Source organism: Durio zibethinus, chromosome 2 (genome assembly GCF_047325235.1).
Source record: "Durio zibethinus cultivar Kanyao isolate XHJ-2024 chromosome 2, ASM4732523v1, whole genome shotgun sequence".
NCBI classification, from domain to species: domain Eukaryota; kingdom Viridiplantae; phylum Streptophyta; class Magnoliopsida; order Malvales; family Malvaceae; genus Durio; species Durio zibethinus.
Window position 1 is genome coordinate 29,505,766 of NC_143163.1, and position 117,533 is coordinate 29,623,298.

Sequence of the window (117,533 nt, forward strand, 5' to 3'; positions counted from 1 at the left end):
AAGCGGTAGACTAGCTCTACTAGCTCTTACTACCCTTTGCCTCAACTAGGAAATCCCAAAGAAGTGGGCTATGAGTAAGGATGACCCTTTACTTTAAGGCTTCTTCTTTTCATTCATCATTTTGGCCAGTTTGACTGTCGTTTACAGCACTACTTACTATCTTGGCATGGATTGATGAATGATTCTTGTAAATAATTGGCTTTATTTTGGCATCAAAACCTAAATATCCGACTTTCATCAATCTTTGTACCCTATGTTTCAAAGCTATGCAGTCTTTCAAAAAATGGTCTACGATGCTAAAATGGTATTCATATCGGGCATTAGCATTATACCATTTGGAAAAAGGTGGTTTGAGGGGTTTAATAGGGACAAGGGCAATAAGGTAATTTTTTTGGAACAATGGGTATAGCTTTGTGTAAGACATGGGTATTAGGTCAATAGGATTTCTTTTTTAGTGTTGCATGAGTTTTTCTGTTCTATGGTTGGTTTGCTTTGTTGGAAAAAAATGATGGTATAGTTGGTCTTGAAGTGAATTAAGAAACTTTGGGTTGAAAATTGGATTCAAAAGGTGGTAACGGGATAGCATGCTAAACAAGTGGTTGTGAAATGTGAGGTGGTAGAAATGAATTCAAGCGTGAAATTCTTAGAGGTTGTATAAAGTTTGAGGGCATAATCCTAGGTGCTTTGAAAGAAGATAAAAAATAGTTAATAGAAGAATTTAGGTGCAAGTTTGAAATTGGGATGGTAGGTAGGGGTTGTTTGAAACAAGATAATTTCATCTTGGAAATCATACTTTTGAGTTCAATCAATTGTGTGGCCAATTTATTCATTCCTTTCTTGAGGTCGCCTAAACTTTGGTCATTGTTTGAATCACCCAATGCCTTAGTATGCTTAGGAAAAGTGCTAGAACCAACATGAGCCAGTTGATTTTGATATGATGGAATCAGAAGTGACCACGATCCTTGAGGAGCAACAAACTTAACCATACCACTAGCTTTAACCATTTCCATCAATTAAGCCATATGGTGTTTCATCTCTCGAAGCTCGAGCCAAAATTCCTTTTGATTCAGTTCTAATGCACTATTTTTAACTTCTAATTGAGCTCTAATTGTCACCATTTTAATTTCCACTAAGACAATCATTTTATTTCAGGACTTAAGCCAAAAAATTTATATTATTACCCTTATTAAATGAATGCCACAGAAACAATTTTTAACTTATGTGACACACAGAGCATGTTTATGAATACATGAAGATAAAAAAATGTCATGAAATGCAAATATGCCTAAGACAATAGATTTTTATATGTACAGGCCCCAAATGGTAAAAGTTTCCTTATCCATGAATGTGTATGCAAGGAATGCAATGTTATGTTGCAGTGATGATGGGATATGCAATGCATGTTTTGTAAAATCCTACCATTAATGAATCCATATGCATGACATGCTATAACATGTTATATGAGTCACAAGATATATACTTATGACTATTGAAACATACTTATACGGAATGCATAGACCTATCATGTGCATGAGATATGTCTACTTGAAATACAATGCATGTGTTATGTTGTTTTAATGAGGTTGACACTGCTTTAAAATATGTGATGAGATAGAGTGCATGCACCACCTATTAAAATGAGCATGAGAGCCATGTGCATTTATCAACATGTGTATGAAATAGGATGCATGTACTATCCACTAATGTGAATGGGATACAATGCATGTATTATCTTATTATGATATTTATTAGATGGGATGCATGAGATGGGCTGTATATACTACCCTATTATTTCTTCTTTCTTTTTTATCAAACATGATGAAAATGTATGTAAATATCAAATGAAAATGTAAATGATGAAACAACATTCAAATTAATTTTTTTTTTGTTTTGGAATAGGAAAAAAATTTCAAGAATACACATTTTTTTATCACACAGAATAACTAGATTTAAAGATTTTTTCTTTTTTTTTTCATTAATTTTTATTTGGCCAATAAACGAAGAATTTAAGAAAAGCTTCTTTTTTTTTGAAAAATTAGTTTGTTGTTTTTTTGTTTCTTGGATAATGTTAAAAATTTTCTTCATTTTATTTTAAAACATTTTTGAAAATGCAAAGTTTGGATAACTACATAATGAATGAACTACTTGTCAAGAGAAAATTTATTTTTTTAAAGAAAATGTTTTTTTTTTATTGTCTATTACTTTTTTAAAATTTTTATGTATATTTGGATTATTTCCATAAAAAGGTCGGTAGGGCTCTACCATAGACAAGCTTTTTATGGCTCAGGATGTGTTGGGTTAGGATTTATATGTCTAAAGGTTCTTAAACTATTCCTCATATCATCATCTGTTATAAACTAGTAAGGCTCTCAAATCTTCACCCATTATAGGATACTAACAAAAATGGTTTAATCTAAGTAGAAGTATTTCGCTAGCAAATGTGAATGTTATCACCTCACGAAAGCATAACTGCTTTACTTCCTTCTAAAAAGAATAGAGCCTGGGTTTAGAGCTCATGCATGTAAGTGCATATGGAAAAGTATGCAAAATGATATATTAATCAAAATATCATAAATAAATCATAAGAACAAAAATAAAAACAAAATAATAACGAACATACAATTTATTTTATTTATTAATTTGTATATATATTTTTTGAAAATTTTAAATAAGAGAAATTAAATTAAATATCAAATAACACCAATTAAATCCAACAATTATTAATAACGCATAATTAAAAATTCTAGCCTGACTTTCAAAAGTCCCCAATGGAGTCACCAAGCTATCGTAACGTATCGGTACAAAACTAGATCACTAATTTAAAAAATCATGAAACACATGGGGAGTCGCCACTAATCTTTTTTAGGTGTGTGATTGGCCACCCTAAAATTTATTTTTTAATAAATTGGGTTTAGAGCTTTATTAAAAAGATGGTTTTTGGTCTTCAAAAACAAGATTGAGTTTAGAAGTCAGTTACGTGTGGGAAAGAATTAGCACCCTGACAACACTTACAAAATTTGTACCAATTAATTATGTGCTATTTGTAATTTTGGATAAAATTGGTTTTGTATATGAAATTTAATTATAATTCACTTGTAAAAAATAAAATTAGTTTAAAAAAATTCTTTATTTAGGAATATTAAGAAAATCTTCAAATTAAAAAAATACCTTCAAAGTTTCTGACATAAAAATAAAATTTGAAGATAGTCTTTTCATTTAAGATTTATCAATATTCCATCTAAAAATAATAAAAAACATTCTTTGCAAAATAATAATTATTGATGACTTTCTAACTCTAGGCAGAGTACTAATCAATTATATTTCATGGAATATTATTTTAATATTATTTATTCGAAATTAAAAATTTTAAGAAAACTTTTCATGTAGTAAAAAAAAAAGGATTATAATATAATTAATATTAAACATCCATAACTAGAGCAAACATATATATATATATATGCATTATAAACAAGGACATTAATCTAAAAATGAAACATATGCAAATGATGATCAAATATGAATTTAAGAATTGAATTTTCAAATATAAAGAGACCACCTGAACTCTCCAACATCTAGGTAGAGTTTGGGCGTGACTGCTTTATATTTAAAATCTCATCCTATTATTACTATTATTTATTATTTTTATAATCGTGGTTTTAACAAAACAAATTTATCTTGAGTTAAGGAAATGTATAAAAATCCTTAATGAAATAAAAGTTCTTGAATACCCCAATATCTAGGTAGCATTTAGGAACAAATTACTTCATAAAAGGTTTTCATGCAAATCTTTAGAACTTTAAAACAAGTTTGGAGTTTTGGGTAAGTTTAAAAACTTATGAACTTCTCTAAAAATTTTTAACATCTAGGTAGACTTTTAGAGCAAGCTAGTTTTTATAATTGTTTTAAAAAATAAAAATTTTGTATTCTTACAATATAAGCTTGTTTTTCACAACCTTCAAAAATTAATTTTCCTTTATCTTCTTTTTCCATTTAAAGTTTTATTATTATTATTTGTTATTATTATTGATCTTATTATTTAATAATTCCCTAATAGCTAGGTGAAATTATTTTTTAAAACATAAAAAAATTTTTATTTCCTCCAACATCTAGGCAAAAAATTTAAAATTATTACTATTATTATTATTATTATTATTATTATTATTATTATTATTATTATTATGTTTTTGTAGATTAAAAATGCATGGAAAAATGAATGACATCAAGAATAAATCGAAGCATGAAAATTAAATTACCTTGTAAGTGTAGAGATTTAAATAATAGTACACAAAATTTTAGTTTGAGCAACAATGAAAGAAATACGTATAAAAAGAAAGACAAATATATCAAGTTGTCCACCAATAAGATGTACCTAACCCAAGATGGAAAACATAGGTATTTAAACTTTTAAAAGAAAAGCTAGGCAATATCTACAAGTAGATACATATAACCCTAGGTAGAAACATGCTCACATGGCTTTAAAAATATGGCTAGGTTTTACACATTCTTATCCCTATGAGACCCCACATGTAAGCAAAAAGGTTGGAAGTAATATACCTACTGCCATACAATAACAATTAGGAAATGATGCTTTGGAGTTTTTTTTTTTCTCTTCATCGTAAACTACCTTTACATGGAAAAGACATAATCAAAACCTATGAGACAAAATGAGGCCATAAATTTCTAAACAACAAGCATGGAACATGATGGCTTTTGCAAGCAAATCAAACCAAAACAGCTAACATGAAATAGGAAATAAAAACTTCAAACTCCTTTAACAGTAGCTAGACATGTTGGGACAGAAAGGTAAAATCGAGTGAAGCTTCTAGGTTTCTAAAATAGTTAATGCCTACAAACACAAGCATGAGGCTTTAGGCTTCAAGACAATTCATGTATGGTAGAAGAATATGAAAGAGGAAAATAAACAAAGCAATAGATGACTTTAAAGCACTCATATAAATCATGTGTAAGACCTAAAATTTTTTTTTATACTTCTATAACAAAGACAATAGCAATTCGAAGGATATAACTTGAGATTATAAGGACACTCGCATTTTTACTTTGGCAACTTAGGTCTTTTTATTTATTTTTAGCTTTGGCTAATGGAAAGCTAGTCATGAAAAATAGAAAAGCAAAGACTTTAAAGCAAAGAAGTAATGGTGGAAGGCTTTGTGGAGTGCACCCAATTGTTGCTACCATTAGAGAAAGCAAAAACTGCTCGATAGTTCTAGTAAATATAAAAAGATTTGTGGCTTTTTCCATTGACAACCGTTTTGTAAAATATAGAACACATAAAGCTCCTAACTTTCATCAATGTATACACCAAAGTCAAAGCATGTAAGGAACAACCATGAACACTTTACAGAAAATATAATGGTAGATGCGAAATGGTGTAACAACCAATAATAGAGAATGGCAAACATATACCTTTATGTGACCATGCTCATAGATTATCATGCCTCATCTTTTTGAACTTTTTCAAAGTTGGTTTCTCTTTTTTTATTTTTGTGAAAAGCTCTCACATTTCCAAAAATTTTTCTCTTAAAAATCTTTTCTTTTTTCTTAGCTTTTCTGACTTCTTTTTCTTTTTAGTGTTTTACCCTCTTTTTTTTTTCTACCAATAGCCTTTTTTTTTTGCCAACTTTTTTCCTTTTTCTTCAGCAAACCCCTCTTTTTTTTTTTACGTGTTTGGCTCTCTTTTTCTTCAGCCTTCTCGTCATCTTGATGAATATAGACCTTTGGATCAAATAACATCCAAGGGCCATAGTTTCTTCCTTTCCTTTCTTCTAAAGAACCACCTTTAGCCATTGGATCAAAATCTAAGAGATCTAATGGTCCACATTATTCACTATAAAAGATAGATTTTTATGCCCGTCAAATACATGAAAAGACCATTTTATCCCTAGTGCAAAATTTTTAGTATTTATGCCATTTTCTTAGAAACTAATGTTCCCATGGTCATTTTTTGGACTCTACAATATCAAAAATCATGAAATATTATAAAATTAGATTTGAAAAATTTTCTGAAAATTTGAACTAGGAAGGTCAAATTACGAAAATATCACATAGGGGTATTTTAGTAATTTCATATTTTTGAGGTACTATTATGATTTCAAATGCACCAAAAATCTTAAAATATTATGAAATTAAAAACTGAAAAGTTTCATGAAAATTTGAGCTTGAAAAGGCTAAATTATGAAAATACCCTTATAGGGGTCTTTTGGTTATTTCATGCTTTCCCTAATATAACAAAAATTTTTAGTGTTTTAAAATTCACCAAACTTAATTTTAAACCACATTGATTCCAATTAGGTTATGAACTTTGAAGATTAACCCTAGTTCTATTTATTTTGACCAAAGTTTGTATAATTTTGATCAGAGTTAACTTTGGGATTTACTCGCTTTATTTTTCATGCATCCACATAAAAAGGTATCATCTATATAAATCCTATACAAAAAAAGTTTAATAGTAATCATATGGATCTCCTTTTTATTAGGCTTAAATATTGATGCATTTTATAGGCTCTTAAAGGGTTGTAAATAAGCTAGAGTTAACTATGCTAAAATGTTTCGGACAAATTCGATGTTTGCAAAAGGGTTGGTTAATTTCAGTAACAGTGGAAAAGCAACACCCATTGTAAGTAGTAATCCACTACCTAATCATGTAGTCAATGTTTTGAATAAAGACAAGAGACACATAAAGAAAAAAATAAATGGATCAATATGCCATTCAGTTAGCTATATGATACTTTATATAAAGCTGAAATAGTGCAACTAGTAGACCTACACATTTATCATGGGAGATACATCCTAAATCAAAAGTGCAAGTGTTGTAGTGGGGCTTCGAGTTATTCCATTGAAACTTGCAAATAGTTTTATGATGAAGTACAGAAACTAATAGATTCATACCAAATTGAGCTATACGAAGAAGGGGAAGCTTTAAAAAATGCTAAAGTATTTATGACTGATGAGTCAAAATGGGTGCCAAAATTGATAACCATATATTTTAGTTATAGACAAACTTATTTTGAAGCCAGTAACTTTTAAGGTCCTAAGCCCATTCCCTTATAAGGATGAGAAGGTTGTGCCATGGAGGTATGGATATGAAGTGATAGTCCAAAGGCAAAAGAAGATCGTGCCTAAGCTAGATGTCGTCAACATAATTGGGTAAAAGGCATAACTAGAAGTGAAAGGTATTACACTCCAAAGATGTTAGAAAATGTGAGAAAAGAGAAAATGATAGTGACAAAAAAATAGGTTGAACCAGAGCTAACCTTTAAAAAAGACAGTCTAAAGCCAGTGCATGATAAAGAAGTTTGTGAGTTCTTAAAGCTAGTAAAACATAGCAAGTATTTGGTGGTTGAGCAGTTAAAAAAATGCCAACTAGGATTTCTTTGTTGTCATTGCTATTAAACTTAGAACCACACCACAAGGTCATGTTAAAGATGCTAAATTAGGCTTATGTGGCATATAATGTGTTTACGAAATATGTGAATCATTTGGCAGGAAATCTGGTGGTATCACACTATGTAACCTTTAGTGATGAAGAGATCTCACTTGAAGGAAAAAGAAGCATAAAGGCTTTATACATTACTATCAAATGTAAAAGTTATATTATAGCTAAGGTGCTCATCGACAATGGTTCTGCTATAAATGTCATGTCTATGTCCACATTAGCAAGACTGTCCATTGATGTGTCCCTTATAAAAGGTTGCCATATGGTTGTCTGAGCATTTGATGGGACTAGCTATGAGGTATTAAAAGATATTGATATGCCATTACAAATCAAGCCTCGTACATTTAATGTGAAGTTTCAAGTTATAGACATCTCCTCATCCTATAGTTGTTTACTAGGTAGGCTATTGATTCATATGATGGGTGCTATTCCTTCTTTCCTACACCAAAAAGTCAAGTTCAATATGAAGGGTCAACTTGTGATTATAGCTAGAAAGGAAGACTTATTAGTGACTTAGCCTATGAATGCTCTTTATGTAGAAGCTACAAAAAAATCAATAAAATGTTCATATCGATCCTTTGAACTTGTCAATACTATGGGTGAAAGAACTAAGCTATACTAATCAAAGTTTAGTAGAATTATGATCAGCCAGATTTTTCACAAAGGTTGGTATTAGGAGTTGGCCTGGGTAAAAATTTACAAGGAATTAAAAAGCCTCTAACAATAATAGACAATAGTGAGAGATTTGGCCTAGGGTATAAATTTGAAGAATAAGAAATGAAGAGGATAGGGGATAACAAGAGAGGAAGAAGAATAATAAGAAATATACCAATGGTTGTATTGTATCTATATAAGACTTTTAGGCTAAAAGGATATATGTATCTAGGGTTAAGAGAGATGTTGGAAATGAGCTAAGCATGAAAGAAGCTTTCATTGATATATCCATTCAGATGATAAAAAAAAAAGCCCAGGAGGAAAAGTGTTTATTCATCCATGTCTACCAAGCTTTGAACTTAAAAACTAGAGTGTTATCAAAATGCCTGTTATCCTTGGTACCCTTCCAATGTAATTACAATTCCTGATTGCTTATGCTCAAAAGCATTAGGATAGTCTTTTATATGGTTATCTTATTAAATATTTTCTTAAAAAAGCATAGAGTATGTATTTTCATTCATCTCTTCTATTCAATTTCCATTTTTCCATTTTTTTAGTTAAAATATTTTGCCAATATCTCTTATTTAGTCTAATTTTAGGTCCCTAAATAATAATCAAATATTTAATTTTGAAAACTTAATTAATGCTGATGAACTTGACACTGAAGATAACTTTGAAGAATACACTTTGCCTCTAGATTTAATGAGATTGATTGAACAAAAAAATAAATCTATTGAGCCTCATCAAGAAATTATTGAGACGATCAATTTAGGGGATAATGAGAATAAAAAAGATGTTAAGGTTAGCACATCACTTTTATTGGCTAATAGACAAAGGTTAGAGGACCTATTTTAAGAATTTATAGATGTGTTTGCCTAGTCTTATCAGGATATGTTAGGGTTTAGCACTGAGATAGTAAAACATAAGCTACCTTTGAAACCTAAATGTAGGCTTGTTTAGCAAAAGTTGAGAAGAATAAAGCCTGAAATGCTGTTGAAAATCAAAGAAGAGGTAAAAAAGCAATTTAATGCAGGTTTTCTACAAATGGCCAAATACTCGAAGTGGGTGGCTAATATAGTACTTGTTCTCAAAAAAGATAAAAATGTATGAATGTGTGTGGATTATTGAGATTTGAATAAAGCTAGCTCGAAAGATAATTTTCCTCTACCTTATTTTGATACTTGGTAAATAATATATCTAACATTCTGTATTCTCTATTATGGATTGACTTTTGGGTTATAATCAGATAAAGATGGCCCAAGATGACATAGAAAAAATCACCTTTACAACTATGTAGGGTACCTTTTGTTACAAGGTATGCCCTTTGGATTGAAAAATGTTAGGATAACATATCAAAAGACTATGGTGACACTCTTCTGTGACATGGTGCACAAAGAGATCGAGATATATGTGGATGACATGATCAAAAAATCCCATGAAAGAGAATACTATGTAGCTAACCTCATAAAATTGTTTAAGAGGTTAAGGAAATTTTAGCTTAAGCTAAATCCATCCAAGTGCACATTGAAGCCAAGTCAAGGAAATTGCTAGGTTTCACGGTTAGTGAAAGAGGAATTGAAATTGACCTAGACAAGATACAGGTCATCCAAAATTTATCTCCTCTAAGCATGCCAAAGGAAGTTTAAGGTTTTCTAGGCAAATTGACTACATTTCTTGATTTATCTCCTAACTTACCTCCAAATGCAATCTTGCTTTTAAGCTCATTCCAAAGAGCAATCCTAATGAATGGAATAGAAAATGTTAAGATGCTTTTGACAAGGTTAAGTAGTGCCTGTCAAATTCTTCATTGCTAGTACCACCTATTTCGGGGAAACCATTAATTTTGTACTTAATTGTACATGAAAAGTCGATGGGATATGTGTTAGGGCAGTAAGATGAATCTGACAGAAAGAAAAAAGCTATTTATTACTTGAGCAAAAAGTTTATGTAGTATAAGTCAAAGTATTCATCATTAGAGAAAATGTGTTATACTTTGGCTTAGATAGCTAAGAGACTCAGGCAGTACATGCTTTACTATACCACTTGGCTCATAACTAAACTAGATCTAATCAAACACATCTTTAAGAAACCATTATTGTTAGAAAAAATTGTAAGATGACAAGCAATGCTCTTGAAGTATAATATTGTGTATGTAAGCCAAAAAGCAATCATGAAAAGTGTCGTAGTGGAATTTCTTGTAGAACTTGCTATCGAAAGTTATGATCCAATGAAACTTAATTTTTGGATGAAAAATTAATGGCCATTTCAGAATTAGTGGAGTAAGATGATAATGAAAAGTCATAGAGGATGTGCTTCAATAGGGCTATTAATGCCTTAGGGCAAGAAATTAAAGTAATCTTGATATCTCTTGAAGGACATTATTATCTCGTTAAGCAAGGTTGAACTTCAATTGCACTAATAATGTGGCAGAATGTAAAGCTTGTGTCATGGGTTTACAAGCTGCTTTGGATAAAAAAATTAAGGTATTAAAGGTGTTCAGAGATTCGACTTTGGTTATTTATCAATTAAAAGAAGAATGGGAGACATAAGATTTGAAACTTATCCTATACCATAAGTATATCTCAGAATTATGCAAGTAGTTTAAAGAAGTCCAATTTGAACATTTACTTTCTGAAGAAAATTAGATTATAGATGCCTTGGCTATTTTGGCTGCAATGATTCATATTGATAACAATATTGAGATTTAGCCCATTATGTTCGATGTTAGGGACATGTTGGTACATTGCCCAATATGGAGAAGGAGAAACATGAAAAGTCTTAGTATTATGATATCCTATAATACTTAAAAAATTAGCAATACTTAGATCAGGTAACAAAAAATAATAAGAGGTTCTAAAGAGATTGGCCATGGGATTCTTCTTAGATGGAAAGGTTCTTTATAAAAGAAGTAGAGATCAAGTATTATTGCATTATGTAAATGCATCTAAGCCAAAAAAATTATTAAGATGCGTATGACAGAGTATGTGGAACACATGCACATAGACACATGATGAAGAGACAAATTATAAGAGTTAGATATTACTGGTTAATAATGAAAAGTGATTGCGTCGATTTTCTTGAAAGTGTCAAAAATGTCAAATTTATGCTAATAAGATACATGTTCTGCCCACTATTTTACATGTTTTGGCACCACATTGGCAATTTTTTATGTGAGGCATGAATGTCATTAGGCCCATTACTCCAAAAGCATTAAATGGGAATAGATTTATTTTTGTAATGATTGATTCCTTCATAAAATGGGTTAAGGTAGCTTTTTATGCAAATGTGATGATTAATTGTCTGCAAGTTTATTAAGAGATAAATAATCTATATATATAAACTTTCAGAGAGGATTATCTTAGGCAACGCCAAGAACTTAAACAATAAGATAATAATAAAGATATGTGCTCAGTTTAAGATTAAGCATCATAGTTTGACACTATACCACCTAAAGATGAATGGGGTGATAGTAGCTACGAATAAGAATATGAAGAGGATTATAGAGAAAATGATCGAGATGTATAAGGATTGACATAAAAAATTAAATTTTGCTTTGAATGCCTATGTGACATCAATGTGCATCTCTATTGGGAGAACTCTATTTTCCTTGATTTATGGGATGGAAGCGATATCGCCAGTCGAGGTAAAAATCCCCATCTTTGAGAGTTTTAAAAGAAGTGGGATTAGAAGAAGCTGAATAGATTTGATAGCACTATGAGCAACTTAACTTCATTGAAAAAAAAAGATTGGTAGCCTTATGTCATGGTCAACTATACCAGAAAAGAATGATGATAGCTCATGACAAGAAGTTCTGACCTCATCAATTTCAAGAATGAGAGTTGATGTTGAAAAATAATTCTTCCGAGTTAGCATGATAATAGGAGAAAGTGGACGCCAAATTGGGAATGGCCGCATGTAGTAAAAAAGGCTTTTTCAGACAAAGCATTAATCTTAACAAAAATAGATAGAGATGATCGTCCTAATCCTATAAATTTGGATACTATGAAAAAGTACTTTACTTTAAAAAAAAAAGAAAAAGAGAGCTCAACTCAAAAGCCTAGAAGGGTAGTTTGGACTAAATAAAGGTTTATCTAAGTTAAAAACCTAAAAATGCAACTTGAATAAAAGTGAGCACAACATCATTTGAGAATTGTAAAATTTAACATGAAAGCTGGTATATTTCAAAGAATTCTGAAATGCTGAGGGGATGGCATGGTTGAGTCTTTAGAAAGAATCCAAGATTTTTTATCGTGATTATCTGAATGTTTATCTTAGGGCATTGTTGTCCCAAATAGCTATCCTTGTTTACCTTTACCATTTCTAGTTGATAGAATTGTCTCAAATAGTCATCATTTGTAACATAGTTTCTTTTTCAAATAAAAATGTTCATTATCTTATCTCATTTTCAATTTGTGAATTTTTTTCTTTCTAAATGCTTTGTAAAGAATAAAAGAAATGTATGATTTGCATCTTATATGTCATGAAATTAGGATAATGATTGGTAATTGAATAATATCATGATAGATTGTATATTACTTTGGAAGAGGTGAAAGGTACACAGGCAAGAGATAAAACCTTCAAAGCCTAGTACGAAGTTTGATTCCAGAAAGTGAGTGCTAATTTTAAGAATGAAGTTGATTTTGTTCCTATTATTGGAAACTTGAAGGATTTGGAATTTAAAAGAGAGAGTCTTGAGAATCTGTGTATCGTAATTGATAATTCATTTGCATTACGTGCATTGTATACATGGATATTCATTCCATTTATTCAAAATATAAAAATCACAAAATCCAACATAGAGAAAGCAAATGTAAAGATTGTGATCTCGATAAAGAAGGAATTTTCTAGGTAAGATTCTTGAATAAAAGCTTCTTTTTACATTCTCGAACCTTTGATTAGAGGAACCCACTTTCTATTTTAAATTATTGAAACTCTGGTTAGATGATTTTTCTCAAGTTGTTTAGCATATGTTTAGAGGACTCAATTTCTTATTTTAAAATTGTTTAACCTCTGTTTAAAGGAGCTCAGTTCTTATTATAAAGTTGTTTAGCCTTTGTTTAGAGAAGCTCATTTTTTTAAAGTTATTTAGCCTCTGTTTAGAAAATCTTATTTTTTAAAGTTGTTTAGCCTCTATTTAGTAGAGACAAAATTTTATTTTAAAGTTGTTTGGCCTTAAGAGCCCATTTTTTATTTTCTAAAGTTGTTTAGCCTCTAAATAGAGGAGCCCATTTTTTCATTTAATTTGTTTACCTTTGTATAAAAGAGTTTAGTTTGTTAAATCTTTGCTTATAGGGGTTAGTTGGAATTTTTAAGCTTTATGCCTATGTTAAGAGAGTTCTTTTAAAACTATTTGGAGTTGAACCAGACTCAATGGTTGTCTATGTCTTTGCAGTATTCTTATTTCATAGAATATGCAAAGAGGGACAACTGTAAACATCCCATTTCATTTGAACTTACGAGAGGCCTATTAGGTTTTTTAGGTTTTGGATAGGCCTACCCTAATGGATAACTTGGATTTTGAGCCCAACAAAGGGTTTATTTTGTTTGGGCTTTAAACCTAATTTTTTATTTACTCTAGTGTGGACTATGGCTCGGTAATTATTTTTATTTTTTTTATTATTTATTTTATAAATTTTTTTTAAATAATTAAAAAATGAAAAATGAAAAGAAAAATGAAACTAGATTTTTTTGGTCAATCTTGAAATCATGATAGTAGGAAGCTGGAAGTTGGAAACAAAATCATTGCAATCAAAGCTCTAGATCAAATCATGATTCTAAAGAAAAGAGAATCAATAGATTTGACACGGTGAATGGGATTAAATTTGATAGGCTTGATTTCATCTTGATTAATAAAACCCTAATCGAATTTGGCAGATTTGATTTAGTGAATAAAATTCCTAAAATTTCTAGTGAAAGAGGGTTTATAAATGGTACCTAAAATTAAACTATAAGGAGGAGAAAATTTTAGCTTGGGAAGTTTTCTATTTTTTCTTGCTAGGCTTTTTTTTTGCAAATTTAGGTTTTATTTTTATGGAAATTGTTTTCGAGATTGTGTTTTAAGAAGGTTTAATCCTTCGTGATTACTGGTTGTATTTGCAAATGTTTGGATTTTTAGAGAAAAAAACCTAGAAAATCTAGGTTTAAGTTTGAATATTTGAGTTTTTTGTTTAAATCTCCATGCCAAAAATTGAAAATTTCAACAATATTTGGTGATTCAGCAGTTGAAAACTGAGTTTTCTACCATTTTCTGGAATTTTATCATCGTCTGTTAAAGCTATTGAAAGATACAAGAGAGAAAATCAAGTAGAGAGAAAAAAAGAAAAAGGCTTTCTGAGGAAAAAACATAATTTCAAATATTTATACCCTAGCTATATGGCGTTGTTTTAAGGAAATAAAAAGTCCCAAGGTTCATGCGTTTTACCACTTTTGCACTCGACCCATAATGCCATCCGACCCTGACTCACGTCTCTATTGGCTTGAGCCAAGCTACATCTTTAGCTAATCCTTTTTAGCTACGTCGCAACCATTCTTCCCTCTTCTTTGTAGAGCTGAGCCGCTTACCCCTGCCATTTTCCAAGCTAACTTTAGGTATTTTTTATTTTGTTTATTTAATTGTTTTATTTATTTATTCGTCTATTATTTTCTTTTAAAAATGTATATATGTATTCTTTTTAAATTTAAATAAGAGCTTACCAACAAATTAGAAGGCAATCTTTTCACAAAATCTTATAATTTTTATTTCAAAAAATATATATAAAAATAAAAAAAAGCCTTGCCAAAAAATTAAAGAGCCAATGTTTTTAAAATAAGGCTTTACCAACATATTGAAGAACCTTATGATTTTCAAAAAAATCATGTTTTTATTTTAAATAAATAAAATAATAAAATAATATTTATTATTTTATTTTGCATAAAATCCTACCAATAAATTGGAGGATAATTTTTAACAAAAAATCTTACCAACATATTGGAAGATTTTTTTTACTATAAATCTAGTTTATAGATATTTATTTATAGAAGCAAAATTAAATGAATCCGATGATGGAGCCTTTTCAAAGTGTGGCAAATAGTCTCTTTAAATACTCCTATGGTGAGGACATATTCTTAAATTATAACAAACATATTTGAGTAATTTAAGAAAATTTTTCAATATTAAATTAATCAATAAATTTTAGATATGTTTTAAGAATTGGATAACTTGAAATTAGACTAATACCAGCTTTTAGATGGGTGTTGTAAAGGTGTTATAACTTTTCTCATGCATGACTGTACTCCCAGACCTAAACTTTGGTTTCATTGAATTTAAAGATACCTAAGTTAATCTTGAGACTTCTCTTTAAATGGGATAAATTCTATCAAGTGGCCAATCACACTTTAATAAAAAATATTGGTGGTGACTCCTTTAGTCTATGTCCAGTTGTAGGTTCACGGATAAGGGTTGACCTAAGTTCTATCTAGTTTGACTGATTTTAATCAAATTTGACTATATTTGACTTGGTTTGACAAGGTTTGATCAAGTTTGACTAGGGCATTTCGGTTAAATTGGTTCTATATTCAATTTTAAAAACTTGTTAAAGTTAATGAAATATTGGATTCGAATTGGATTGGATTTTAAAAGTCTCACAACTAGCTAGATTTTGCATAAACAAAATTATCTACAGTCATATATTATATTTGAAACCTGAAAAAACATTAGCTAATAGGCTAATGCTAGTAAATAATGCTAAAAGTACTCTTGATATGATTAGATATATGGTAAATCATGGTGTAATTGATGTTTATATAGTTCATGTCATAGATGAAGCTATTTTAGCTCTTGAGCTCTTAAAGGACCTAAAATGGAAGATGTAGCTAAGGTAGTAAAGAATGAAAGGGGTAGAAAATCAAGATGTAGCTAAGGTAGTAGGGAATAAAAGGATTGGAAACGAAGATGTAATTAAGACAGCAAAGGTAGGAAATAAAGATATAGTTAGGATAGAAGTTAAAGATGTAAATGATATAAATAGCAGCAAAGGAGAAAATCATACTTACTCTGTATAAATTCAGTATTTGAATGGTAATGATAATGAAGAAATAGTTGCTATTAGATCTAAATTGAAAGCTATGTTAGAAAAGGGTAAATGTAGAAAAAATGGAGTGGATGAAAGAGTACAAATTTTTTCTGAATATGGTTAGGGATGGAGTTGTTAATAATAAACAAATGGAATCAGATTCAACCTCACTAGTTTAAGGCAATATTGGTAATGTTGATTATGGATATCAGAGTAAGTATTATGACTAATGAGTATGGAGAGCTTGTTAATGATAAGAAGGAAATGGTTGATGATGCGATTAGAATGAGAATTTAGTTGTCTATATATGTTCTTAATGTAATGACCCCTTACATTAAGTTAAGCATGTCATTTGAGAATTTAAAACAATTTAAACATGTTATGTCATTGCTTTTTATTAGGATAAATAAGGGTACCATATGAGTTAGATGTGCTACAAAATAATGTCCTTAAGTAATTTATGCAGTTTATGACAAAAAGTTGCAATCATTTCAAATGAAAACTTACAATAACGCTTATTAATGCAACAAGATTTTTAAAAAACCTAAGGATGAGTCAAACTATTTTGGTTGAGTTGTACTCAAACAGATTTATGAACCATCCTTTTATTAAGAATAAGTTTAGACTTTTATGGGATTATGCCAATGTGATCAAGGAAACTAATAAAGATAGCACAATAAAGATGTAAGTTCATAGGTCATTGCCAACCTCTCCACTTATACTTCAAAAGTACTATATATGTTTTAAGGAATTTAAAAATGGTTTGAAAAATGGTTATAGGCCTTTTTTAGAACTATATGACTATTGGTTGAAAAGCATGACAAAGGGTGAATTGCTATTGCTATTGATAGAGATGGAAACAATCAACTATTTCTAATGGCTTAAGCATTGGTGGAAATGGAATACATAGCTTCGTAAAAATGGTTTCTTTAATTGTTAAAATTAAGCATCATATTTTTGGAAAATGGAATAAACTAGACAATCATGATAGATCAAGCAAAGGTAAATATTTAACTATTGATTTAGATTAAATTATGTACTCAATAGTTATATGAATTACTAATTAGCTTCATACACTTGTAAGGCTTTGACAATGCAATTGTAAAATTACTTCCAGATGCTGAGCATAGATTTTATGCTAGGCATGTATATATGATTTGGGCTAAGACGGGATATAGGGGTGAAGAGATGAAACAAGCTTTTTGGTCAATTGTTAAGTCTTCAACAGTTAGAGAATTTGAAGACAATATGAGAAAATAGCAAAAAAAGGATGATACTACAACTGCTGACATAATAAAAGCTGCATCTCAACAATTGTATAGAGCATTCTTCAACATAGACTCTATATGTGAATTGGTTGACAACAACTTATGTAAAGCATTTAATGAGACATTACTAGATGCAAAGAAGAAATCAGTGATTTCTTTATTTGAAAACATAATAAGGAATCTGATGGTAAGAATTGGGAAAAAGAGAAAAGAATATTCTAGGTGAAATTGTGTGATTGGTCTTAAAATCGTAAAAGTTATAGAAAAATACATCTATAGCATCATAATGTGTAGTTGCATTTAATGGAAATGGTGGATATGAAATAGATTTAGGTCATTTTCTAGCTTGCTAAAAAGAAATGTAGTTGTAGAATGTACCAACTTTATGGTATCTTATGTGCACATACCATTTGTGCAATTAAAGATCTAGGTGGAAATATTAAAGATTTTGTGTCTAGTTGGTATCATAAGGAAGTGTATATGTAAACTTATAGTAATGCTTTACAACTTATGCCTAGGTTAAAAGATTGGGCCAAACTAAAGATGGAAGAAAATGTTCTGCCCTTAAAGTTTAAAAAGATGCTAGCAAGCCCAAAACCAATAAAAGAAAGGATCGTGATAAGCCCAAGAAAAACAAGTCCAAATATATATCTATTGAGGAATAGCATGATAATGGCATGCCAACTATATCATCAATTGAGGTGCAACAAAAAAGGTTGTCTTATGAGAGACAACAAGGTAATTTCATACTATTTTTTTATTATTAAAAATATTGTACTATTTTTAGATTTGACTTTTAAATGCATAAACCCTAAACGATAAGTCAACTTTTAGTTTTCTTTCTATAATAGCAAGATTCTTATGTGCTTAGATCTAAATACTTAAACATAGACCAAAGTGCATCAAGTACAAGAAATATAATTGTAGATCCTATTAAAATTGCAAGTGGTCCAAGCAACTATGCTACTACTTCTGCTACTGTTTATAGTACTTTTGCTTCTGTATCCAAATTTAGTTTGGCATTTGCATATACTTTACCTAATATCTTTAATTTTGTATTTGCATCTACAATTGCAACTGCACTTGCACATGTTTCAAATCTAGTTTCAAATCTAGTAAATGCTATTTGTTGTTGCCATCGAAAATGCAAAAGTCGAGTCCAAAAGGCCAACAACATCTAGAGGAAGATATTTTATAGATGAAGATAGAAGACTTTATGAGATGACTAGTGAAAAAACAAGTCTTTTATCAAAGTCTAAGTCTTCTACAATAACCACCGGGAAGAAAGCAATTTCAACAAATAGTATTAGAAGTCATAATGACAATAACACAACAGGAGCTTTAACCAAAAGCAAGACAAAAAAACATGCAAGGTTATGGGTTATATAAAAACTTAGAAATAGGGAGACAAATCTTAAATGTTAGTGATGTTAGATCAAATATTACCTATTCTAACTTGATAAATGTAATTCAACAACTTGGATTACCAAGTCAGAAAATGATAGCAGTTGAGACAAGCAGAAGCAAGAAGAGGTTGTTGAGGATGTAATTACTACTCAAGAAAGTCAAGTTGTAGCTGCTAAAGGAAACAAGGGAAAACAAATAATCTAACCAACACTTTTGTTAACTGTTCCTACTAGAATAATTTGAATTTTATGTTGTGTTAACTATTTTTATGTTATTGTTTTAAGAACAATTTCTATTTAGACTTATATTGACTGAATGTTATGTGTAAAAACATGTTATATGTAGTTTAATGATGACATTACCATGTTGAACGTGCATTTTTATTTCTATTTCTAATGTAGCCATTTTTGTTATTAGATTACTTTACTCATAACATATTGCAAATTGAACAAATTGCAATTTTACTCATTTTTATTATTAGATTGCTTCTATAAATACAATCATTTTCTATTACTTCTATCATTTAAAGAAAAAAAATCAAAAAGTTTGAATTCACAATTAATAATATTGATTCAAATGGCATTGACATATAGGAGTTTTATCCAACATTTACATTTCAAATATCATTCATATCCCTAACTCATTATCAAGCATAAAAGTTAAGTTTCCTTTTTTTTTTTTGGAATTGAAAATAATTACACAAAATAAAAGTACAAAACAGAGGGAGATAGGCCAAATTATTTTCTAGTTGCCACCTTTACCATGCCCACCACCAATAATTTTGCTACTTTGTTTTAATTTCAACCTTAAAATACTAACTTCTCTCTTTTGCTACATATTCTCTATAATAACTTCAGTTTCAACAACATTTTCCTTCAACTTTGAAATTTCATATTTCAAAGTTTGAACATGACCATATAAAAATTTTTCTCTCTTTTTCAACTCCAAAATAATCTATTTTGCTCTATCAAAAGTTTTAGGACTATACCATAAATGAAATCCACAAACAGTGCCATGTAATCACACTAAAGTAATATCAACAAATTTAGCCAAAAAATATAAATTTTATTACAAATTATTTTGTTCATAAATTTACCAGATAATATGGGTATCCACAAAATCTTTTACCAAGATTGCAATTTGTCCATGAAATCCACCTAGCTATCTTCATATTACAGTTCTTCTTCAAAGTCTCATTCTATAAGGTAATTAGTTGAAATTAATTTATACGTGTTTATATTATAAAACCTTCCTCTAAAAATTGTGCAATTTTAATATTTTGAAGAATAAATTTAAAAAATTCTTGACCCAAATCAAAGCATAAGAACCTGAAATTTTTACTAACTTTGAATTTATGTTACTAGATAAACTCATATTTAAAGCAGACATTATATTTGGATTCTACTTTGAAAATAAAATTTTCGACGTTTTACTTTAAAAAATGAGAAAGAGAGTGGTTACAAACTTGCAATTCGTAAACCCTAAGTTTGCTTAATTTCAAATAGAAAGGATAAAGAAGAAATGAAATGAAATAGACTTAGAAGAAAAAAAAAAGGCAAGAGCTTTTTCATTTGTCATTCCATATGAGAAACTTAATTCCACATTATTTTCATCTGTAATAGTTTTTAAACTTAATGATACGTAATTTTTATAAGCAAATTTCTGTTAAAAATATCCTAAATTATTATAAATTGATAACATTTAATAAATTAAAATATTTAATCTTAAATTCAATAACCATCTAAATATTTAATCCCAATTTAAGCATTTAACCTTCAACCACCACCCAAGTAATGGTAAGGAAATTACATAACTGGTCAAGAGGGATACTGATAACTCAATCTTGATCTAAAACAGTATTAGATCTAGTTTAGTTTTTGAACAATGGCTATATTCTGGTGTTGTTAAGGTCATTTGGAGCTCATGGTTTCTGTAGAATATTGTGACATACGAGCTAGGCTAGCTGATACCTACTTTTCTTCATAAATAAGTTTAGATTCCTACTGCGTCTTACAGTAAAAGCATTTATAATTACAGTAATATTTTAAAAAAATGTGATTATAAAGATCCGAAGTACATTTTTTACTTTTTTCTGTATTTGTTTTTCCCCTCTTTTTGCTTTTGTTGTAGATGACATATAGAACGCCTGATTGTCTAAGGAAACTTGACGTCTTTAGTTCTAGTTTTGACATACGCCTGTAATGTATAAGGGGGTGGGGAAAAGGTTCGCTCCTATTATATCCCAGAAGTGAATAAAAGAACCAAAATATGAAAGAAAAAATCCTTTTACGCAAAGGGATGGATGGAAAAAGATTACCTCCGCTAACGCTTATATCAGACAAAGAAAACTTTTAAGTCGGTAAAATGGTTAATGAAATGACTATATATATTATTCCAGCTCAAGGCCCTTTACCACCTAACTGAAGTTAACAAGTGATGTTCAGTCCAAACCAACTGAAGTCAAGCCAAGGTTTAAGGGAAGTCAATAAGTGATTTTTTAAAAAAGTTTTTTTACCTGTTCTTATTTCTTCAATTTGCACCCAAAAGTAATGGTTTCATGAATTAGAATAATCAATTATACTTTGGCCTTCATAAAACTAAAATAACGGAGTTGGCCAAAAGTAAACTAACGAGGAAAATAGGCAAAGGGGAGAAATTTTGCACTGATAAATTATTGATAAAACTTATTGTTCTATATCAGATTTTGGTTTCCATTTGTGATTTCATTTCCTGGCAGTTTAACCTCTAATAATTTGGAGATCATGTCCTTCCTCAATTAGCCAAATTATAGCTCTGAATGAAATATTATTATAAGCTTCGTGAACAAAATAAATGTAAAGTAAAAGATGAGATGTGCTCTAATGGAGAGGAGTTAGGGCTACAGCTGAGGAGATTAGTAAAAGTAGAAAAGGAGGACCAGAAAGAGAAGTATTCATGACTCTATAGTGTATACCACTCATTTAATTAGCTAATATCGCAAGGTAAGAAGAAAAACAAATTCATTGCTCATATCAGACTTTTCTTGACAGAGCTGATTGTTTCTCGTCAGGAAACTCTCAGCAAAAAAGTGTTCAATAGAGTTTCAGCCACTTCTCTCTAGGTCATTGCCCATATTGTGCAAGCATGGTGTAAACATAAATGTCCCCAAAATCAAGAATATCCCAATTATGGTTCTGGAGAGAGAGAGAGAGAAAGAGGACCACCTTCCCTACACCAGCTCCAGTCAAAATTGGATGAGGGCTGCAAGAAAAGCACACTAAAGTCTAAAACATAACAGAGCAAAAAAAAAAAAAAAAAAACATTTCATTGCCATGCAAAAAAAATCCAAATACAAAAAGGGGGTTAGAAACTTTCAGTTCATATCTAACTTCTTGTCTCACCTCCCAGCTGTAGTCCCCATTTCTCACAGTTGCTTTGGTACACAACAACTCAAACCCCTCCAATCCCCGCAGCTCCAAGCCAAACTAGCTGAGAGTGTCCATGAGCTCAAAAAGCTGCCCAATCCCTGTACATAAACCAAAAACTTCTCTTTCTCTCCTTCCTTGCATGACCCCATTTGTCAGTTTGTTAAGTCTCTCTCTCTCTCTCTCTCTCTCTCTCTCTCTGGGTGGCGTGTCAAACCAGATTAATACTTCATTAACATAATAACAAGAATTTTTAAAGGAGAAGAAAAAAATAAAACTATTTTTAGAACCCGTCCTGAAATCGATTGATCGTTGAAGGATGATCCAAACGCTGCTGTGTCACTCCTGCATAGCTCCTACCCCAATTCAATCTCTGTTCCTGATTGCTTAGTGACACGTCTCTACCACCAGCAACGCCTTCTCCTGATCCACCCAAGTCCGCTCCCCTACCCGAACCAGGCCCGAAACCTTGTCCGACTGGTGCCCCAATGCAAGTGTAGTTAGAGTCTGGTGCACCAAGGTAGTTTAGGTTTTGGTGAGGGTATTGTGATGAACTGCTGTTTCCGAGGACATGTCCTACATAGTAGTCGTTGATAGAGTGAGTTGGGTATTGAGAAGTGTAGGAGCTGAGGCGTGACGGTGATGGGTGTAAATATGATTGCGGTGGCTGTAATGGTGGTGGCATTAGCGTTGATGAAGAACCAGAGAACAATATTTGTGGGTAAACTGATCTGAATGGTAGTATTGGATCACCAACGTTACCTCCTGGATGGTAGCTTGGATGACAGCTGCAATGATTGGAATATTTCATGTTTTTCCTAATTAGCTCAATATAATAAGTAGAAAGTTTAGAAATAATATGATCATGATGAGGCGGCATCAGTGTTAACTTATAAGTAGCTTAAATTAACTCCATCAAATGGCTCTCTTCTTACAAGATCTTGAAATCAAGTGTACGTGGGTGGGTACTAATATTTCTACTCCGTCCTTTGATTTCTCAATGAGTTCAGTTAAAGCAACCCCAAAATGAAGAAGATGGAAAGGATGAGAAGAAAATATCGATGTCAATCTTGAAGAAACATACCCTAGATGCCCTTGGGTGGCCAAGTTATCGCTATTGAAGACCAGCTGGCGAGCCCGGTTCAGTGTCTCTGTCTCCCTTTCTGACCACCCAACAACAACGCAAATCAAATCAAAAGTACTCATCAACATGAAAAACCAGACCAAGAAATTCAGCAACAAAACCAACTTAGTTTTCATCAAGATTGACATGACTACGCTTCAAGGGCAAAGCCATTATAGTTATAATTATAACAACCTCTGACGATTCCCTAAGTGTGTGTGTGTGTAGTAAAATAAAGATAGTGACTTGGCTAATCCACTTCAAAACATATGTGGTATAAAGAACTGAATGACTTGCCTTGTCGGTGGCGGTTCATGTGTCCCCCAAGAGCTTGTGATTTGCAAAACTTGAGGGAACAAAACCTACATTCATAGACCTTCCCGCACTCATCTTTCCCATCCTTAGCGCCGCTTTTCTTTTTCCTATAGCCTGCTTCAGAGAACACCAATTAAAGCAACTTCGAAGAGACCATTCTTGACCCAAAACCCGAACCCTAATTTACCCAAATCGTGTATAAATACTTTTAAAAAAAATGATTAAAACCCTCAATCTCTTGCTCGCCTTTCCACTGCTTTCTTTTTTATATGGTATGTTGATCATTTTAAAAGCTTCAAAAGAGCCTTGTGCTCTTTTTAAGCTTATAAACACAACTAGTCTATTCTATAGAGAGCGTTGAAGAGCGTGAAGAAAAGGAATAAACATTTTTTTTCTGTTCAAAACTTGGAGAACCATGGGAGTGTTTAATTTTCTTTTCTTTTTTTTTCTCTTTGTTGTGTTTATTTCAAGGTTTTTCATGTTTATTACTATCGTTGTGGTAGTTGTATTAAGTTTTGTAAAAAAGGAAAAAAAAAGCTTAGATTATCTTGTGAAAGTTGATTATAGGAGCAGAATTAGGAGAATATTATACCGGAGTAGGAGCCTTCTTCAAAGGCCTGTTTACCATCCCTAGTGTAGTCGTCGGGCAAGTTATTGAGGTCTAAGGGGTTCTTCTCAGGTCTCCTGCAAAAATAAAAAAAGATGAACAGAGTCACACGAAAATTAATTAGGAGAAGAGGGAGAGGCAAAAAGGGGAGGTTAAAGAGAAAGAAAATGAGATAGAGCAGAAGAAAAGGAGCAGCTGTGTGGAAGGAGGGGTTGAAAGTGTTGATGTAGGGAAACCTACATGGTACCGCCAGAGAAGACAGAAAAATATGAGGTAAACAATCTTTCATATGGGAAGATAACTAAAGCTTTAGAAAATTATAAGACTTCAGTTTGAGACTGCAATATAGAGGCTAGTTGAGTGAAGGTGGAGAAAAGGAGCTTTGAAAGTTCTCTATCAGTTTCTCTGCCACCCTCTCTGGACTCTTCTCTCTCTCTCTCAAATTGAAAGAACAATAAGGGACAGTGGGTCTCGTGACTTTAAAAAGGGAAAGGTGAGTGTTCGTGTTTATGGAGAGTGTTTAGGCAGGTGTTGGTAGTGATTTGGTTGGTTTGACAGAAGGACGTTTGCTTTAGTGATAGAGGGCATATAGAGGTCTATTGCCCTACAAACTAGTTCCATGAAATAATGTAAATAGTTACAGAGATTGCTAACATGATTTACCATTAAAAGATTGCAGTCAAACACCCCATGTCCTTAAGTCCTTTGCACGATATGTAAGGCGTTTAATCAAGAGTTTCAGCAATCCAAGATGACGGAAATTTTCAGGACATGGTTACAAGCCTACCTAGCCCTAAAGTTAAGCTGCATCTACTCATTATTTGAGGTGGGCATTGCTGAAAGTTTAATGGTTGGTCCCCGTGTAGCTTTATGGCTTCCTGGGCATCATTGTACCCTGAGCTTAGCCATGGAACATGGAACTGTTACTATCAAGATCTCATTATCAGGTTTTTGTGATCTAAGTTGGGATATAGACTGAACCCCACAAAAGTGTTGTTTTATTCTTTGGAACTTCCTTGGCTGCTTGATCAAGGTCCTTTTCATCAGTCAATATAAAAACAAAAAGTTTTTGTGCTTTGTTTTCTTTTATCTTTATTTATTTTTATTTTCATTTTTATTGATCGTAAAAATTAATGGATATCTTATTTTAGATTGCAACTAGTAAGATATTCATTTAGTCAATTCGATTAATTTTAAATCTAATTAACTTAATTATTTTATTTTATTTTCGGTAATCAAAATGAATTTATGAATTTAAAAAATTAACCGATCGAATTTAATTTCATCTGTTCAATTAATATTTTCAGTTAACTGAATAATAAATACATTTAAGTTAAATTTTATTTTAAACTCTTAATTTCTCATATTTTAAGTAAATTAAATAAAATTATCCAATAAAAATATTTAAATACCAAAGTATTATATTAAAAACTCTAACAACTTATGAAATTAAATGATTCTTTTCATATATTTTTTATTTTATATTTGGATTATATTATACTTCAATTAAAATTTTGATTAATTTGATTAATTCAACTTTCGACTTGAATTAAACGAAAACCAAAATTCTTCTAAAATTAATTTCATTAACTAATCAAAATTAATTTAATGACGACTGATTAATCGAATTAAATCAATTCAATCGATTAATTCAATTAAAATCGAATTATGAACACCCCAAATAACTAGTCTCTTTATGCCCCTATCTCAATATATATTAATTTTTCTATCTTTTCCCATTACAATGATCAACTCCTCCAAGACCTCGAATATAAGCTATTGAAATTAAGATCACCAAATGAAAAGAGTGAAAAAAAACCATAGGTCTACTTCAAAATTTGATGATTTTTAACCTTTTCATGTTGGAATTAAAACCAAGTTTTGTTAGTTTGCTTATGTGTCTTATTTTTATTGGGTCTTAAACTTGCTTGTTGTGTGAGTGGCTATAAGTGATAATAGCCTTTATGTTACCTATGTATAAAAGGTTAGCTTGTGCTGCCAATTGTAAAGACAAGGGTTTTGTTATTGCAACTTGGTGAGCCGAAAGCTGCAACTATGTTTTGTCTATGAAGTAAAATTTAAGTTGCTTGGTTAATTGAGTTTGTTTGTTGCCCACAAGTGATATCAAAGCCACAATGTCTTGATACTTTTTGGAATATACAATGTAGTGCCTAGTAAGAAATAAAAAAGACAAGAAGTTATTATTGAAAAGCTCTTGAATTTTCATTGACTTTTGTGATCTATTTATATACAAGTGGTTAAAAGATAAATGATTGAATTTAAATTTTGAAAACGAAACAAGAACATTTGACTCTTTTTTCATAGGATGTAACCAGATATATCTAGTGTAATGATCTACAAATACAACATATTATTTAAAACCATAAAAAAAGAATTAATAGATGAAATGTTGGTAGGACCTAAAACATCTATATAAATACGATTTGATGGAGCTCTACTAACTAAATTAGAAATGTAAACACTATAAGAAAACACACTTTTATCGATGGAAAATTTTTAAATGAATTTTTCATCACTAATTGTGATTTTTAGTGATGGCATTTTTGTACAATAGCAACAGAATTAGGCCTAAATCAAAACAACTTTTAGTAATAGATTTTCATCGCTAGTGTCATATTATTACCTACAGATGAATTTTTCATCACTAATTTCTTCGCTAATTTTTAACTGGTAACTGTTAACTATTCGCACCAAAATTAGCGACAAAAAATTCATTAATAATTGTCTTTCAATAAATATAATTCACATATTGATAAACAAGACTTTTAGAGATGAATTAAGGGTTTTAGTGATGAAATTTTTGTCGTTAAAAGACCAATGTACACAAAAATTTTAAAACGAATATGGAAAATTAGTAAAAAAAAAAAAAACTGACGGAATTAATGGTTTTAGTGATAGAAATTTTGTCTCTAAAAGTCCATAAATAAAAGTTTTAAGGGTTTAAATGTTTTTTCCTTTTTTCTTTTTTTCGTTCCCTTTTTTCTTCTCTCTTATCCATTCTTTTTTTCTCCTCTCCCCTGACCCCCTTTGCACCCCCATTAAGCCATCTGCCGTTCCTGTTTCTCATTGGCCATTAGAGTCTTCTCACAATCGGTTTAATCCAAATTTGGCCCAAATTACCCCCTTCACCCTTCTCTATTCTCGTTCTCCTCCTCCTATTTTTCCTCTTCTATCACCTTATTTCTCTATTCCTATTCTCCTCACTTTCTCATTCCTTTTCCTTCACTACTCCACCCTAAACAAACCCATTAATCATATATTGATTAGTATTTTTTTTTGTTATTTTGGTATAAAGTTTTTTGTATTAATATTTATATTATTATTTTTATTAATTTTGTCAATTAATTTGTTTTATTATAATTTTGTAGGTTTTATCAATATACAATATCTTTGATACAAGCCAATAACAATTTGGTAAATTTGTGTACAACTTAATTTTAATTTTTCATAATTAGATCACAATTAGGGTTGCTTTTACCAATTGTGAATGTGTAATTGTTGTTGAGTTTATGGAATTGACATGTTATTATTGCAGAAAATATGCAATTTGCATGGATTTTGTGGATTTTAAGTTGTGAAATTGTTGAAATTTATGGATTTGAAGTTATGAATTTGGTGGAAGTTATTAATTTGAAAGTTGTGAATTTGTAATTGTTGTTGAATTTATAAAATTGGTATTGAATTATTGTGGGAATTTGTGAAATTTACATGAAATTTGTGGATTATAAGTTGTGAAACTGTGGCTTTACCTCTTTTTTTTTCGTTTTTAATGTTTACTTTTTCTCTTAATCTTTGCAAGTTGGTGATGATTAACTAGTTCACTAGACATGTTTATTTTGTAAGTTAGCTAGCTAGTGAAATTAGTTTGTAAAGTTTTCTTAAGGTATAGAAAGGTTAGAATTAGTTTATTGGAACATTTTATTCTTACATTTTAGGATCTCTTTTCATTAAATTGCCTTATAAGTAATCTTACCCTTACATTAGATATATGTGGTTTTGCCTTTAAACTCTTTTGTATAAGTAGCTCGAATTACTAACCTCTAAGTTATATATTTTATTTTATTTTATTTATTATATTTAGTATTTGCTATATTTTTATCCGTGATTGAATATTGAATTATAATATTATATATTTGTATAATTTTATATGAATGATTTTATTGAGTTTGTGATTGAAAATTTGACTAAATAGTTAAAAAAAAAAGGACCAATCCTTTTGAGGGAAGGATTGATCCTCTAAGAATAAGGATCAGTCTTCAAATTATGGCAAAATTACTAAGCATTAGCGATAAAAAAATATATTTTAATGATGGAAATTCCGTTGCTAATATGTGTTAGTAATGGATTTGTGAATTTTAATTTTGTAAAATATTTCAAAAATATAACATTTAGTGACAGATTTTTCATTTCTAAAAGTATTAATGATGAAATATTATTTTGAATTTCTTCGATTAAGTTAAAATGGAAAATTTTTTAATGACAAAATTATAGTATTAGTAACAAAATTTTCCATCGTTAATGTTTTAATGATTACCAGTAAAAATTTTTTAGCGATAGAATACTTTTATTGACTTGTCATTTTCTGGCAGAGTTTTAGCAAACGAAATTTTCGTCGCTAAATTCCCATCACTAAAACTCATTTTCATCAATAAAAAGACTTTTAGCAATGGAAAGTTCCATTGCTATTTTTTTTTTCTTGCAGTGAAATAGGAGTCTATGACTCTTATTGCAGCAACATGAATCACATAATTAAGAGAATATGAAAGTGAAGCAAGGCAAATGATAAGTACTTGATAAAGAACATAAGAAGATGGATTACTAATTCCATGAATTGATGCCAAACATATGAAGTAGTTTTGACTCCAATTGATGCTAATGTTAGTGTTGTAAAATAGGTTATGACGTTGGAAACTCATACACATTATCATTATTCAGGCCTTGAACAAGTGCTTTCCCTATGTACAGGTCTTTTACCAAGAAACATGTAGGAAAAATTCAACAAAACTTTATTAAAAGTACAAAATTGTGAAATTGAAATGAGATTTTTATTTGCTTTAGGAACACACAAGATATTATCTAATTTAAAAGAATGAGATAAAGAGTTTAAGATAGCAGAACTAGTATGAGTGATTGGAAGACCATAACCATCACCAATATAAAGAGCTTCATGACCTTTATATTTTAAAGAAAGGTTTAGATTTCGTAGATTGAAAGTAACATGATAAGAGGCACCAGAATCCACTAGCCAATTTGCTTGAGCAGTAGACCTTGCACCACGATAATCACTAGTACTAATGACTTAGGCTTGATTTTATCATAGTATTAAAAAATCACTTTGGTAGAAGGCTAAGTTTTAGGATATTTTCTTATTTGATTTTAAGTTGCAAAAATGAACTTATATATAGTTCCATAACATAAGGTCTTTTATTTAAACTTGTCAGCATTAAAGTAAATAAGTTTTGTAGCAAAATGAGTAGTAGGGACAACAATTTCAGACTTAGAGTCTTGTTGTTTTAGTGCTTTTCCATAGTTTGTTAATCATCATCATTAATAGGAGAGTTAATAAGTGTTAATTCATCAAAAATGCTTTTTAGCAATTGAATATAAATTGAAAATAACTTCATACCTCTAGGCTTGGTAAGATTTTCTTTCAAATTCATCATTATGGATATGGATTTGTTAGCATACATACTATTGATTTTGTCCCATGCTTGTTTAGAAAATTGAGATGAGGAAACGAAAGATGCTACTATTTTTGAGATAGAATGTATAATGCCATTAAGCAACAACTAATCCTATTTAAGCTAGTGCTCTTATGCTGGATTACAAATCATTTATAAAGGATCAAAATCCCTTTTTAGAATAGTCTCAGGTGGATAAAAAAATGAACCATTTACATGATGAGATAGCTTGTAGCTAATAAAAAGAGAGTTAAATTATCAACACTATGATGGAAAACTTAGAAAAGTGAGTTTAATAGGAGTTGTGCTGGTGCATTAATAGTGATAAGCTTATAGGATTAACTTGTTAGGAATAGTGACTCAAATCTCATAAGAGATTTATTTGAGATTTGTTAAATATTACTTGATAAATAAGAAGACTTGTAGAAGAAGAATTCTAAAAAGAAAAAGATTCTTAATAGGCAAGTTTATATGGTTATAAATAGGTAAAGTCTTTATAAAGTTAGGTATGAGAAAAATATGTAAGAGAGTTCTAGAGTTTTGTGGGATAGACACCTCATAGGAGTATTGGAGATTTATATATTATGGGTGTATATATTTGAATGTTTAGAAGTGAACAAGTGGAGATTGAGAGGGTCCACATAGGTATGATAAATGGGTACATATAGGTATGTGTTTGGATGTGTTGAAAGGATGCACATGGGGATGTGTTGAAATGATGCACATAAGTATGTGTTTGTTTAAATTGAGAATACTCTATAGGACTAAAAGAGATTAAGAAGGTCTATGGGTATTGATTATTGAGTGGTTGATATGTTTTGATGTATATTTATAATTCTCTACAACTAATAGATTTTGTTTCTCATCCGTGAACATAGGTCAATTGGATCGAACCACATTAAATTGTTGTCTTTTGTGTGATTATTTAGTTGTTTGATTGATTGTTTGATTTCCTTTCCATTGATATGATTGGATTAAGGCTTTTTGGCCTAACAAGTGGTATGAAAGCATGGTTTGAGATATGGGAAGAGATAAGCTTAGAAGAGCTCGATGAAAGGAAGAAGTTCAAGTTCATATTTTAAAGATCAGTTTGCGAAAAGCATGAAGACACACAAGAGAAGATGATTATGAGACTTTCATTACAGGTGGAGCCAAGTATGTCTAGCATGAAGACAGGTGATTTGATAAAATTTAAGTCAAGGTGGAGATTGCTAGGAATAATGACTCAAATCCCATAAGAGATTTGTTTGGGATTTGTTAGTTATTATTTGATAGATAAAAAGACATGTAGACGAAGAATTCTAAAAGGAAAGAGATTCTTAATAGGCAAGTTCATATGGTTATAAATAAGTGAAGTCTCTACAGGGTTAGATATGAGAAAAAGATGTAGGAGAATTGTAGGGTGTTAGCTTTATTGGTTAGATGGTGATCCAAGAAAGGGGTGAATTGGATCTCTTTAAATTTTTCCCAAATAATGATTTCAATATAGTTGAATGGAAATTAAGACAATAAGCCTTTTTGATGAAAATATAATGAAAACAACAATAATTATTGAACTTAAAATCAAATATGAACAATAATAAATTATAAGGAGATAGAGATAAAGAAATCAAACATAATGATTTATAGAGGTTCCATCCTTCTCCACAAGGCACCTATGTCCTCTCTCTTGGTTGTCCACACCAAAGCTCCAATCCATTATGTGTTGAAGATTACAAACCAGCTTCTTAAAGCTTTATAAACTCAACACTACACACTTTTAAGGGTTATCCTCCCCCTTAAGCTTACATGCACACAATATAAATTTTTTGAAGTGTTTTGCAAACTCTAAGAACCTCTCAAGGGTTGGGTGTTTGCTAATTTAAAGTATACAATGGTATAGACAAGAAAATGATGAATGAACAATAAAAATAATTTGGATATAATAAATGTAAAGATATAGACTTTAAAGCTCTAAAAACTCTTGATTATTTAAGAGAATGAAAATATTGTTTGTTGGCTCTTTCTTTCTTGATTCATCAATCTTCTTGGTGTGTTGGAGTGCCCAATTTATAGAAAAATTAAAGAGGTAGCCGTTGAAAATGTTTGGGAGAAGAAAATAGCCATTGGAAGCACTAAAAAGTAACTGTTATAGTGTTTTTGCCCAGAATCGATCGATCCCTTGCTTGAGGGAATTGATTGGTTCATGTTTTGAACCATTTTTCACTTGAAAATCACCATCTGATAGATCCCTTCCATGAGGGGATCGATCCTATCAGTGGCTGGGTGATTATCTCCTGTTTTACACTCTACTCACTAATTTGATCATATATTGAGTTATATAAATCCAAATCATAAACCGTTTGAAGATTTAGAAACTAGACTTAAATGGATTTCTATCCATATAAAATTTATCATCTAATTCACTGTGTACAAATTATAGTGAATTTTTAAAATTATGCCTTGTGCAGTTTTTTTGACAACTACAGAGTGTAGTAAAAATTCAAAATTTTTTCTTAGAAAATTTGAATTTGAATTTTGTTTAATCCATTAGAAAGTATACTCAAAGAGCTTTCCAACCATATAAAATTCAAATTTTAAGACTTTGTGAATTAATACAGAAAAATAAAATAAGTTCAGTGTTAGAAAATTTTATTCTTGTAAAACAGCTTTCTTAAGTTAATCTATTTCTCAAAACCAATATTATCAAAATTGTATTAAGTCTAAAATGAATAAGTTCACTTTGAAAACAACAATTGAACTTTCATTTAAGCTCAAATAAATCATCTTTAAAGATAGATTTGGTTTGAGAAATATGAAACCAAGAAAGGTTTGTTTAAACTTTGAAAATTATATTATTTATTTAGTACTAAAATATAAAACTTAAGAACATGTACTAAATAAATCTTTTTCAAAATCTTGATGAAGTTTATTTATCTTTAATGTTTTGTCATTTCAAAATAAGGATCAATTTAAGGCTAACATAGGGTTTTATGGGATAAACACCCCATAGGAGTATTAGGGATTTATGTCTTATAGGTATGTATATTTGAATATTTGAGAGTAGACTAGAGGAGATTGAGAGGATCTACATAAGTATGATGCATGGCTACATATGGGTATGTTGGTTGTGTTAAAAGGGTGCATATGGGTATGTGTTTGTTTGGGTTGAGAATACTCCATAAGACTAGAGGAGATTGAGAGGGTCTATAAGTATTAGTTGTTGAGTGGTTGATATGTTTTTATGTATGTTTGTAATTCTCTACAACTAATGGATCTTGTTTCTCATCCGTGGATGTAAATCAATTAGATCGAATCACATTAAATTATTGTCTCTTGTGTGATTGATTAATTATTTGATTTTGCTTCCACTGACTTGATTAGATTGGGGCTTTTTGGTCGAACATGACTAATGATGATAATGCTAGAGGATAGAAAAGTAAAGGGTTTATTAATAAGGCTACAAGTATTAACAGTGGAAAAGATTTTAGAGGTAGCCATAAAAAAATGAAGATAAAGGGAAATGAAATTTGTTGGATCGAATTGTTAACTAGTTAGAGTAACAGAATCTCTGATACCATAAGAAATAATGAAAAACAAAGGAAAAACAAAAGAAGTTATTGCTAAAAAGCTATTAAATTTTCATTGTGTGACCTATTTATACACAAATGGTCAAAGGATAAATAATGAATGTAAGTGATAATATAAATAATGAGTGTAATCTAATCAAACTAAGGTGTCATAACGTGTAAGTCTTAGAACAATCCCATTAGACATAACACATAGAGTCACTACCAATCTTTTTTATATAAATGTGATTGGTAACTTAAGTAAGCCTATTCCTTCTAAAGTTATTTTAAGCTTGACTAAAGATCCTTAAAAATAATAAGTTCAGGTCTTTTAAATAGAATTGGGTTTTAGAGTTCGATTACATATAGTATGGTTAAAACAACCTTACAATGCCCATAAATTGGTACCAATTAATATTAGATTATCCTTTCGGCCTTAATTAACAAGGTTTTAACTAATTCTTATTGTTTATTATTTTTTGTTAATTTTAATATTTTGATATTGGAAATATGTTTAGGTTTTTTTCTAACAACTTGGTCAACTCTTTAAAAATATTTCTCACCTTAAGAGTATTCAAGTAATACGCCCATTTCAAATTTATTAAATATTTTATGAAACAAGATTAATTATTGATCCATAATAATAAAAATAAAATACCTAATCAAATATAAGGTTAAATACAAAACTTAATACATATAATCACACTTTATAAGGAAATTAAATCACCACAATTTATTCCTAATTTTAATTTTTTTAAAATTAGAAATAAATAAAAATAATTAAATTAAGATCAATTTTTAAATTCTCCAATGCCTTGAGATTGAATTTAGAAAAAAATTCTTTCATCTAAAAATTTTTAAGAAAATTATATTCTTGTAACTTCCTTAGAATTTATCATTGGATGATTTTTTATTTATTTCTAAATTATTATTATTACAAAAAAATCAACCAATTTTTATCTTATTAATATAGATAAATAAAATAATTAAATTGAACCCTAAAAAAATAAAAAGGTTAGTAAATCGAAAGAAACAAAAAAAAAGTTTAAAAAAAATTAGAAACATACGGGTCAGGTCATAAAACGGGTAAAAGCACGGGTTACAATGGATCAGGAGCAGGTCTTAATAAAAATTTCCTCTCTCCCAAAATGACACCGTATTTTAACTATTTAAATTATTAAAATCAGGTTTAGTTCCTCACTTATCCCTTTTTTTCTCTCTCTAACCTTAGATGTTATGCTCTCTTTAGAACATGATAAAGACTAAGAACATCAACCAAGGTTTCTAGATTTCAATTAAATCCCATGGTGCCCTAAATCCTTGAAACCTCTTCCCTCTTGATGTCGGCTTGGATTTTACTAAGGTTGAAACTTTTTTATCTTCTAGTTTTTCACAAAACTAAGCAAACTTATCATTTACTCATCTGTAAAAAAAAAAGTAAAAGGGGAATGAGCAAACCATAGCTCAGTAAGTATAGGCACACACACCTTACCAGATCAAGCATTGTTTTCATACATATCATATAAATCATTCAAAACATTTGTCAAATCATAATGTCAAAACATTTCAAAGATCATCTTTCTATCAAACATTTCGTAAATTCATAAATCAATATAAAAACATGTCAATTCATAAAATCATTGCAAAATATACTACCATTCAAATATTATAATCAAACTAAATCATGGATCAATCATTAAAAATCATTGTAAATCATCTTTATATGCAAATCATGGATCAATCTTTAAAATCATCATAAATCATCATCATCATAAATCATCGTTATCATTTGTTTATCTTTAGCTACGGTCACTGCTATAACCCGTGACATTAGCCATATCGACAATTTCATCCTCATGATCATTGCTAACTATTATAACCTGCTAGCCAGGGCCTTACGCTAACTTATAACCCATTAGCAGGGCCATATGATCATGTCTTAGCTAACTACTATAACCTGTTAACCAAGGCCGTAGAACTAGTTCTGGTGTCAATGATCCCACTTCTCAATGATGTAAAAACGTAGTTATCATAAAATCATTCTTTAAACATAAATCATCTTCTCATTTCATTTATAAGCATGATCCATCATTTACATAGAAAAAACACAAAATAATCATATGTTTGATCCTATTTTCATATATTGAAAATAAAGAAATAAAATATTTGTTCATTTAGAAACATACATATATACATGGATTCAAAAACAAGCAAAGTGTGTGAGATTCTATTTATCTCCTTTCGATTCTACTTATCTCCTTTCGATTCCATCATTTAGTTTTTCCTCCAAAATAATTAATGGCCTATTCAAGATAATTTCAACATAATATAAATTAATCAACCCATTTGAGACCACCTATACCAAAACAACTAAGTTACACAAAGGTTAACTCAACTAATTAATACTAGCAACCTGATCTCTTTTCATTAAAACAATCATATGTCAATATATGCAAATCAAAATTAAGATCTCTTTAATCTTTAGAAACTAGACTTGATAAGCTTTCTAACCATATATGGCCCACCTCATAATTCCTTGTAGATTAATTATAACAATTTTTGCAATCCACATCAGATGCTGCTGCCAAACAGCCTATATACCTTCTAATAAAAATTATGTATTTATTCATAAGAAACTCCAAATTCAATTCCTCTTATTTCGTTGAAAAGTAAACTCAATGACCTTTCCAAACATGTATAGCTCAATACATAATTCCTTGTATAAAAATTAAGAAGAATTTCGAAATTCCTCATTGCTACTGTTACTAGGCAGCCTGCACATCTTTAAGTAAATATTAAACTACTCTTCATAGAAAACTCAAAATAGACACCCATTTATTTCTTTGGAATGTAAATTCAGCAAGCTTTCCAATGATATATAATAATCACAGCAATAATCTATCCATTAATACAAAATTTTATTTTAATTTATTATTACAAATCACAACATCTCATCCAAAAATAGAATTTTCCTTCAATCTTTAAAAAAACTCAAATCCCTACTTTCAGCCTTTAAATTCCATTCATTAATCATCAATAAATCTTAAAGGCATGAAATAAACAAAGCTTAGTAATTTACCCAAATAGATCATGAAGATTAATGAAAGATTTCATAATTTTTCTTGGTTTTGCTCTCAAAACTTCAACTCCAAATAATAGCAATTAACTTGATATTTCTTCTTAAATAAAAAGAGGGTATATACTCACCTTTAAGGGATTAACTTGATTATAGCCTCTGATTTTGAATATCCAACTTGATTTTTCATATTCTCTAACCCTAAGGAAGATGAGAAAGAAGAACTCTCATTTCCTTTCTGGTTCTCGATAGCCAAGTTTTCTTTCATTTAATAACTCTACCCTTTTTCTTTTACTAATTAGTCTCTTAATAAATTGTTGGGCTTTGGTATTAGTCTAGCCCAATTATCATTTGGGCTGGGGTATTACATTCTCCCCTCCTTATAAGAATTTTTATCCTCAAAACTTGATTTACATCAATAACCTATTCCTCCATTTCTGTAATCACATCTCTTGCTATATGATTGTTTCATTAAACTTTGACAAAATAATCATTTTGCCTCAAAACTTGTTCTTTCCAATCACCATTAGAAAAAATATTTTGCATCTACCTTTCGACCTTGTATGATGTTCTAGAAATTGCTTCTCTTGGGGTTCCTCAACTCCGAATTGCTTCCCTGATTTTTCTTGTCTTTCGATTCCTCTGGGTATTGCTTGGCTTGTTGTGTCTTGGTTTTGATTGGTGAATGTATGTGTTGTTGTGTATATTGGCTACTGGACTTGGCTAAGCTAATAAGATATTGAGGATGGATGATTTCTTCAGTTTCTTGCTCTAAAATTTCTGTTTGATTCTTTCCCCCCTTGTTTCTTGGTTTGTAATGTTTTTATAGGGACATAAACCCAGTTCCAATCAAAGTCCAAAAATCTAAAAGAATTTTAGTTCTTTCCAAAATTGGTTTCTCCTTATTGAACTTTTTTAAGGGATTTAACTCCCAAAAAAAATATCTTTTTGCAAAAAGGATTAAGTCCGAACCAAATTTGGATTCTTTCAATTCTATTTTTCCTTTTTTTTTCATTTTTGAAAAATAAAGAAATAAATAAATAAAAATCAAAAGAAAGAAAAATATAAAATAAAATGAATTCTTATTGTGGGTCCAAGATCCAAAAAAGACTCAAATACTTAAATATATAGTTAAAGCCCACAATAATCATTCAAGCTCAAATGAATTGTCTAAAAATTTACAATCCCGTTGATAGGCCGTATCCAAGCCTCAATCTTTTTAACAAATAATCTTAGACAAAGTGGAGTATTTATAATTATTCCTCTTTTATATATTTTTTGTGTAACAAAAAATTTATAAAAATATGGATATTTATTACGTTCAGATTTGACGTAAAAGAAAAAAATCATCTAAAGATTCTCATAAAAATAAAAATTCATAATTCGTAATTAAAAGTTAAAAGTTCACAATTGAAAATTAAACATTTACAATTTAAAATTCAATAATTCTCAACTTAAAGTTTAGAGATTCGTAATTAAATTAAAAAATTATTAATTTGAATTTAAATACTTGAAAAACATTTAAAGTTCTTTCAAAAATTCAAAGATTCATAAAAAAATTCAAAGTTTTGCAAAAGACCTAAGATTTGTAGGAAAATCAAATATTCATAAAAATTTAAAAATCGTAAAAATTCACAAAAGATTCAAATTTTACAACGATTCACAAAAGATTTAAAGGTTCGCAAAAAATTCAAGATTCGTAAAAGTTCAAAAAAGATTATAAGGTTCGCAAAATATTCAAGATTTGCAAATGACTTCAAAAATTCGCAATTGTAAAGATCCGCAAATAATTTTGAAGATTCCAAATGAAATTTTAAAATTTCACATCTTAAATTCAAATATTCATATTCAAAAAAAATTTAAGATTCACATCCAAATTTTCAAAAATTCACATTAAAAAAATCTTAAATATTCAAATCTAAGATTGAAATGTTCACGTTAAAAAATCTTAGAGATTCATATACAAGATTCAAAAGTTCACATTTGAAAATCTTAAAGATTCACATATAATATTCAAAGCTTCGCATTTGAAAAGTTTTATAAATTCGCATATATAAAGTCCTAAAGATTCGTATCCAAAATTTTAAAAATTCTAATTCAAAAAATTTTTTAGATTCATATCCAACATTTCTAAGATTTCATTTGAAAATCTTTAGAGATCCATATCCAAAATTTCAAAGATTCTCATTTGAAAATTTTTAAATATTTACATCAAAAAATTCAAATATTCTCATTTAAAAAATCTTAAAGGTTTACATATAAAATTCAAATACTAACATTTGAAAATTTTAGAGATTCACGTATAAAATTCAAAGATTCTCAATTGAAAATTTCTTAGAGGTTCACATCTACAATTCAAATATTCAAATTTAAAAATTTTAGAGATTTACATCTAATGTTTAAAGATTCACATTTGAAACTCAAATATTCTTATTTAAAAATTTTAAAAATTCATATCTAAAACTCAAATATTCACATTTGAAAAAAATTTTGAAATTCACATTTGAAATTCAAAGATTCTCATTTGAAAATTTTGGAGATTCTCATCTATATCTAATATTCTCATTTGAAAATTCTTAGAGATTCACATCCAAGATTCAAAAATTCTTATTCAAAAAAAAGTAGAGATTCACATATAAAATTCAAAAGATTCTCTTTTGAAAAATTTTAGAGATTCCCATCTAAAATTTAAATATTCACATTCTAAAAGTCTTAAGATTCACATCCAAGATTTAAAAATTCTTATTTGAAAAATTTTTTAAATTCTCATCCAAATTCAAAAATTCATATTCAAAAAGTTCATATCTAAAATTCAATGTCTCAAAGATTCGCATCAGGGATTCTCATCTTGTGACACAAAAGAAAAAACTCCTCTAAACATAGACTCAATAATTTTAAAATCTTTTTCAAATATCTTCCTCATTCACTTAACTAAAAATTCTTTGCATTTGAAAGTCAAAATTTTAACAAAATTTTTTGTCTCAAGGTCAAAATCTTATCTTGAAAATTTTTTCTCATCTTATGATCAATATCTTTTTAGAAAATTCCTTAAACTTTCACTAAGTTTAATTTCAAAATCTAAAGTCAAAATTTCTTATCCCTTAAATGATATTATGAATGTAATGCATGTAATACAAATGCCATCAATGTAATGCAATTCTAATTGTGGTAATAAGGTTCTTAAGCTACCATCTCATATTTTCCTTTTCAGCTTCTCAACACTAATAATTTCAAATTTAACTCACAAATTTCATCAACTGATCCATTATCATTTCCATCATTTAGTCACAACTCACAAGCTCCATTGATTGATCCATCACTGTTTTCATTACTTAGTCAACACATTTGCTTTTCAAAACATATTCTCAGGCTTTTTTCACCTTTCTCATTTCATTTTCTTCTTGCCTCTGTCATTTTGGATTTCTTTTCAAATGAATGCAAGAATCTTTTATGAACAATATCATTCATTTTATTTATCACCATTTCAATTCATGATAAATGTAATGTAGTCATACATTTTCTTAGTTCATCTTAGGGATACAAAATTGGTAAAAAATAAGAAAAATTAGAGAATATGAGTATTCATTATTGAAAGGAAAAAATTTAGTCTAGAACAAATCAATGATGAATAAAAGCAAATCAGTATGACCGTTTGAATGAGATATTAGTATCCAAATAATAAATATTTAAACAATTTTGAATTCAAAATTCAAATTTTTTTCTCTAAAAACTCATTCCATTGACCTTTCAAATCATTTTGAACACATTAAACCATACCCCAATTCCATATAATCTTCAGCTAACACTGATCTTCCATATACCTAACTATTTTTTTTGTTTTCACTTAGAGCTTTACCCAAATTGCCCTTTTTGGTTTTTAATTGGAGCCTTTCCTCTTATCTCTTTTTTTTTTCCATTTATTCTTCATTTCATTTCATTTTCACTTCATTCATTATTGATATCCCCATTTAATTTCAGATTAATCCCAAAATACTAAAACAAATCATTATCTCATTGTCCTATCACAAACATACCTTAGTTCAATATCTAACTCATCAATTCAAACATTCATATTTAATCAAAATACACTTTTAAGGCACGTAACATAGGCTAAGGCGAGAGGTTATAAGAAAAGGATAGAATAGGCTCAAAACTTATGTTTGAAGAGTTGTAAACCAAAGGATCATGTCATTATTTGAAACACCCTAACATTTCACCCCATTTTCTTTATATTTCTTTTTCATATTTCTTTTCCATCTTTTTATTTCTTCACATCTATTCTTTTTCATTATTTTCTCTTCAAGAAGAATTTACTCACAAAGAGTTCTTTCTACTTGACCCCTCAGATCATTTGTGGTATTCACCTTTTTAGTGAAGTGTTTTTTTCAAACTTCATTCTTGATAACCTTTGTGATCTTTTTGTTTTTTTTTTTTTTTTTACAAACAAATCTTTTCTAAAATTTGTCTCTAATATGGTAAGTGACACTTAGTTAGGGTTTTTTTTTAAAAAAAAAAATAGCCTTAAAGAATCGCGAATGGATAAATTTCATTTTTGCAAAAGGTAACAAAAGATGGTCATCTCTCCTCTCAAATATAAATATTATCTTTTATGACCATTTATTAAACATAGACATGTCTTGTGGATAAATCATCATAAAGGACCATATACTTATAAGACATCTCTATTTAGCTTTTCAATGAATAAAAATTTCATAACAGTTTGAACTTCCTTTACATAACTTGCTCAAATAATCTTCACAGGTCATGTTTAGTAATATGAATGAGTTTTCAAAATTGAATCCTATATTATTATCATTATTGTTTGAACATTCACTATTTAAATTTTGAGAATAGGTATAGGAAAAGATATGAAAAGATAAATGCATATAATGGTGATTTTCATGAAAAATGAAATGTCATGAAAATGGATATTATTTGCCACTTTTATTAAAATGATAAAAAAATAAAATGAAATCCTAACACATAAAAAAACCTTAGCATTGCTCCAAAAGAAATCTTAAATTGACAAGTAGCTTTAGACTGCTCTAATTATCCTTATCATTCTAAAAATTATGGCCCCATATGGTCAGGCAAAAGATTTATGCCAATGTTCAGCCCACTTGGCCTGTTGAAACTCACCAAGCTTGCTCTAATCAAACTTTACAACTTGTGCTTGAAAACAAGATAACTTTCTATTGAATGCCCCACATCTAATTATATAATCACAAGTAGCATTGGCATCATATCACTTAGGATAAAGTGTTTTAATAGTTTTAGCTGAACAAATGTTACCAGGTGATTTTTAATAAGCTCTGAGAATAACTCAGTATATGACATAGGGATAAGATCAACATGGGCTCTTTCTTGGTTATTTCGAGGTCTCCTCGAACCACTTACTTGATTGTCTAGTCTGGCAACTGATGTAGTGGTAAGATTAGGCATATATATAAGTGGCTAAAAAGCTGGTTGAAAAATTGATGTTGGCACTGACTAATATGGATAAAAGGTTGTAGCTACATGGGCTTGGTGTATTGAGTGATGGTAATATTGGATGAAACTTTCAAATTCTTACCCCTTATAGCTCATAACTTGAGTTTTACCTTCTTTTTTCTTAGATGCATCAGCTTTTTTTACACTAGTAGTCTCACCTCTATTTAACTTGCCATTTTTAATGGCATTCTCAATAATTTCACCAAAGATCACCATGTCACCAAAGTTTTTAGTAGCATTTCCAATTATTTGCTTGTAGTAGAGAGCCTTCAATGTGCTAACAAACAAAATTATGATCTCTTTCTTAATAAAAGGTGATTGAACTTGGGCAGCAATATCCTTTCACCTCTATGCATACTCTTTGAGACTTTTGGTAGTTTTCTTCTCCATGTTTTACAAAAAAGATAATCTAAAGCCAAATCTATGATATGTTTGTATTGAGAATGAATGCCTTTGCTTGTTCTTTCTATGAGGTGATGCGAGTCCATACTATCTAGCTGCATAGCCTATAAGACTATTTTAGAACACATGGATTAGTAACTTATTGTCATTTGTATGAGCAGTAATTTTACAACAATACACGGCGACATTAACCACAAGGCATTTGCCCTATCATATTTTTTGAATTTAAAAGCCTTAAATTTTAGTGGGATAACCACATTAGGCACCAAACATAATTTAGATACATTCGTCGACCCATAAAAGTCCATTCCTTTAACAACTCAAAGTCTCTCTTTTATTAGATTCATCTTTTACGAAGATGAGTCTTCTATTGCCTTGAAGGTATTTTTTTATTTTCAATTTTTCTTATTCATTGGGATTCTCCAAATCAATAAGTTGAACAAAATCAAATGTCTTTTTACCAAAAGTAGGATTGGTATAAGCTTGGTACTTTCCTTAAAGAACTGTGGATGGCATTCTATGGTCTGCATATGGATATGCCCTAGAAAAAAAAAGTTGTTGTATTTGTAGCCCTTGAGATGTTTGGGCCTAGTATGGGCCATACCCAGAAAGGTATAAAGGGTCCACAACATTTTGGGGTGGGTGATCTAGTAAAGCAAGAGTTTCCTCTACAATGTTTCTTTTATTCATTTTATTAAGCATTTTCATAATCTTTTCTAACTCTCCCTTGAATTCTATTTAGGCCCTCTCAACCTTTTCAATCCAACTAGTCTATTCATGCTCCATAAGTTTTGCTTGAGAACGAGTGCTATAATGGTGATAGGTAGGCTACTCAAGATTCTCAAACGATTGAGCTATCAGTAAACCACTTTACCATAATTAGGATGATGTGTTGTTAGATGCAAAGAATCATTTTTCTATATAGGTGAATGAATAAATGAATGCATATATTTGATGTCATACACAATAATTTAGTAATGCATAAATGATTGCATGAATAAACAAATGACTACCTAGGTTAACATAATAATTTAATGATGCATAAATGGATGAATCTATGCATGAATGGATAAATTCTCCATAAAAATTCAATGATGCATGGATGAATAAATATATGAATGTGTTAATGTTTGCCACATGACATATGAAAGACTAAATAAACCTAAAGTTCCTTCATATGTCCTAACTTGGGTTGCATTATAACAATGGACGGACATGGCTCTAACCTATATAGTTTATTATATACAAGGGTTTAGATCTCTTGACAATCTAAAAGCCCTAAATTGTTTCTCACATCATTATTGTTTCTCACATCATCATCCATTATAGGTACTCGTTCCCTCCTAAAAGATGAAAAAGCTAGAGTAAAGAGCTTATGTATGAAATGTATGTATGGTGTGTGCAAAGGAACATACATACATTTTATTTACAATTTTTAGATTTCATACTCTATCAAATAACTCACTAAGAGATAATAACAAAAAAAAAGCATTCTAGTAAATAAAAATTATACACAAATAATCAAAGTAAAACCAATAAATAAGGCATAAGACAACCTAAGAATAACAAATGGCTCAACTCTCTAATGTTTTTAGTGGAGTCACCAAACTATCATAATGTGTAAATCTTAGAACTAACCCATTAGACACAACACATGGAATGCCACCAATCTTTATATATAGGTGTGATTGGTCACTTAAGTGAATCTATCTCTTCTAAGGTTACCTTAAACATGACTAAAAGTCCCTAAAAAGAATAAGTTTTAGTTTTCTAAATAGAACTGGGTTTAGGATTTCGCTTACATATAGGAAAAGTTATAGCATCCTTACAATACCCACAAATTGGTACCAATTAATCTTAGATTATCCTTTTGGCCTTAATTAACATGGTCCTAACTAATTCTTATAATTTATTTTTTTGTTAATTTTAATATTTTGGTATTGGGAATATTTTTAGGTTTTTTTCAACACTTTGGTTGACCCTCTAAAAATATTCCTTACCTCAGAAATATTCAACTAATATGCTCATTTCCTTAAAGTGACTCCGTCATCGGATTTATTAAATATTTTATAAAAAAATTAATTATTAATCCATAATAATAAAAATAAAATGTATAATCAAATACAATGTTAAATGCAAAACTTAATACATATAATCACACTCTATAAGGAAATTAAATCACCGTAATTTATTCTCAATTTTAATTTTTTTCATGTTAAAAATAAATAAAAATTATTATATTGAAATCAATTTCTAAATCTTCCAACGCATTAATGGAATTTAGAAAAAATTCTCTCACCTAAAAATTTTTAAGAAAATTACATGCCTCTAACTTTCTTAGATGGATGAAGTTTTATTTATTCCTAAATTAATATTATTATAGAAAAATCAAACTAATTTTTATCTCATCAATATAGATAAATAAAACAATTAAATTGAACCCTAAAAAAATAAAAGGTTAGTAAATAGAAAGAAACAAAAAAAAGTAAAAAAAAAAAAGAAAGGATATAAACATATGGGTCAGGTCATACAACGAGTATAAGTATGGGTTACAATGGATCAAAAGCAGTTCTCAAAAATATTTTCCCCTAAAATGGCATTGTTTTTTATCTATTTAAATTGTTAAAATATGATTTTGTTCTTCACTCTTCCTTTATTTTCTCTTTCTAACCTCAAATATTCTACCTTTTCTCTTGAACAAGATGAACACTAAAAACAACAACCAAGGTTTCTAGATTTCAATTAAATCCCACCGTGCCAACCACCATTTCTTGTACCGATAAGATCGTTTTTCTAAATCCTTGAAACCTTTTCCTCTTTGATGCCGGCTTGGATTTCACTAAAAGGTCAAAACTTTCCTAAATCTATAATCTAAGTTTCGGCTATCACTAGCTTCACTATCTATTTCACCTTTAAAAATCCCAAAATAGAAACTCATCTTTTCTAAGCAAATCCCAAAAAGAAAACTCAAAACCAAAAGCAAATTTCATTACCGATAACACTAATATTTTAGCAAACCGCTATTTATGTTGCTTAGATTTGCTCTCTAAAAATTATTTATTTGCTTTTTTCTACTAGTGATTGCTACTGGTTGTTTGCTTATAGGTTTGGACCCTGTATAATGTTATGGAAATTGTGCTATTGGGTTCCTCACCTCCAAATTGCTTCCCTTATTTTTCTTGTCTTTCAGTTCCTATAAGTATTTCTTGGCTTGCTATGTCTTATTTTGATTGGTGAATGTATGTGATGTTGTGTATATTGGCTACATGAATTGGCTAAGCTAATAAGATATTGATGAGGGCTATGTCAATTTTTTCAATTTCTTGCTCTAAAATTTTTGCTCAATTTTCTTTTTATCCCTTATTGTTTCTTGGTTTTATGATGTTTTTATAGGGATATAAACCCAATTCCAATCAAAGTCCAAAAATCTAAAAGAATTTTAATTCTTTCTAAAATTGGTTTATTTAACTGATCCCTATTGAGTTTTTTTCAAGGGATTTAACTCCCAAATAATATCTTTTTACATAAGGGATTAAGTTTAAACCAAATTCGGATTCTTTTAATCCTATTTTTTTTCTTTTTTTAATTTTCAAAAATATAAAAATAAATAAATAAATAAAAATAAAAAACATCAAAATATGTTTCATTTGTGAGTCTGCATGAAAAAAGTATATGACTCTTTTATTCTTTTCAAGTGATGAAACTCTTTTGAACGAACAAAAATCCCAGTGTGCTAAACCATTCAATCCATTTGGAAAGAAAATTTTTACCTCTTTCATTTCTGATAAGGATTACCAATTCCCAATAAAGAATTTAAGTCCAGTTTAGTTGGCACTCAATGAAAATTTAAACCTAATTTAGTTATATTAATGAAAATTTAATCCAAATTTAGCTGGTACCAAATGAAATTTTAAGCTTAGTTTAGTTAGCATTAAATATTAGCTGGCATCAAGAAGTCTTAAGCTCAATTTAGCTAGTATTCAAATTTAAGCCTAATTTAGCTAGCATGCAAGCTTAAATTAGTTGGTACGCAAGCCCAAATTAGTTGGCACCTAAAAGTCCAAATTAAGTGGCATGTAAACCCAAATTAGTAGTCACTTCATTTAACTAGCAGTTCAAACCCAGTTACTTCATTCAACTATGATTCAATTTCGGTCCTTCTTATCTTTCGATACACAGTTTAATCTTGGTTGTCTTAAGAAAAAAACAAAAAAAAAACAAAAAATTGACCTTAAGAAGTAGCATCAAAACAAAATTGTTGTCTATATCTTTGCATTATTCTTGATCCTTAGAAATATGCAAAAAGTAACAGTTGTAGACAACAAATTTTTTTCATGATATTTTATCACTTTAAACCAGGCTCAGTTTTGCAAATGGGCCCTAACCATAATTTTTCAAGTCTATTACATGGTCCATTTTCAAATGCTCAAAGATAAGACCTAATGTGGGATCTTGTATTGGCCCAAATAATACCTAAAATAGCCCAAAAAAAGCATGATAAATGACAATCCTTAAAGCCCATTAATGGCCCATTGCTGGCTATTAAACAAAAAGACTAAATAAAATATGTATATATATAAATCAAATAAAATATAAAATAATAAAAACAATAATAAAAAAAATATAAAAAAGTAATAAAAAAGAAAATTCTTGGCAAAAAAAATATATATAAAAAAACTTTTAAAAAAACTTTTTGGAAAGCCCAAACAAAAGGGCCAAGGCCTTAAAACAGTAGCTCCCTATTGAAGGCCCATTTGATGACCCCATGAAAGAGGCCCATTTGGGATCAAATTTTAGCTTGAAAATAAGGCCATTCCGCCTGAGTTTGTTGCATAGAATGAAGATGCATGAACACGTGAAAAGACAAAGAAGAAAAACTGCTGGTAACAACATGGTGGCATGGTCTTGGGAACGTTGGGCATAAGGAGGTTCGTGGTGAAGCCAACCAAAAAAGACGGAGAAACATTGGTGGAAAAACAAGCAAGCCAAAAGGTGAGAAAGGAAGAAAAAAACTAGCAGAAAAATAAGAGGCAGTAGGGAATCGGGTAACAAAAAAAAACCAAAGAAAAAATGGCCGTAGAAGAACTAAAAAAGAGGGCAGTGACCATCCAAAAGAAGAAAAAGCAGTAGCAAGTGATGAACAGAAACTGAAAGCATGAAGAGGTGAAAGGAGAAACTGGAGAACGTTGGGCGTAAAATGTGAAAACCAGTAGCAAAACAAAAAAAAAAAGACTTAGAGCAAACGTGAAGCAGCGACAAAAAACAAAAGAAAAGGAGAAGGCAGCAGGCGACAAAGGACTGAAAGAAAGTAGAAAAAAGAAGCAGAAAAGGAACCAAAAAAAAGAGAAGAGAACGTCAGCAAAACAGAAGAGGGCATTCGGGCAGTGGGGAAAAGAAGAAAGTGAAACAAAAAATAAATCAAACAAAACTGGCGGAAAAAGAGCAAGCAGAAGGCAGTAGCGATAAATAAAAAAGAGTAAAAACTGAAGAACAACTAGAAGAGAAGTAAAAAACCGAGCGTATAAAAAAATAACAAGCAGAAAAATAAAAGCAGTGAGGAGAAAGAAGAAGCAGGTGAAAAACACAAGGAAAGGAAAAACCAGGAAAGCACACACAAGTAGAAGCATCTAGTAGCGAAGAAGAGAAATAGAAAAAGGTAATTTTTCTTTTGCTCATCACGGTTTTGTTTTTGTGTTCTATACCCTGTTTTCTATAAAAATAAAAATAAAAAAAGAAAAGGAAAACTGGTTTGGGACGAAACAAGGCTTTGTTTTTCTTCTTTTTCTCTCAGTACTTTTGCTCAACAAAATTCTCTTCCTGTTGATGCCTCTGTTGCATGCAAGAGAAAGGGGAATTCTCTTAGAATCGAAAGTTATGAAAAAAAATTTTTAGGGGAAAATAGTTTCATTCTTCATTGCATGACAGCATAAGGTTTTTTCTATATTATATGGCTGGTGGTTTCTTCTTGTGTGTGGCATATGAGTTAAAGTTTAAAGCTTCATCCTTGCGTACTTGTTGACCTCTCTATGCGCATGATTAGTGTAGGGAAGTTAAAAGCTTCAGTTTTCTTCATGTCTACTGTTTTTTTTTTTTTTTTTTGCCGTAAATGAATTGTCATGAAGCTTAAAGCTTCATCTTCGTGCCATTCTTTCCTTTGCATGTGATACGTACAATATATATTGTTTTATCGGTCCATAGAAGCTTGAGGTTTCAACTCTTCATGGATGCCAGGTTTTTATTATGCATGTGAGATTATTGTCCAAGCTAAGCTTCATTTGGTTCATGCTCGTTAAGCTCTCTCCATATAAAAGTTGTGTGGAGTCTTAAAATCCTAGTGTTGTTCATGAATGTTGGTTTTATGCAAATTTTATACCATTTTTGTTCATGCATATTTTTCTTATGTTGTTTGAGTGCAATTTAAATTTCATGCATGTTTAATTTCCTTATTAGTTAAATTCCTATGTTAATTTCGGTTGTTATGTATTTAATTTCCCATGTTTTAAAATATTTTAGATGCAATTTATTCTCAATGCATTTTAAATTTATTAATTTCGTCATGCTTCTTAAAAACTAATAATAAGAGTAAAAAATTTTGTAATAGTAAAAAATAATAAGAAAAATTTTAAAATCTCTATTTAGATATTGAAGAGAATTAAAAATTATGTTTTAAAAAAATAATAATTTCGCCTAGATGTTGAAGAATTATTAAATATTAAAAATAAAAATAATAAAAGATTAATAAATAACAACAACAACAACAACAACAATAATAATAATAATAATAAAATTTTAATAAAAAGAAAATATATAAAAATATAAAAATTCATTTTTTAAAGAAATTATGAAAAATGAGCTTGTTTTGAAAATCTACATAAATGTTATAGACTTTTAAAGAAGTTCATAAATTAGCGAAAACCTAAGTGAACCCCTAATTAGAAACCCTAGATGGAACGTTAAAATCTAGGTAAAACCCTAAGCCTTAGTGGAACCCTAAACCCTAAGTGAAATCCGAAAATCTTATATGAAACCTTAAATCCTTATCGAAACCTTAAAATCTTAATTCTCTCAAAACCTTGAAACTATTCCAAATTTTAAGGATTTATGTGAAAACCTTTTGTGAAATAGTTTATTCCCAAATGCCACCTAGATGATGAGGTGTTTAGGGAATTCTATTTCATTAAGAATTTTCATATAATTTTGTATTTTAAAATAATAAAATTAAATAAAAAATAAAAAATGAGATTTTAAATTAAATAGTTGCACCTAAGTTTTGCCTAGAGAATGAAAAGTCCATGTGATCTTTTCATATTTAAGAACCTTATCTTAAATTTGCATCTCATCATCATTTAGGACACATATTTTCATCTAAAATTGTATTTATTGCTTATATATGTTTATTTTTAATTGATGGTTATGGTTAGCTATTTAATTATTTAATTATTGTTTAAAAAAATTTTAATTTCAAAAGTAAGTAAATAAATAAATTTAAAATAATATTTCAAGAAATATAATTTTTTATACTCTACCTATGTGTTGGAGAGTCATAATAATTATTATTTTCAAAAAATATTATTTTTATTTTCAAGGAAATGTTTTGATATATCTTAGACGAAAAAAATTATCTTCGAATTCTGTTTTTATGTCGAAGAACTTTAAGGTATTTTTTAATTTTAAAATTTTCATAGCATTTCTAAACAAATAGTTTTAAATAATTTTATTTCTTAAAAATGGAGGGAATTATAATTAAATTTTATATAAAAACCATTGTTGTTTAAAGTTATAGCGCACGGTTAATTGGAACTAATTTTATGGGCATTGTGGGGGTGTTAATCCTTCCCTATGTGTAATCAACTCCCAAACCCAATCTTATTTTCGTATACCAAAATTATCTTTTTAATAAATTTTAAACTTGTTTTATTAAAAATATAATAATTTTAGGTGGTCAATCACATCCTAAAAGAAATTGATGGTAACCCCCTATGTTTTTACAATTTAGAATGATTACGTCTAGTGATCGAGTATTCGAACCGATATGTTATGATAAGTATTGAAAATTCTTATCTAAATTCTCCGATATGTTAGTAAAATTTAAAGAAAATTTTCTTTCCTAAGAATTTATATAAATATTGTTATTTGCAAAACTCTTAGTAATTCCATCATCGGAGATTCAAAATCTATTTTTATAAAAATAATTTATTTTTAGAAATATATTCCAATATGTTAGTAAGATTTTTTGTTAAAGATTATCTTCCAATATGTTGATAGGTTTTTATGAAAACTATTTTTTTCAAAAAAAAAAAAACTAGGTTATAAAATTCTCTAATAATTTGGTATAATTCATAAAAAAAATTAAATTCATGAAAAATCCTCTAATAGTTTAGTAGAATTTATAAAAAACTTAAATCCATGAAAAATCCTCCATTTGGTAGATTTCATTAATCTATTTTGAAGATCTTTTTTTTTTTATTTTAAGAAGAAAATCAATTAAAATAAATAAAAATTATCATGCCAATAATATTGTGCGATATAAATATCATGGAAATAATAATAAGTATCATGTAATTAAATATAATATTGTGCGATATAATATCATGGAAATATAATAAGTATCATGTAATTAAATATAATCATGCAATTATGCAAGCAAAAGGAATTCATGCAAATAAATTGTAAAACATTATCGATTTGTGTTCATCACAATTAAATAACAATTAGATGATAAATAACAAAAAACAAAAAATAAGAAAAAAAGTGAAAACAAACTAAAACTCAAGAATGAAAATAGAAAGAAAAAAAAAAGCCAAAACCTTTGATCGAATCAAGTTTGGAGCATAGATCTTCACACGAGTCACCCGCTCACACACATGTCAAGGCTTTATCCAAAACAATACCATTTTGGTCGTGTATAAAAGCAAAAAAGAGTTTCAATTTACTTAGAATGCCTTAGCCCTTTCTCTCTTTAGCCCTTAGTTCCTCTCCTTTTATCTAGAAACCCCATTGAAAAATTCAACAAAATCCAGAAACCAACTAATATCCATAGATTCTGGCTCCAAGAAATTCAACTGACCATTTAAAAATTCAAGTTTCCTAAAAACCCAAGAAATATCCAAAAACCAATTGCCACAAAACCCTCTAGCCACTGTAAAACAACTCAAATTCCATTGAAAAATTCAACTTAAACTAAGAAAAACCTAGAAATTCCTAAAAAAAAAACTAGAAAATTCATAAAAAAACAGTAAATTCAACCTTAATTCCAAAGAGCCCTGGAAACTTAAACAAACCTAGAAACCAAGAATCAAATCCCACAATCCCTGAAACTTCCAAACCCAAAAATCAAAATACCACACCCGTAAATCAAATGAAATCCTAAAAATTAAAACTTCTCTAAATCCTAGAATAAAACCCAGAAACTTTAAAAATTTCAAAGATCAAAAACTAAATAAAAAATAAAATCCCCGAACCAAAAACTTTAACCAATTCCTAACAACCTAGAAGATTAAAAACCCCTAAATTGAATTTCCAAGAACCAAAGGCCTGACCTAGAAAATTTTATACGTTTCAATTGTTATAATTGCTTCTCTTCCCTTTCTTTTTTCAGATTAAGGGTCTTTAAATATGTATTCAATCCTTTTCAATTTGGAAAAAATTAATTCCACAGTATGATTTGATATTCCTGTAATTTTGTAATATGTGATTTTTCCTTTTTCTTGAAGATTAGGATCCATATATTCCAAAATTATTCAATCATTAAACCTTATAATCAAATCCATAACTGAATGAAATCCCACAATTCCCATGTTTTTACTTTTTGGTTTGACTTTTTCATTTTTGTTTTTCTTTCCTTATGTAATTTTGACCTTTGACCTATACTAAAAATAAAATCAAAATTAAAATTAAAATTAAAATCAATTTTAAAATTTAAAATTAACTAAGATCAAAACTCAAAATTTTTGTTTTAGCTTTTAATCATTGGGCCAAAATTTTTGCATTCAGGCCTAATTGACAATCGAAACCTATTTTAATTCTAGTAAATTCTCAAACAAAATGAGGTATCTACAACTGCCCTTCTTTGCACATTTTCTATGAAACGAGAACTATACAAATATCAAAAGACATCTATTTTGCTCAAGTTCAAAAAATTCAAAATTTTTAGCTTGAAATCCAAAGATTCCCAATTTGAAATTCAAGGGTTCATCATTAAACTCAAAGGTTCACAAAATTTAAAAGCTTCATAAGGTTCGAAAGATTCATAAGAATTTAAAGATTCGTAAGACACAAAAATTTGCAAAACTTTCAAATTTGCAAAAATGGAATATTTGCAAGATTTTCAAATCCGCAAGAATGGAATATTTGCAAGAACTCAAATTTGAAAGAACTTAGATTTGTAAGAATTTTAGACTCGCTAGAACTCAGATTTGCAAAAATTTAAAGATTCATAAGAATTTCAAATTCTCAAGAATTGAGATTCATAAGAATTTTTAGATTCGCAAGAATTTCAAGTTCGTTAATGTAAAGATTTGCAATTGTAATTTTTGGGAATCCACATCCAAAATTTCTAAATTCACACACAAGAGTCAAAGATTCTCATTCAAAATATTCTTTTAGTAATTCACATCCAAAATTTAAAGTTTCATATTTGAAAAATTCATGGATTCATATTAAAGATTTCGTGGCTCATATCCAAAATTTGAAGATTTTTGTTTGAAAATTTTAGAGATTCACACCCAAAAATTAAAGATTTTTATTCCAAAAACTTAATGATTACATCCAAATTTTCAAAGATTCACATTAAAAAAACTTTAGCGCTTCACATCCAAAATTTTAAAGATTTTAAAAAATAACGTTATGATTTCACATCCAAAATTTCAAATATTCTCATTCAAAAAATTTTAAAGTTTCGTATTCAAAATTTTAAAGATTCTCATTGAAAAAACTTTAGTCATTATGCCCAGAAGTCTTATAAATCATGACTGTTTTTTAAAAAAGCTCATTTAAACAAAAGCTCTATAACTTTAAAAGTTTGGCTCTATAACTTTAAAAGTTTGGAATGTTTTTTTTGTCAAAAAAAAAATCTCATCATGAAAGATCTTTCTTATTCGAGGATTTAAAAGTTAAACATTTTCTCTCACCAAAGTCAAAATTTCATATGCGATAAATGTCATAATAATAATACAAATACCTTTTAAATTATGCAAATGCAACAATCTAAATTCTCACTAAATGATGTAAATTCTTGTCCTAAATAATAATGCATATGTCATACCATGTTTCAAATGTTCACTACATGATGCAAATACATGCCCTAACAAAAATTCAAATAGTCATCAAATTATGTACATATACTTGTTCATACAACAATGCAAACACAATGTATGTAATGCAAATGTCAATAAATCAATGCCATGAAATTTTAATTATGGTAATAAGGTTCTTAAGGCTTCACTATCTCATAGAATCCTTCTTAGCTTCTCAAAACCAATAATCTCAGAACAAATTTTGTTAACTAATTGACATTATTTTTCTCTTCTACTCACAACTCATAAATTATATTAACCAATCCATTATTTTATTCATCACTGGGTTACCTCATTTGTCATTTTCAAATCATTTTTTTAAGCTTCTTTCACTCAAGTCATCTTGGATTTCCTTCAAACGAACGGAAGAATCTTTTACAAACTTTATCATTCACTTATTTATCATCATCCTTATTCATGATAAACATGATACACTTTCTCAATTCATTAAGGGAATGTACACTTGGAAAAGAATAAAAAAATAAGCATTCATTATCAAAAGGAAGTCTAGTCAAGAACAAATCAAAGATAAACAAAAGCAAAATACTGTGATTGTTAAAATGAGATATCAACATTCAAAATATTAATTGTTCAAACAATTTTTAACTTCAACTCAGAATTCTTTCTTAAAAATACATTTAATTGATATTCTTGATCTTTGAGCTAAACATTATTCATATCCCTGGGATTCTCAAATAAAGTTATTTTCCCAAGATTCTACTTAGACCAGTTTTTTAGATTTTAAGTTTTTTTTTTCTTTTTTTTTTTTGCTTTATTTTTTGCTTGCACATCTTTTTTCGTCTTTTCTTCTCATTTCTCTTTCCCCTTCATCCATCAATGACATTTCGATCAAAATCCCAAATAATTCAATTCTAAACCTACTTTAGTTCAATTTATGATTTTTCAATTTAAACATTCACATTTGATTAAAATGGACTTTTTAAGGTACGTACTGTAAACTAAGGTGAGGGGTTATGAAAGAAATGGATAAAAAAAAGTCCAAAAATGTATTTAAAGGGTAATCAAACCAAAGTTCATTTCTTTTCATGTAGAGCACCTTGATATTTTGCCTTATCCATTTCTTTTTCTTTTTCCTTTTTTTTCCTTTTTCTTTTTTCATTTTTTTTGTTTTTTGTTTTTTTTTTTGCTTTTGCACTTTTATCATTTTTTGAAAAAAGATCTAAGCATAAAAGGGCTTTACCCTTGGAATCATTAAGAATCTTCACTGTCCTTTTTGTGAACAAGTTTCTTAAACTTTGCCCCCCAATGTGTGGGGTGACCCTTGGTTAAGGTTTTTTGAAAGAAAATTTCAATAGGCTCAAATGGGGTAACAAAAGATAATTTTACTCTTTGTGTAAAGGTTAGAAGCAAAATAGCCATTTTTTGTTTCAAACATAAATACTCTCAATGAAGAACATTTATTGACAAAAAATAAAGATCACATTTTGCATCAGTTTCATCTTTCAATAAGCAAAGTTATTTACTAGATATGTCTTTTCAATATATTAACAATCTTAACTAACTGATCACATCAACATGAATAATGCTTTCAAAATCAAATCATGAATTGCTATCATGACTGTCTGAATATTCATTATTTGGAATCAAAAAATGAATATAAGAAAAGATATAAGAAGGTAAAAGCATATAATAGTGATTCACATAAAAGAGGAAATATCCTAAAAATGCATAATATCAACCATTTTTATTAAAATAATAAAAAATAAAATGAAATCCTAGTACATAAAAGAGATCATTATTCCAAAAACAAATTCTAAAATGATAAGCAATTCCAGTCAACCTTTTAATATCCTTTCCAAAATTATGCTTCTAGGTGATTGGGTAAAAAGTCTTTATTGATATTTAGCTCCCCTAATTTGTCGAAGACCACTGAGCTTTTTCGAAAGCATCTTGTGTTTAAAAGTAGGGTAGGTTTCTATAATGTGACCCATATTCCCATTATGATAATCATATATAGCATTAACATTTTACTATTTAGGATAGATGGCTTCAATTATTTCAAATGAACTGAAGACACAAGGTTGTTCTCGACCAATTTTTAAAATAGCTCAGTATAGGTTATGTGTATAGGATCAATATAAGCTTTCTCTTAGTTGTTCCTAGCTCTTCTTAAATCACTTGTTTGGTTGTTAAACCTTGAAACTAGTGTAAGGATAAAATTAGGCCCATATACAAGTGTTTGAAAGGCTAGTTAGTAAGCAAATGGATAAGTTAATTATGGAACAGGTTGGTAAAGAACTTGTGCAATACTATTGACTATAAGGTAGTAAGCAAGTAGTGGATATGGAACATAGCTTCTAAATTATTGCCCTTCTAAACTCATAGTATAGGCTTCAACTTCTTTCTTTTTAGGCATCCTTTTTTTTTTTGTACTGGTGGTCTCTCACTATTTAAGTTTGCCACTTTTGATGACATTTTCAATAATTTCCCTTAAGATCATGATACTAACAAAGTTTTTTGTTATGCTTCCTATAATCTTCTTAAGGTGTTACCAAATAGTATTATAGTCTCTATCTCAGTTAAAAATGGTTCAACTTGAGTAACCATATCTCTCCATCGTTTAGCATATTCTTTGAAAGATGTTATTGCCTTTTTTTCATGCTTTGTATTCAAAATGCCAGAGTTTAAAAAGTATGATGGTACTAAGTGTCTGATCATATATGTCACCATGTATTATCAAAAAAAGATCGCCTACACAAGTGATAAAAAGCTATTGATGCATGTGTTCCAAAGTAGCCTTATTGGCTCAACTATGAGGTGGTACATCTAATTAGATCGAATCTACATCCACTCTTAGAAGGAGCTCACTAAAGCATTTATTAATCAATACAGTCACATTATTGATTTGACTCTTGATCATCTTTATTTTTAGAGGTATAACCACATCCAAAATAAAACAAAGCCTAGCTACATTCATATAACCGTAGAAATCAATTCTCTCTATAGCTTGTAACCTTTTCTTGAACATGTTCATCTTTTGATCAGCCTTTAAATCTTTCAAAGACTCAACTATTTTTAATTTTAACTTTTTCTTTAAATAATCCAAATTAGGAACTTAGACTGGCTCTACTATCTTTTCACTGAAGACAGGTTTAATATAGCTTTGGATATTCTCTTGACTTGGTGCAAATGGTATTTCTCAGTAAATATACCCTGTAGGGAATGTGAACTATTATGGTGGAATGCTTTGGATAAACTGGGCCTAATATGGGTTATAGTAAGGAAGAGATAAAGAGTTAACAATATCTTAGTCAAGTGCTTGAACCTATTTAGGATGACTGTGTTGAACCATTTGAGTGTTTGAACCTATTTAAGATGATTGTGCTTGAACCTATTCGAGTGCTTGAACCTATTTAGGATGATTGTGTTGAACCTATTCGAGTGCTTTAACCTGTTTAGGATGGCCAGCTCTCGAGTGGTGGATGACTTTGTTGTGTTAAAGTCAATAAACAAACTCTTCCATTCATCTTTTTTCTTATTGAAGTGCTTAAACTTCTATTTTTAGCTTTTTGTTTGCAAGCTTCAACTCTTCTAACTTCTTTTTAAGGTCATGAAAAGACTTTGCTAGGCTCTCCACAAATGTAACTAAGATTTTTCTTGTTAAAATTATCTTATGGTAATCACTCTTTATGATAAATCTAATGATATAAATGCATACATAATAAAAGAAGAAGGTTAGTATACACTTAAAATATACAAAGAACAACATAATATATACAAAGAACAATATAAAGGGCTAGTATGCAAATAATATATACAAATAACAACATATAAATTTACAAGCAGAATAATGTTCCATCATGTGTCCTATTTAAGATTTTCTAACACAAGGGAATGAATGGTTCTAACTTAAGTTTGGACCTTTAAGGTTTATTTATATGCTAGGTTTAAAACTTTGATAGTCTAAAGGCTCCCAAATTATTCCTTACATCATTATCCATTATAGACTAGTAAGGCACCTCTATCTTCGCCCATATAGGCTACAAATGAAAATGGTTCAATCTTAGTGAGAGTATTCACTAGCCCATATAAAGATATGAAATCTCACAAAGGCATAGATATTTTACTCCCTCATAAGGAATGAAACTTAGGTACAAAGCTCATGTTATGTATATGCAAGTGAATGATAAACATGATTAAAAAATAAACAAATAGCAAACAAATAAATAAAATTAAGAGAAGAAGAAAAAATACTTTTTAAATTTACTAAGTTAGGCCTGGATAACAAAATATTATTCACTAGCTTGACTCTCAGCAGTCCTCAGTAGTCCTTAATAGAGTCGTTAAACTATCATAATGTATAAATCTGTAAACATATCACTAGACATAGATTTAAGAAGTCGCTACCAATCTTTTTTGTTTAGGTGCAATTGAATCTGTCCCATTTTAAAGAGGAGTCCTAAGCTTGACTTAGGTAACCTTAAATAATAAATTCTAGTCTACAAAAATAGATTTAGGTTCGAGAGTGCGATTATGCATGAGAAAGGTTATAGCACCCTTACAGTGCCTATCCAAAGGATGGTACCTGTTTGATTTTAAGTTTTCCAAGCCTTAAAACATCTTTATGGTTTACCAAATAATTTAATTATTGGAAATTGATCTTAAAATTACTTTAATAATTTGGTAGCAATTTAGGAAAATTTTTCACCTCAAGAGTATTCATAGAAACTAGTATCCTACTCTAAAAAAGCTCTGTCATCGGATTCATTTAATTTTTTTGTAAAAACTTTTATTTGTGATAACGAGATTTAGAATTTTGGTATAAAAAATTCTTATCTAAATTTTTCAATATATTGGTAAAATTTAGAAAAGATTTTCTCACCTAAGAATTTACATAGAGATTGCTATTTGCAACACTCTTAGTAATTCCATCATCAAATATTCAAAATCTAATTTTTATAAAAATAATTTATTTTAAATATATCTTACAATATGTTGGTAAGATTTTCTATGAAATATTTCCTCTAATATGTAGGATTTTATGAAAACTATTTTTTCACAAAAAAATTAGGTTATGAAATTCTCTAATAATTTGGTAAAATTCATAAAAAAAGTTAAATTCATGAAAAATCTTTCAATAGTTTGAAGGATAATATTTAGAAAAGATTTAATTAAATCCATTAAATCCAATATATTGATAAAATTTAGAAAAGATTTTCTCACCTAAGAATTTACATAATGATTGCTATTTGCAATGCTCTTAGTAATTCAATCATCAGAGATTCAAAATCTAGTCTTTATAAAAATTATTTATTTTCAAAAATATCTTCCAATATGTTGGTAAGATTTTCTGTCAAAGATTATCCTCTAATATGTTAGTAGGATTTTAAGAAATCAAATGAAATCCCATAAATTAAAACTTCTCCAAATCCAAGAATAAAACCAAGAACCTTCAAAATTTTCAAAAATCAAAACCCAAATCAAAAATAAAATCCCAAAACCAAAAATTTTAACCAATTCCCAACAATCCAAAAGATCAAAAGCCCCAAACTAAATTTCTAAAAACCAAAGGCTTAACCTAGAAAATTTTATACTTTCAAATTACTGTAATTGCTTCTCCCTTCATTTTCTTTTTGTGGATTAAAGGCTTTAAATAGGTATTTAATCTCTTTCAATTTAAAAAAAATTAATTCCACCATGTAATTCGATTTTCCTATGATTTTGAAATATGTGATTTTTCTTTTTTTGTGAATATTAGGATCCAAATATTCCAAAAGTATTCAATCATTAAACCTCAGAATCAAATCCATGATTGAATCAAATCCCACAATTCCCACATTTTTACCTTTTGATTTGACTTTTTTCTTTTTTTTATTTACTTTTGTAATTTTGACCTTTGACCTATAAAAAAAATAAAATCAAAATTAAAACTAAAAATTAAAATCAAGGTTAAAATAAACTAATATCAAAACTCAAAATTTTTGTTTAGGCTTTCAATCATTGGGCCCAAAATTTGTGCATTTAGGCCCAATTGACAATCATAACCCATTTTAATTCTAATAAATTTTTGAACAAAATGGGATGTCTACAATACCAATTATTAGCTAAAGTGTAGATAACAATACAAACTGGTGAATTGGAGTGTCTTTAAATTTTTTCTCAAAATTGACTTTCAATAAATTTGAATGGATATCTTAAACAATAAAATTCTTATGGAAATTTGATGATATTAATAATGATAAAGAAAATTAAAGCACATATAAACAATAATATAAATAAAAGAGTAGGGATAAAAAAATCAAACACAATGATTTATAAAGGTTCAGTCCTTCTTCAAAGACCATTGCATCATCTCCCTAGCTCTCTTAGCCAAGTTCAATCCACTATTAGAAAAATCTCTTACAAAATACAATCCCTATCTTTCAAGGTCAAAATAGCAACCTTTATCATTTTTAGGATTCTACCAAATCTTATCAATTTCACTTAAGAGAATACATCAATACTTTTCAAAGGCTAAGTGTTTGCCTAATTTAAGTACAAAAAATGATAAATAAAGAATAAATATAATTTGGATGCAAGAATGGTAAGAATTAAAGCTTTAATCTTTAAAACGCTCTTGAATTCTTGAAAAAAAGAATGTAAGGCCTATTGGTGCTTTCTCTTTTGTTTCACAAATGCATTGGAATGCCTAATTTATAAAAGAAATGAGTTTGTAGCCATTTGAGAATATTAGGAATGAAAATGCATGTTTTTCTCATTTTAAAGTAGCCATTAGAAGCTATTAGGAGCGATGAGATCGATTGAGTCCATTAAGGGATCGATTGGTTCTTGAATTTCATTTAAATTTTGATTGTTGCAAAAGAATAAGTTGATCCATTTTGATAAAGGATCAATCGAGTCGACATGGTTTTGCATTTGGGATGATTTTGGATGAATAATATCGTTGATTACCTAATTTGATCATATCTTGAGTTATACAACTTCAAATCAAGATCCATTTGAAGATTTAGAAAGTAGACTTAATAAACTTTCTGTCTATATAAAATTCATCATCTGATTCAATGTATAAAAATTAAAGTGAATTTTCAAAACTATCTCTTGTGCAATTGCTAGACAACCTATATAATCTTTAGTAAAAATTCAAAATGTTTTCTTAGAAAATTTTGATTTTGATTTTTTTTTATCCATTAGAAAGTAAACTCAAAAAGCTTTCCATCTATATAAAATTTAAATATTAAAATTTTATAAATCAATACACAAAAATAAAACAAATTTATTGTCAAAAACTTTGTTCTTACAAAATAACTTTTTCAAAGCAATTCATTTCTCAAAACTAATACTATCAAAATTTTATTGAGTCAAAGATGAATAAGTTTACTTTTAAAAACAACAACTGGACTTTTATTTAAGCTCAAATAAATAATCTTTAAAAATAGTTTAAATTTAAGAAATACACAAACATAAAGAAATGTTTGTTTAAACTTTGAAAAATATTTTACAAAGAATTGTCAATCTTGGAAATTTGTATTTTTTATATAAACACAGACAATCTTTTAAAACAATTTTTGAATATATTTTTCAAATCAAATATTACTTGGAAAAACATATTATTTATTTAGTACCAAAAATAATTAAATTTAAGAACATGTACTAAATAATTTTTTTTTCAAAATCTTAATCAAGTTTATTTAACTTAATGTTTTATCATTTCAAAATAAGAATCAATTTAAAGCTAATGACTTGTAAATTGAGCTTGCAATTTCAACTTTTGTAATTTTTTTTTTTTTTTGGATTTGAATCTTACGATTTAGCTACTATTTTATTGAATTTCATTCAAAATTTTCTTTCAACTCTTCTTGAGCTTTCCCTCGTATGATTATAGACTTGTTAAGTTCATTTTCATGAAAATTAGAAAGCCAAAAACAAAAAAAACCCCACAAAAACTTGATTGGAGGCTTTTAGTTTATGTTTAGTTGCCATTTTGCTTGTTTTTTTTTTTTTTTCCTTTTTTATGTTGATGGTTGATTAAAATAAGATAAGGATAGTTCATGAATGTTATTAAGTTGAGAAATCAACTATAGGGCTTCAAGTAACTTACATCTACATTATTTTTTATTTTATTTAAAAGTTTAAGTTTACTTGCTACTATTTTAATTTCTATTGTGTTGATATTTCTCCTTATTGCTTTTTAATTTCAAGTCATTTTACTTTTTATTTATGCCATTTTAATATCAAGTTATTTTATATCAATGTTCAAATTAAGTTCCTTTTAATATTTCAAGTTTTATGCCCTTATTTTCACATGTTATAGTTTGATTACATGTTGAATTCTAGTAGCTATTTTTTTTATTCAGTTATTTCTCTTTTAATCTTAGATCTTTATTTTTTATGCTATTTAACTTCATTTCAATTTAAGTTTCTAGCCCTTTAATTCTCATGTTTTTTATGTTTATGTTCCTTTAATTTCAAGTCCTTTTAATTCTTGTTATATTGCCTACATTTGGCTTCAAGTCCTTTGCATCTTTATTTCATGCATGCTTTCAGTTAAATTCAATTTTTTTTATCATTTTCATTTAGCTAGTTGCATTCTAACTTAGTAGTATTTTTCACTTGCATTTTAGTAGCTAAATTTAGGATAGGTTAAGACATGCTAGCTTATTTAGGGCTCATTGTTTAATCTCACTTGCTTGTTCCATGTTCATACCTTTTAACTTTATGCCATTTAAGTTTACATGTTATATAAGTTTCTTTATTCCATGTTTCGTTGATGTTAATTTCATGTCTCTTAATTTTAGCCTCTTCTAGTTCATGTTAGTAAGCTAGAATTAGGTTTAAATTTTGTTTAATCAATTTAAGACCCTTTACTCAGTGCTTAGTATCCTTTAAACTGTTAGTTTAGTAGGTTAATTTCATAATTTGTTAGTAATTATTTTAAGATTAATTTTATCTAACCATTTTGTCAGATTAGGTTAGCTTAGTTGTTTAAGTTAATTAGTTCCTTAACCTTTTAATAAAGCCAAATATAATTAACGTGCTTAATTTCTATAATAAACTCTAGGTTAGCATCAATCTATGTGGAAACGATACTCTTAATTCAATCTTTGTATTACTTGTACAACTCATATACTTGTAATGTTTGTATAAAATTAAGTAAAAACTAAGTCAAACAAATAAATAAAACTAAATTCAATATGAATTCCCTTCAATACATAACTTTCAAGTTTGAACGAAAAAATTACTTTTCAAGAGTAGAGAGTTTAGATGCAGTATTTTTTTAAGAGTACGAGATTATAAAATAAGATTTTATTGAACCAAAAATATTGAAGCTTTGATGGAAACACAACCATAAGAATTTAATTGTCTTGGCTTTAAAGATGAACACTCATCATGTTTTTTAGTCTAACTAATTATTGACGTCTCAAAAGATTATCAAATTGAAAAAATAAAAACAATGATGAGATACACTACTTCAATATTATTAAAGTGCAAAAAAAGTTTAGAAGATAAGGGTTGTAAACTTATATAAGACAGTATGAACTTCTTCAATAAGAAAGGAATAAGAAGATTTCACTATATAAAAACTCATTAACAACATGAAAGTGAATGGTAAACCTATTTTTGATGTTTAGGTCATTGATGAAAAACTTTAATTGAACCTTTACAAAGTGATTTGATGTTTGTGGCTGCTATTAAGAGGTTAAAAATCTTAATACTACGACAATTGATGGTTTGCAAGGATTACTAAAAGCACATGAACAATGGTTGGATGGTAGATTGCAATAGTTGTTGAGTAAGTTATGAAAGCTAAAATGGATGTGAAGAAGAAAAAGGATGAACTAGTGAACAGAGGCAAATCAAGTTAGAGAAAAAGCAGAGATAGTAGAAATTTAGAGCTAGTCAAAGGCAAGGAGAAAGGGATAATTCATAATAAAGTCATGATAAGCCTAATGTTCTGTGTTACAAGTTTACAAAGTATGATCATTATCTATTTAAATGCATATAAGTCTCATATTAAGTTTCATAATTGTAAATACTATGGCCATTTTAGTATAGAATATTTTGCAAGACTAGATAATAGAATTGTCATGTGAAAATTACAAATAATGATGTAAATAATACTAAAACTTTGTTGATGGCCAATTTTAATAGTGCAGAGCAGTATAATTGCCAATGGTTATTGGATACATGGTGTGAATAATTATCTCGTGGTGGAAATATTTATTTTCTGACTTTAATGACACTTTTTGCACTTTGATAAAACTTAAAGATTATCAAAGCATATCGATTTGTGGAAAAGGTAAAATTGGCACTTGATTGAAAGATGAGACATTTCATTATATTTCACAAATTTTTTAGTTTTCAAAAGTTTGTTAGAAGCTATTGATTGTGGAATAGCTAACAGAGAAAGACTATGATTTATAATTCAACAAATAAGGTTGCACTATTCTTGATGTGAAAAGTTGGATGATAACCAAAATGAAATGTCAAGAAATCATTTGTTTCATTTGAAATTTAATTATAATGGTGGCAAATGAGACTAGCGATTCTAAATTTTGAAAGTATTAAATTTTTTACTAGTAAAAATTGGCAACCAACTTGCCATTTATTAACGTTTTTGACAAAATATGCAAGATTGAGCAAACTCCTATTTATTAAGCAGACATTTGGTTTAAAGAAAAATTAGATTATTAGTCTGATTTTTATTTTTTGTAATTTGATTTCTTAGTTTGGTTCACAAAATTTGATTTCTGAGGTATTCTAAGATTCTCAATAGTGTCAAAAAAGAGGGTAATAACCCTGAATCAGAAACTCACCTCTCCCTAAGGTTTTTTAAGATTCCTAGAAGAATATAAAATAAGTCCCACTTTTTACCCCAATAATAATTTTTTACAATCTATTTTACCTTTGAAAATTAACATAATTGTATGAAAAATTAACATATAGCATTTCTTAGTATGAAAACGTAGTAATTAATAAAATGTAACATTTTTTTATATAAAAATATAGTTGTTATTGGTAGAGTCAATATAATATAATATTTATGATGTTTTTAACTATTTTTTTTTTTGTAAAAAATATAGTATTTGATAAAAGGAAATTTTGGTTTATATTTATTTATATTCAATGACTATGTTTTTTGTTATGGAAACATAGTCATTAATAAACCGTAGTAATTGATCACTTAGAACTAACAATGTTTTTCACATATGAAACGTAGTTCAAATCAAAATAAATAATAAATATTTCTATATCAACAACATTTCTTATTATGGGCATATAGTCATTAATAAAACATAGTAATTATTCAATTAGCAACTGGCAATGATCACATTTTATAACATCAAAACATCATTGATAATAGAAAATAATAATAAAATAAATAAATATTTTTATGATATTAACAATGTTTTTTAACTCTAAAAATATAGTAATTGACATATTTTTTTTTATTCTCCTATTAATGGGATATAGTTATTCTGTTTTAGCAAACCTAAAGCTCTAGTCAAATTTTATATCGTAGCCTTTTTGTTTCGTACAACATTACCATCCAACATTGTGATTTCATCTTCATTCGATTCATTTTAGTTTATCTTTATTATTATTCAATTAGTCTACTTTTTATTTTATATGATCGACTTTATATTTTTAAGTTTTGGTATTATTTGTTTGCATCAGATGTCTTCTTGTTATATTGTTATACGTGGGTTAGATTTTAATTTAAAAATTGTTGATTTGTTATATGTATTCTTGTTTTTGTTATTTGTTCAATTTAAATTAGATTTTGATCTACTTAAATATTTTCTAGCTATTTGTTATTCTTTGAATATGGCTAGATCTTAATCTATCAAAGTACATTATTGCTTTTGATACATGTTTTCAATATTAACAAAAATATTTCTTGTAAATAGTTATGATTCGCTTATCAATAAGAAAAAATATGCAACTGATAATAGTGCTTATTTTACAAATGAACTAGAAGGAGAATATATTTCAACTATTGCTTATTATTGTTATGACATTAGTTGCTATGAAACTTAAAGATGTAGAATCTCTTATGCTGATGAAACTGTTGATAGGATTCAAATTAGGTCATCGAACTTAAATAAAATGATCTTCGAAAGTGATATACAAAGTATGGATAATTATATAATGGATAGAAATTTTTTTACAAAATTACGTCAGTTATTTCAAATATAATAAGAATTAAAGGCATCAAGACATATGTCAATAGAAAAAATAGCTATTAGCTTCTACACATCATTACCCATCATATGAAAAATAGGGTTATTTAACAACAAGTTACCATATCTAAAGAGACAATCGATGACACTCCAAGAATACTTCAATATGAAATAATTTCAAGCAAAAAATTGTATCAAAAGATATTTTGACATATTGAAAGCTAGATGGACAATTTTAAAGGATAAATCATTTTATCCAATTAAAACAAAATGTAAAATCATTTTTACTTACTGCCCTCTCCATAATTTTATTAAGTTTGAAATGTTAATTGATCCTATTGAAAGTGATGTTGGTGAAGTGAGTAGTAGCCAAATAGAAGGTGACAATCATCAATATTTGATTAGACATATTGAGCCAAGTGATGCTTTGATTGAGTTTAGAGACAAGTTGCCAGAAGAGATATGTTATTTAATTGCTATATTGTTGAGTATATGATATGTTGAATGTAATATTTATTTTCTACATTTGTTTTATATGTGTTTTCCTATTTGATTTATTGTTAACTGTAAGATATAATTTACTATTATTTGCAATAATATTTGTTTTGTTATCATATCTATTTATTTTTTCCCTCTCTGATTATAGGTTCATTTTCTTTGGTTTTTGATGTGACATGCATTTATTGCATTATGTTTAATTATATTATTAGGATATTAACATATTATCATTTGTTACCAACATAAGAAGTATAAACAAAAAAGAAACAAACTTCAGTTGGTAATCTCACATAGACAAAGGCTAAAGATGCCACACTTGTCCAATGTCTACATATTCTAACAAATAATCCTAATTGAAAAGCTAATAATGAAACATTTAGAGTTAACTACTTAGACAATTAGAAAAAAAAATAAAGGCTAAAATTCTTGAATCACAATTAAAAACAAACCCAACATTAAGTGAATGGTGAAATTATTGAAGAAAATATAATTTTATTTATGATATGATAGCCACCATAAGTAGGTTTGATGAAATGATAAAGGTAAATGTGTAACTACATCCAATGATGTGTTTAATTAGTGGATTCAAGTAAATAGTTAATATATAAGTGAAGTTTAGTTAATTGCTTATTTTTTATCAAAATATTTTATATATATACTTAAATCTCTTTAATTTAACTTGTATGTAGACTCATCCTTATGCTAGAAAGTTGATGAACAAATATTTTCCTCACTTTAATGACTTTATGAAGATATTTGATCAAGATAGAGTAAATTGAGTAAAAGTTAAAACCACAACTGATGCCATGGAATCATTTCATACTGATGATGATAATGATGCTAACTTTAGGTATAATAAGAATGAGCCCAACATTAGTCATGATTAGGAGAGAATTGAGGATGAAAAAATTAAAGGTTCAATTTATGCCACAATTCCTACCATAAATAGAACGCTATCAGGCATAAAACATTCTTAAAGCTTCAATGAATTAGTTGAATTGGTGGAGCAAATAGATAACATTAAGGTTGCATATTACGTGGCAGTACAAGAAATCAAAAGCATTTTATTTTTTTGCAAGAAAGAAACTAAAGGAAGTGATAAGTGAATGTCTTAAGGGATACATACAATGTTAATTTTTTCTTAGCTCTGTTAATTGAATTTTGAAATAATTATATACGAAAGCAATTGAATAAATGAAATGCTTATCCATCATTATTTGACTTTCCTCATCTAAGGTACATGTAGTTGCTTTAAATTATGAACATTATTTTTTTTTGTAATGTTGAAATGTTATAATTACTTTTTTAAATTATGAACATAGTAATTTTTTTCTAATGTTGAAATGTTTTAAATTTTTTTCTAATGTTGAATGGCACAATTACTTTTTTCTCATTTATATAATTACTTTTTTATAATTTTTTTTTAATTTATATAACTACATTTTTCAATTAAGACAAAAACATTGTGGTTAACATAATTAAAGCAAAAAAATGTTGTGACAAAAATTACATTTTTTAATATAAAAATGTTGTTTTTATTAATAAAAATTGCATTAAAAAAAAAGGTCATCATTGTCTAATTAACTTAAAATTGACAAAATTCTAATTTAAATCTAATACACTAACAAAAACTATATTTTTGTACATCAAAATATTATCTTAGTAAAAAAAAAGATAGTGCTTTAAAAAAAAAAAAAAAAGTCATCTAAATTAAGTTAACATAAAATTTGACAATTCACATTTAAATCTAATAATTGACAAAGATAGCATTTTAATATCAAAATGTTACATTTGTCAAAAAAAGATTACATTTTTTAACAAAAAAGTTATCTTTGTCAAATTAGTATAAAATTTGACAAAGTTCAACTTTAACTTGATAAACTAATAAAAACTATATTTTTATCATCAAAATATTATTTTTATTGACAAAGACATTATTTTTTAACAAAAAAACATTGTCATTGTCAAATTACCATAAAATTTGATAAAGTTTTAAATCTAATAAACTAACAATGACTGTGTTTTTATGATCAAAATATCATCTTAATTGACAAAGATGATGTTTTCTAATAAAAGAAGTTGTTTTTGTAAATTAAAGAGTGTGTTTTTAACATTAAAATGTTATCTTTGTTAAGTTTAACAATATATAACAAACTATTATTCCCATGCTCCTAATTATTTAATTTACACAATTTGGACTATATATTATTTGGACAAAATATAAACATAAATATATGTTAAACTTGGACATGATCCATATAAAAGGGAAAAGATTTGGATTTGTGTAATCATTATAGGTTGAATTTGGACTTGTATATAAATTATATGTTAAATTTACATCAATATTAAAATGTATATCAACATAAAAAGGAAAAGATTTCTTGTCCTCATTGCATAAATTTATATATATAGTCACACCATTCATGTCAAACCTTATCAATTTTCTTTTCTATGAAATGCTCGTTTCCAACCACTGAAAATAATTGAATGAATATAAAAAAGAAACAATATACAATTCATAATTGTTTTTCATATATTAACAATATATGTGTAATTAAAAATAATAATTAACTTTATTTAGTGTATTCAAAATGTCGTTAACTACTATTTTCTTCATAAAATGAAGGACGCAATACCCACATTTTTGAGTTTCTGGTTGATATGAAACCTGCAAATGATTGTTAGGTTGTTAAATATTTTTTATATTGGCGTAAAATTGGTAAAACAAAAATACACAAACATACCAAAAATGGAACCTATGTTTTTTTATTATTATTATAGATAGTCTATCCCTTGAAACAATAACAAAAGATAACCCATACATTGTACTCATAAAGAAATCATAAACATAACAAAGATATTTCACACAACATAAAATAAGTATCTCTTTATTATATCTTTGAGTTCTTATGATGGTTTAGAGTTACTTTTTCATGAGTCAAAAAAATAAATTGTATGGTTTGCATATTCAATGACAACCAAATGCCAATGACCCTTGAATAAATAGTGTCGATTTCAATATTGAAAGTTAGGCTTTTAACTATTTTCAAATCCGTATAAACAATTTAAAGTAATTAATGATTAAGGTATACCATGAGAACATACACAAAATTATAATGCGCGAGAAAGTATTAGGCCTATTTTTTCATTACACATGCCAAAGTAACTAAATGATCAGATATAGAGCCCGTGCCATTAGATATACAACTTGGGTTAATAAATCTATAAGCAATAGTCATCTGTCTCTCTTTGAGGCTACAATGAAATTCAAATCAATTATAATATGAGTTTACACTATATATGAATAAACATATATTATTTATATTTTGATGAATATATATAAAAATCTAAATCTGTCGAACCACTTGTGTTATGATCTTCTATATCCTAGGTCTTTACGTTCCATCATTTGGCTTATGTTCTTCATGTAGCATTCAAATAGAATAACTCTATGAAATTACATTGATACTTTCATATATTATGGGTAACATAAGATACATCTATATTTTTTTCTCGAAGAATCTTTAAAATTACCACTGCATAGCTTTCAATTAACCTCTGACCATCAAATAAAATGTGAATAACATGTTCTCCTCTCTTTGAAGCATGGGGCGCTTCTAATTGGAGCTAACCTCATGTATGCCTAGATTTCTATAATAAATATTTTCATCATTACATAAAAACTAATAATCTCTTCCTGCCCAATCCGCGAATCTATTAGATAATAAAATAATCCATCTTTGGTTACCATATTTATTAGTCTTCAATCTATTAATTGATCTTTCGCATAATGAAAAAGTGCATGCATACTAGATTCTGCAGGTAAAACTTGGCTAATCTCAGTCTCTAAAACCTATTGCATATAAATTCAAGCATATTTGTATAAAATCAAATCACAATGACTCTAAATCCAACTAAGTCAAAATGTAAGGAGATGATTAGTTAAAAATTAACTTTCAAAATAAGTCATCAAATTAAGTCATTCATAAATATATTTCTTATATTCTCCGTAATGACTGACACATTATGTTGGTTGTCATAGCTGTCAATTGTGCCTCCAATTCAGTAATGCGTACATTTTGCTAAGCTATCTTATCAATAAATTCAACAATCTTTGATAGTAGGGTTTTAGGTTTTGTTTAGAAATAATTTATTCGATAAACAAAGCTCCCAACACCTTTATCACAGCCAAGTTTATCTTTAGAATCGAACGTCAAGGTCAACATATCAATGCCATCACTGGTTTCAATTTCATCGGATGTGTATCTCATAGCTAAGTCATCCTAAAACATAAATCACTTATGTAAGTCAATATGATATATTAATATGGACAACGTGGAAGTAGTAAACGAGATATATATATATATATATAAACTTGCCATCATTTTAGCCATTTATTCAGTTGCTTCATCATAATACTTTTTAATTTTTTATGCATATGCTTTTTTTCAAATATACCATCTTGATATTTCATTACTTGATCCAAATGTTTTTTACAACCATATAAAAATATAAGTTCTTTATGTAATGTAAATGAATTTCAAATAAATTGAACCAAGTTGATAATACATAAGAAAAAAAACTTACAAGTTCGAACTTCAAATTTGCATAACCTTTTCTTGATGCTCTATAGTTATACTTTTTTTAGGCCTTTATTTTCTACTAGGCTTTTTTTATTTTCTGTGAAAAAATATGATAAGAATTATTACATATTAAAAACCCATGCAACAAACAAATTCAATAACAATTGCTTTTCAATAATTTTTTACAAAAATAATTACTACACATATACTAAATTCATCTGATAACCTAGTTGAAACAAATTTTGTCCATTCTACATCACTAATTACTTTTGAATAATGGCTAAAGGATGAGCCAAAAGTTCAGAATTGTCAACATTAGATAATATATATTTCTAAGTTAATTTGCCTTTAAAGTCTTTGAATTTAAGACAAAAAGATTGCAATATAGCCTTCTTACACTTAGCTAGTATGTTAAAGTGTTCTTATAAAAAATGAAATAATGCATTGGAACAAGGTAGTGTAATTTCATTCCATAAGCAATAAACATCAAAGAAATAATAACTTTAATTTGATTAATATAACTTAACACAACTGATATCCAAATTTAGTCCTTTTTCTCTGTTGGAACGTTTCTCCAACTGTTGTGTTTAATGGATATCATCTCTCAGATGAGACATCCAATATGATTAGCCATTTTTGGCCTACCATTTAAGACAAGTTAGTCATCGATATTGAATTTAACATGTATGTTCTTCCTAGTAACTTGAAGCAATATAGATAGTCCCCTAACTTTTTTTTTTTTTAAATGGTGTGTTAACCAACAAGGTTAATGATATATATTCTTCTTCATGTTTAATTAAGCGAGACATGTATTCTTCAAAATTCATTATATTTCCAAGAAGTTTATATCTCTGGAAACAATTATGGAATGGAAAAAAAAGACATATACTTCAAAAATCTTACTATTTTCTGTTTCAGATTATAATAAAATGAGAAATGATTTGTTACCTAAAATAATAAGGCGACAACAACAATGGTGATTGGACAATGTGGGATATCTTTAGATGTAAAAACAATTGGAGTGAGGATGCACTGATGCAAAACATGAGAATGTTTATAGATTTGGGAAAAACAAATATATAAATATTGTCAAACACTACATTTATAATAGCAAAAACATCGTACTTGTTTAATATTACAATGTTTATAGAAAAAAAACATCATTTTTGTTAAACAAATTATTTTTATGATTTGTCAAACATTGCATTTATTATGGCCAAAACATCATACTTGTTAAATAAAATTTTTTATGATTTGTCAAACATTGCATTTATAATGGCCAAAACGTCGTGCTTGTTAAATAAAATTTTTCTATGATTGGTCAAACATTGCATTTATAATGCTCAAAACATCATGCTTATTTATAAAATATTGCATTTATAATGGCTAAAACATCGTGCTTATTTATAAAATATTGCATTTATAATGGCAAAAACTTCGTTCTTGTTTAATATTATGGCGTTTATAAAACAAAAACGCCATACTTGTTAAAATAATTTTTTTATCTGTTAAAGACTACGTTATATAATGGCCAAAATATTGTGTTTGGTTTAAGAAATATTCAAACTACGTTTGTGTTAACTAAAACGTCATGATTGTCCAATATTAAATCATTTTTTTACTTATTAAACATTGTCCTTATGTGTTCTTTATTTTTTTTTTTTTTTTTTATTCATAAAATATGACTTTATTTTTAACATAATAAAAAAATGAAAACCTTCTTTATTTTTTTTTAAAGTTAATTAATAAAAATAATGGCATTATAATGAATATGTAACTACATATATGACAAACTAACAATTAGGAGTTGTAATGTTTATCATGTGTTATTTACATGTAATAAAGGATATTATAGTAAAAAAACCTTTCTTATGTAATATGAGATTTTGCGAACCAAATGTCATAATATATAAATCTATAAATCTATAGCTAGACTTACAAACTAAGGAGTCACCACCAATATTTTTTACTATGTGTGATTGGTCACTTAAGGAATCTATCATTTTAAGGAGCTCCTAAGCTTGACTAAAGGTCCTTAAAAGAATAGGCTCAAGTCTACAAACTAGAATAGGGTTCAAGAGTTCGATTACATGTAGGAAAGGTTATAGCACCCCTATATGCCAATCCAAAAGATGGTACCATATTATTTCAAATTTATCCTAAGGTTTTGACTATAATGATTTTAAATTTTTATACTAAATATTGGAAATAATTTATAAGATTCTTCTATCAATCTGGTAGAATTCTTAAAAATATTTTCTCACCTCAAGAGTATTCAAAGATCTCATTTGTTTTCTTGAAAAGGCTCTGTCGTCGGAAAAAAGGTTTAATTATTTTAATTATTACTTTTTTTGTTGAAAATATATCAATTATTCCACCATTTGGGCCAAATTAGAAATATTTTCTTATTTTAAATTTCTAAATTCTCTACCATTTGGGCCTATTTAGAAATCTTTTTTATTTCTTCTTTTTTTAATTTCCAAATTTTTCACCATTTGGGATAATTTAGAAAATTTTTTTTCATAATTTCTCAGTTTTTCACTATTTGGGCCTATTTATAAATTTTTTTTTTGGAAAGAAAATAATATGACAATTATTTTTATTGAAATTTCATTTAAATTATTCCACCATTTTGGCCAAATTTAGAAGAAATTTCTCACCTAGAGATTTCTTAAGAATTTACCATTTTAAATTTCTAAGAATTTCATCTCCGGATAATTATCAAATATTTTCAACCAAAATTTTATTTGAAAAAGAATAGAATTACTTGTATTCAAATTTCATCTCAATTATTACATCATTTGGGTCAAATTTAGAGAAAATTTCTCACCTAGAGATTTCTTAGAAAATTTACTATTTGCATTTCTAAGAATCGCATCCTTGGGTAATTTGTATTTAATTCTAAAATTTTTATATTTTTTTATGTTTTTTATTATTATTTTTGTTCGAAAATAAATATTAATTATTGTTATTAAAACTTTATCTAAATTATTCCACTATTTGGGACAAATTTAGATAAAATTTCTCACCTAAGAATTTTATAGAAATTTACCATTTGAAATTTCTATAAATTTCATCATTGGATAATTGATATTTATTCTCAAAATTATTATTTTTTATTTTTTAAATGTTTATTTTTTTTCTAAAATTTAATCATGCGAAAATAATCAAAAAATTAAATAAATAAAGTGAAAAAAAAATCCAAAATAAGAGACGGCTCAGCTTAGCTCGATTTGAGACAAAGATTGAAAAAAGTCACCAAAATTTTTTAGATTTTTCCAAAAAAAAATTTTTCTTTTTTTTTAAACCCCAAAAAATCTTCAAAAATTTTTTTTTAATTGCTTTCTCTGATTTCTGCCTCTCTCTCTCTGTTTTTTTATGTTCAATATTTTGTTTGGGTATCTAAGGCCACGGTCAACGTAAAACTAGTCATCGTCATTATAAAATGAGCGAATGAAATCACAAGCCTTCCCAATGTCTGTGCAAAATGCTTCTAGCATTTAGTGTCACATCTCAAACATTTGATTAGCAGAATGCTCCCATAAATTCAGACCAATCATTCTTCCTCTTCTTGAAGCCTTAGCTGGTTGTTTTCCCACAGAGCTTTCCTCCCGTGAACTTGATTATTTGAGCTTTCTTTACTAATATGCTGATTTATGGCTTGGCAGAATACTTGGTTATTAGAATAGAAAGGGATTTGTTGCCAAAAGTAAACCAATTTTCGAAGAACCTAGTAGCAGCGCCCTTGTTGTCTCTGCTGACGAGCTTGTTGTCTCCACTTATGGACATTCCATGTGTGGTGAATCAGTTGAATGCACCTATGCTCTTTTTGCTCTCAGTATCCCAAAACTTCAACAGGGTCATTATTGTATCAATATCGCTAGAATATTTAGCCCTCTCTTCTGGTGGGTTGACCAAGTACGCACTTAGGCTCCTGTTGATTCTCGCATTCACCATGTCTTTTATGTTTAAGAAGATTGAGCCAGGTTTGAGGTTGTTGTGAGCCTAGACAATGCTTTACTCAATTGCTGTGACAATTGCATTGAATGATTGGTTGACAAACCCTAGAGAAGTAATAGAGTAAATCACATACTGCAAGTAACCAGCAGGCCCAGCATGAGTATGTGTGCCATTGATCACCACATTTTCTTGTGTATATAAATCTCCAAACCTTGTTTTGAGTCTCTGAAGCACTTTTATAGTGACAAGCTATGATGCCATGCCTGCATTAAGATTAATAAAAGCAAACCTTGCATTTTGGGAACTTTCAGCAATAATGAAAGCTCTTGCTCTTAGTTGGAAATAGATGTTGGCTGTGTTTTGCTCCATATTAGCATAGCAGTAGAACCTATCATATCGTAGCTCCCAAAGTTGACATAAGCCTTTGAGATGAAATTTCACCAAACTAATGTGCTAGCCTACCATATGACCTTTGTCTTTAAGCACCATGTTTCTTCATCCCTATTTTATCAAAGCACACTAAGGCATATGCTCTAAGCACACCTTCGTGGTTCCCCTTCACTATTGCCTTTTACTATTTTTTCTGTTCCTACTAGCTTTTTTTGTTCTTACTGCCCAGTTTTCTTTTTGGTTCTTTTTTTCTTTGCTTCTTTTGGTGCCAGCAGCTTCACATTCCCTCCTAATAATCTGTTGATTTGTCTGTTAATCTTTTTATTTTTTTGTATGCTGATCTTTGTGATCTTTCTCTCTATAAAAATGTCTATTTATAAGGTTCTGATCCAAAGAACCCTATACCTAAATAGAATTCCACTCCTTTTTAATTTCAATTTCAGCCTTTGAATTTAATTTAAACACCTCACACATAATCCTGTACAAACTCAACCTGCTAGAGTTTTTTTCCCATTTTTTTCATTTATTATTTATTTAATCAATAGACCAAATTAAGTAGAACCCCTGACAAATTGAGATGTCTACAGCTACCTTTTTTTACACATTTTTTGTGTAATAAAAATTGTGCAAAGACGTAGACAACCCAATCAACTTGACACATTTTTTGTTGTTTTTGTTTTTTTTTTGAAAAAGTAAACAAAGCTTCTCTAAGCAGAGGCTGAACGACTTTGAAAAATAAAATGCTCCTTTCAACAGAGGCACCACAACTTTTTGAAAAAATAAATTGCTCCTCCAAATAGAGCACCATAACTTTTGAAAAATTAAATTGTTCCTCCAAACAAAGGCACCACAACTTTTGGAAAAATAAATTGCTCTTCTAAATAGAGGCACCACAACTTTGAAAAATAAAATGATCCTCTAAATAGAGGCAACCACAACTTTGAAAAATAAATTGCTTATCTAAACAAGGCACCACAACTTTTGGAAAAATAAATTGCTCCTTTTAAACAAAGGCAACCACAACTTTAAAAAATAAAATGCTCTTCTAAACAGAGGCACCATAACTTTGAAAAATATATTGCTTATCTAAACAGAGGCAACCATAACTTTTAAAAAATAAATTACTCCTCTAAATAGAGATAACCACATCTTGGGAAAATAAAATGCTCTTTGACAATCATGTCCAGAGGAGTCGTAGATCAGATCTGATGAAATTTGTAATAGGAACTTAAAGATTCATAATTTGAGTTTGAAATTAAAAGGTTTAGATTCACAAGAAAATTTTAGCTTCATAAGAATTCACTGAAATTTGATTTTCAAAATTTTAGTTTCACAAGAATCCAAATTTGTAAAATCTTAAGATTCGCAAATGCAAATTATAAGACTTGCATCCACATTCAAAGAGTCTCATTCAAATTTTGGAGATTCATATCCAAAAGTTCAGAGCTTCTCATTTGAGTTCAAAGGTTCAAAAAGTTTAAAGCTTCTCATTTGAATTTTGGAGATTCACATCCAAAAGTTTAAAACATTTTATTCTAGTTCAAAGATTCACATTCGACGGACTCTAGAGTTTCATACCTCAAAGATTTTTATTTGAAATTCAAAGATTCTCATTTGAGTTCGAAAATTCACATTCGATAAATTTTGGGTTTCACACCTCAAAGATTCTCATTTAAAACTCAAATATTCTTATTTGAGTTCGAAGATTCACATTCAAAATTCAAAGATTTTCATTTGAAATTCAAAGATTCTCATTTGAAATTTAAATATTATCATTTGAAATTCAAAGATTTTTATTTGAGAACTCTAAAATTCTTATCAAAATATTTACAATTAAAATTGTGCATGCTATGAACGTCATGATCAATGATGCAAATATTTTCTCAATGATGCAAATGCAACAATCCAGATTCTCACAATGCCTTATTCTTAACCATGATTCAAATGTTTACTGCATAATGCAAATGCATATCCAAGCCAAAGTCTTAAACATTTTCCAAAAAATAATGCCAATGTAGTGCATGTAATATAGATATTAATGTCATGAAATTCTAATCAAAATGTGGTAATATGGTCTTCCAAACCCCACCATCTCATGTTTTCTCCTTGTTTAGCTTCTCAACCTTTGGAACAAGTTTCATCAACTGATTATTGTTATTTTCATCACTTGATCACCATTCAGAGGCTTTTCAACACTAACAATTCCAGAACAAGTTTCATCCATTGCCCTATATCATTTAATCACTACTCATAGGCTCCTCAGTACTAGTAATTTCAACATAAATTTCATCCATTGACCCATACTATTTTTATCATAATTCACAGGCTTTTCAACACTAGCCATTTTAGAATGAATTCTGTCGTCTAATCCACATTATGTTCATTACTTGATCACCATTGACAAGCTATGTCGACCAATTCATTCACATACTCATCATTTGGTCATACATGGGCCTTTTTAAATAATTTTTTTTAGGTTTCTACCATCTCTTTTTTTTTTCTTTTATCATCTTGGATTTTTTTTCAAAGGAATGCAAGACTCTTTCATAAACATTATCATTCATTCATCATCATTTCAGTTCTTGACAAACACAATGCAATCATACATGTTCTCAATTCATTATGGGGATGCAACACTAAGGGAGCACAAGGTGAATTGAGAGAAAGATAATAAATAAAGAACGAGTTTGGTATAAAAATAATTGGGTAAAAGAATAAATTGGATGCATATAATTAGAATGAATGGTATATCCAAACAATGAATATTTAGATAATTTTGACTATTAATCTAAGATTTTTTTGCAAAAACTCATCTTATTGACTGTAAAAATCATTTTAAGCTTATCAAACTTTGCCCTAGTTTCAAGAGATCTTCAGATACCTCGATCCTCCATATGCTAAAACTATCCATCAAACTTTTAGCTCAAAATTTTTTTACCCAAATTGCCATTTTAGGTTTTCAATTTAAGTCTTTTTTTTCTCTCTTTTTCATTTTTCATTTTTTTATTTTTTCATTCTTTTTCCTTGTTTTCTTTTTCTTTTTTTTTTCTTTCATTTTTTCACCCATTATTGATATCTCTTCCACATCAATCGCTAGAGCAACAAAGCATGATTCTGTCATTCCATCATGAGCATGCCTTAGCTTGACATATGATCATTCAATTCGAGCACTCATATTTGATCCAAATAAACTTTTAAAAGTTGTAATGTAGGCCATGGTGAGGGATCATGAAAAAAAATGGATAAAATAAGCTCAAATCATGTATTTAAAAGGTTTAAAACTAAAAGATCATTTCTCATCATCCAAAACAATTTGGCATTTTACCCCATTCCATATCATTTCTCTACTTTTTTTTTTCATCTCATTCCTCATAAAAAGATCCTTATTACTTTACCCCAACTTGTTTGTGGCATTTTTTTTCTCTTTCTTTCATTTTGCTTTTCTTTTTTTTTTCTTTTTACTTTCTATGTTTGAGACTTTTTATGATCTTTTACCTTTTTTCTTCTTCAAAAATTACCCCATTGTGTGGAAGGTGATCCTTAGTCTGGGTTTTTTAGAAAAAAAATAATAAACTCAAAAGGGTAACAATGAATGATTTTTCAAATGGTGAAAGAAAGATGACCTTTTTTTCATCTTAAATATGAATGCTTTTCTTAAACGTCATCTATTAAACCAAAAGAAACTCATGGATCTCTATAAAGAACTGCACATCTTTAAGACATATCTATTTCACATTAGCTTGCCTTTTTTGCTCAAATAGTCTTCTCAAATCATGTGAATGAGTTCTCAAAATTAAATCTCATAATTATTGTTATCATTGTCTAAACATTCATCATCTGAAATTTGAGAATGGGGATGAAAAGTATGAAAGGTAACAAAGTATGGAACCATGGTTTGAATGAAAGAGAAAAATGTAATGAAATGCATTATCCTTGCCTTTTATGATAGCTAATGACATCCTATTATAGAAAAAAAATCTTGACATTACTCTAAAAGAAATCTTAAAATGATAAGCAACTCTCAACCACCCTTAACATCATTTTTCAAAATTGTGCCCTTATGCAATCAAGTGAAGGATTGACATCTTGCCCCCTGATTCACTGTAACTCTCTAGGCCTTTTTGGATCAACGTGTTCTTAATTCTCATTTAGAGTATTGACATTGTGATTAGGTAATGAATTACCACTAACATTACGTATTATCGCTCTTCTTTGATTAAACTAATCATTCTATCTTTGATTAACCGTTGCACCTTATGCTTTAGAGTAGTACAATTTTTAGTGAAATGACCAGCAATTCTATAGAGGTAGTCACAGTGGGCTGTAAGATCATACCACTTGGGATAAGGTGGCTTGAATAGCTCCACACGGTTAGGGGTAATCAAGTGATTGTTATAGAGCTCTCAATATAACTCCATATAAGTCATAGAAATTGGATCAAATACGAGTTTTTTTTTTAGTAATTTGTTGCTCTCATAAATCATTTGTTGGATGAATTGGATGAATTTAAGGTCTTGCAAAAGGTTAAATGTTAAGGCTATACGTGAGAGTTTGAGGGCTAAAAACAAGTTGGTATGTGGATGAGTAAGATGGCAATTGGGCTAGTTGGTATGGGTAGGATGAAGTATTGTTCATAACAAGATAGTATGGAGAGTAACCTTGTGAATAGGGTTGATATCCCTTGAATTGTCTGTCAAAACTCATAGCTTGAGCTTTGGTCTCTTTCTTTTCTGATGTCTTCTTAGTTTTTTCTCCTTTTAACTTGCCATTTTTAATGGCATTCTCAATGATTTCGCCCAAGTTCACCATGTTAGCAAAATTTTTTATTGCATTCCCTATCATCTTTTTATAATAGAGAGATTTCAAGGTGCTGATGAATAACACTATGATTTTTTTCTCAGTCAGAGGAGGTTACACTTGAGATGCTACATTATTCTACCTCTGGGTATATTCTTTAAAGGATTTAGTCACTTTTCTTTTCTATATTCTGTAAAGATAGGCGATCGGGGGCTAAGTCTATGATATGTCGATACTAACTGATTAAGCCATGGCCCATATCACTCCAAGAATGAATGTAAGTACTATCCAATTAGATATACCACCTAACAGTAGAGCCCGTAAGGCTATCTTGGAATACATGCATAAATAGTTTTTTATTATTAGCATGGGTAGTCATTTTTCGATAGTATATGGTAATGTGGGTCTTTGGGTATTTTGTACCATCATATTTTTTAAACTTTAAAACCTTAAATTTTGGAGGAATAACCACATCTAAGACTAAACAAAGCCTAACAGCATCTATTGAACCATAAAAACCAATTTCTTCCACTACTCGCAACCTTTCCTCTAATAAGTTCATCTTCTAGTTAGTTTTTAAGGCTTCTAAAGTCTTTTTCTCCTTGGGTCTTAGTTTTTTTTTTTTTTTTGGATCATTCAAATTAGGGACCTAAACTAGTTTTACTGTCTTTTTTGTAAAGACAGGATTGACATAACTCTGATATTGACCAGGGTTTGAAGTTGATGACATTCCAAGGTATGTGTGCCTTACAGGATAAGTAAATTACTGTGGTAGTGGACCTTGTATGGACTGAGCTTGAGATAGCCTAAAATTAAGAGGGTACAGTGGGTCATCCACCTTTTGTGATAAATGGTCTTATTGACTAATACTTTTTTTATACCTTTTCCCTTATTTAATTTGTTCAAAGCCTCCAAAATCCTATTCAAACCCCTTTTTAGCTTCTCTTGAGCTTTTTATATCCTCTCGAGACGATTGAAATTTTCTTATTCCATTTGTTTGGCTCGAGCTCTTATGTTGTATTAGTAAGTTGATTGTGTGAGATTCTTGGTTGATGGAGCTATCCTTAAACCCAAGAACCATAATTATGATCAGAAATGTTATGCTTTATGTACATTTTCATAAATGAAATATGAAAATGATGCAAATGTAGAATGTTACATATGACAATGAAAATGATGCATGATATGGTAATGCAAATACACAAAGTCAAACAAACAAAATGGTTAGATCACAAATTGTTCCTTCTTATGTCCTAACTTTAGAATACATCTATCATCGGGTAAGAAGGGTTCTATCCTAAGGTTAGCCTCTTAAGTGTACACTATATGCTGTGTTAGGTGATTTTGACCATTAAAGGTTCCTAAATTGTTTTTTACATCATAATCCATCACTGACTAGTAAGGCAATCAAATCCTTACCCATCATAGACTAACAATGAAAAGAATTTAATTTAAGTGGGAGTATTTCACTAGCCATTATGAAGATTATCATCTCACGAAAGTATAGGTACTTTATTCCCTCCTAAAAAAGATGGAGCCTGGGTATAAAGCTTATATAATGCAAATGCATGTGATCGTGTGTGTGAAAGAACATATAGGTTTCATACCCTACAAATAAAAGACAAGACAAAACAAAAAATGTTAGTAAACAGATAACACAAATCATTAAAACCATTAGAACAAATGATATGATAAATTTAAAAGTTTATGGCTTGACTCTCTATGGCTTTCCCCAGTGGAGTGCCAAATTGTCATAACATATAGATCCCAAAATCTATAGCTAGACTTAATAAACTAATAAGTCGTCACCAATCTTTTTTACTATGTGTGATTGACCACCTAAAGAATCTATCATTTAAAGAAGCTCTAAAGCTCGACTAAGGGTCCCTAAAAGAATGGATTTGGGTCTACAAATCAGAATAAGATTCAGAAGTTCGGTTACATGTAGGGAAGGTTATAGTACCCCCACATGCTCATCCAAATGATGGTACCATATTATTTCAAATTTATCCTAGGGTCATAAATCTAATGGATTTAAATTTTTATGATAAATATTAAAAATAATTTATAAGATTCTTCCATCAATCTGGTAGAATTCTTAAAAATATTTTCTCACCTCAAGAGTATTCAAAAATCCCATTTGTTTCCTTGAAAAGGTTCTGTCATCAAAAAAATGTTTAATTATTTTAATTATTACTTTTTATTGAAAATATATCTAATTATTCCATCATTTGGGCCAAATTAGAAATATTTTCTTGTTTTGAATTTCTAAATTCTCCACCATTTGGGCCTATTTAGAAATCCTTTTTATTTTTTTATTTCTAAATTTTCCACCATTTGGGACAATTTAGAAATATTTTTTTTTGAAATTTCTAAATTTTTCACCATTTGGGCCTATTTAGAAATTCTTTTTTTTGGAAAGAAAATAATATGAAAATTATTTTTATTGAAATTTTATTTAAATTATTCTACCTTTTGGGCCAAATTTAGATAAAATTTCTTACCTAGAGATTTCTTAGGAATTTACCATTTGAAATTTCTAAGAATCTTATCATTGGATAATTATAAAATATTTTCAACCAAAATTTTATTTGGAAAAGAATACAATTACTTGTATTAAAATTTCATCTAAATTATTTCACCATTTGGGCCAAATTTAAAGAAAATTTCTCACCTAGAGATTTCTTAGAAAATTTACCATTTGAAATTTCTAAGAATCTCATCATTGAGTAATTTGTATTTAATTCCAAAAATTTTTATATTTTTATGTTTTTATATTTTTTTATTATTTTTTTGTTTGGAAATAAATATTAATTATTGTTATTGAAATTTTATCTAAATTATTCCACCATGTGGGACAAATTTAGATAAAATTTTTCACCTAAAAATTTTATAGAAATTTATCATTTGAAATTTCTATAAATTCCATCATTGGATAATTGATATTTATTCCCAAAATTTTTATTTTTATTTTTTCTAAAATTTAATCATGTAAAAATAATAAAAAAAATTAAATAAATAAAGTGAAAAAAAACCCAAAATAGAATGCGACTCAACTTGGCTTAGCTGCAGGAAGAAAAGTTAGAACGGCTCAAAAAGTAACTTGACTTAGCTCAACTTGAGACAAAGATTGGAAAAAGTCATCAGAATTTAAGAATTTTCTAGATTTTTCCAAAAAAAAAAAATTTTTTTTTAAACCTCGAAAAATCTTCGAAAAATTTTTTTGACTGTTTTCTCATATTTTTACCTCTCTCTTTGTTTTTTTGTGTTCAATATTTCATTTGGGTATCCAGGGCCACAGCCAACGTAAAGTTGGTTATCGCCTTTACAAGAGGAATGATTAAAATCACAAGGCTTCCCAGTGTCTGTGCAAAATGCTCCTAGCACATTTGGTGTCACATCTCCAATATTTGATTAACAGAATGCTCCCACAAATCTGGACCCATTGTTCTTCCTCACCTTGAAGCCTTGGTTGGTTGTTTTCCCACAGGGTTTTCCTCCCATGGCTTTGATTGTTTGAGCTTTCTTTATTAATGTGCTGATTTCTGGCTTGGCAGAAGACTTGGTTATTAGAGTAGAGAGGGATTTGTTGCCAAAAGTAAACTAGTCTTTGAAGAACCTGACAGCAACACCCTTATTGTCTTCGTTGATGAGCTTGTTATCTCGGCTCATAGACGTTCCATGCGTGGCAAACCAGTTGAATGCACCTATGCTCTTTTTGCTCTCAGGATCCCAAAACTTCAATAGGGTCATGTTGTATCGACGTCGTTGGAATATCTAGCCCTCTTTCTAGTGGGTTGAACAGGTATGCACTTAGGCTCCTGTTGATTCTCGCATTCCCCACATCCCCTGTGTTTAAGAAGATTAAGCCAGGTTTGAGGTTGTTGTGAGCCTAGATAATGCTTTGCTCAATTGCCATAACAATTGTGTCAAATGATTGGTTGATAAACCCTAGAGAAGTAATAGAGTAAATCACATACTACAAGCAATCAGCAAGCCTAGCATAAGTATGTGTGCCACTGATCGCCACATTTTCTTGTGTATACAAATCTCCAAACCTTGTTTTGAGTCTCTGAAGCACTTTTATAGTGACAAGCTGTGATGCTAGGCTGTAACAAGATTAACAAAAGTAAACTTTGCACCTTGGGAACTTTCAACAACAATGAAAGTTCTTGCTCTTAGTCGAAAATGGATGTTGGCTGTGCTCTGATCCATATTAGCATAGCAGCATGACCTATCGTATCGTAGCTCCCAAAGTTGACGTAAGCCTTTAGGATGAAATTTCACCAAACTAATGTGCTAGCCTACTAGGTGACCTTTATCTTTAAGCATCATGTTTTTTCATCCCCATTTTATCAAAGCACACTAAGGCACATGCTCTACGCACAACTTCGTGGTTCCCTTTCACTGTTGCCTTCCACTATTTTTTTTGTTCCTACTAGCTTTTTCTATTCTTGTTGCCCAATCTTTTTTTCAATTTTTTTTTGCTTCTTTTGGTGTAGCAGCTTTACGTTCCCTCATGATAATCTGCTAATTTGTCTGTTGATCTTTTTGTTTCTTTATATGCTAATCTTTGTGATCTTTCTCTCTGTGGGAATGTCTATTTGTAGGGTTCTGATCCAAAGAACCCTATACCTAAATAGAATTTCACTCCTTTTTAATTTTAATTTCAGTCTTTGAATCCAATTTAAACACCTCACACACAGTCCTGCACAAACTCAACTTGTCAGAGTTTTTTTTCCCCATTTTTTCCTATTTATCATTTATTTAATCAATAGACCAAATTAAGTAGAACCCCAGACAAATTGAGGTGTCTATACCAAACATAGGAATCACATTCCCATGATAAGAAGAATTACCCTTTTCTAGGAATCAATAGTTCCTTCAGGATCACTTTCCCTACGGGAATCCTAGATTCCATAAACCAAATGCTATTTAAAGGTTTTTATTTGTTTACAAAAGCCTTAGTATATAAAGGAAATTTGTGAGTCAAGAGGTGTGATATTGAACTGTATTAGGGTTTCAATAGAAATTTTAAGGAGCCGTTTGATTCATGAATTCTAGATTTCGATATGAAAGTGATTTCGATAAGAAAGTTATTTTGAAAAAAAATGATGTTGAAGAGAATGAATACTTCTTAGGGTTTGTTGGTCTTAAAGAATGTAAGATATTTGTTTTTAGTTAAAGGAATATAAAATTACCTAATAAAAGTTTTTACTATATTATCCTTGAAAACATATGTATAATATATGATAGAGATAAAAATATAGAAATAACTTATTTATTTAACATTTTATATGATTTTTTAATTATGAATTATTTATATATTTAGCTAAATATTTCCAAAATTTTTAATTCATTTAAAAAATAAAATGACATTGGTTTCCTTTTAGCAAACATCTTTTCATATATTATAAAATTTACAAAAATATAAAGATAAATTTACTATACAATTTTAATAAAACTACATAGAGAATTTGTAGTTATTGAAAATTATTAAAAATGATAAAAGAATGTTATATTATGGAATATAAGTTCAAATTATTTTTTGCAACCAAGAAAATGAAGAAAAGTGTGAATCATGAGACAAGATAGCTTATTGAATGGAGGATAGCAAATATTTTTGAATTTTATGTTTTCAAAATAGGTGAGACCTATTAGCATTGATGTCAAATATTGACCATAAATGTTAAGAAGGGTGCCATTTTTATTGATGATGTTTTGAAGCAAGAAAACATTAATAAATATTCAAAAAGAAGTTTTTTTTTTTTTTAAGAAAAGGTCATTTTTCTAAAAAAAAAATATTTTTCTTTGTTAAGGGTAAATCAATTTTTTAATCTTAATTTTTTTTCATAATATATTTTTAACAAAAATCACATTTTTAATATTAAAAACATTGTTTTTATTAAAACTATAAATTTCTAAAAATTAATTTTTTTCTTAATATATTTTAAATAGAGATCACATTTTTAAGATTAAAATTGCGATTTTTGTTATATTTTCAACAAAGACCATATTCTTAAAAGGAAAATTGTGGTTTTTATTAAATCTATAAAAAGCAAAGTATAAAATTTTTAATTATATATTTTCAACAAATATCATGTCTTTAATTTAAAAAACATAATTTTTATTGAAATTACTTTGAAAAATAAGTTTTTCATAATATGTTATTTGAAATAACAAAGACCATGTTTTTAATCTAAAAAACATGATATCTATTCTATTTAAAACATATTAAGAAAAAGTTCATTTTCATAATATCTTATTAAAAAATTAATATATTTATAAGGCAAATAGAGTTGTTTATATAATTCAAAAATGTAATTAAGTGAAGGTAAATGGGAAAAATTTTTGAATTTTTCTTTGGAATTAAAAAAAAAAGACCTCAAAGAGATTAGAGTTTTTAATTTTACAACTTTCTCCCATTTTGACACTGTTAGGAATATGAGATTCCAAATACAGGGATAGTTTTCCAACCAAATAAAGAATCAGATAACAAAAAATTAGATTCTGAGAAAGAAAATTAGATTCCATCAGCAACTCTCCTTAATAGATTTAAAGATTGCTACATAAGCTTTGAAAGATAAAGATTGTAAAAATTATACCTGAGCCTAGAAAAAATAGCTTGTATGGATTTAAAGATAATAATAGACTAAACTTCTTAGTAAGAGGAAGTTGAGGAAAATAATGTAAATAGTTTGAGAAATAACCGAACCATTATAACCTTGAAAGATAAAGATTGTAAAGATTATACTTAAGCCTAGAAAAAGTAACTTGTAAGGACTTAATGATAATAACGGACTGAACTTATTAGTAAGAGAAAACTAAGGAAAATGATGTAGGTAGTTTGAGAAAGAATAGAAACATTATAGATCAATGTGTTTGAATTCTCTATCTCTTATGCTTTATCTAAATTTCAGTTATTTGCGCTTAAATTTAATATATAGGGTTTAGGATTAGAGAATTAAATTTAAGCATAATTAATTTAAAATTAAAAGAAGATGAGGATAGATAATTCAAACACAATGATTTATAATTGTTAGTTTATTTCTTAAGCCACCTCTATCATTATCACTTCTTTTTGCTAAGAAGTTCAGTCTACTATTGTCTTTAAATGTTGTTAAAAAGTCTAATCCACTATTATAACCATTACATTATTTATCTTTCAAGGATTAGGTAACAACCTTTAAATCTTAATGCAATTTTATTCAAGTAATGTTTAAAATGGGATTATTATCTTAAAAATCATCGGATCTACACATGATGATTAAATTACTTTTTTGGTAAGTACTTAATAATCTTATATAACGGTAATCTCATATTATTGAGAGTAATCAGATCACTCCTTAGAAGATACTTAATTCTCATCTAAATTGATGAAAAATTTTATCACCGAGGTGAAGTGATATATAAAATTAATAATAATCAATATTACATATTTAAAATGTGAATTAAAAATTACTTTTTTTCAAAATTTAATTATTTTATATTTTAAACTAATATTTATTGTAATAAGTTCAAAAATAATTTGTTTAATTTCTTTTAATTTTTTTATTTTATATATTAAATATAATTTTTTGTTTTTATTTAGTTATGATTTTAATATATTAATATTATTTTGTAATTTAAATTTTTTTTACATAATTTATATTATAAAAATTAATTATTTATCAATAAATATATTTATTAATTTAATTATATTTTATTATAAAATAAATAATATAATACTAATATTTTATAAATTATTATTTTTATATAATATTAAAATAATTAACTTGAGTTACTCTTATAATATACATGATTATTTTAGTAAAATCAAACAAAATGATACCTGATTTTTAATAATACCAAACACAATAATTTTTTATTTTTAAAATTAATAATTATTAATAAAAAATAATTTTTAAATCACAAATGACAAAATTATTTTATTAATAAAATCACTGCAATTATTAAATTACCATGCTAATTTAAAAAATGATACAAGGCACTATCTCACAAAATTTCACTACCCTCGCAAATTACCTTTGCCGACCTTGACTTTAGTAAGCTAACTGAAGCCTTCTCTTGCAAATTCCCTCTGTCACAATATACTTTTTTTTTTGTAATTATTCTAAATTATGATTTTAAAAATAGATTAATAAAAGTCCACCTTTTTTTATTAATTTTCTCTCCTTATTCCTTTCTATTTTTCTCTTTTCTCTATTTGTTCCTTTCTTCCTGCCCTCATTTATTCGGCCAGCACGGCTCATCGGCAAGGTGACAAAGCCGACCGACCGCACTGACCGTCGATTCGACATTAGCGTCCAGATCGACCCTCCCTCTTGGCCTCCTTTTTCTACTCTCCTTCCTCTCTTCTCCTATAACCCTACCTCCGCCGAACTCACCCCCTCTCATTCATCCACCCTCCCATTCCTCCGCCACATCCTCCTTCCCTAGCTCGCCTCTATTTTCTCTTTTCTCTCCTCTCAATTTCTCATTCTTCAAAAAGAAAGTTGAAATCCCAAATTTGAACACACAATCAAACAAAATAGGACAAAAATATCCTTTAACTAAATTTGAAAAATTTCCAGGACTCAAAAGTAAATATAGTATAGACAACCTTATCCGTATCCGTTCCCCACGCTCAAGTCTGAAGCAGTGAGCAAAATTATACATAACATAGCTTTCCGATTTTCATCCTCAACGTCTCCACTGCAATGGCAGCCATGCTCATTTTCTCTAATCCCTCCTATCACAACTTCACTCTATCTGCATTCCACTTTCAAGGTTCTCTTTCTCTCTCTCTCTCTCTGTCTCTCTTTTATACATTATTGTATACAATTGACTCACTATTACTTAATTGAAGCATTCTTTCTCTCTTTCTCTCTCTCTCTCTCACACACACTCGCTTTTCAGGGAAATCTGAGAAATTTAAGACCAAACCCATATCACATTATCCCTATCAGAACCAAGCAACGACGGCAACAGACACAACAAGGGACAAGGTCTTTAGTTGTTGTGAACCAAGCAGCAAAAACCCTAGTGTCAGTTACAGCTTCTAATGTTAGGTTTCGGTTGGACAATCTGGGACCTCAACCAGGGTCAAGAAAGAAAGGGAAGAGAAAGGGGAGAGGAATATCGGCTGGACAAGGTGGCAGCTGTGGGTTTGGAATGAGGGGTCAGAAATCGCCTTCTGGTCCCGGTGTTAGAAAGGGATTTGAGGGTGGGCAAATGCCGCTTTGTAGGCGTATCCCCAAATTGAGAGGGATTGCCGGAGGTAATCTTTGTTTTTTATTTTTATTTTTTTTATGAATTTCTATAAACTTGAAATGCTCTATGGGTTTCTGGTACTGGTTTAGAATTTTTAATTGGATGGTTTATACTACTGGCATCACCTTCTTGTTTTTTTTTTGAGCCTTGAACTCTGAATTTTTGGAAAATACTCTGCAAAATCCCTTTAAGTAAGAACTTAAGCAAGCTTGAATTTTTTTCGTTTGAGTTGTAGAAATAGTCAAATATTCAACCAAATGGCTGCCCAAGTCGTGTCTATTTAACCTAGCTAAGGAGTGGTTTCGATTTGAACATTATCATGATTAGTAGGTAACAATTGACAATTTGTGCTTTCTCACTAGCTGTTTATGAGCTTGTTTGGTTCGACTGGAGCCTTTGTAGGAAGTGTTGTTTGAGTAGAATTGTTCTAAAAGTGCTCTAAAGAAGTGCTAAGATAGTGTTTTGAAAAAGTACTATAGGATATAGAAAAATGCTTATTTGATAGTATTTTTGTTTATTTTAATAATTAAAAGAAATAAAAGGCTTAACTTTATTAAACTAAATCATAAGTTTTAAGGTAAAAGACATAAAGAAAGAGACATTTTTGTTAACTGTATATAGAGATTAGAATATCAGGGGATATTCAGTCACTGTTTTCATGAGAATTTGATAGGATATCACTTATTCCTTTTACTGTGTCAGCTCCAAGTATTGTATCAAATGTGGATCCTTGCGATAATGATGCTGGTGCTGAGATGTTTATAAGTAAAATCATGTTCATCTAGTTAATGGTAGGAATAATAAAGAGCCTGTGGTAGGTAAACATATAAATATATAAATATGTGCATGTGAACTGTTGACTGGCTTATACTGTTCTCAGATGAAACTTAGAATATAACATTTCAGTTGGAAATTCCATCGAGATATATGCTTTATAGCTCTTTATCTTCTCTCACTTCTCTTCTGGTGGTTTTAATGGGTGATAAGGGTAATTTCTGGCTAGTATATATAATATGAAATTGACAAGTTAGTAGAATTTCAAGTGTATTTGATACTTTTATTCTCTATAAGGAAATTGTAACATCTGCTATGCTCGAGGCAAACAATAAAGATGAATCCTTAACTCTCTCTCTCTCTCTCTATATATATATATATATAATTGGAATTGCATAGGTTTTATTCCTCTCTCAAAGAGAACTATGGATGCTTGTTGCGAACTAGATGCTTCAGTGGGCCAAGAAGGGTGCGCTATTATTCAGTTTGGTTAATTCAGTCAAGTTATACCAAGATAAAACCAACTTACTTTTAGAATCTTAATAAACCTAACTTCCTGGGTTGTTTATGCCAAATTACCGACATTCTTGATTAGTTTTTGATTAGGTGTCTTTGGACGTAGAAACATTGGTGATATAGAATCAACGTTTAGTCAAATTTTATCCTCTCTCCTCCTAAATGGATGGTTTTGGACCATTCAGTACAGTAAAATGGTGCCACTTGAAGGGCTCGGGCATTTTATTATTAGCTTAAACCAAGTTCCCATGTCATAAAAAAGTGCATAGTTCTAAGCAACTGTTTAAATTACCACCAGACCAACATGCACTCAACTCTTGCAACTAGACCCAAAGGCAAAAGCAACAAGTTTCCAACAATCTAGAGTTTTACTTTGCCTTTTGCTCTAGGATTCTTTGAATCTCCTCTTCCACTATTTTTTTTGTTTTTCTTCTGATGTAAGGCTTGTTTATTGTTGTTATCTTGAATCTTTTAACACTTAAGTGCTTCTTTCCATCAAAGTCGGAGTTTGAATTAGCTCAAAAGAGAAACATGGGAATTTTGATATGCTCCATTGCTCTCTTCAAAGTCAAGAGGTTCTATCTTTGATGGACCTTTTCTTCTCCAAAAAAAGTTCACTCCATTATTTCTGTAATATTTTCCTTTCTTGGTTTATTAAAAAGTTTGGAAGAATTGTTATTTTGGGTTTATATAAAAGTTGGAAAGCAAAATTATTTGGGTTAATTATTTCTAAGGCATCATGGTAATATATAAATGAGAAAATGTATATATAATATGAATATGTAGTTTGGTTTTTTCACCTGGTTCAAGCATTACTTTCGAAAACAGTAACCAACCAAATAACCTGATATTTATAAAGGATATTCCCAATATAACTAAAAAAACTAAAATGCCAAACCATCTGTCTTATGTTCTTTAGGTTTTCTTTTTTCTTTGTCATGAATTTAGTTTGAAGCTTAGTTGTTGTATCCATTATGAAAAAGCTCTTGCTTACCAAGAAATGAGTCTTAAGGTCCCAAAAGATTTGTTTTTATTTGTGTTTCAAAAGCCTAACCATCTTGTTATTTATTTTGGGATCAAATTGAACTAATTTAGCAAAAAGGGTTGGTAATGATAGTCATTGTTACCTCAATTTCTCATCTCAAGAATTTGAAGAATGTAATAGAACTTGATATACTAAAGAAATAAATATTTAAGATAAATATGAAACCTTATTATGGTTAACAGTTTTACTGTTCAATGTTGCTCTAGATATTCCTAAGTTGCAAAGAACAACCTTTATTGATTGGACTTATTTTGTAGTGGTGACTGCAATTTACATTTTCTTTTTCTTTTGGATATAAGAAATTTTGATGAGATTTCATCTATTTGTTGACATATGTTAGCTTAAGTATATTGATCAAACAAGAGGAGGATGAAATTTGTTCTAAACCCAATCAATTAAGTTTTTTTTAAGAAAAAGTGAGATTATTTGTAAAATGTTTTGATTTTAAAGCACAAATAAACAAGTGACAAAATAAAAGAGTTGAGAAAGTTAAAATTTTTTTCATTTCAAAACTATGATCAATTCCAAGCTAAGGATATCTTGTAATATTCATATGGTAGAGCTGAAGAAGGGAGTTTAAAAGTTACCATTGGTGGTGAGATGATGTGATGATCAGTAGATGGAAGAGTTTGAAGTGGTTAGAATTAAGATGACATTTTCATGCAATGTTGTGATCCAAAATTTTAAGCGGTCAAATCAGTTAAGAAACTTTTGTTCCATCTACTGGTGAAGACCGACTGCAATTGTGAAAATAGTGAAGACTATTAGAACTTTCCTTTTTTTCTAATTAAAATTATATTAAACTTGAATGATTATAAAAGTTAAACCTTCTTCTATTAGCTTAGTGTTTGGATAATTGGTGCACATCTACTTGTTTGATTTTTAGATTAAGTAGATGGAAGAGTTTGAAGCAATTAGACTTAAGATGACATTTTCATTTAATGTTGTGATCTAAAATTTTAAGTGGTCAAATCAGGTGAGAAGCTTTTGTTCCATCTACAGGTGAAGACCTACTGCAATTGTGAAAATAATGAAGACTATTAGAACTTTTTTGTCTAATTAAAATGATATTATAACTTGAATGGTTATAAAAGTTAAGCTTTCTTCTATTAGCATAGTGTTTGGATAATTGGTGCACATCTACCCGTTTGATCTTTAGATTAAACCAAAGTTTGAGCTTGGGAACCTTTTTATCTCTCATTAATTCTTTATGTGCTATCTCATCCATTGACCTTTGTATGAAATAATCCTTCATCCTTCAGCTTGCACCTTTTTCTACACTTGGGTTTATTTGCGAAGCACATTACATTCACTTGGGTTGCAAGTGAAGAAATATTAATGTCATAACGTATAGATCTGTAGACCTATCACTAGATACAACCTAAAGAGTCACCATCAATCTTTTATTAAGGTGTGATTGGCCACTTAATGAATCTATCCTTTTAAGGAGATCCTAAGCTGGACTAAAGGTCCCTAAAGAATAGGTTCTAACCTTCTAAACAGAACAAGGTTTGAGAGTCTGATTACATATAGAGAAGGTTATAGCACCCTTATAATGCCCGTCCTAAAAAAATGTATCATTTAATTTTAAATTATCCCATTGATCTATGGTTCTAATGGTCTTTTATTAAATGCTTAATGATTAAATATTGGAAATAATTTCTTTAGATTTCTTCATCAATTTGGAAAAATTCTTAAAAATACTTCTTCACCTCAAGAGTATTCAAGAATTCCGTTTATTTTTTTAAAGAGGCTCCGTTCATAAAAAAGAACTTAATTATTTTTGTTGTCAAATTTTTATTTTATTGAAAATATATCTAATTCTTCCACCATTTGGGCCAAACTTAGAAATATTTTCTCACCTAGAAATTTCTTAGAGAATCATCCATTTGCGATTACTAAAAATTTCATCTTTGAAATTTATTCTTTAATTTACAATTTTTATTTTAAAATTTTTCATCATTTGGATCTAATTTATAAATATCTTACAAGTTCCATTGCAAAATTGTCCACCATTTGGGTTAAATTTAGATAAATTCCTCCTATCTAAAAATTTCTAAAAAATACCCATTCGTGATCTTTAGAATTTTATCATCAAATCAACCGTTCTTAATTTTTAAAATTTCTTTATTAGGATAATTGTGATTTATTTCTATAATTGAATTACGCATTATTTGAATTTCATTCATTAACCTTTTTTACTAAATCATTTTTTATTTTTATAATTCAATAATTAAATATTTTTTAATTTAAATGAATAAGTAAAATAAATTAAAAAAAAGTTGAGAAGTATCAAAGGGTTGGGTCAATACCTGATCCAAAATAGGCTTGGGTTCGACAGTAGGTCTGGTTTTTATTTCTCAAGTGAGCTTGGCTCAAGTTATTACATCATATAATTGGGCTTTTCAATATCTGGGCCAAGTCTGGAGCAACTTGTAAATCAGGTTGGCTAGAACGGGTCAAAACTTAATGAGCTGGGTCAGTCAAGCGGGTTTAGTCTTGGAACGGGTCGACCAGTCCTTCTTCTTTTCCTTTATTTCCTTTCTCTGCCAAGCCTTCTTTGTCTCTTCCAGAATCTTTTCTGCACTAACTCAGATTTTTAACCTCCCACTAGTCTTCAATCAATGCTACCGCCCTGCACCGCCACTAGCAGTTGGAGATTGTCGTCCCTGGTCTGCAAAATTTCCGTCAGCAGTTTTCATTCCTTTATTGGCCTTCTTCATTCTTGCCACCCCAAAAGCCCCCCAACCAACATGGGTCACAGTTGCCATAAGTCGCCTTTGGCGCCACCACCACCAACCATTGCAGTACTCTGTTGCTGTTCCAGCCGTTAGCCTCTTCGATCTCCTTCCAAAGCTAGGCTTGAAAACCTTGAAATTTAAAACCTCTGAAAATCCTAAAGCCCTACTGCTGAACCTTATTTTTGATCCTTTTGATTCTGTGTTGGTCCTCTGTATTGATGCTGAATTGTGATTTTTGCTGCGTAGTTGAATGTTGGTTTTTTTATCTCTAGATCCTACCTCTTTATTGTGTGACTGTAGTTGTTGATGGTGTTTGTGTATGGGTTTGTGATGGTAGAAGAACAGTGGGTTGGTGATTTCTGTATTTTTTAGCTTGAATTGCTGTGTGTTTCTGTTAACTAATTTTTCTGTGTAATTCCCCCTTTTTATTCTGTGTATGGTGGAATCAATTTATAGATGAGAATCCAAGTCCAAACAGTGTTTCAACTAGGATTAAACTCTTCAAGGAGTCTATCTTATAATTGGATTGAGACTGAATTTTACCTTTTATCCAATCGATCAATCCTTCTCCAACCAACTCTCTGCCATTTCCCTTTTTTTTTTTTTTTTGTCTTTTAACCTAATTAGATAATACCTAAAAGAAAATAAAAAATAGTAATAACAATAAATATTAGATAAAGACAACCAATCATTAAATAATAAGATATATATATAAATAAATAAAAATAAAATGTAAAAACCTAACAATAAACATTAAAAAGAGGAATTATACAATTGAAAATTGGCTAGGATTAGTTTGGGTCAAATCAAATTAGTACCAATTGGTTTTGGGCTCGACTGTTTTGGGCTTGAACCAAATAGGGTGTCTACAGTTATCATTTTTTGTGCATTTTCTGTGCATAAGAAATTGTACAAAGACGTAGACAACCTATTGCGTCTGGTTATGGCTTAACAACAATTACAAAATCTCGAAACTTTAAAGATTCACAATTTGAAGTATTTAAGAACTTCACAATGAATAGTTCACAATGCAAGTTGAAACTCAAAGATTCACAGTTTGAGTTCAAAGAATCACAATTTTAAAATTCAAAGGTTCGTAATTCAAAGATTCGCAAGACTTTCAGATTCACAAAAGTTTTTAATTTCGCAAGAATTTTCAAACTAGCAATAATTTGATTTGCAAGGATTTAAAGTTCGCAAAATTTTAAGATTCGCAAGCTTTTAGATTCGCAAAAATTTCAGTTTCGCAAGAATTTCATTATCAAGAACTCAAATTCGCAAGAATTTGATTCTCATTTAAGAGATTCACATCTAAAGTTTTAATTTAGAATATCGCATCAAAATTACAATACTCACATCTAACGTTTAAAGATTTACATTCTTAAATTTTAGAGATTTCCACAAATTTTCAAACATTCTCATTCGAAAATTTTAAAGATTCACTTCTAAGATTTTAAAGATTCTTATTTAAAAATTTTAGTGTTTCACATCCGATATTCCTCATTTAAAAACTTCAAGGTTTCATCCTAGATTTCAAAGATTCGGATTCAAAAACTTTAGAGATTCACACAAATTTTCAAGATTCTCATTCGAGCTCAAAGATTCACATTCAATAAATCTTAGAGTTTAATATCTAAATTCAAAGGTTTACATTCGAAAAATTCATGGCTTCACATCCACAATTTCAAAGCTTCTCATTCAAATTCAAAGATTTATATTCGATAAATTTTAGAGTTTCACATCTAAATTCAAAGGTTTACATTTGAAAAATTCATGGGTTCACATCCACAATTTCAAAGCCTCTCATTTAAAAACTTTGGTGTTTCACATCCAATACTTCAAACTTCTAGGGTTTCATCCATCTTTTCCATTTTTTGTTTCTTTTTTTTTTGCCCATGTCATCTTGGATTTCTTTTCAAAAGAATGTAGGAATTTTTTATCAACATTATCGTTCATTCATTATCATTTTAATTAATGATAAATATAATGTAATTATATATTTCATCGATTTTTCTAGGGATGCAAAAATGACAGAGGATAAGGTAAATTGAGAGAAAATGTAATCAATACAAGAACAAGTCTATTACAAAAAGAAATAGGCAAAGGAACAAATTCAAAGCATTTCCACTAGAATAGGTATTTGAATGGTATAACAATGTCTAAACAATGAATATTCGGACAATTTTTAACATTAATTCATAATTTCTTTTCAAAAACTCACTTTATTGACTTTCAAATCATTTTGAGCTTATCAAACTTTACTCCAGTTCCAGGGCATCTTTAGATTTCATTGATCTTCCATATATTTGATTGCCCATTCAATTTTCAACTCAAATGTTTTTTTACCCAAATTGCCCTTTCGAGTTTTCAATTTGAGTCTTCTTTTTCTCTCATTTTTGTTTCATTTTTTTCACTTTTTCACTTTTTCTATTATTGATATCTCCCACACATCAATCTTTAAAACATGAGAACAGATCATGATTCCATTGCTTTATTACAAGCATGTCTTAATTCAATATATGATCATTTAATTCAAGATCAAAATGAATTTTTAAGGGTTATAATGTAGGCTATAAGGAGGGATCATGAAAAAAATGGATAAAATAGGCTCAAAACATATGCTTAAATCAATTCAAACCAAAGGATCATTTTTCCATCATGTGATGTAGCTTGGCACTTTGCCCCATTATTCATCATCTCATTTTTTAAATTTTTTATTCATCTTATTCCTCACAAAAGATTTCTCATTATTTTGCCCGAGGTCATTTATGGCATTTGCTTTTCCTCTTTCTTTTCACTTCCCATTCTCTGAGACTTTTTATAATCTTTTGCTTTTTGTTTTTTTTTCAAATAGGTCTCTTTTCAAAATTTACCCTTCAGTATAGAAAGTGATCTCTAATTGGGGTTCTTAAAAAAAGAAATCATAACAGGCACAAAGGGATAACAATCGATGGTTTTATGAATGGTAAAAGAAAGATGGTCATTTTTCATCTCAAATGTCAATACTTTCATTAAAAACAATTTATTGAACAAAGAGAAACTCATGGATCATTATAAAGGATTGTATGCTTTCGAGACATATCTATTTCATATCTACTCACAGATTACTTTTTTTGTTCAAATAGTCTCTACAGATCAATATGAATGAGTTTCCAAAATCAAATCCTAGAATTATTGTTATCTTTATCTAAATATTCATCATTTGAAGTTTGAGAATAGGAATAAAAAGATACAAGAAATAGAATAGTGGTTTAGATGAAAGAGAAAATGTAATGAAATGCATTATCTTGCCTTTTATTAAAATGATAAAAAATGAAATCTTATTACATAAAAAAAAATCCTAACATTACTTTAAAAAAAATCCTAGAATGACAAGCAACTTCCAACAAGGCTTAACATCCTTGTTCTTTTCCAAATTATGCCTCTGTGTGATTAGAGGAAGGGTTTTTATTGACATTTGGCCTCTCTGATTTGTTAAAGCTCACAAAGCCTTTTTAGATTAAATTTTGCACCTTGTGGTCGAAAGTAAGGCAAGTTTCTAGAGAATGACTCACGTTCCCATTATGCTAATCGCATGTTGCATTAGCATCATACCATTTTGGATAAGGTGGCTTCAATGGTTCTAGAATAACTAGAAACACTAAGTTGTTTTTAACCAGTTTTGGGAATAATTCTGTGTAGGTCACAAGGATAGGATCCATGTGGGCCTTTTCTTGGTTATTCCAAGATTTCCTCAAACCACTCACTCGGTTGTTAGGTCTTGAAGCTGATGTAATGTATGACTAGACCCATATGTAGGTACTTGGAAGTCTGGTTGGTAGGTTGGTGGGTAAGCTGGTTGTAGATATGATTGGTAAGGGGCTTGCACAATACCATTAACTGTGGGGTAGCAAGCAAGATGAACAGGTGGTGGATATGGAGCATAGCTTTTGAATTGTTGCCCATTGAAATTCACAGCTTGGGTTTCGATTTCTTTCTTTTTAGGCAACCTTCCTTTCTTGGTGGTTTTCCTTCCTGAAGCTTGCCACTCTTGATACCATTTTCAATAATCTCTCCTGATATCACCATATTTGTGAAGTTTTTTGTTGCATTCCCTATCATCTTTTCGTAGTATGAAGCCTTCAAGGTACCGACAAATAGGGCAATGAATTTTTTCTTAGTAATAGGTGGTTGGATCTAAACAACCATATCTCTCTTCCTTTATGCATATTCTTTGAAAGATTCTGTGGCCTTTTTCTCATGCTCTGCAAAAAGTGACGGTCTGGAGCCAAGTTTGTGATGTGTCGATACTGGGGTAATGAATGCCTTTGTCAATTCCTTTCATAAAGTAATGCGAGTTCTATCCAATTGGATATATCATCTGGCTGTAGAATCAGTAAAACTGTCTTGAAACACATGTATCAACAGCTTCTCATTTCTTATGTAAGCAGCCATTTTCTAACAATATATGGTAATATAAGTTATCAGACATTTTGTACTATCGTATTTCTAAAACTCCGAAATCTTGAATTTCAGCGGGATCACTACATCTGGAACTAAGCAAAGGTCGATTGCATCCATTGAGCCATAAAAATCCATCCCCTTAACTGGTCGTAATCTCTTCTCCAACAAGTTCATCTTTTGTTAAGCTTTTGAGCCTTCTGAAGTCTCAATCATCTTCGACCTTAACTTCTCTTTCTTTTTCGAATCATCCAAGTTGGGGACTTGTATTGATTCTTCTCTCTTTTTCGTAAAGAAATGATTGACGTAACTTTGAAAATGCCCTTGAGTTGATGCAAAAGACACTCTCAAGTAGGTATATACCATCGAGCATGAGAATTGTTACGAAGGAATACCTTCTGTGGACTGGGCTTGATATGCGCCATAACTAGGAGGATAAAGAGCATCAACAACATCCTGTAATGAATTGTCTTGTAGGTTGGCATTTTCTTCTACAATCTTCCTTTTGCTCAACTTGTTTAGGACCTCTAAAATTTTACTCAACTTCCCCTCAAGTTTTTCTTGGGTCTTCTCTATTTTTTCCAGATGATTTGCATTTTCTTATTCTATTTGCCTAGTTTGAGCTCTAATGTTGTATTGATGGTGGGTCGTTTGAGCATGGTTCTTGAATGGTCAAGCTATCCTTAAACCTTATGTACCATAATTAGTATACTTATGTTACTAAATGTATATGTGAAAAATCTTTCAAAATTAACCTAACTTTTTTAAGAATCCTGTATGCATGAATTTATGAATGCTTGACACAACAAACTATGACACAAACACATGAATGTATGCACAACAATGTATGCATGCATGTACTGATGTTTGTCACATTACAACGTGTGGATGAATACATATGTTAGTGATGTTGGATTAGAATCCAATATACATACAACAACTTAACAATAAATAAGGATCAAATAACATTTGTCATAAAGTTGATATGAACGAAGCTCAAAGGGCCCACTCATATGTCTTAACTAAGGTTATATTCTAGTGATAGTTAGGTAGGGCTCTAACCTAAGGTTGACTTCTTATGCTTTATTACATGTGGTTTGGGTTAAATCTAAAGGTTCTCAAATTGCGCTCACATTATTGTTCATCACAAACTAGTAAGACACTCCAATCCTCGCCCATCATTGGCTCCAAATGAAAATGATTCAATTTGAGTGAGAGTTTTTCACTAGCTATTTTGGAGATTATCATCTCACAAAAGCAAAGGTACCTTACTCCCTCTTAAGAAAGACAGAGTCTGGGTATAGAACTCATATGATGCACATGCATACAATAACATGTGTGAAGGAACACATATATCTTTATTCTCAATTTTCACAACCCAAGTCAAATAATAAAAAAAATAAAAATAAATGCAAACAAACGATCAATAATTTAAGACCAAGCAAAAAAAAAGGGATAATTCAAAATTAATTAATGGCTTAATTCTTAGAGTGCCCAGTGGAGTCTCCATACTGTCATAACGTATAGATCCGAGTCCCTATCAATTTTTTATTAAGGTATGATTGGTCACCTAATAAATCTATCTTTTCAAAGAGATCTTAAGTTGAACTAATGGTCCTTAAAGAATAGGTTCTAACCTTCTGAACAAAACTAAGTTCGAGAGTTTGGTTACATGTAAGAAAGGTTATAGCACTCCTACAATGCCCATCCTAAAAGATGGTATTATTTAATTTTAATTTATCCTATAGATCTATGATTCTAATGGTTTTTTATTAAATGCTTAATGATTAAATATTGAAAATAATATTTTTAGATTTTTTCATCAATTTGGAAGAATTCTTAAAAACACATTCTCACTTTAAGAGTATTAAAAAATTTCATTTGTTTTTTTAAAGAGGCTTCTTCATCTAAAAAAACTTAATCATTTTGTTGTCAAATTTTTATTTTATTGAAAATATATCTAATTCTTTCATCATTTGAGCGAAAATTAGAAATATTTTTTCACTCAAAAATTTTTAGATAATCATTCATTTACAATTATTAAGATTTTCATCCTCAAAATTTATTCTTTAATTTACAAGTTTCATTTCTAAATTTTTCACCATTTGAGTTAAATTTAGATAAATTTTTCCTATCTAAAAATTTTTAGAAGACCATCCATTTGTGATTTTTAGAATTTTATCATCAAATCAACCGTTCTTAATTTTTAAAATTTCTTTATTGGGATAATGTCATTTATTTCTATAATTGAATTACAAATTATTTTAATTTCATTAATTAACTTTTTTTATTAAATCATTTTTATTTTTATAATTCAATAATAAAATATTTTCTAATCTAACTGAATAAGTAAAATAATAATAATAAAAAAAAAAAAGTAAAGAAGTATCAAAGGGTTGGGTCAATACCTGATCCAAAATAGGCCTGGGTTCGGCAGGAGGTCTGGTCCTTATTTTTCAAGTGAGCTTGGCTTAAGTTATTGCATCAAAGAACTGGGCTATTCCGTATCTGGGCCAAGTCTGGAGCAACTTGTAAATCGGGTTGGCTAGAACGGGTCAAAACTTAATGAGCTGGGTCGGTCAAGCGGGTCCAGTCTTGGAACGAGTTAACACTTCCTTGTTCTTTTCCTTTATTTCCTTTCTCTGCCAAGCCTTCTTTGTCTCTTCCAGAATCCTTTCTGGACTAAGATTTTTGACCTCTCACTGGTTTCAATCAATGCTGCTGCCGTGCACCACCACCAGCGGTTGGAGACTGTCATCCTGGGTTTGCAAAATTTCCATCAGCAGTCTTCGCTCCTTTGTTGGCCTCCTTCCTTCTCGTGACTCAAAGAGCCCCGAAAGCCCCCCAACCAACATGGGTCACAGCTACCGTAAGTCACCTTTGGTGCCACCACCACCGGTCATCGCAGTACTCCGTTGATGTTCCAGCCGTTAGCCTCTTCGATCTCCTTCCAAAGCTAGGCTCAAAAACCCTGAAATTTAGAACCTCTGAAAATCCCAAAGCCCTACTGCCGAACCTTCTTTTTGATCCTTCTGATTCTGTGTTGGTCCTCTGTATTGATGCTGAATTGTGATTTTTGCTGCTTAGTTGAATGTTGGTTTTTTTTTTCTCTAGATTCTGCCTCTATGTTTATTGTGTGACTGTAGTTGTTGATGGTGTCCGTGTATGGGTTTGTGATGGTAGAAGAACAGTGGGCCAGTGATTTCTGTATTTTTCAGCTTGAATTGTTGTGTGCTTCTGTTCACTAATTTTTCTGCGTAATTCACCCTCCTCCCCCCATATTCCTTTGTGTATAGTGGAACCAATTTATAGATGAGAATCCAAGTTCAAACAGTATTTTAACTAGAATTAAACTCTTTAAGGAGTCTATCTGATAGTTGGATTAAAACTGAATTTTACCTTTTATCAAATCGATAAATCCTTCTCCAAGTCTCTGTCATTTCCATTTTTTTTTTAACCTAATTAGATAATACTCAAAAATAAAATAACAAACAGTAATAAAAATAAATATTAGATAAAGACAACCAATCATTAAATAATAAGATATATATATATAAATAAATAAATAATGGAAAAACCTAACAATAAAAATTAAAAAGAGGAAATATACAATTGAAAATGGGCTAGGATTGGTTTGGGTCTAATCAAATTAGTCCCAATTGATTTTGGGCCTAGATCAAATAGGATGTCTACAATTAACACTTAAATACAAAAGCTAAGTTCTCTTTTTTATTGCTTGAACTTTTGGGTAACAACTATCTCGTTAACAAAGACTTGGATGTAAAAAATTTCCTCCTATTTGGATGCCATACCAGGTTTTTACTTTACAATGTTATTTTTTTCCCTTATTTGGCAAAACTTCTTTCTGGTTTTAGGTTTGAACTTGGTGCCTCTGTTCATCTTCACGTATATTTGCATAATGTTCAAAGCTCTTACTGACATTTTTTGTTTCTATTTGCATTTCTCTTTACGAGGTATGCATGCAGGATTACCCAAATACATCCCCATTAACTTAAAAGCCATAGAAACAGCAGGATTTCAAGAGGGAGATGAGGTGTCGCTGGAGAGTTTGAAGGAGAAGGGTTTGATCAACCCCGTCAGGAAGGGAGAGGATACTCGCTCTAAAGGTATGTGTAATCTTGGATTTAGGTTGTGACAACTGCAGGGATGAGACCAAACCTTTTAAGTCATATTTATGTTTGATGGCCCCCAAAGAACTTATTCTCTTGATCAATTTGTTGAATAGATAGTTTTCTTTATCTGATGTGTGAAGCATTAATCCTGACAAAAATTGGATTCTAAATTCTTTATTAATAATGGAAATGACAATGCGATCACAATAAGCTTTATCAAAACAAGTACATCCATTGACTTCGGAGGTCAGTCTCAACAATTAAGATGTGGGCAGACTAACTCAATTAAGGTTCACTCCAGCTACCGATCTGCCTATTTTGCATACTTCTATTCTTTTTATTTTTTATGGTCAAACATACTATTCTGACTCTTGCTATTGTGATTTTCTCTGCAAAATACATATGGAAGACTTGTGAATAATGCTTGATTCATTATGGAACATCGCATGGAATACCCTGTATTATTCAGAATTTGGGGATATTAAAATGAGGAACATTGATAATCTCTTGATAACTCTTCTTCAATTTTCATTCAAGTTTGATGACACAATTTACAGAGAAACATATATATATATGTGTGTGTGTGTACGTATATGTACGTATGTATGTATATTTTTTTCTACTCTAAAGTTGTCAGGCCAGAGTCCTATTTCTTGTGTTCAATTCGGAAAATATCAATCCAATTGTGGTTAAAGCTTGCTTCTGTTGTCTATTGTTCCAAATTGTGTTTAAAATCCACTAGCATTTGTTATGTCTAGTGTGTTTCTTTTGATTGATTTCTTAAACATTCTTTGCATGACCGTATAAATGGCCATAGTGCTAAGACAGAATAGCATTTCTAGTTTGCTTTTATTTTTGGAAGATTGCATCCTCTAAAATCAGCAAATAGTGGTTCCTTGTTCTCTAGGAAGTTGCATCTTTTTCAAATTGTGATTCTCTGATTACCTTTCTCTCAGGAAAAGTAAATTGAAGTGGACCGTATTAGGTCAAAATATTCTTTCCTACTTTAAGACTGAAACGATCCTGATTGCAAAATCTGTTTTATTAATTATCAGTGGGTTAATTGAAATAATATTGTTTTTAAAATAAAATATTCATTGTTATTGATTTTTTTTCGGTTGATTTAGATTCTTGGTGATGGGGAGTTGAATGTAAAGCTGAAATTCAAGGCCCGTGCCTTTTCAGCATCTGCAAAGGAAAAGCTTGAGGCTGCTGGCTGCTCTCTCACTGTATTGCCTGGCCGAAAGAAGTGGGTTAAACCATCAGTTACAAAGAACCTTGCACGAGCTGATGAATACTTTGCCAAGAAGAGGGCGGCAGCAGCAGCAGTAGCAGCAGAAGTAGCATCTGTGTCAACTTCTGCATGAATGGTATGTAATTGATCTGGTTGTTTCGATAAAATATTGGGAGCAGTGAAGAATATTGCAATATGTAAATTTTTATTATTTGTCTTCCTCTCCTTTTACCTTATTTTTGGGGAGCCCTAATGGTATTAGACAGCGTTTTCTGGGATTCATTCCTTTTTTTTTTTTTGGTTTTCCATCATACTAGAATTCAATCAGACAATCCTCTCTCTCTCTCTCTTTCTCTATAGGTTATAGTTTTGTAATCGAATGCTTCTCACGCCCCAATTATGATTTGTTGATGAGTCATTATTCATTTCAATCAACAAAAAGAAAGATGTTTTTGATAGCTATCCGAATAGATGCACAAAGAACCCATCAACAGTGGCGTGGGGGGGGAGGGGGGGGGGGGGTGGGGGGTGGGGATGGGTTTGAAAATTCTCACTTGACATGGACAGAGAAACAAAGCAGGCCCTGGGACCTTGTCCAACAATCTCTTCCTCATTGGTGACCTTTCGAATTTGGCATGGTCCAGATTGTTGGTATCCTCGAAGAGGAATCTCAAAGGGAATTTCAATGATCAAACAAAACCGATCAGCTTGAATCCTCGTCACATCACACTAGCGGCCCCTTTCGCTGTCATTGATTCTCACGAAATTGCCTTTGCCGGCAATTTCTTCTAGTTGCTTCCATGTTTTTGCTAGTCTCGCCTTTTCTTGCAGCCTGATGCCACTGCTTTATATGAGGCGTCACACCTAAACTTTCTGTGCTGTAAGGTAGGTGTGGGGCATCAGGCATATGTAATTTTCTTTTGATTAGTTGATGATTTTGGTTATTCTTTTTTCCTCGAAAAAAAAAGAAGAAGAAATCAAGGAAGGATTCAGCTACCAATTGCTATCTAGAGAAAAAGAAGTGGGACGCGATCCTTATTACCAACCAAACCATTTGCTCCTCCACAAGGTTTCCAACGCCTAACTTGCTATAATTTGATTAGGAGAAACGTATAATGTTTTATTTTGCTCCAAGGCTTGTATGATTAAGGGTATCTTACGTTGCTTTTTCATTTGTAAATTTTGTTAATTTTTCTTAGTATAATTATTTTTATCTATAATTTTCAATTTTTAGATTCAAAACTTATTCCCCGTTACATCAATAATATAAGTCCTATAAATTTTTTTAAAAAGTTAATAAGTGATGTTATTTGCACTTCAACTTTTTTTTTTTTTGCATTTCATTATTATTAATATTTAATTTTTTATTCAACACACTTCAAGCTCAAAAACAAATTTATTAAAAATTCAAATACTTCATCTTCTCATATTCATCTATTCTCTCTTTTCAACTGAAGGCCTAAAAAATTTTAATTCCTAATAAAGTCAAATTTAAAGTAAATTTTATTCATTTAAAGTTAAAAAGAATATAAAATTAAAGACAAATCATTTGTTTATTCTATTTTATTTAATCTCATGTTTAATTTTACAAAATTTTATATTAAAATATTTGAGTGCAATTCAAAACTTTTAAAAATGAATTTTTGAAAGCTTTTAAAAGTTTTTAAAAATGGATCTTCAAAAATTTTTAAGAATTTTTAAAAATTTAAAGTTTTTAAAATAAATATTTAAAAATTTTTTAAAATGAATTTTTGGAATAAGATCTGAAAACCAAAAAGATAATTAATTAATAAATATTTAAATAATTTCATTGAAAATTAATTTTTTTTATGTATTAAAAAAATTGAGATGTAAATAACAATGCTCAAAAATTATAACCGGTTTAACCGTAAACTTAAATGGGTTTCAAACGATTTTTAGAAAAACAATAAAAAAAATTTAGTGGCAACAATCAAATCCAAACTTTGTGGTCCAGCCGTAATTCGCCTCGGCTCCACGTTCAGTATTTATACTTTATTCATACATACTGTACATACATACATTTGACTAAAAAAATATTTTAAAAAAAAACATGAGAAAGAGAAATTCATGCCATGACCTCCTTCCAAATGCCTAAAATTTTGAATTAAATAAAAGAGACACGTGTCAAATTCACACGGCAACTCCGCTTTTGATCTAGAAAACCCATGACGCAAAGCAAGTCGGTTTGGGTAATAAGTTTGTAAGATTTAGTAATTTACCCGTCGATATTTCTAAATATTTTTTAATATTTTAATAGCTAAAATTAGACATTAAAATCGGGTGCTAGTACCGATGCTATTTCTCGCTGGAGGCACCGCCTTGGTGATAATGTATAAAAAATTACCTCCTCTCAAAATAAGTCATCTATTAAATTTTATGAAATTTAAGAAAAAAAATTTAAAATTTAATATATTTAATATTAAATTTTAAATTTTTTTATAAATTAAATTTTTTTATTTTTAATATTAAAAAATAATTTTAAGATAAAAATAAAAAATTTAAATATTTACAAAATAAAATATAATTTTAAAATATCCTAAAAATGAAAAATAAAAGAGAAGGAGTCATTATTTTCGTATTACTCTCAAAATTAAAAATAAATAAAATGCGAGAACCGAGCCAGACCAAAGAGCGCAGAGAAGTTGTTGATTTGCAGGTTTTTTCCCCCCAGTCATGCGTCATGCCCTTTTCCTTTTTATTTTTCAATTTCTCTCTCTTTCTATTCTTGGCTGTGCAGTTCACCAATTCCCATACGATTTTTCATTTTCATTTTCTTTTATTTGGCTTTTAATTAATATAAAAAATATTCATTAATTATTTTTAATATAATATTGTAAATTATAAATTTTTTAATTATAACATAATTAATTTTAAATAATAATATATGCAAATAAATAACTTTTTCAATATACTATTAATTAATAAATTCATACTTAAATATTATATTAAAAAATTTTAAACTTAAATACCATCAATATAATTTAAAAGTCATTTGTCAAATTCACCCTTTCAATTTTTGTCATACTCTTGTCTATCCCCCATCTGTCTTTCTCTCTCCTCTATAAATCACACTGGACCTCTTTCCTACCATTTTTATTTGTTCTCTGGGCTAACTTCCGAACTCTATTTTTATCTGTCTTTTTTCCTCTTTTTTTTTTTTTTTGTTTTTCATTTTCATTTTCTATGTAGTGCTTTGTTTATATTTACTTCCCACTTGAAGAGTTTCTCAAAGGAGCTGTACAGTTAAAGCTAAGGTATTAGTCTCTCTTTCTGTTGCTCTTCGCCTCAAAAATTTTTCGGTTTATTCCTTTTGGAAACCGTGGCTTTTTCAACTTTCAGCTCTTCAAATAACGCCTTTTTGAGATTTCCTTTGTTTCTTCCTCGATCTGAATAATTTCTTTACCGAAACCTAATTTTAGAAAATTGAAGCTTTATTTTTCTTTTTACATAACTTTCTAAGCTTCCGTATATGTGTGAAGAAATTAAAAACGCACTAGTTTTATTTTATTTTTGGCTCCAAATTGCAATTAGATGTATTTATTTTATTTAATTTTTGTTTCAGTAGATCTGTTTTAAAATAATTGTAGAATTTTAATCTTAAAAAGAAAAACAGAAGTCTACGGTTAAATTTTGGTTTCTATTTAAGGAGATTTTTAAATAAGCATCTGTTTATGTTAAACAGGGAAATTAATTGTTAATATTTATAAAATAACGTAAAAGGAAAAAGATGAAGCAGTGTGCCATCGAACAAAGCGCGATTGGAAGCAGCCGTGAGGAGATGCGGAGCTCCATTTCTGTTTCTGTTATGGTTACGGATCGGAGAGAGACCATGGTCTGCCCGAAACCACGTCGTTTAGGTCTCTTAAACACCTCCTTCAACGACCACCCTGTTAGGTCCCTCAGATGGCAACTTAGGTAATTTCCCCTTCTTTCTGTGCCCTTGAACTTTTAGCCTCTCTCTTCTTTTTTTTTTTTAATTTAATAAAACAAAGAAATAACAAATCGTTTGATGTCTTTCAGCCATCAAGCGGAGCTTTGTGATTCAAAAGCTGGAAGTGATCTTTTGGATATGATTCTTACAAAGGTTTGCTTTTTTCTTCTAATTTATTTATTTATTTATTTATTAAATATTGAACTTATTAACAAGTTGGAATTGTAATGGTCTTATTTAAAGTCACCGATAAATTATTTTACAAATTATTAAAGAGAAAATCTGAGCTTTGGTCCCGTAAACAATGGCGGCATCTTGATGCTAGACATGTAATTTCCAGCACCCATGTGAGGAACCATTTAAAAATTTAACCGTTAGTTTCGTGTACGAGAAGAACAGTGTGTTGTCGATGTGCCAACTGTAGAAATCTAGAGTTTTGGTTTATCAGAATTCTCGTTTTACTATATTGTTTCTTATAAACAATTACATGATATGATTATTGGTTTTGGAATATAACAGGGTAGTTGTGGAGTGGAACAAAGTTGTACTCAAGTAACGTCGTCGCCCCCATTTTTTTGTGGGTCGCCGCCGAGCAGGGTAGCTAACCCATTAGTACAGGATGCTCGATTTGGGGATGAGAAGATCGTCACTCCACTGTTACCGCTGTCTCCGATCCCACCTCCTTCAGGTTTGTCCTCCTCGTCTCCATCATCCTCTTCAAGGAAAGGAGGCTGTAATCGGGCGAATTTTGGTAGCAAACCAGCGATAAGAATCGAGGGGTTTGATTGCCTTGACAGAGATCGGCGAAATTGCAGTATCCCTGCACTGGCTTAGAATCCATCTCAATCCACAGAGTACATAGATACAAGAAAAGGAGCTTAATATATTAAAACACAGAGGAATTTTGAAGTTGTCCGCGACTGAAATGAAAAAAAAAAAAAAAGCGAATCCTTTCTCAGTGTAAATATGTTTGAAAGGTTCTTTGTATGTAATGAAATGATTGTGTCTTGTAATTAATTAAACGAGTTTCTTCCACAAAAAAATAAGGACAAAGGCGTTGTTTTGGTGTAGTATTGTTTGGAGACCATAAATTTTGTATTGTTTAGGCTATGCAAGTAGTGTTTCAAGTCGGAAAATTTTTCCTTTTATTCAATGAGCGGACAGAAATGTGTAAAAAATCAAGCTGGTAATTGAGTTAGAAATTCGACTGTGTATGTATAATCCTTCCTGATTCGATTCTCTGTCCCTTTCTCTTTTGTCTTCAGTTTGTTGTGTAACGCATTCTTTTTCCTTTCGGTTGCGTAAGTTGGAATCCCATAAAGCTACATCCTGCGATGTATGTATGCTTATGAATCAAGCCATTTTGGATCAAAGGTTGTGCCTGGAAATGCTGATACTCAATTGCTTCTTGTCAGTATTCTCCAAGAATGGTCACCAAGCCACTTACAACTTTATAATTTGTCAACGTGAATAAAGATCATCGAATCTGAGCTTTCTTTGTGTTGTTATTCAATTAATCAAGTGTCTGCAAAAAGAAAAAAAAATGTAAAAGGTTATTCATTCCAACAGTCCACTCATCTGATCGGCCCTTTCGCTTTAAACCAAACCAGCATCATAGCACATGCTGAAGCTCTGTCTTTCCCTTTCATTAGCATACAGTTATAATGATTCCCTCGTTTCTACTCTCTCTCTCTATCTTCGCACATTACTTTCACATGTAGCTCGTCATAATACCCGCTCCCTACGCGTTAGAAGTGGAAAAACTATTCCCAATTCAAAAATTCATCAGACCTTTATAAATTTGAGATGTACTCGATTCAATTTGACTAAAAAAAAGTAAACACTTTGAATTCTGAAATTCGAACTCAAAAAAGTTAAAATTTATTATGATTTAAATTTGACTAATCTAAAATAATTTGAACTTAATCGGTTTGATTTTAAAATTTAATAATTTAGATTAAAAATAATTTAAACTTGTTGAGTTGAATTTGGATAACTATTCTATAAAACTTGAGAAACTTGATATGCTTTGAAATAATACAATTCAAATTTGATTTAATTCATCTAATTGTTACAATTGGTATGGGAGATGTTAGGGGCATATAATGATCAAAATGAAATAGTGGTCTTTTTTTCTCTCTTAGTTTTCAGCAAACAACTAGGGGTATCTTGATCATTTATGCGGACCTAACATGTTAGGTTAGTCTAACATCTCCAGTGCCACCTCAACTCGGCCCTATCTTAATTGTCTCTTTCTTATCTCCTTCAGCTTACCTATAAATATAGAGACTCATGCACCAAGAAGCTAGGTTCATCTAATTCATATCTTTCTCTCATTTCTACTTTTTCACTTCTTTTTTGACCTGATTCTTATTGACTTAGGCATCAGAGTACAAATGCAGGGAACACCCCCTGCCTTTGCCTCTAACCGTCCTTCTCTTCCCTTTTGCATTTACAAGAATATCCTCAAGTCGAAGCTTAGCACCAACATTTGGTGCACTATGTAGAAAGTAGCATTTTCATATTAGCTTAGCACAAAACAATTCCACCAAGAAGAAAAACCAAATAAGAAGGAGAGGCAGCTGTCTCAATTGGAACAAAACCTCACTAAAGTCAACAGTTCAACCATAGGTGAGGCTAACCATGGATCAATTTCAAGCCTTGATCGAACAAATACAAGCCTTCAAACAAATGTTGCAAACTATAACCCCACCACAAGTCTCCAAAGTACCAGACTTAGTCACACCGAGCCGAGAAGTTGTTGTTGGGCAACCAAGCTACGAAAAGGCGAAAGCCTCTTTGGCCTCCAAAAAAGAAGAACACACTAATCCATCTCATCACCGCCCAAACTATAATTTTACACATGCCACAACCTAAAAGTCCAAACAAACATACCATGAACTTTAACCAAACAAAGATTTGAAAACTCGGATACAAGCCATAGAGAAAGAGCTAAAAACAAAACTAGCAACATTTGAGGATAAGCTCAAGTTCTTGGAAACCTCATCCTTTACTGAAGATATTGATAGAAAGACACCTCCCAAGGGATTTAAAATGTCAACCTTGGAGATATATGATGGTACTTTTGACCTTTTTGATTGTTTGAAACTTTATAAAATTAATATGATGATATAAGGGGCAAACGAAACTTTGATGTGCAAAGGTTTGACCACTACGTTGAAATGCACAACTCGATTTACGATAGTAGTTTGGAGCCGAGGTCGATCACTACGTTTAAAGAGCTCAACCACTCATTCCTGTTTCAATTTGTAAGTAGTTAAAGAGCTAAGAAAATAACCCTAAGTCTGATGTCAATTCATCAAGGGCAAAATGAAACTCTAAAAGCCATGTCACACATTTTAACATGAAAGTTTTACAGGTTAAAGACCTAAAATATATGATTGCTATTATCACACTAACTAGTAGACTCAATGATAAAAAGTACCACTTAAAGTTTTCATTATCATTGGAACCACCTAAACTTTGGCCGACATCCTACTAATAGCAGAGAAATACATCAACATTGAAGCTACAATGAAAACAAATAAGGTGAGAGAGGCTTATCCCCCTTCTTCAATCATAAAAAAGATAAGAAATTCTATGATCTTTTTCCAAAAAAGAAACAATACAGGGTTGAAAGCCTCAGTAAAGAAAAAAGCTACACTACATTGAATACCTCCGATGAGAGGATTTTGATGCAAATCAAAAGAAACTCTAACCTCAGATGGCTTAAGCCATTAAGTTAGAACACAAGGTAAGATTCGATAAAAAGATACACCTTCCACCGAGATATCGACCATAATATTGAAGACTATATCGACTTAAAAAATGAGATTAAAGCTCTGATAAGTTAAGGTTAGCTGAAAAGATTTGTAGAACAAAGAAAACAAGACCAATTTAGAAAAGACTTAAAAAATGACCACAAAGCATCTATCCAAGGCAAAGAGGGAAAATCATATCAAAGAAGAAATGATGCCTAATAAAAAGAGTCAAATCAAGAAAATAGTCGAACTGACAATAACAGGCCAATCGTTGAAGTGATTAACGTGATCATAGGAGGTAGCTCCACCTCGATAAAAAAAAAGTTTAACCTAGGCATAGTGATGGCAATAGGCATTTTAGCTAAGATAAAGAAAGACTAGAAAGACAAGCCAATCTTATTTAGCTCAAAAGATTTAGAAGGGATCCAACACCTACATGATGTTGCCATAGTAATTATAGCCTCGGTATATAACTATGTGGTCAAAAGAATCTTATTTGACAATTGGAGTTTAACTGACATTTTGTACTATGATTGTTTCAAGAAAAAGAGGGATTGGCGAAGATCAGTTAAAATCGATCATCATAACATTAGTAGGGTTTAAAAATGAATAAGTGCTAGTAAGAGGAACTATCAAGCTTTCGATCTCTCTGGGGATAGAGTCAAAGATGATTACCTTAGTCATAGAGTTCATGATAGCAAATATCCCTTCTACCTATAACATGATATTAGATCGACCTAACTAGTTTGTTATGCAGCTGATAGGCTCAGTTCCCTATTTAAAAGTGAAATTCCTAACACTTGAAGGGGTTGGAGAAGTTCAAAGAGATCAGTCCACATTACAACAATGTTATGTCACAATGATGAAGGGCAAGACTGACAGACAGGTAGTTTAACTAATACTGAGGTAAAAGACAAGAAAAACCAACACAAAGAACTGGCAAGGAGCAAAAAATCGCTAATAAGAACATAAAACATAGAACATAAGACTGATTTAGGAAAATCGTATTTTTAAGCCATTCTGAATCCCAAGCTTTGCAAAAATTCAATTTTGTTATTTTTTTAAATTTTTTGAGGCAATAGTAAAAATGATTGAGCTCTTAAATCAATGTAAAAAATTGATGTTACTTGGACTGAGCTGACACATTGGCCAAAATACAACATTAAATGAAAAATATACTTCACTTTTATGAATACGTTTAACAAGTTACTCAATATGCTAATCATCACGTCGGGTCTTATTTTTGCAAAAAATAATTTCAATCTAATAGAACAAAAAAAATAATCGATCAAAAATTAGACTCGGATAGAAATCGACTTGAGTCAATTGAGGACCTCGTGACAATTTTGTTATAGAACAACATTTCTCAAAAATACATATAGATTGGAGCCAAACTCTAACATAGAGACTAATTGATTCAACTCATAAAAGATAATATCGACCTGTTTGCTTGGACATCGTCCAATATATCCAAAATTGATATCAAGGTAATGGTCCATAAACTACACATTAATCTCAAGGTCAAACCAATTTGACAAAAGAAAAAAACTTTCATCCTTGAAAGACAATAAGTCATTGAGAAAAAGGTTGACAAATTATTACGGGTTGACTTTATCAGGGAGGTCTACTACCCTAAATGGATAGCCAATATGCTCATAGTCAAAAAGCATAGAAAAAAATAAAGAATGTGTAAGGACTTTATCGATCTGAATAATGCTTGTCCAAAGGATAACTTTTTTCTCCCTAACATAGATCAGCTAGTAGATGATAATACCGAGCACAACCTTCTCAGCTTCATAGATGCCTACTTTGGCTACAATCAAATCAATATATTGAAAAAATATGAGGATAAAATAGCTTTTATTACTGAGAAAGGTCTTTATTACTACAAGGTTATGCTCTTCGGATTGAAGAATGCAGGGGTAACCTATTAGAGATTGGTGAATAAGGTGTTCAAAGACTAGATCGATCATAATATAGAGGTATATGTAGACGATATGATAGTCAAGAATGAGAGTTTGATCAAGCATCTGAAAAACCTCAAAAAAACTTTTAACACTCTGAGAAAGTACAATACGAGACTTAACTTGAGCAAATATATTTTTGGGGTTACTTTCGGTAAGTTTTTCTATTACATGATCAATCAAAAGGGGATAAAGGCAAACCCAAAAAAAGTTTAAGAGATCTTAGAAATGAAGGCATCGACTTTAGTAAAAATGCTATAGAGGTTAACAAGTAGAATAGTCACGTTCTACCAATTCATGTCCAGATTAGCATAATGATATCTATCGTTCTTTAAAACTCTCAAGAATGTCTCTAACTTCATATAGACTCCTCAATGCCAAAAAATTTTTGATGAACTTAAAGAGTTCTTATCTTCTCTATTTATCTTGACAAAATCAAAGATTGACAAAACATTGTACTTATACTTAGCTATTACAGATCAGGTTGTCAATTCGATCTTAGTTCAAGAAAAGAGGGGAAACAACAACTAATTTATTTTGTAAGTAAAGTATTGACAAGGCTTGAAGTTAACTACAACAATATAAAAAAATTGGCCTATGTCATGGTCACCTCGACCAAAAAACTTAAGCCATACTTTTAGACCCACACAATCTACATCTTGATCGATCAGTCATTGAGACAAGTCTTATAGAAGCCTAAAATGTCAAAAAAGCTAATTAAATGGACTGTAAAGCTTAGCAAATTTGATCTAAACTTTTTTATCCAGATCAGTATTAAAATCACAAGTGCTGACAGATTTCGTAATAGAGTACACATCGATATAATTAGAAGAACAACCTAAAAGCAAAATTTTAAATAAAGATGACTAAAAGCTCTATGTCAATGAATTTGCTACAAGCCAAGGTGGAGGAGCCAACCTCATTCTATAAGTTTGAAAAGGCTACAGTAGCTATACACCTTAAGATTTAAATTTAGGGCATCTAATAACGAAATAAAATATGAAGCATGGATAGCCAGCCTAAGGTTGGCAATCAAACTGAGTGTTCAAAACATAACCACTTATAATGACTCTCAACTAGTGGTCAATCAAGTAAATGGAGTGCTTACAGCTCAAAAAGATGGAATTCAAAAATACATTGATAAAGAACTAACCTTGATAACTAACTTCAAGAAAGCTAAAGTGAAAAAGATACCGATGTCAAAAAATTTAATAATAGACTCCTTGTCTAAGTTGGCTTTAAGAGTAGTAATGAGAAGTCTAGACCAAGTTCTAATAAAGAAACTAGTGGATAAAAGCACCGAAGACAAGCTTATTGGATAGGTTATAGAGAAAGAAATTTGGATGATGCTAATTAAAGAATACTTGACCATAGAAGTGCTACCTGATGAAAAAGTCCAAGCTATAACATTGATGAAAAAGGCCCTTCGATACACAATAATCAAAGAAAAATTATACAAAAGATCCTTTAGCCTACCTTATTTGAGATGTGTTAATGAAAAAGAGGTAGAGTAAGTCCTAAAAGAAATCTAAGAAAGATTATGTGGAAATCACCTTAGACCTTAGCCTTTAGCTTATAAAGTGCTGAAGTAGAGCTATTATTAGCCCATCATCAAGAGGGATATGATCGAATTGGTGAAGAATGCAACAAATGTAAAATGTTTAGCTATATGTAACATCTTTCTTTAACCAAGCTCACTCTTATCATCAGCCTATGGCCATTCATGCAATAAAGAATAGACGTCCTTAAACCATTCACCTTAATCACAGGCTAGTGAAGATTCATCTTAGTGACAATAGATTACTTCATGAAATGATTAGAAGCTAAAGTCCTAGCCACTACTATTGAAGTGTAAGTTGAGAAGTTTGTATGGAAAAGCATAGTCTGCAAATTCAGACTACCTCGATCTATAATAACAAACAATGACAAACAATTTGATAATTTAAATTTCAAAAAATGGTGTTCAAATCTTCATATCGATTTCAAGTTCACGTTAATTGCCCACCCTCAATCAAATGGGCAAGCCGAAGCTACAAATAAGACAACATTAAAAGCTCTAAAAAAAAAAACTGGACACAACAAAAGAAAAATAGACCGATGAGCTACCAGGACTTTTGTAAGCCCTGAAGACAACTATGAAAGTCCCTACTGGTGAAACCCTTTTTCACTTAACATTTGGACAAAAGCTATAGTGCTAGTTGAAATTGGCCTGCCAAGTTTAAGAGTTGAATTGGCATCGAAAAAAAATGAAGAGTCACTTAGGGTTGACCTTAACCTTATCAAAGAATAAAAAAATATAGCTATGACCCGAATTACAGCCTACCAATAATAGGTAGCCAATTATTATAATAATAGGGTCCAATGTAAACACATCAGAAGGGCTACTTGATACTCGAAAAGTTGAAACCTTAAAGGTAGATGATCGAGGTGGTAAGTTGACCTCAACATGGAAAAATCGTATATTGTCAACGAGGTCATCCATGATGTAACCTACAAATTATAAAATCTAAATGATGACATTGTCCCAAAGATGTGAAACATAGACAATTTAAAGATTTACTATCAATAGCTCAGTTTTAATTGAGCTTGCACTTGTATTATTTTATCCTAAAGATATGAAATGCAAATAATGATCTATTATCATTAGATCAATTCTAACCAAGTTCACACATGAAATTATCTTCAGTAAGCTTACGTATAAGTGATTTGAAAAAATTTGACCTAAAACTCATAATTACATTAATCTGGTCTCAAGTAATTATATAAGTTTGTAGTCTAATTATTTATTTTTGGATCGATAAACCATTCTTGAACTAATGCAAATAAGAAAGAAACAATAGTAAAATCAAGTTGAAACTTAGAAAAAAAATTTTTATTCTAATGTAACAAAGTACATCAGTTGGAGTATGGGAGGTTTTTACAAAAACCTGACCTCAAAGTTAAAAAGTTTACAAAATAAAAAATAAAAATCATCAAATTCATTTATCAGTTGTAGCAACAATAGTGGTAGGGTACTCTCATCAACAGTAATGAAAAGAATGACCTTAGCTTCAACGACCTCTATATCTTCTTCTTTTGTCCCCAAGACGACCTTTAAATCTTTCTTCAAGGTTTTATCTTCATCCTCTTCCTCTTTTTCCTTATCTTCTTTAGGCTGATTTGAAACATGCCTCTATTTGATATTATTAATATCAATATTAGAGAAGTCAAGGTTGGGAGAGAAAATTTTGAACTGCACCTCTTCATTGGCTAGCTAAAAAACACCAAAAACTTTTTTTCTAAATTTTTTTTCTTTACCTAGAAACACTTATTAGAGGCTTTATACTTTTCCATAGCCTTCATTTTCAACTCCCTTTCTTTCTTATCCTGAGTTTTTAGCTTGACCTCAGCCTCGTAATTTCAGTCTGAGCATTATTTAGTTTTAGCTTGACCTATTCTTTTATCAATTCAACTGTAGTTTTATCCATCAAGATGGTTTTCAACTTTATTGTTAGGTCATCTACTTTTTTTTCTCAACTCTGCTTCTTTTTTGTGAGATGTAGTAAGGCTTAATTTG

At 29.6% G+C, this 117,533-nt stretch overlaps 2 protein-coding genes and 1 pseudogene across 3 annotated transcripts; 2 read left to right on the forward strand and 1 right to left on the reverse strand.

The window, feature by feature from the left end:
- Positions 1-21,814: 21,814 nt before the first annotated feature.
- Positions 21,815-25,080, reverse strand: LOC111317386 (zinc finger protein JAGGED-like). The gene is made up of 4 exons (XM_022919815.2): positions 24,268-25,080; positions 23,658-23,789; positions 23,322-23,400; positions 21,815-23,025 (listed from the first exon to the last, which is right to left on the reverse strand). Exons 1-4 carry the CDS (start codon positions 24,569-24,571, stop codon positions 22,521-22,523), a joined length of 1,020 nt encoding a protein of 339 aa, XP_022775550.1. The 5' UTR covers positions 24,572-25,080; the 3' UTR covers positions 21,815-22,520.
- LOC111318461 (uncharacterized) lies at positions 25,034-104,582 on the forward strand (annotated as a pseudogene). The gene is made up of 8 exons (XR_016332762.1): positions 25,034-25,229; positions 74,687-75,004; positions 83,723-83,763; positions 83,894-83,970; positions 88,763-88,934; positions 89,064-89,424; positions 102,908-103,060; positions 104,194-104,582. The product of XR_016332762.1 is annotated as an uncharacterized LOC111318461 (transcript).
- A 2,821-nt stretch (positions 104,583-107,403) lies between these two features.
- On the forward strand, positions 107,404-109,473 carry LOC111317800 (uncharacterized). The gene is made up of 4 exons (XM_022920238.2): positions 107,404-107,575; positions 108,004-108,236; positions 108,342-108,405; positions 108,772-109,473. Exons 2-4 carry the CDS (start codon positions 108,049-108,051, stop codon positions 109,084-109,086), a joined length of 567 nt encoding a protein of 188 aa, XP_022775973.2. The 5' UTR covers positions 107,404-107,575; positions 108,004-108,048; the 3' UTR covers positions 109,087-109,473.
- The last annotated feature ends 8,060 nt before the right edge of the window (positions 109,474-117,533 follow it).

Excerpts from the sequence above, each read along its gene's own strand:
- LOC111317386 (XM_022919815.2), bottom strand. The coding sequence starts at position 24,571 with ATGAAAGATTGTTTACCTCATATTTTTCTGTCTTCTCTGGCGGTACCA. Across the intron at positions 23,790-24,267 it reads TGAAGAAGGCTCCTACTCCG|GCTATAGGAAAAAGAAAAGC; the intron begins GTATAATATTCT and ends TCTCTGAAGCAG. Across the intron at positions 23,026-23,321 it reads GCCACCCAAGGGCATCTAGG|CTGTCATCCAAGCTACCATC; the intron begins GTATGTTTCTTC and ends CAATCATTGCAG.
- LOC111317800 (XM_022920238.2), top strand. The coding sequence starts at position 108,049 with ATGAAGCAGTGTGCCATCGAACAAAGCGCGATTGGAAGCAGCCGTGAG. Across the intron at positions 108,237-108,341 it reads TCCCTCAGATGGCAACTTAG|CCATCAAGCGGAGCTTTGTG; the intron begins GTAATTTCCCCT and ends GATGTCTTTCAG. Across the intron at positions 108,406-108,771 it reads TGGATATGATTCTTACAAAG|GGTAGTTGTGGAGTGGAACA; the intron begins GTTTGCTTTTTT and ends GGAATATAACAG.